General features: G+C 45.6%; 1 protein-coding gene and 1 long non-coding RNA gene across 7 annotated transcripts; both read left to right on the top strand.

The window, feature by feature from the left end:
• Window positions 1–21,022: 21,022 nt before the first annotated feature.
• On the top strand, window positions 21,023–94,652 carry LOC119167632 (uncharacterized). 6 transcript variants are annotated; one of them, XR_012883874.1, is made up of 10 exons: window positions 21,023–21,170; window positions 52,890–53,026; window positions 53,092–53,159; window positions 53,723–53,809; window positions 54,770–54,850; window positions 81,393–81,528; window positions 83,772–83,908; window positions 84,643–84,710; window positions 92,749–92,835; window positions 94,440–94,652. XR_012883874.1 is itself a non-coding variant. In XM_037419136.2 (5 exons), the coding sequence occupies exons 1-5, from the start codon at window positions 21,069–21,071 to the stop codon at window positions 70,708–70,710; spliced, it is 423 nt and encodes a 140-aa protein (XP_037275033.2). In that variant the 5' UTR covers window positions 21,023–21,068; the 3' UTR covers window positions 70,711–70,854. The 6 variants fall into 6 exon arrangements, 2 of the variants coding, with proteins under 2 accessions (XP_037275033.2, XP_075721423.1); XR_012883876.1 differs by lacking the exon at window positions 54,770–54,850; XR_012883875.1 differs by lacking the exon at window positions 84,643–84,710.
• On the top strand, window positions 67,227–70,479 carry LOC142765270 (uncharacterized). Its single transcript, XR_012884130.1, has 2 exons — window positions 67,227–67,376; window positions 69,966–70,479. It is a non-coding gene; the product is annotated as an uncharacterized LOC142765270 (long non-coding RNA).
• Window positions 94,653–110,977: the final 16,325 nt, after the last annotated feature.

The following is a 110,977-nucleotide window of genomic DNA, read 5'->3' as shown; positions in this document are numbered from 1 at the left end:
GACTGGCGCAAACGTGATAATCCTGACACGCGTGTCATGTAAGAACATGACAACATACCAAACTCATGGCGCGCTCGCGGCCGTTCCGCTAGCTCCACACATACTAAATTTGGTATCACGTGACGTGAATAGACGGCGAAGGTAAACGACTCATCCAAACTTGATAATCATGACACTGAAGTCATGTACGGCATCATTTACCTCCACCTCGTAACATTGTGCTGATTTCAAAGTGACATCAAAATTTCTCTTTCGTGCTTCGCATATCATCGATTCCCACTGCACGTGGGATGTGCCAATTTTTCATTCATTCATGCCAGATTCTCGTGAGTTTTCACCAAGGACGCCAAGGAAGGACGCTCAAAGAGGTGGATAAACAAGTTGCTGAATGCAGCCTAGCCAAAGAAAGACAGAAACGAGAAAACCTGTACAAATGCACAAGCATTTGTTGTAGAATCGTATGTAACTGCAACACCTTAACTAAGTTTCGCCACCTGGGTAGTTTAGGGGCCCTTTGAATGGGTTTACTGATGAATGAAAACCTACAACAGCTGACATTTTCTTAACACCAAGGCGGCATATTTCAGCCTCGCAGGATAACCATTTGTACGCCGTTTTTGGGCGGCGCTTTTTAGGGGCGAAGCTTTTTAGAGCCTACAAGTTGGCCCGGCATCCGTCATTGTATGCAGGCGTTGAATACGAGTGTCGAGGCCGGTATAGTGGCGTGCACACTCGTATTTAACACCTGCTACACAAGTGTGAAAAGAAAAACGATGTGCGCCATTAAGAAAAAAAGTTAATAGAAGAAAACTGAACAATATAAAACACTTAGCAGCACCAACAGCTTATACTGGTCGGCGAATTCAACGTATAGATTATAAACTTGGGGACCTAGCCTTGTCGTAGACGCTCACTGTCTGCTTTCATGGTCGTTATAAAACATTTGCTGTAGGTGACAGAAGTGTATGTGAATAAATAAGAAGGTTGAACATATCATATCAATCGTAATTGCGATGGAAATATATACCACGCCTGCAAACATAGACGCTTGATACTAGTCGGTGACTTCAGTGTGATGGGCCTTATATAACCCATAGCTTCGCCGACTCATCATTCACTTCGTGGGTATGCTTAGTTTTTTGTATGTTATTTTTTATAAGACTTGATATAACGCACTATACCGCGTTAAGATCCTATACTTACTTTTGTTCTACTGCTCCTGAAAATGGAGGAGAGAAAGAGAACGCTCAGCGCTTGTGTAAGGAAGTGCTTATTCGGGCCGTTTACACAAGATCGCGAAAGAGACAGCGCTTCGTCCATCTCATTCACTGTTTTGTGTTTCGCGCTGTTTTTTTTTTATCTTCGTTCACTCGTGCAGCTTTTGTTAAGGGGAAACTCGACAGTTTCACTCGAGCCATTGGGCGGCTGCTTTGCAAATACTAAGACAACGAGCGATACTCTTTCAAACAGTGGACACTGTGACAAAGGCTCTCAACAAGATTTTTCGGTCTCAAACAGACATTGCTGTCGAGGGCTTACCGTGAATTTCGCACATACCTGCGCGTTTGTATACCTCTATGAGGTACGTGGATATGGCTTGTATGCATGCAAGAAAACTCAGGCGCACGCGTGAGGAAGTTTTTTCAAAGAAAATGAAATACTCGAACGTACAACTGGTGTTGTTTTTAGTGGGAGGACCTCGTCGGGCGTGAATGCCTTAGTCCTCTCCTTCAAGGTGTTTTCTTTTTTGCACTTGAATAAAATTATTCATTCATTCTTTCATACACCTGAATTCATCAAAAAAACAAGAAAAGTATTTCGCGCTCACCACTGCTGCGTTCTGCCAAAACTTTAACACCACACACAAAAAAAAAAAGACTGCGCGATACTTGTTTTTCCATGGCGTCTAAAGAATTATAAGGGTTTGACGGAAGTTGGCATCTTCAAGCATAGAATAAAGCAAAACTTGGGGTTCCTCGTTCAATGACTGTTGCAGGCTGCCCTAATCATTCACTTTAAGAAGTAAAGGAGGAAGAGGGGTATCGAGGTTGCTCTTTCAAAGGAGGAGCGAACCTGTCCCGCCCATTCCTCCATTTCTGGAGTAACAGCTAAGTTACTCCGCGCCCTCGCGCTTACTCCTCAAGTGAACAACAGTTGTTTTGCGCAAAAAAAAAAAATCAGATGTTGGTTGACACAACCAGCCTTTTGAAGTGCGTGCATGCAGGCGGTTTACTCCACAAGGAGCAAAGCGCCCCTCGTTGCCCCTTGTTGCCACACGTGCCGTGTGCAATATTTTGCACACATTTTGTATTTTGGAGGAGCAAAGAGCCCTTTTCGGCGTAACTGCACGCGCCATTCCCCCGGAAAACTTTTTAGAGTGTCGAACAACATTCCTTGTAAACCTGTTAGCTGTCTGATTGACGCACGTCGTTCTGAAGCGTACGTTAAGTTCATGGCACTTTGTCAATATCCTTGTTTCGTTTCAGCAGCCGCTGAGCGTTTACAGAATTTCATGACTCACTTGAAGGAGCTTCTCGCACCGGCTCTACCTCACCTGAAAAATAAATAAATAAAAACAAGATATATTTAAACAAACGCATCTGCAATATTGTTTTCCTTTGCAAACTAAAATGTTTAGTTGGTTGTGCATATATGTCGTATGTCGCCGAACAGCCAATTGCTGCTATATATAGGCTCATATCTGACAGATCAGAAGCGGCGTTTGGATGAGACGCACTTCTCTCCACGGGGTGTCGCCAGGTGTTCTGTGGTGTCGCTATATGCCGGCGCAAAATTACACCGTAGGGACACTATCGCCACCAGGGATCGCAACACGTAACAGCTGTGCTGTTTGACGGCGCGCACTCGTCTCGCGCGCTGACGAAGCCTTTATACCTCGTGTCATTACTCCCCGAGTGTTCAGTGCATTTGTTGGGATGAGCGAAAAGAGGAAGTGCTTAAAGCGCGAAATAAATCTATGCTAATCCAATCGTTGTTCACGAATTCTAGAAAGCCTTTCCCTGATTGACTCGCGAAACACTAAATTATCCAGTTTATTTTGCGTAAGTGCATTCAAGACGCTCGGGTAAGGTGCCATAGCATTCGCCCGTGCATTCCCTGCGTTTCAAGTGGCATTGCAGAAAATTTAGTAAAACAGCATCATGCTGCTGCGAATCTAATAAAAGGAATAAAAGGAACGTGGGCTGTGTTGTAAACAGACATATTTAGTTGCATGTCCGCAGCTGCCGGACGGACGCAGCCTGCCAGCCATTCGCAATGGGAGGCTGCATCCGCATGACTGCTGCGAATGCGCAACTAAATGTGTCTATTCTTTCACTGGAAATCACGCAGATACGGCACGAAGTGTGGGCGATGGAAGCGAATGTGCCAGCATTACTTAGCCCCTAAATAGTCGCCTTTAAATGGATGAGCCCTGAGCAAAGGTATACTCGCCACGGTGGTCTAGTGGCTAAGGCACTCGGCTGCTGACTCGGGGGTTACGTGGTCGAATCCCGGCAGTGGTGGCCGCATTTTCGATGGAGCCGAAAATGCTCGAGTCCCATGTGTTTAAATTATGTGCATGTTAAAGAATTCCACAGACCTCCACTACGGCGTCTCTAATAAGCAAATGTTAGTTTTGGCTCCTTAAAAAACAACAGTTAGTGAACAAAGGTAAGCTGGCACACGTATGCTAACGCCATAGCTTCATTGTTGTGGCATGATTCATGTGGCACTCGCATACTTGTTGCTGCCGCTTTCATTATCTTTTCTTGGCTTAGTGAATGTAAAATAGTCTTACGCGCCCAAAGGCAAAATATAAATATAACTATGAGACATGACGTTACGCGGAACTACGCAATATTTCTGGCCGCATGAGGTTACGTAATGAATCCTTAAAGACAAGTAAAGGTCGCACCTATAGGGCCGACAGCTGGTATATTACCCCGGAAAAAACGTTGCCGGCAGTTTTTACCTTTTGGCGGCCTATGACTATGTGACTTATCGACCGCCCATTTCTGGTGAGCCTGTAATGCCGGCGATACATGTACCGATAGTATAGGGACTGCATGTGTAGTGCCAGCAGCCGGTATATTACACCATAAACCAGCGACATATCAAAGCCGTGCTTCATTTTCAGCTTTGAAGCCATGACTTAGCAATTATTGCTTGTGACGTTCTCGCTTGCGAAGTTTTGCATGTGACGTTTTGTTTGTGACGTAAATGACGTGAACCTGACCTAGCCTAACCTAAAATAACCTAATCTCGTTACTTGCAACCCTCGTATAGGAAAGAACAGCCGGCAGTCGGTCGACTGATATAATTTGCCAGCAGCCGGCAATGTAGACGCTACCACAAGTAAATTACTGTTTTCGCGTTGCGCACACGTTGAAATGCGTTCTCTGTCTGTGGGCTGGAATCGAGGCTGCCTTTTAGAACTCAATAGCGTGACACATATACACAGTCGTGGCACTTCTGGTGATACGCCTGCATGAAGAACTATAGGGAATGACAGCTTGCTTCGACACATCAGAGTGGACCGTCGTTTTTTTATGGTGACACTAAATTACATGACATTCTGAGCATAATTATTGAAGTCAATGGCACGATGAACATCACGCAACGGGTTGATTGATTGATATGTGGGGTTTAACGTCCCAAAACCACCATATGATTATGAGAGATGCCATAGTGGAGGGCTCCGGAAATTTTGACCACCTGGGGTTCTTTTACGTGCAGCCAAATCTGAGCACACGGGCCTACAACATTTCCGCCTACATCGGAAATGCAGCCGCCGTAGCCGATATTTGATCCCGCGACCTACGGGTCAGCAGCCGACATCACGCAACGGGATACAGTCCTTCGTAAACACGCAAAAGTCATTTTCTTACCCATGCTGGGAAGGTATGGATAAGGGCTTCGTGCGTCCATGCCAGCCAACGATGTTCTTCTTCTTCTTCTTGTCACGCGAAGGTTCATGCTAGCTATGACAAGGATAAACGTTGCTTCGTTCCTTTATATAAAAAAAGACGAATTAGAATGGAACTGGCATAAGCGAAATAAAAGAAATCTAGAAATAAGAAGGAAGTAATGTGACGTAAATAAACAGTCCTACCACCGGTCGCCAGCATTACTGAAAGGCGGAACAAATCTCTCCCCGTGTCAAATGTATAGTTCGAAGCCGGAGCTAATGTGTTATGACGTAGAGGTGGGGGCAGTTATAAACCCTGCGTGGGATGCTGTTCCACCATATTACGAAACCTCAAGGGCGAAGGACGGGCACCCAGCGATTTGCGTTACGTTACTATCAGTCTCTGGCAATGAATGTCCGCCACGGCGGATCAGTGGCTGTTTTCGGCTGCTGTCCGAAAAGTCGCGCGTTCGATTGCGTCTTCGGTGGTCGTATTTCGGTGGAGGCGATATGATAAGCGACCCGCGTGCTGTGTGATGTCCGTGCACGCTATAGTGAACACCAAATGGTCAAAATTTCGGGAGACCATCATTACGGTGCCTCTCATAATCAAGATCTCATAATCAATTGAGACGTCAAACGCATGAAATAATAATAATAATAATAATAATAGTAATAATAATAATAATAATAATAATAATAATAATAATAATAATAATAATAATAATAATAATAATAATAATAATAATAATAATAATAATAATAATAATAATAATAATAATGTTAATATTATTGGTCTTTTCTTTTGTTTCTGGTCCTCCTGGTGAAGTATATGATAGGTCTTGCTCGGAAATGCGTAATCTGCAACATTCTTGTACTCGTATTGCTAGGTCTAAGCAAAGACGTAATCACAACTGGCTGTCTGCCCCAGACATTTTAGAAGCAATCACTGACAGAAACATGCTTTGGAAACAATTTAAACGGTCCCCTAGTAAAGCAGAACTTCGTACCAATTACAGAATTGCAAGGAATTCATGAAGTGGTTTTGGGACGTTAAACCCCACATATCAATCAATCAAGAATTGCAAGGAATAAAGTGGTTGCCCTTATCCGATGCGCAAAACGACGATACTTCCATCATCAGTTTCAGTTATCTACCAGAGACCCAGCGCGGGTGTGGTCACTGATAAAACATCTTCGAGCGAAAGACAATAGAGATGCTAAACCTACTGATGCGTTTACTGGGGACCCTGCGCATACAGCTGATCTTTTCAATCGCCACTTCGCAAATGTGTCTGGTGGACTTTCTTCGGCGGCGAAAGGCCATTCTGGTTTAAAGAAATGAACACTTGCCGCGGCCTTCCTTCCAACTTTAACAATAGACGACCTCGCCAAAATAGTTTCCGGCTTCAAAAGGCAGAAACCAGCAGGTATTGACAGTATTTCTGTATCTTTGCTGCAGTGCAATCTGGACGCATTATCAGAAATTCTGCTTTTCATGCTCAATGGATTCCTGGAGACGGCTTCTCTTCCATCAGACTTAAAAAAAAAACAATTGTAAAGCCACTATTTAAAGATGGACCAAAAGATAGCGTTGACAGTTACCGACCCATTTCAGTTTTACCTATCTTATCCCAAATAATTGAGAAATTCTTATTGCAATGCATGACTTCCTTTCTAGATAAACTTTCGCTCATTTCAAGCCGCCAGTTTGGTTTTGTCGCAGGTCATGGCACAATTGATTTACTTGAAGAATTTTTCGATGAACTGAATGATGCTTTGGAACATAACATGTTTGCCTGTGCTTTATTTCCTGATATCTCTAAAGCATTTGACACCGTAAACCACTCGATATTGCTTGAAAAAACATATTTGCTTGGCTTTAGGGGTCCGTTCTACGACTTTCTTAAAAATTATCTTTCTGATCGTTCCCAGGTAGTGCGGTTACACAATCAATTACCTTTCAGTAATAGGCTTCCCTTGAAAGCTGGTGTACCACAGGGATCCATTTTATCTCCTCTTTCATTTTATTTATTCATAAATGATTTTACTGGTGCTGTTCCAAAATGTCTTGTATTTCTGTATGCAGACGACACTGTTCTGTTAACGAAACATGTAAGTTACAATAAAGCGCTGTCACTACTACAAGACAGTGTTTATGAGGCTGCGTCATGGTTTACGGATAATTGCCTGGTGATTAATAAAAAACGAAATTAATTTGTTTTAAAAACCCATTGAAAGCAATGGTTACGAATGCACACTTACTTCTTCATGCCCGTGATTACGCCTCCTGTAAGTGTACTCACATTGAATATGTTAATTCTATAAAATATCTTGGTGTATTCTTCGATAGCAACCTGTCCTGGAATGATCATTTGGCTTACATTTGTGACAGACTACGAAAAATCTCGCGGTTACTCTTAAATATTAGATCAATTGCACTCACCAACATCAAAGTGACCATCATGCTTGCTCTTGCGTATTATGGTATCCTACGATATGGCACCACTTTATTTGCTTTCTGTTCTTCGCGATGGCAGCGTCGGGTTGACAATATTTTAAAAAGTATGTTGAAATCCATTGTGTACAATCGTTCCTCAACAGACAATGTAAATTTATTTTCTCTACTTCACCTGCCGTCTTTTAAAGCGTCCTCTAACCAAACTGTTGTAATACGGCATTTCTGGGGCTCTCAGTTCAAAAACGAATGCATTGCCCCTCTTATATTTAGAAAAACTTCCCGCTTTTCTGTACCAATCGTCAAAACACGATATCGCAAAGCTACTAGAAAGGTCCCTACTGTTTTAATTACATCCCCGACAGCGTTTCTTCAGCAACGACTAAACGCATTCTACGAAAGAGCCTAAGGTATCTTTAATGCTGCGTCAGTTATCGCATTATGGGTAAAATCTGTTTAAAATTTTTCAATGCTTATCTTCACATTTCTTCTGTTTAGGTAGTATTGCTTCCGCTAATTTGATTCTTGATTGTTATTGTTTTTAAATGTAGCGTAAATGAGTTAAATGTATTCTCTCTCTGATTGTTTACATGAAAAGCTTTTCAATATGTATGTCATCTCTCGTTTGCCGGTGAGCCGGGCCAAGTCCCACAGGCCACCGTCTGGCTTTGACAGGCCTGTTATTTGTTTTGTACAACTCAAGATGACAATAAAGAATATTATTATTATTATTATTATTATTATTATTATTATTATTATTATTATTATTATTATTATTATTATTATTATCATCTGTAAGTGAATCAGCTCTCGCAGCATATCGTAATACCGACGCCGGAAAGATGATGATGATTGCCGAAGAATGGCACGACATCCCACGAAGCGTGCGGCAGTAGAATTTGTTAAGAAAAAAAACGAAACATATAAAAATGAAGAGAGTGAGACGAGAAAAAGAGAGGGAATGACATGCATAAAAGGTAATCTAAAGGGAAGCAAGGATACTTATGAAAATTTGGTGTATTTTAATTAAATGCCACTTATAGGTAAGTTAGACATATCAACTAGTAATTGATATAGTGAGGGAGAGAAGAAATCACGTGCCTATAGCGAGGTGGTGGGACGCGCTCTTGCGCGGTTGGGTGGCAGTCGCATGCTTCCAAAACGTTTTCAGTGATTTCAAGTAAATTTTAAAGCTTAATCTCATGGTTTGGTTACTCTTCTTTAATATATCATAAAGAAACTTGTTAGTTTATTTTGACCTGGTTTTGAGCATCTCTAGCCTTGTTTGAGGCCTGTACTGATAGCACTTGTATTCGAGCACGATCGTGCCACATGAGATCAATGGACGACAAGAACATGAACGACAAGAACATGAACGACAAGCAAGCCCTTCGAGCACTACGCACTTGAAAACAGGATATCGCTACAATTGATCGGATGAACAACAACAAATACCGCAATGTTCTGTCGATACAGTGCAGTGGGTAGCTACGTCTACGCCATCTATGCAGAGAAAATAATGCCAAGGACACTGTCATACAGTTTCATAATATTACTGTACTTACTGGGTAAAATTGTTTGGCTATAGTCCCGCCGCGGTGGTCTAGTGTCTAAGGTACTCGGCTGCTGACCCGCAGGTCGCGGGTTCAAATCCCGGCTGCGGCGGCTGCATTTCCGATGGAGGCGGAAATGTTGTAGGCCCGTGTGCTCAGATTTGGGTGCACGTTAAAGAACCCCAGGTGGTCGAAATTTCCAGAGCCCTTCACTACGGCGTCTCTCATAATCATATGTTGGTTTTCGGACGTTAAACCCCACATATCAATCAAATTGTTTGAATATAATGTTATTGCACAGATGCCTAATTAACTGCGTGCCACAGTATTAGTTCGCGTGAAGAAAAATGGTGCTTTATTTGTTTTTTTGCGCTTTCATAACTGCGACAGTGCTCGGCTTTTCTCTTACAGAAGGAGGAGCAGAGTTCAGTGACTTTCCACAGAATAATTTCTTGCATTGTTGTAATGAAATAGATAAGAAACCCTTCAAGCTGAATAAAACATTCATGGCTCGTATTACCAGTACATTTTTCTAAGCACTTTGTCGGAAGAGGAAGCATAGGTGCTATAAAGGTGATTGACCTGTATCCAAATTCAGAAGCCACTGTGCCTTGTAGATACGCCTCATTAACAGGCATACCTTTTGATTACCGGCTCACGACAGCACGTCTGCCTGACGGGGTGTAGCATTGTAGATTTTCGATTTCTTTATTTATTTTTATTTATTTATTTTCAATACCTCAAAGGCCCCAGCTAGGGTAATATATGAAGGATGGATATTAATCACGAAAAAACTAGCTCGAGAGTAATCTTGAATTATAAGAGTGTCAGGGCTGTGCACGGTAGATGCAGGCAGACCATTCCAGTCCTTTGCGGTTGTCACTAAGAAAGAGCGAAGATGATCGGTTGTTTGTTCTGGTGGAGGGTATACTGCGCTTGAATGGTTTGTGCGGCTAGATGTGCGATGGACTGGCAGGATGGCTGGAATTGCGATGGGAGCATGATAAAACTTGTGAAAAAGTCGTAGTCGAGATATGTGACGTCATGATTCTAGACTACAGAGAGGTGAGCCCGAATTTTGAGCTTGGAAACACTGGAATTGTAAGAATATCCAAAGTAGATAAATCGTGCAGCGTGGTTTTGAATCTATTTCAGAACGTTAGATAAGTTAGATGGATGAGGATCGCAGATAGAACACGCATTTTTTAGTTTAGGACGAACAAACGTAGTATATGATGTTAATTTAACTGACGGGGGTGCAAGCATCAATTGTATACGCAGAAAACCCAGAGTGCGATTCGCAGAGTTGAATATGATAGCAAAGCGGGCTGACCAGGAAATGTTACTTAAGAATGTGACGCCAAGGTATTTGTAAAATTCAGCGGGTGAGACTGCGAAGCCGGAAATTGTATATTACGCTGACTGGTAATGGGGCCTGCGATGAAAAGATACCAATGAAGTTTTCTTTACGTTTAGAGACATCAACCACTTATCACACCACTATGATATAAGGGTAAAGTCGTTTTGTAAAGTATTATTATCTGCGCTGTTTTTTATGGGACGGTATATGATGCAGTCGTCTGCAAAGAGACGAATGCTAGAAGAGATGTCTGATAGAATGTCATTGATATTGTTACGGGGAGAAGGCGTCTGAAAAATGCCTTTACTTTCGGTAAACAGGCAGGCATACAATATGGAGCCAGGTCTGCACGAGCTCGCCCTCAACATCGTCCTCTTTTCTACAATTTTCATTTGTGGTACCCCGTAGCATCACCCCCGGCGGCGAAAACAGCGTTTCGGTGCTTGGTTGGTCTGAGTAATATCGTTTCAGCCGAGTGACGTGAACAACGTCAGAACACGATCGCGCGCTGGTGGCGTTAAGAGGTTAAATTTCATATGTCACGTCGGTAACTTGGCGCACCACACGGTATGGACCTGAGTACGGTGAAGTCAGCTTTTCGCACAGGCCAACTCGCCGCGATGGCGTCCAGAGAAGGACTGTGTCACCTTGACTGAAGTGGACATCACGATGGCACGCGTTGTAGACCTGTCGTTGTCGTTCCTGCGAATCGCTCAGACGCTGGCGAGCAATCTCACGTGCCTCTAGAGCTCTAGAAATCACATCGCGGGCATACTCTGACGTGTGGACAACGACAGGAAGGAGCGTGTCGAAAGGCAACGTAGGTTCTCGTCCGTACAGGAGAAAAAATGGCGAGAAACCTGCAGTGTCATGCCGAGACGTATTATAGGCAAATGTTATAAATTGAAGGGCGGAGTCCCAGTCACGATGGTCGGAAGAAACGTACATGGCGAGCGTGTCCGTGATGGTTCTATTTAGCCGCTCCGTGAAACCGTTGGTTTGAGGATGATACGCCGTTGTGAACTTGTGCTTTGTAGCGCAAGAGTGCAATATGTCTTGGATAACTTGTGATAAAAAGTAGCGACCGCGATCGGTTAGCAGTTGCCGAGGAGCGCCGTGGTGTAATATGAAGTCTTCTAGAAGAAAGTCAGCGACGTCGGTCGCACAACTGGTAGGAAGGGCCCGTGTGATGGCATACCGAGTGGTGTAATCCGTGGCGACTGCTATCCACTTGTTTTCGCTGGCCGATAAAGGAAACGGTCCTAGTAAGTCAACACCTACCCTATAAAATGGTTCGGATAGGATCTGAATGGGCTGAAGGCGTCCCGCTGGAAGGGTTGCTGGTTTTTTGCGGTGCTGACAGGATTTGCATGAGGCGACGTAACGGCAGACGGATCGGTAAATACCGGGCCAAAAGAAGCGACGTCGAACGCGGTCATAAGTTCTTGAAACTCCCAGGTGACCAGCTGTCGGAATATCATGCAGCTGTGCAAGGACAGTCTGACGCATATGTTGTGGTATGACCAACAGCAGTTCAGGTCCGTCAGGATGCATGCTGTAGTGATATAAGACGTCATCTTGTAGCAGGAACATGCGGAGAGACGGAGGAGTTGTGGGACCACTAAGCCGAAGGATTATATCTCTGAGGTGAGGATCACGGCGTTGCTGATCTCCGATGTTGCTAAACGCGGAAAGTGCCACAACGCAAGTAGACTCATCGCTCTCAGAAAGGTCTGCTGGGTCTACTGGATGACGCGACAAGCAATCAGCATCCTCATGGTGGCGACCTGATTTGTAGACAACCGTGTAGGAATATTCCTGTAGCCATAGAGCCCACCGGCCGAGACGTCCACTAGGATCTTTTAATGCGACAACCAGCATAAGGCGTGGTGATCAGTGACAACCGTGAACGGGCGTCCATACAAATACGGCCGAAATTTAGTCACTGCCCAGACGAGTGCGAGGCATTCGCATTCTGTGATAGAGTAATTTCACTCTGCTGGCGATAAAAGACGGCTAGCGTATGCAATAACGCGCTCGCAGCCATGCTGTCGTTGTGCCAAAACGGCTCCGATTCCGTGGTCGCTGGCGTCGGTACGCACTTCCGTTGGAGCGCATATATCAAAGTGGTCGAGAATCGGTGGCATCGTAAGTCTACTCGTCAGTTCAACGAATGCTCCGGTTTGTTCAGGTCCCCACACAAAAGTCACATTTTTTTTAGTAGTTCCGTGAGCGGTCGTGCGACGTCAGCAAAATTCCGCACAAATCTACAAAAGTAAGAACAAAGGCCCACAAAGCTTCGAACATCGTTCGCAGAGGTCGGCACAGGGAAATCTTTGACGGCACGGATTTTCTCAGGATCGGGACGAACAGCAGAAGAATCGACAAGGTGTCCAAGGACAGTGAGCTGCCGGCGGCCGAAGTGACATTTAGACGAGTTTAGTTGGAGCCCTGCTTTGCGGAAAACCGAAAGAATTGTTGAGAGACGCTCGAGGTGAGTTTCGAAAGTTGGCGAAAAAACAATGACGTCATCAAGGTAGCATAAGCAGATTGACCACTTGAAACCGTGAAGAAGAGTGTCCATCATTCGTTCGAATGTAGCCGGGGCATTGCATAACCCGAACGGCATTACTTTGAACTGATAGAGCCCGTCGGGAGTTATAAATGTCGTCTTTTCACGGTCCAGATCATCAACTGATATCTGCCAGTACCCGGAACGAAGGTTGATGGAAGAGAAATAATTTGCTCCACTAAGGCAGTCAAGAGCGTCGTCTATCCGCGGCAGAGGATACACGTCTTTTTTTTGTAACCTTGTTAGATTTCTGTAGTCGACACAGAAGCGCCAGCTGTTATCCTTCTTTCTCACAAGCACAACGGGCGAAGCCCAAGGACTTGAAGAAGGTTCAATGATGTCTCAGGCAAGCATCTTGTCGACTTTTTGCTGGATCACGTGGCGCTCGGTGGAGGAAACTCGATAGGGTCGCCGGTGTACTGGATTTGCATCACCGGTGTTGATCCGATGCTTTACGACGGTCGTTTGACCTAGGGGTCGGTCGCAGAGATCAAAGACGTCTTGATACGACGCAAGAAGGCCACGAAGCGCAGACACATGCTCAGCCGGGAGATTAGAGGCAATCATTCCAGTTATGCAGTCTAGTGTACTGCGCGACTGAATACTTTCAGATGACGGTGTATTCTCTGTTAAGGCCGATATGTGGTAGTCGCCGGCCGGGGCAAGGGTTGCAAGGGATATTCCTCGTGGCAGCACTTCAGAGCAAAGTCCAAAGTTCACAATAGGGAGACATGCCACGTTGTTCTTCATTGTGATGATGGTGTGGGGGAACGCAACATTGAGCGAACAGAGTACTGTAGGATTAGGCGAAATGACATAATCGCCGTCAGCCACAGGTGGATCAGAAGAGACGTCGATATACGTCACAGCTCGACAAGATAGGCGAACAAAGTCGGCGGAGCATAGCTTTGGCGGCGCAGGATCAGGAGGGTCAAAGGCGTGTGGTAGGACAAGCTGAACAACACCAGCAGAACAGTCAATTAGGGCGGAATGCTCCGACAGAAAATCGAGTCCCAATATGATGTCATGTGGGCAGGGGTCCAGTACGTAAAACAGAACAGTGGTATGACGTCCAGCAACAGTGACACGGGCGGCACACATCCCGGTGACCACTGGTGTTGCACCATCAGCTACTCGGACAAGAGTGATCGGAGCAGGAGTGAGCACTTTCTTGAGTCGAGCACAAAGGCTGGAGTTCATTACTGATATGTGAGCGCCGGTGTCAATGAGTGCTGCCACAGAAGTACCGTCAACATTTACTTTAATCAAGTTGTTGTGTCCGGGTATCGTGTGTAGAGGAATTATGGGTTGGGTCGTCGAAGCAGGCTCACCTCTAGGAGCTGCGCCCGTCAGTTTTCCGAGGACTGGTGGTAGGAGGGTGAGGGGAGCGACGTCGGTTAGTTGAGCGGGACATGCGTCCAGGGGGGCGACGGGGTGCGGCTTGGTTGGGTGGGCCTGGATGGCGAAGCATCATCTTGTGCCGTGTAGATCGGCATCCGAGAGCCAGCAGATGGGCGTCGGTTGTTGGCGTAATGCGACCATGGGTGCCAACCCCAGGAAGTGCGGCAATGACGTGAAATATGGCCCACTCGTCCACAGTTGAAGCAGATCGGCTTGTCATCGGAAGTTCGCCATTCTGCGGGGTTCCGGTGACGTGGGCGGTTGTTCGGTCCGCGGAACATATTAGGTGTACTGGGCAGTCGGTAGTCAGGTCGGTTAATGGGGCATAGCGTCTGAAGTCCGGCGTTGGCCAGTTCCTGGCGTACGACACTCTTGATTAATGAAATCGTGGCGCGAGAATCGTCAGGGGCCTGGACTTGGTCAGACAGGGGAGATGCTGCCTCGATTTCGTGGCGCACGACGCGCACGATATTGTCGGAAGCAGCAGGGGCTGGTGCCAAACGGGCGTCCTCACAGGTTGATGTTGCAGCCGTGTTGGGAAGACGCGAAAAGTGTGGAGTGATACGGCGACTTTTCGCGCCTTCGAAGCGTCGGCATTCATTAATAACGTCGTCTACGGTCGATGAGTTTCGAAATACGAGGAGATTGAAGGCGTCATCGGCGATTCCTTTGAGGATGTGCGCAACCTTTTCAGATTCCGGCATCTTGTCATCAACCTTCCGGCAGAGGGCGAGCACATGTTGTATGTATGTAACGTACGACTCGGTGCCGGACTGGAGTCGGGACGCTAGTTCTTTCTGCGCAGCACGATGACGCCCGATGGGCTTGCCGAAGAGATCGATGAGTTTCTGCTTACAGATGTCCCAATTCGTGATATCTTCCTAGTGGTTGGAAAACCAATCTTTAGCTGTACCATCAAGGTAGAAAATAATATTGGCCAACATGAGCGTCGGATCCCAGTTGTAAAGAGCGCTCACCCTTTCGTACAGCTGAAGCCATTCCTCCACGTCAGTACTGTCACTGCCCGAAAATGTGCCTGGGTCACGCGGTTGAGTCAGGACGACGGTGCGGTTAGTAGCAGCTGGATGCGGTGCTGTTGGTTGCTGCGTAGTTGGACGAAGCACGGTTGGGGTAGTATCCGAAGAATCCTCGTGTTCGTTTTGATCAGGCATCGCACAGGCAGCCAAGGAACGTCCGCTGTGTAGAATCGTCGTGGTGTTGACTGTGGGAAGACCCGCACTCTCCACCAAAATGTTACGGGGAAAAGGCGTCTGAAAAATCCCTTTACTTTCGGTAAAGAGGCAGGCATACAATATGGAGCCCGGTCCGCACGAGCTCGCCCTCAACATCGTCCTCTTTTCTACAATGTTCATTTGTGGTACCCCGTAGCAATATAAAGAGAAAAAGTAATGGTCCGAGCACTGTACCTTGCGGCACACCACAGATTACACAGAAACGGCTAGATGAGACAGAGTTAGCATGCACATTCTGTTGGCCATTGGTAACAGAACTTCGAATCCAATAGAATACATTTGTAATGTTTAAACGAGAAAGTTTTAGCAGCAGCTGGTTATGTAGAACTTTGTCGAAAGCTTCTTCAAAGTCTAAGAGGGCATCAACAGGTATGGACCACTCTATGCCAATCGACCCAGTCATTTTGGTAGCCATCTAACATGCATTAGACGCAATTATGCTAGCTTGCTGGATGGAAAGCAGTGAATCGCTAGAATACTTCAGAAGAAAAATTTTGCTCTCGTAGGTGCCTTCTGAACTTACCAGAATATTGTCTGAGTGTTGTTTGGGAAAACATTTTTTTAAAGTAGCGTTCTTTCTTTTTTCGAAGTCGAAGTTGGTCTCATCGAGAATTCATCAGACACGTGTTGCAAAACATCTAATCGCAATATAAGATATTGCCAAGTCACCTTGCCAGAGTCTGTGCAGAGTTTCGACACGAGAACACGAGGCTATAAAAACACAAGTCGACGAAATTATCCAGCCTTCAAAAAGACCATGGGCGTCACCAGTGGTGCTAGTGAAGAAAAAGGACGGAACACTACGCTTATGCGTTGACTATCACCGAATCAACAACATAACGAAGAAGGACGTATACCCTATCCCCCGAATAGACGACGTCCTTGGTCGACTCCACAACGTCAAATACTTTTTATCGACGGACCTCAAGACAGGCTATTGGCAGATTGAAGTAGATGAGAGAGACCGAGAAAAAACTGTGTTTATAACACCAGACGGCCTTTCAAGTTCAAGGTCACGCCCTTCGGTCTTTTCTCGGCATCTGCGACTTCTCAACGCGTTATGAACGCAGGGCTAGCAGGATTTAGGTGGCAGACTTGTCTCGTTTACTTGGACGTCGTCATCGTGTTTTCCTCAAGCGTTGACGATCTTCTTCGGCGTCTTGAAGCTGTACTTCAAGCCATCAAGACTTCCGGACTCACCCTGAAGCCACAAAACTGCCGCTTTGCGTACGGGGAACTTTAGTTCTTTCGCCGTGTGATAAGCAAGTCCGGAGTCAGACCTGATCCGCAAAAGACAGCCGCCATCGTTGCATTTCCACCGCTCACCGACAAGAAGACTGTGCATCGATTTCTCGGCCTGTGCGCCTATTACAGTCACTTCGTCAAAAACTTTGCCCGCATCGCCGAGCCACCCACTAACCTTACGTGGACTGACGTCGAGTTAAAGTGGGAAACCTTACAGGAGGAAGCATCTGGGGAACTAACACGACGCTTACAGATGCCTCCGTTACTCTCGTATTTCGACGGAAACGCCGAAAGAGAGTGAACACTGATGCAAGCCGCGTAAAACACAGCGCCTTCCTGGTGAAGAAAACTGACGGACTGGAAAGGGTTATTAGTTACGCTAGCCGGTCATTATCGAAGGCAGAAAGCAATTATTACACAACAAAAAAGGAGTGCCTTGTCACCATGTGGGCGACGTCAAAGTTTCGTCCTTACTTCTACGGCAGGCACTTTAAAGTCGTGAGCGACCAGCACGACTTGTGTTGGATAGCTAACTTGAAGGACCCTGAAGGTCACCTCACCCGATGGAGCCTGATACTTCAGGATAACGACATTACCGTTATCTACAAGTACGGCAGAAAACACGTATTCCGACGCCGACGGCCTGTCGCGAGCCCCCGTCGACGCACCACCGCCCGAAGACCTGAATGACGATTCCTTCTTGAGAATGATAATTGCCGACGACTTCATTAAACGCTAGTGGGATGACTCGGAACTTATGTGAGGCTACTCAAATACCTCGAGGGCAGGACACCGAAGGCATTCAAGGGCACTCCCGAAGATGTACAAACGGGCATTTGCGTCATTTTCACTGCGAAACGGCCTTCTTCAGAAGAAGAACTTTTTGCCGCTTCGAGTCAAGTACCTCCTTGTGGTGCCTTCAGCTATGTGACCAGCACTCCTCCAGGCTCTGCACGATGATCCAAAGGCAGGACACCTTGGTGTTTCCCGCACGCTTGCGAGGATATAAGAAAGGTACTACTGGCCACGCCTCAGTACCGCCGGCGTCGCTTGTTACGTGGGGACATACCGAGACTGTCAGCGACAAAACACACCACATACAAGGCCTTCAGGCTTTCTTCAGCCCATCCCACCACCTCGCCAACCGTTCCAACAAATCGGGATGGACCTACTGGGGCCGTTTCCAACGTCGAACTTGGAAAACAAATGGATCGTAGTAGCTACCAGTTACCTCACCCGCTACGCCGAAACAAAGGCCCTACCCAAAGGTAGCACCGAAGAGGTAGCCAAGTTCTTTTTTGAAAACATCGTCCTTCGCAATGGCACCCCAGAGGTTGTCATCACCGATAGAGGTACGGCATTTACTGCTAAATTGACTCAAGCGCCCTCGAGACATAGCCAGACAAGCCACCGCTGCACCACCGCCGCACCACCACCTACAAATGGTCTCACCGAGCGGCTAAACAACACAATCGCCGACATGCTGGCCATGTATGTCGACGTCGAACACAAGATGTGGGACGCCATCCTTCCGTACGTAACCTTCGCATACAACACGGCCGTGCACGAGACGACGCAGATGCAATGGTACAAGTTGGTCTACAGAAGCTTGAACCCTGCAACGACGCTTGACGCAATGCTGCCCAACGTCGCTGACGAAGAAAACCTCGACGTCACCACCTACCTTCAGTGCGCTGAAGAAGCCCGTCCACTCGCCCGCCTGCGCATCACGAATCAGCAGATGACGGACCACCGCCGTTACAATCTTCGGCAACGCTTCGTGGAATACCAGCCCAGTCAACGTGTTTGGGAATGGACGCCGATACGCCTACGTGGGCTCAGTGAAAAAAAAAAAACTCCCAAGCATTTCCCCGAAGGTGAACATGGTAAGTGCGAATGGACGGGGTGATGCTATGAGAGGTAGTGAAGTTAAAATCCGTTGGCATTCGCCAGTGAGTTAATGTAAACTCCCCCGTGTGATCACATTGCGATTCCCAAGAAACATTAGACTCTCTCGGGAAATCTTGGTGAGTTTACGCGTATATGTGAGAGTGAATTCGCACTATATTGATGTTTATGTCCGCGGCCCACTTCGCCCGCTTGCGCTCGGCATCACGGGCCCTTCGCCGCGCTGCCTTGTCTTTAACCGGCGTGACATCTTCAACGACGCGCGCAATGCTCATATTAGAATGCATTGTACACGTTGTTGGAGGTATCGCAGTCGAGGTTGATGCCTCCGATGGGTCCGTACCTATCACGACTTGCCAATCTCGAGCAAGCCGTGGCTGCGTGGGCACGCGTAGCCACGGAGCGGAGGGCGGATGTCACACACCACGTGATTGCGCGCGCTCCGCCCTCCACTCCGTGGCTACGCGCGCGCAATCACGTGGTGTGTGACATCGCTGCGCCATTGCTACAGACGCTCCTTTCCGCTCCTCGCGCCGTTGCTAGGGGAGAGGAGGAGGCGCACCGTGAACGACGGATTCAGGGTCGCTTATAAAGTGCATTCGCACTTAAAACTTCTGCGACGGTACTTCGGACGATACAGGATAGTATGACGTCTCGGCCCACTCGACTACAAGGTTGTCCCCGACGGCATTACGAGCTCTCAACGGCGCCGATCGCGACCGGAAGTCGTCCATGTCATGCGCCTCAAGCCGCATCATGATCGTTAGCGAACAAAAAGAGTGTATTTTGTTGTTGTTGTAATATTGTTGCTGTATCGTACTTCATTTGTACTTTCTTACATTATTATTGCACTTTCACTTTCTGTGAAAGCATCGGGACGATGTCTTTTTCAGAGGGAGGCAATGTCACGCTCCTTTCCTCGAGCTTTGTAATCACCCCCGTTATACTACCTTCAACGTAAACTGCGCTTGCGATGTTCGAAAAGCTTTGAGGCTGTAGTAGATCGTTTCGTTAAGATTACGCCGACTTCGGGAACATTACAGATTATTCTGGAACCTACGGCGCCGCTAGCGATAACTCTAGAACATTTCATGGCAAGTGTTTAAATGCTGACGCGCTTCGCCGTTTGCCTGTTGATCAAAGGCCGACGCCCTGCTCGCAGTTATCAGTGCCATTGTCTTGCTGTAATCTGACTTTCTTTTGACGTGGGCACAAGTTAGGCCTGAATAAACAGTTTATTATCCGACCACCCAGTCTCCTGCCTTCAGCGACGTGACGACCCCATGACAGTGTGCGCTCAAAACAAACCTAACTACCCCATACCGGATACACTCTGTTTAATGTTGGTAAAGGTTATTATGAGTCCCGTATACCTACACCATATTCCAAAAACGTGCGAATAAAGGTGTGGCGCGCTTAAAAATAAACGTTATAGGCATGGATGACTTCAATGAGCATTCCTCTTCGTAAAAAAATTAGCCCGAATCTACACGTTACACTGTAAATGTCGTCGAAAGACGATAGCCTTGCGTCTGGAGAGAGTGAACAAAACGTTTATTTGATGTTCTGCGCAAGAAAATTGGTAAATGGTATTCTGCAGGCGCTGCGTTAGAGTGCCTCAAACGTGTAACGGAGGCGAACAAGTGCATCTAGGCACGTTACACACGAGCGCCATCTGGCAGTTATTTTCGAAAACGAAGGCATGCGCGACCGCGGATAAAGATGCAAGCGAATCACGGAGGTGGTAAGGTGTAGAATGCAAAGTGACGGGCAGCTGTCACCACCGTGCCGTCGTAGTAAAGCGTTGGAAACACATTCTTGAGCATCGCGTTGCACTGTCAGCGCAGCGCGTTAAACGCTACAGTCCTTAGAGTGTTTTGTGTGTGTGCTCCTCTAGTATAAAGGCAGACATACAAAACATAGACATGTTGTTAGGCGCCTCAAATATGCGCAATATTTGCTTTTTAATTGACCATCGCACAACTATGAACGTTAAATCTTAAGCAATATTGATGGGTGATGCGGATGGGGTAGGCCGTTTGGTGCCGTTTGAGGTATCGTTAGGGCGGAAAACAGGCAAATGTACAGACAGACATACAGGCAGACCAAAATTTTTCAGTCGAAGGTCACCAAGAAAGTCTATCGTCTTTAAAATATACCAAAAGGGGGAAAAGAGCTTTTGCAGGTTTGCTATACGACTATCTATGAGCCTCCTAGAAACATGCGAAGCTTCTGAGAACATTCTTACCTGAAAACAATGGGAGGCGGTTGTGTTTCTGTATTGTTGGTGCACAGCACATGTGCGAGGTGTGAGATACAATATTCAGCTGCCTTATTCACTGATTTATTGGCTTTGCGTTGTGTGCTGTTGCCGCGTATTCTTCATTTGGTTCTTTTTGGTTTCAAGGCATGGTCGTAAAGGAGCTTTTTGTACTTCTCTTGGCCTCATATTCCACCACGTTGGAATGTAAGCTACCTGTCCTCAGCCTTCGAGTTTTGAGTATCCAAAAGGTAAGTTTGTTTTTGTATCAGAACTTATCGAGGTTTCATCGAATATGGCTTATAATTATTCTTCTCACAGCAATATCGAGTACTAGATTCGAGAAGTGGTATGAAAAATTGGCAGATCCCACGTACAGCGGGAATCGATGATATGCGAAGCACGAATGAAAAAGCTTGATATGTCACTTTAAAATGAGCACAACGTTACGACGCGAATGTAAATTTGTCGTGCATGACTTTCATGTCATGATTATCATGTTTGTACGTGTCATTTACCTTCGTCATCTATTCACGTCACCTGACACCAAATATGGTATATGTTGAGCTAGCAAAACTGCCGAGAACGCATCATGACCGTGGTACGTTGTCATGTTCATACATGACACGCGTGTCATGATAATCATGTTTGCAGCAGTCGATATTTTGGTCATGCATTGAAGTCATGTAAAGCCAAATTCGGTATATGTGGAGCTAGCGAAACGGCCGTGATCATGCAATGAGCGTTGCATGTGGTCATGCTTTACATGACATGTATATTGTGATTATCATGTTTGGACGTGTCAATTACCTTCGTCGTCTATTGACGTCACGTGATACCGCATTTGGTCTATGTGGAGCTAGCGAAACGGCCACGAGCACATCATGAGCGTGGTATGTTGTCATGTTCTCACATGACACGCATGTCATGATTATCATGTTTGCACAAGTCATAAACCTTCTTCATTCATTGACGTCATGTAACACCAAATTTGGCATATGTGGAACTAGCGAAACGGCCATGAGCACATTATGAAGGGCTCAATATACTCCGACGTAACGTTTACGCGCGCGCTCGCTGGGCGCAGCGATGCGAGCACTGCATTAGAGAGTTTTAGCAGAGCGGGCCAGCGGCCAGCGGAACGGAGCGGACCAGCGGAAACGCCACTGCGCATGCGCCAGTACGCTGAGGCGGCGAGCGGCTTTACGGCGCTGCGCGCTCGCCCGCTCGTTTCGTCATCCCAGCGCAGCGCGCAGCGGCGGCCGGGCGAGCGAGCGTAGTTATTCAAAATGGCTGCCTCCAACGGTCGCGGTGTCGCGTCGCCGGCCGTGGTCGCATCGAACGCTTCTGAAACAAAAATGCAACCAGCTAAAAAGCCCCGGAGGTGCTTCAGTGCTCACGAGGACCTCTGTTTTCTTCGGGAGGTGGCCGCGGCGAAGCCGTTTGGCGATGACATCAAGTGGGTGCATGTTCTCGCTGCGGTGAATCGGGCGGTGGGCCGGGAGCTCACCCTAAGAGGTATAAAAGATCGTGTAGACATTTTGCTGGGATACTGGAAGCTGCAGAACTCCAAACCACCAAATTGGCGCAGCACCACAACACATAAGACAACACCACCACAACACGTAAGTAGAGAAACATCTCCAGTGGGATCACATTTCCTACACGTAAACTCAAATACAACTTTATTTAAAATACAATGGTTCAGACTCGAGGACGCCTAAGGTTGTAGATTATTTATTTATTAGGAGGTAACGGCAAGACATCACTGCGCACCAGCATTTTTCCTGCGACGAGGGGTCTAAAACGGGTAGTTCCAGCGAAAACACGTTCGGCTGGTTAACAATTTTGAAAACTGCTTTTCAAATGTAAGTGTATGTCTTGCCGGAACAATACGGGTAATTTCATTGAAAATGAGATACTGTCGTGTTGTACCTAGAAGTCCTCAGGTAATAGAATCTTAATTCTTTGATAAATTGTCGGCTTCATTGCATGTGTCATGTTTTTTTTTTTTTTAAGTGTGAAAGGATCCAGCGTCAAGTGTAAACCTGACAACACCATACGGTATGCAATTCTTCAATAAAGTCTTTGTTTTCGAAGCTGCTTGTCATGGAACATTACCGTGGGGCAAAGCGAACCTCGAGAACTGGTGGTTCAAGGCCCAAGTGTAGGAATACGTCGACACTGTACACACATTTCGCACTGTACAGAGGGGACTTACATGCATGGGAAATTACATGACACTGCCAGTAATGTTGTGGCATTTAACACAGTATAGTGGAAACGCTTGTAACAATACGAAATCAATTTCTCCATACGAAGAAACACAGGAATGTCAGTTTTTTGCACTTTTCGCTCAGCAGATTTCATTCACTAGAATGTCATAACAAGTAGCGTACGTTTAATACAGCAAATGACAGCCACAAGATCATTTTAAAGCATGGCTCGCCAACGAACTTTGTTTCGATAACTGTGGTTGGTTGTACAACACTATTTGTGGGCAAGGTAAACTTCAAGCTGTGGTGGTTCAAGGCCGAAGTACTGCGATACCTGGGCACCATACAAGCAAGTGTGACAGTTTGCGAGGAGTGCGCTCGCTTTGTATATGCGTGGAAGGTTCTGAAGGTAGAGTTTCTGGTTTTTTTTTTTTTGAAGTCCACGAAGGCAAACAGTCCGACAATTTTTCCAAAACCCCACTCCACAGCCTGCCTCACACTACTCATGGCTTTGTTGAAAGCTAATTGTTCAGGAGTCAGGAGAGCTCCGCCATGGGGCTTGAGCAGAAGGGGCCGCAACGGGTAGACAGGGTCCCCGTAGATGCAGCAGTCGTGACCTTGAACGAGGTTTTGTAGCTTCGTATACGCGGCGCTGTTTCCAAAGTTACCTGAAAGAATAAATTACGATTAGCTGGAGCTGCGCCCGTTCCTAGCAGGGAAGGAGGAGGCGAGTGACGTTCAGCAGCGGTTTGATCCACCAGCTGTGCTTGTCATTTACTCGCCTGAATCGTGTTTGCTGCCGGGGTATGATCCGTCCAACTGGCAGATCATGCCATTTGGGCACATTATAGCTTGGTACTTCAGGGCGTGGACTCTCTTGTGGCCACTGAAGTACACTTTCTGGTTCCTTGTTGGTCGGCATATTGGCTGCGCCGTGCCATCGATGAAGGCCCAGCAATTTGTCAGCGGGGCACCTTTCGCGTGAACGGCCTGAAAAAATATTGAACGAATATGTCAGAAAGTTGTAATTGCGAATGTACAACTCTAATTATTTTCGCTTGCCTGTGAGAACTCTTCCAGGGTGTCCAGGTTCAGCCACGTGTGGTTATTAACGTCGTCCAGAAGGTGGAAGAAGTTGTCCTCGATGTGCCTGAGCACTTCGTTCGTCAATGACGATATGGTCGAGCTGTGTCGGGCGAAAAGGTGTTCCAGATCGCGCAGCCGGTTTGGGTAGGCTAGTCTTCTTAGCGTGATGCAAAGGGCCTCGTCGCCGGGAACTGACACCCTCTGCGGAGTTGTTACCTTGTCAGGTATGCACAAGGCTCTCTGTAGCCTGGGTACATCGTCCTTTTCCAACCGAAAGTACGTTCTGAACACGCCACTGTCGATCGCATCAATGTCCAAAAGACCTCGCATGGAGAGTGGGTCACGCCGTGTCTCGCCCAGAACTTCTAAGCACAAGACGTCGACTATTTCGGACCATTTCAACCGAGTCAGGAGCAGGGGGTCCTGCAGTATGCTCTGGGGCATTGTTCAAAGCAGTTATCAGCGGCAATTTGCAGCGGCAAGCCACACACTGTCTGTTAAAAAGCGCGGCAACAAACAGCTGGCTTGGAGCTTCGACTTCAGTTGGCGTTGGTGACGTACTTTCCTCAGTTTAACGACTTCGCTAAAAGATACAAATCACCGTTAAAGTAAAATAATATGTACTGAAACATAAAATTCGTGTTTGTATTGTGGTTTTAGCATCTAAAAATAAACCTTTACTTTTTTTTCCTATCAGGGTAGTTCAAATTTGAATGGACAGATGGCGCAGTACAACGCTTCGCTGGGGGCAGCAGCCGATCGCTCAGCTAAAACTCTTTTTTTCGCGCGTCGTTCCGCTGGCGCTGCGCTCGTCCGCTCCGGTTCGCTGGCCGCTGGCCCGCTCTGCTAAAACTCTTTATTGTCTGACGCCAGGCGAAACCGGTGTGACCAGCGTCCGTCGGCGCGGCCCAGTGGCAACCAGCGCGAAATGCGACATGCTGCGTTTCGCGCCGATTGCGTTACTTGATAGCACGGCGTCTGCCTCTTTTCGCGACGGAGGGAGGCCGGGCGCGATCGAACGCGCATGTGTCAAAGCAACACAGCGCGGCAGAAAGCCAAAGCAACACATTGTGGCGCTGCGATGGATGTATGGATTGGATGGATTGATGTGGTTGTACCCTTTAGATCGGACGGCGGCTCACGCCACCTAGCCGTAATACTTAGTGAACCAACAACTAGATTTACCTTTTTTTTCTCCTTTAAATAGTGAAGTTGAGGACTGGTACTTTGCACTGAAAGGTTTAATTTTGACCCGCGCCTTGACTTTAGCCACCAATCAGATAACCTCCTTCTAGTTAATTATACACGCTTAAAGTATATTTTGTTCTCCCTGTCCTTAAACACCAGTGCTTTGAAAAACTCTGTGCCATCATCATGAACTATAAAGTGAAGCCCTTTGCAGAACATTATCAAGTGTTCGGGAGTTTCGATTGATTGATTTATGGGGTTTAACGTCCCGAAACCACCATATGATTATGAGAGACGCCGTAGTGGAGGGCTCCGGAAATTTCGACCACCTGGGGTTTTTTAACGTGCACCCAAATCTGAGCACACGGGCCTACAACATTTCCGCCTCCATCGGAAATGCAGCCGCCGCAGCCGGGATTCGATCCCGCGACCTGCGGGTCAGCAGCCGAGTACCTTAGCCACTAGACCACCGCGGCGGGGCGTTCGGAAGTTTCCTCCTCCTCTATACACGCACTGCATACCATGTCTACCCCTTCGTATTTGCCGTGGTATGTCTTGGTTCGCAATACTCTCGTCCTGCCCTCAAACAATAGAGAACTGCCCCGAGTATTATCATAGATTCTTTCCTTGGCAATTTTCTGCTTAAAGGTTCGATAGATCTCTAGTGCGGACTTCTTAATCATGCCAATTCTCCACATATTGGTCTCTGCTTCCTGCACCTTCTTCTTAACCGACAATTTTTTTTGGTTTGGCCCAGTGCTGTTTTCTAAGTATTTACCAGTCAATTTTCTGGGGCGCTTCCTCCATTTTGTATCAACATTCTTCATGTACAAGTAGCTCAAAACCTTCTTAGCCCCAACGCTCCTCCCCCATTTATCTCAATCGCTTCCCAAGTTTTATCTTGCAGCTGGCTTCCCTGCCCTCAGAGGATGTCCATCCCATATCCACTTGTAATCCCTGATTTGGTGTATTCCCGTGATCTCATAAAGCAAGCCTACTTATTCCACGTTGCTTAATTTCTAATTTTGCTTGAACTTCTGATCTCATGCACAAGACCACATTGCCGAATGTCAGACCAGAAACCATGACCTTTTTTCCATATTCCTCTCACAACATCATACCTATTGTAATTCCACAGTGCCCCGTTTTTCATCACTGCTGCACTTCTGTTACCTTTAGTCGTAACGTATATTTCGTGTTCTCTTAGGTACTCGGTCCCATTGCTTATACATACGCCCAGATATTGGTATTTATCTGTTATCTCTAGCGTGACCACCTGTATTCTAATCTCACTACCTTCATTATCATTAAAGATCATGACTGCAGGTTTTTCCTTACCGAATCTGAAATGTAACCCATCTCCCTTATTACTGCAGATGTCCATTGATCTCTGCAATTCTTCCTTGTTGTCGGCCATTAGCACTATATCACATGCGTGCATCAATGCTAGTAGTGCCTGTTCAATGAGGTTTCCTTGTTTGACGAAAGAGAGGTTGAAGCCAAGTCCTTTACCTTCTAATTTGGCCTGCAGTCCTTGAAGGTACATTTTGAATAACAAGAGTCACAGAGGACACCCCTGCCTAATCCCCCGTTTTACCTCTGTGGGCTTGGATACCTGTTTTTCCCACTTTATAACTACCTTGTTGGTTTTATAGATATCCTTTAAAAGATTAGTGACTCCATCTTGCACACCTAGAGTGCCCAGTATTCTCCACTGTAACATTCGCCCAGCTTGCCATGCTCTTTCGTTTGGCTTTCCTTTTGTTTTTGCCACCCTCTGATTGGTTCGACAGCGCATAAAAAGCGCGTCGCTGAATGAATAAAGCGCGTTTATCTCCTGGCACTGCTTGCGTCGTCTGTTCCTCGGCTCCCGTTGGTCGTTTCAGACGCCGAATATGTAACAGCTGGTGGCAGCGGTGGCAGCGGTTTGGAGCGTGCAACGGCGGTGGCCCTTGGCGTCCGTTTGGTGAGAGTATGGCTTGTTTGACTTCATTGGGAGCATTACCGACATTTTCTTGGTAGTAGATGATTTTTTGACATTGCTAGATTTAAGTATTACGTGTAAGAGTTACTTTTGTTATCAGCAGTCATGAATCTCGAGTCTTTAACGAAGCCCAACCTTGTGTTGCTAGCTGAAGAATTAGGCATCAAAGTTCAGAAGTCAATGCATAAGCCTAAAATTATTGAGGCAATATCCACCTGCGGAGTGGAAGATGACGAAGTACAGGATTTTTGGAAGACAGTCTCTGCAATCGAAAGAGCAAGAGGTAGAACTTAAGTTGAAGAAGATGCAACTGCAGAGCCTTGAATGCAATGATAGCGTCGACATGCGCGGGTACATGCAACCTTTCAAAACTGGCAGAGACATCACTTTGTATCTCGACAACTTCGACAGAACGTGTATTAGGGCAGCACTTCATAAAGAAACCTGGTCGCAACGCCTGTTGACATTGCTTCCCAACGAAGCAGCCGACATAGTCGCGATAATGAAAGATGAAGATGCAAGTGACTACGAAAAAGTGAAGCTTCAGCTCAGGAAAAGGTACAGCTTGTCAACAGAAGTCCTGAGGATGAAGTTTTGTAACACAAAGCGCAGTTAAGGGGAGTCATACTCCAAGTTCGGCTACAAATCCATAAGCTTGTTAGAAGAATGGCTTAAAAGCGCCAACGCAAACGAGGACAAGCAACGCGTGATTGAACTGATTGCACTAGACCAATTTTATGCATCGATTCCGGAGCAAATGCGCCTGTGGATTCAGGACAAGCCAAACGTCGAAACGTTGCAAATGGCAACTAGTTTGGCTGAAGAGTACTGTTCCCGTAGGATGGAAAGTTCGGAAGACCTGCGAAAGAAACCGTCAAGAGCTTTCAAGAAATTTCAGAAAGGAGCGAGAGAAAGCAACCAAGCGAAACCCGACAACGTTCCCCCCCCAAGGACACACGGTCAACCCGAGCGAACTCAAGAGTTCCAAGTTTGAAGAAAAACGGCCATTGACCTGTTACAAATGCCATCAACCAGGCCACATCACCACAGGCAGCCTAATGTGTCTGCTAATTTGCTAACGGAGGACAGCGGCACGTATGACATGGCGGTGAACGGCATCAGTTGCAAGGTTCTGCATGATACAGAAGCGACATTTGATATCGTACACCCGTCATTTGTTCAGCCCGATCACTTCACAGGATCGTGTGTGTGGGTGCGTCAGGCACTAGAGCCCGACCCGAAGTGCTTGCCGGTCGCAAGAATTGAAATTCAAGGTCCTTTTAGTCTGGAAATTCCAGACTGAAGCGGCTGTTTCGGACAAGCTCCCTCGAAAAATCCCGTACATTTTTTCTAACAGATCAATTAGAGACATGCAAAATGCAGAAATGGAACTTTATTCGAGCCCCGTAATGGTGATCACTAGGTCCCTCACTAGAGCGCACACAGCCAGCGCTACTCCTGCCGCCGAAATTGCAGCTGACAGTGCCGACAGTGCTCCGGCGCGAATTTCTTGCAATAAGCGCAGGCGCCCCAGCCACGCCAGCCACTGAAAGCACTGATAACACCACTCCCGTCGCTTCCGCGTCCGGAGGCGAATCGATAAGCCGAGTCAGTGAAAATTTTCAGCTTCTGGCCAAGGTTGACAAAAGCGCTCTCAAGATAGAGCAGGCTAACGACGAGTCACTGCAAACGTGCTGGGAAAGATCGACACGGAAACAAAAAAGGACCAGTGTCGTTAATTGTCGATGACGGCCTCTTGTACAAAAAATTTCAGAACAAAAATGGTCGATGTTTCGAGCAGCTTGTAGTTCCCCAAAAGTATCGCGTTGCGCTGCTGTGTTTTTGTTCACAGCGACAGCTGGGCTGGTCATTTAGGAATAAACAAGACCAAGAGCAGGCTGCTGAATGATTACTTTACTGGCCGATGTGCTTCAAAGACTCCGAGAACTGGGTGCGTTCCTGCAGCATTTGCCAAAGGACGGGACGGTTAAACGAACGACTCGAGGCGCCTTTGGTTGAAGTACCTTTGATGGGGGAACCTTTTCGCAGATTGGTAGGCGACATTGTCACCCACGTCCACTACCCTTACCAGTAACAGCGGAAGGCAATAGGTACTTGCTTACGCTCCTTTGCCCCGCGACGAAGTTTCCCGAAGCAGTGGTGCTTCCGGAATTAAGCCCCACAACAGTTGTTAACGCGCTACTCGCTGTATTTGCCAGAATTGGATTCCCCAGTGAAATCTAATGCGACCAAGGATCTGTTTTCACAAGCGCACTTACCACGACATTCCTCAAGAGCTGCGGCATATCCATTCACCACAGCTCTGTCTACCATCCGCAGAGTAATTCGGTCGAAAAACTTCATTCAGTAATGAAGCGAATTCTGCGTGCGCTCTTCTTCGAGAAGGGCACTGAATGGGACGCGGTGATTCCCGCGATGCTCTTTGCTCTACGCACCGCTACTCACGAAGCGACTGGATTCATGCCGGCGGAACTCGTTTACGGCTGAGCGCTTCGTTCCCCTCTAACGTTGTTGAAGGAAAAGTGGGAAGACAAATTCATCGACAAAACGGTGTTTGATTACGTGCTAACGTTGTTGAAGCGCCTACGTGAATCACAGAAATTGGCGCACATCAAGATGGCTGAAGCTCAACAACGCTCAAAAGTGTACTAAGACAGATCCGCACGTGCACGAACCTTCAAGGAAGGCGACAAAGTACTTATCCTGAAGTCGTCAAAGGCAAATAAACTGGAAGTAGCATGGGACGGGCCAGTCACTGTTAAACAGAAGTTCTCCGACACCACTTATTTAGTCACGACGCCCGGCCAGCGCAACGATGTGACGCTCTAACTCTGCAATCTTATGAAGCCCTTTGTCGAACGCATGGAGACGCTGAGCATCGTCTTAAACGAACCAGAGGAAAGAAATGTTCCAGTCCCTCAATTGCCGACCCCTTGTTCTTCCCCGTCAACTGAAGACATATTTGAGTATGTAGCTACACAAGCCTCTTTAACAGTCGAACAAAAAAAGCTGTTGAAAATGCTTATCAGCAACTTCAGCGATTTATTCAGCCTCCACCCCGGCAGAACAAACCTTGTCGAACACGACATCGAGTTGACATCTTACCAACCCTTCCGAACCAGGATGATTTTCACCCCGTCATGAGAAGCTGTTGAACGATTGCGTTCAAAACATGTTGGCCCTGGGTCTAATCGTGCCGGGGGAGTGCAAATACGTGTCACCAATGTTTATCGTAGAAAGTCCTGGCAAAGAACCCCTACCATGCATTGATTATTGAAAATTTAATGCGATTACAAAGACCAATTTGTTTCCCATTCCTAATGTCGAAAGCCTGATCGAAAAAGTTTCCGCAGCCCGGTATGTTTCCACGTTGGATCTATAGTCCGCGGCTTCTGGCAAGTGCCACTCACGGAAAACTTCATGACTCCGACAGGCACATATCGGCCACTTGTGCTGACTTTTGGTCTCAAGAACGCATCGTTCGTACTTTCAAAACTAATGAATCAGGTGCTCGCACGCACAGAGTCATTTGCTGTTCCCTACCTCGATGACATCGCGGTATTCTTGAACACTTGGCAACAGCATTTGGAACATTTACAGGAGGTTTTCCTTCGACTACGTAAAGCAGACTTCACTGTGAAATGACTAAATGTCGTCTTGCGAACACCCACGTCCACTACTTGGGACATGTTGTTGGCCAAGGGAAGCGAGGCCCTTCCGAACTAAAAGTTGACGCGATCGCTAGCTTTCCTTTGTCGAAAGCAAAGACCGACATGCGTTCATTTTTGGGTTTAGCTGAATACTACAGAAGCTATATTTCTAACTTTGAAAACATAGCTAGTCCCCTCACAGATGCTCTCCGCAAGACCGAACCAACTACAGTGCTTTGGAATACGGCTGGAAAGGAAGCGTTTGCCGAGATCGAAAATATTCTTGTCATCCAACCGGTTCTCGCGGCACCAGATTACTCCCTCCCTTTCCTAGTTCAGTGCGACGCCAGTGAACGCGGGAAGGGTGTCGTTCTAAGTCAAGTTAACGAAAAAGGCGAGGAACAGCCTGTTATCTACGCGAGTAGAAAGCTCGTGTCTCGTGAGCAGGCATACAGCACAACGGAAAAAGAATGCGCCTGCTCGGTGTGGGTTCTCGAAAAGCTCTCGTGTTATCTGAAAGGGTCCTTGTTTCAAAACCGATCACTCCCCTTTGGTGTGGCTCACCCAGATGTTAAACCGCTTGATGAGGTGGAGCCTCGCACTCCAACAATTTGATTTCACAGTGCGGCACAAGAAAGGCAAACACCATGCAAATGCTGACGGCCTCAGCCGCACTCCATAGTGTTTCTTTTTCTCTTCCTCCCATTGTGTGTGCATGCATTTCGGCGCAGGCTTCTTCATTGTAGTTTTGGTTTCGTGTTATCTGCTCCCGGTGAATTCAGCAGTCGGGCTTTCCCAAACTTGGGCGTCAGGTTGCTCCTGACGTAGTGACTGCGCTCCTGCCGCTTGTTCACTACGCTGTTTCAGATCCCTTCATGCCGCCTGACGAGTCCAACCCTGCGCCAGGCATCTTCTGCCAGCTCCTTCTCGCTACATGCGTGGCATCCGAGCACCAATCGGCGACCGAAGCCGGTTCTCATTGTCGCCTCCTCCTGGGAGCCCCAAAAACTCGGCGAGCTTGTTGGTGCCCGAGGACACCGAGTGCCATCTTCGTCCACTGCGCAGGTGCCAACCACAGCATGTCCGCACGTGCCGCCATGCATCCCGTCGTCTTCACCCGTGTCAAGCAGATGGACAATGTGAACGTGTGGAACGTGCGGTCAGCGCTGTGCTTAGACAGACTTTACTCGAATGTTGGCCACCTGTTCCTACCTTCAGTTGTTCAAGAAGCGTTATCCTCTTGAACGCCTTCCGACATGGGTAGCTTTGGCCGAGTTGTAACATTCGCCCAGCTTGCCATGCTCTTTCATTTGGCTTTCCTTTTGTTTTTGTTTTTGTTTTTGCCCCCTCTGATTGGTTCGACAGCGCATAAAAAGCGCGTCGCTGAGTGAATAAAGCGCGTTTATCTCCTGGCACTGCTTGCGTTGTCTGTTCCTCGGCTCCCGTCAGTCGTTTCAGACGCCGAATATGTAACACCACAAGTCGTCTTGAACCACGCTATCGCAATCTCCCTTGATATCCAAAAATGCTAGCCACAGGAGCCTCTGTTCTTTTTCTCCTATTTTGATGCACTGAGTCAGGGAGAACAGATTGTCTTCTAACCTCCTGTGTTTCCGAATTCCATTCTGCAGTTCCCCCAGCACCCCTCATCCTCTATCCATGCCTGCAGTCTTTCCATTATAATCTGCATCGCCAGCCTGTAGACCACTGATGTCACTGTTATAGGACGGTAGTTGTTTATGTCATCTTTGTCCCCTTTTGCTTTATAGATCATGCTCATCGTGCTAAGTTTCCATTCATCGGGGACTTCGCCATCGATTGTTATTTTGCTCACTGCCTCTCTCAAAGTCTGCTTAGACTTCGGACTCAATGTCTTTATCAGCATAATTGTAATGCCCTATGGGCCAGTTGATGTACTACTAGGAACCCTCCTCTCAGCCCTTTCCCACTCTCGTGAGAATGAAGCCATTGCGCCACTTGATTGGGGTGACAGACGATACCCCTGCCTAAGCCTCCGTTTTACCTCTGCGGGCATGGATACCTGTTTTTTCCCACTTTGTAACTACCTTGTTACCTTTAGAGATATCATTTAAAAGATTAGTGACTCGGGACAGGCAGCGACATCTTTGGTAGTGAAGTAGAAATCGGGGAAGTATAGTGCGCGTTTTTTTTCCCGCCAATGCTCTGCCACTCGCTTTCGTGCTCGTGCAGAAAGCGCGCGCTCTGTTTATGTCCCCTCATCTGGAGAGCGGCTTCATAAAGAGTTGGACAAGCAGTTCCGAGAAGCGAATCTAACAAAAGGAGTAAAGCTCGTTAGTCGAGTTTATGATGTGGAGCAGACGACGGAAGACGAGGACGCCCGAGTGATTGCGAAATGCATTTCTCGGGTCCTCCGTGATAATAATGTGTGAGACGTATGCCTCGAGGTAAGCCCCATTCTGCCGAAATGAAGCCGCGTACTCCATCGATGTGCTTTGGCGCTTATGGAAACCATGTAATTGTTGTATTGATGTGGAGTCTATCAGTAGCAGCGATGTACTGTCATGTGCAAACGTTTGCGGCGTGACACAAAATAAATAAAAACTAATGTTATACGGTCATGGCATCAAAATGTTCGAAAAGCTTTATTGTCATGTCCTTCGTGCCGTGGGCGTATGGCCCGCTGACGTCGTTTCGAAGCAGCAAGCTCAAGTTTCACCACAGTCAGTCAAGTTGAAATGCTCGCCTCGTTTTTGTTTTGTTTTTCTTCCTGGCTTGCGTGTCATGCTTGTTCTAATTTTCGCGGACGCGGCTGTGCTCGCCGGACTTGACTTGCTGGAAAACTGATACAGCTTTACACGTGTAGAACGTCCCTTGGTGCTGTCTGCATTGTTGTGGAAGCCCACAACACAACAATACTTCGGACCGCGCCGACGCTTCCGTGGGGCCGCTTTTTCCATCGCGGAAAGGCAACTTCGTGCAGCGAGCGTCTCGTTTCAGCGCGCCAAGCTGACGGCAAGTTTCCCGCACTGACTGCAGAACCCGCTGCTCGCGTGTCACGTGTAAAGCTCCTTGATCAAGGGGCTTCAGTCACATGCGCTCTTGTTTTCACACGGGGCTCTTCGATTTTCGGATTCCTGGGTTGGTTCTGGAGACCCACGGGCTGCCCGCGGGCTTCCCGAAAGCTACCGCTGCACATCCGGTTCTGATAGGGAATGACGTAGGCTGGCTAGGCGCCCGCCCTACGACAGCCTGAAGGTCGCAAAATCGAACGCAGGACAGCCAGCGTAAACGTGAACAAACTCTACCGTCATGGCAGCAAGCAAAATAATGCGCCGCGTATATGTTGCTTTTTTTTCTGCATTGTCCGCTTAGAAATACGTAGCTAAGCTCGCAAAAAAGCTGAAATAATATCCTCGAGCGTACGCATTTGGGGTACGACTTCGTACGCTCGCACGATCACTCGCCGCGTCTGCGAACGAAACAGCCAGCTGACGCACGCTGCCTTGAGAACGATGCTAGGTGAGCTGTCCTGACGGTCACGGCTTGACAAGCTCACGTCTCTTTAGTAGATGTATCAGTCACTGCAAGACACGACGCGAAGTCACACGGAAGTGATCATGTCCCCAAAAGAGCTTGAAGATATGTATCTACTCAGCTATCGCGTGTCATACGTCGGTTTTTGTCTAAAGTTCGTGATATGCGCAGGTATCGGTACTACGAGTGCGCATCGTATATAAAATAAACACTTGCATGACACGTCCTCGATCCATTTTTAGAACTTGCCTTGGCATGTTTTTCAGTCCTAAGTGACACTCAACAAATGCCATGTATATCAGCTTTAATTCGACATACTAGGTGATAGTACGTACTGCACGGCATCATTACGAAGAGGTGAAAAAAGAGAAAGCCAACGATGAAATGAGCCACGAAAGGATGTATACATTTCTGATTCCATTCTCCGTTTTTTTTTCTCGCGCCGTATCGTATAATATCATACCACATATGCTGGCACATAGATGAAAATGGGTTCACACGCTATTCGCGACCAGCGAGCATCACCAACAGTCACAATCTAGGGCCTTCCATCACCATCAAAGATCAATCGAGTAATCAGGACAGAGGTTCTAAGAGGTTCACGTACGCAAACATACGACGGAGAGAGCTAGCTTGATCACAATCGTCTTCGCTAAGTGCACAGAAAGCAGGCACAGCTTCACAAACGACTACTACGAAAAAAAAATTAACTCCAAAGTTGTATCCATGCGTGCGTACGAACGTGTAATACGTACATAATTTTAAGGCATGTGCACGACGCAGTCAACAGGCAACACTTCACCGCGTTGTTCACTGGAGGAAGCTTCACGGGACACATAAAAAATGCGATGAACAATAGCTTCAATCACTCGCCACCACTCGTAATCACCTCATCTCGCAAGGTGGAACAGGCTTTAGAAGATAACGCGTCGCGTAATGACAAACGAAGGCGCAATCCTGAAGCGCCCACATTGCAATCCATCTAGTCCACACAAATATGGAACCGAGCGCGCATCGTACCTTTTCGGCATCTGCTAGCCCGAGACCTGCCCAAAACCTTCCAGAAAGCTTCCACGACTAAATTGTCGTGGAAGCGTCTAGCGACCCTCGGGCTCCCCGCGGGTCACCAGAACGTCCAACCCGAGAAAAACGAACGCCAACCGGAAGTGCGCCGCGGGGAGGGGGACGGAGCAGCCCGAGAAAAACGAGAGCGCTCTGGCTGGCTCTGGCAGCCTGCGGGCAGTCAGAAGACAAAAATCGAGGAGCCCCACTGACTTGCCTGTGACATCTCCCGCATCTCTCCTCCAGTTTTCCTGAGCTCGCCCCCAGGGTCAGGCGCGGCGTTGTCGTCGCTCCACAAACTTGGACTTCGGGCAGGCAGATCGGCGCCTTGCACGCACGCGCGCCGGGTCAAGTTGAAATGTATTGGCACCTTGAGCATGGCATGTAGTCGTGTTCATACATGACACGCACCTGATGATTATCATGTTTGCACCAGTCATCACATATTTTCGCCATCCATTCATGGATCGTTATACCTAATAAGGTATATGTGAAGCCAGTGAACCGGCCACGAGCGCAACATGAGTGTTACATGTAGTTATGTTGTTATTTGACACGCATGTCATGATTTTCATGTAATGGTCTGTCGCTTGTGTTCACCATGCAGCCATGTCATACCATACCAGTTTTGCAACATGCCATGTGAACGAAACCAACGCCAGATCAGCAAGACCATGAAATGTAAATCATGACATTCATGACATACATATCATGATTTTCGTGTTTTCACTAGTCACGTTTGCTCACCATATAGTCATGTTATGCCATACCAAGTTTGGTATCAATACCATTATCTAAACGGCCAGGAGAGCTAAATGTCGTAGGTGGCTAGATAGATAGATAGATAGATAGATAGATAGATAGATAGATAGATAGATAGATAGATAGATAGATAGATACGTTCAAAGTCGCCGAAGTTCGCTAACAAATGCTTTGCGTTTAAAATACTCGTGGTATTTCCGCTGTGTTAATAATGAAGCTAGCCGAGTGAACTACACTTTGGAGGAAATGTGAAACAATTTGAAGAAAAAGATATTGGAAGTTTAAAACAATATTATCTCTAAAATGAGCTACCATTAGTTTCGTGGTGTTCCACCATAGTGGTTTGAACCAGGTCGCTAAGGAGCAACCAGTCAACCAACAAATAAACACGGTGACAAGACAAGGATCAGGGAATGAAGGGAATAAAGAAGCCACGATTAGGCAGTGCACAAAAGTAAACAAACAACAGAAGGAAACAGTGCAAGCACCTTCTCTTATGTGTTGCCTTTGTGCGCTGCCTAATTATGGACAAGTTCCCCACTTCCCGCCTTTCAGTTCCACTACGCAGTAAAGAAGTTCGATAGAAAGAGATTATATAATCTTGATTGCTCTAAAATTATATGAGATTTCATAATACCACTCAGTTCTTTGCCAATCCCTAACAAGGGGTATGGGCCAGAAGAGAAGGTGAACAAGTACAGTATGCCATAGCTTGGGTATGTGCAACAGATTCAAAGATCTAGTCTACCCTTGATCTACTCACGGCCCTCGGTCGCAAGGATGTGAACGATCGAGGCACTTGTGCTGATGCCATACATGTTCACCATGGTTTTATTATCACCAACTTTCGCCCTCCATTCACACTACACACATTTCCCGACGTGGTTATGATTTTATTAATATATGTTTTTACCCACATGAGCGCGAAGACTTTGAGGCCCTTATAGAGCTTTTTATCGCAATCATTGTCTACATCTCCAGTACCATGAACTCGTGCTTTTTGGCCATCAAATTGGCCGCGCGCCAAAAAACACCAAAGATTGTCTACATAAGTGAATTTTATCGTATATTTTACCTCAATCGGCTTTGAAGATCTGTGATCTGGGTCACCTTCTTCATTAAGGCCACCACTGACTGCCTGGTCTTCAGGAAGTACGCGCTCCGGGGAGTACTGCCAGTTGATCTTTCCGTCAACGTGACGACAGGTGAACTGATTTCTGCAGTTCTCGAGAAGGCTTCTATGTCTCAGGACGAACTCTTAGAAAAAGGGTTCGTGAAGATAAATCTTGAAGCCTTTCTTTTCATCTTACTTGTGATATCGAAATTAGAGAAACCCGCTGCATCATAGCCAGGTTTCCACGCAAAGCTCTTCGTTTTTCTTCAGGTGATTCAAGCTCAGCAGAAACAAGTTGTCCAGCAAAATAAGATGATTCGGTCTTTTTTATGAGCTTTATGCCTGAAAGACAGCCATCCTACTGAGGTTATGAGACCTGAAACCATTGACAGTCTTTTGGAAAGTGCAGAGGCGTGGATTACTTTCTTTGAATACACTTGTAGAAGATTGATTGATTGATTGATATGTGGGGTTGAACGTCTCAAAACCACCATATGATTATGAGAGACGCCGTAGTGGAGGGCTCCGAAAATTTCGACCACCTGGGGTTCTTTAACGTGCACCCAAATCTGAGCACACGGGCCTACAACATTTCCACCTCCATCGGAAATGCAGCCGCCGCAGCCGGGATTCGAACCCGCGACCTGCGGGTCAGCAGCCGAGTACCTTAGCCACTAGACCATCGCAGCGGGGCCACTTGTAGAAGAAACGGCTGGTACACAGATGAACAACGAGAGAAACATATGCTCCCGTTTTTATTTGGTATGGCCTGAAAACGGTACGGGTTACGTAGCATAAGACATGAATGTTACATCTATAGAGCACTTCGAAAAGTGCTTCATCTCTATATTCCGTAGGGGCCCACTTGAGCGATCGGATGAAGCCATTTTCTGCCACTACGGATGTGGACTAGTGATCGAGTATTTCTTTGAGAAGCGTTGAGGGCTCCTACTTGCAGAGTCGGACCTTCCACTGACTTCTGCTATAAAGCTCGTCATACATGGTTTGCCTCGGTAATTGCAACGAGAGGTCCAAGTTAGAACTTCAGTTAGATGGTGAAGGGAGCACCAAAAAAGAGGGCGTTTCGCGCGCAGCCACCAAAATCTTCTGAACCGTCAAGTCATCACGTGTCGTTAAACACTACAGTGACGCAGACCACAACCTAAGAACGCATTTCACACAGACAAGAAAAAAGTTAAACAAATGACAATTCTCAGTCTGGCCCTGAGACACAAAATAGTGACTTCTGCAGGCTTGTTGCATGATGACTTGGAAGTCAATGGACAACGAATACGAGCACTGATAAACAGTGGAGCATCTGTGTCTGTCCTTAAAGGGCCACTCACCAGGCCCCATACCAAATTTTAGTTAGACAGTAGGAGTGGTTAGGAGTCTGTAGTGCCATCATCACCATCATCATTTTTTCCATCACCGCGCCGCGTCTCTCGCGCAGCTGGCGCGAGCTCGAGCTGCGCGAGAATCAGAACGAGCTTCTGGCCTGGCGGTTTGAACGTGGACAGCCACCGCGGCTCCGCTCCAGGCCTGGAATAAAGTGGCGAGATCGACACGGCCCCAACGGCCGCCTTCGACGCCGTCTCACGTCTCTTCTCTCGCCGCTACATTGGTGACCCGGAGAACACGCCCTTCGCCGAGCGGCCCGCGGCCATGTTCCCGCAACTCTGCCCGCCAGTGCCACCGTTCCAATCGACCTACCCTAAGGTATGGTTCATGCAGCTCGATGCCGTTCTGGCGCTGAATGGCGTCACGGACCAGCTACAGATGCACGCCATTCTTCTCGACGCCCTTCCGGTAGAGTTGCGCCATCTCGCTGCCACTTCAAGCACCAGCCCGCAGCCTTACGATGCCCTCTGCACTGCGGTGCTCGCCCGCAGCGGCAACACATACCGTCCGCTTCCGTTTACCCGCACCAGGCAGGTTTCCCCGGCGTCGCAGAGCAAGGTACGCACGCAAGCGACGGCACACGACAACGTGGCCCTCGCCGTTTCCCCCTCGCCGCAGCTGCTGGTCAGCTCCTCGACGGTGCCCCCTGCCGCTCCGCCACCTGCCACTGGTGCCAGCAATGGCCTGCCGGGTGCCTCGCCACATTCCACTCGCACCTCCCCGGCCAGCAGCCGACCACCCTCGGCGTCCCCGCTCCCCGTCCCTGTCCCTGTCTCTGTTTCGTGGTCTACGACGGGCCCCAGCGCCGTGCCTTCGCGGAGCCAGAGCCTGCCCTCATCGTCGGCGTCGACACCGGCAACCACCAAAGCAACTGCCACCGTCGCCCCTCTGCCCGTGGCGCCGCAGCAGTCACCTACGTCGAGACCCGGCGTCGCACAGGTGGTTTCGGCCAGCCCCAGTCCTCGCACCTCTGGTGCCCCCCGGCTCATCCAGCCGAAACAGCCACAGATCCTGCCCAAGCTGTCGAGCGGCAGCGCGAACATGACGACGCCTTCGGCAGCGACGACCACCCGGTCCCAGTCTCCTCGGGCGGCCCAGCACAAGGCCACACCGCGGCCCGCGCCTGTACCGGCGCCGCAGCCTGCGACCACGGTGCAGCGCGGAGCCGCGATGGGGCTCAACACGGGGAGTCCGCTGCTCATCGGGAACCCCGCGGCAGCGCAGCCGGGCATGTTTCCGGCTGGACCTGCGCACGGCACTTTCCTGCTGAACCAGTACATTCCGGGCCTGGGCCACAGCCCGATTCTGATACAAGGCACACTGGGGCAGACCCAGAGCTCTCTGGGACAGATACAGGGGGTCCAGCTGGCCCTGCGGCCACCCCATGCCACGGGCCTGACCCTGGGACCTCAGACGGGGCCCAGGCCCCATGGGGAATATCCAGGACCGCCTGGCACCCCGACGCTTGTCATTCCACAGAACCTGGGGCCAAGGCCCAACATCTTTCTGGCACTGCCACGCATGATGTCGCCCCCCTCATTTGCCATAGTCCCGGGACAGCCACTGACGCTGCAACAGCTGCAGGCCATGCTGCCCACGCAGACCATGCTGGCCCAGCCCACACTGAGTGCGTTCCAGACAGACCAGCACCAATCCCTGGTGCAGATACCGACGTTCACCCAGCCGCAGATACTGGCGCATGCCCACCATCACCACCACCACCACCACCATCATGGCGCCCTGTCGGGACCTTTAATCTCAACAGGCGGCAGTATAGTGTCCTCTGCACCCAGCGCCAACATTGTCACCCACCATCCTGTCATGACCTCGCGACACACGGTCCACTCTCGGCCTTTCCGACCAGGTCACCGTGAGACCCGCTTGTCGGCTACCACAGCGACCCGGCACTTCCTCCTGCGTCCTCTGCGCAACTCCCAGAGTCGCCCACCAGAGACCCGCTGCTTACCGATGGCCCATCAACGTTGACAACCTGGACTGGCCAAATGAACACTTTATGGACTGCCGTTCATGTACATAGCATTTGTCGCCCTCTTTCTTTTTTTCATATGCGTTCAAATCGCGCAAAGCGCTAGGGGGGGAGCCCTGTAGTGCCATCATCACCATCATCATTTTTTCCATCACCGCGCCGCGTCTCTCGCGCAGCTGGCGCGAGCTCGAGCTGCGCGAGAATCAGAACGAGCTTCTGGCCTGGCGGTTTGAACGTGGACAGCCACCGCGGCTCCGCTCCAGGCCTGGAATAAAGTGGCGAGATCGACACGGCCCCGACGGCCGCCTTCGACGCCGTCTCACGTCTCTTCTCTCGCCGCTACAAGTCTAATGAGGAACATTTTGCCACAAAAAATTTTTGAATCGGTTCAGTACAAGCGGAGAAAACAGGTTTTTTGAAGCGGCAAGGAACGAGGATGAGAAGAGGCGAGATTTAAAGCCTTGCCGCTCCTCCGCGTAGCCTTCGCAAGCCAAATCTCTTCCCCACCCTTTCTGGCATCTGACCAAGAGGTCACGTGTGCGTGACGTGCCCAAACAAGTCCAACCCCCGAGAACGCGAGCCGCATTGCTTTGTTAACCAGCGTTATGTTGTGGTCTTCTGCCTGTTTCTGCGGTATGGTTTGGAAACGCTAGCTAAGACGCGGTAAGGTAGATGGACACAATGAGTGCGCGAACGCGTAGGAGCGTTCCACGGTGGTCGCCTGCCCCATGCGCTGACCGTGGAGACCCGGGCGCATGCGAAACGCTGGTACATTAGCCCCGCATTTCATTGCAAGTCACGGGAGAAAAATGAAAAAAAAAAAGACGCTCCCATTTCCTTACTGCGTCTCATTATTTATCTAGAGTTTTAATAATCTCTCCAAGCAACAAATTATATAAACTACGCATGCCGTGTTAAATAAATTTCGCCATGTCACAGGCCACTGTTTGCAACGCCAGAGCAGAGTCGTCTACGTAGAGGACCAACGTCACTGCATTGCCGTGTACGTAGGGCCATGCATACGTGCACGTCACGCCCTCATTCTCTAGGCGCGCGCCAGCAGAAGGAAGGGGGAGCAGCGTTCATCTTGAAATTTAACCCAATGCTGTGGCGCGTAGCGTTGCAAATTTTGGTAGACGTGATCATGAACGCCCCGTCTACGCATTGCGCTTGTCCGCACAAAATTGTCAAACCTGGTGAGTGGCCTTTTAAGAACAGCAATACTAATGCTCAAGATGTAATGAAGAGAAGGCCGGCTCTTGTGCGGGGATACGGCGGAAGCGAGAAAGGGTATAGTGGATGAAGATGCCTGCAAGTGACGTAGCAGTCTAAATAAAACTGCACGAGTTTTCGCACTAATTTCAGAGAACGTGGCGCACGACTACCCTGCTTTTTCATCCAGATACGAAGCTGTTCCGACTCAATATTCATTGGTAGGATGCAGTGCCTTTTGATAAGGAAGATGACCAAGCGGAGGCGGAACACAAAGAACACCACCTGCGGATACCGAGCAAAAGCAGTGTGACTTCGCAATTGTACCCGAAGTGGTTTGCTTGGAAGGATTTAACCGGTGACAGCAAAGTCCGAGATTCCCTTTTCACTTCATGACAAAACTGTTGTGAGAAAAAAAAAACTAGCAGTTGTTCCGTGTACGAATGACCGATGAGCGAAGCTCCATAAAAATGACACGCAAACGACTAAGTGCCTCATCTCGCTGCTGGCGTTCATGAAGGCGGTAGGGTAAGAAGCAGGTGAAGGGAGCGTTTCGTACGCTAGGTGGCGGGAGCGACCGAGCGAGTGGACGGGCCGCGCGGGCAGTGCAGCGCGAGCCAGCTCAGGCAACATGGACCAACTACTGGGCGGACGACAGGATGAAGCGGTGTTGTCACCCATTTATGTGCTGCACTGCTCGTTCACCCGAACTCGGCCCAATCAGCGCAAGGGTGCCGCGGCGGGTTTGCGTGTTCGCCGCTCTGAGTGAAGAGGGCAGAGACGAAGAGGGAGGGAGACGGAAACTGATCTGCCTCTGTTTCGCATTCGTTCGAGTTCTCGCACTTTGCGTATTGCGCAGACGTCATGCGTGTTTCAGCTCTCAGAAAGCTCGTATATCCTCCCGTGTGAGAGGGAAACGCCACCGCCGGCACCGTGGCAGGGCATAGAGTTTCTCAAAATTAACGAGAGGGCACTCTGGCGCTGCGATCGTTCAACGACCATGGGAATGATGGGTAGTACACACATTTGCCTAGTCTTCGTACTTGCGGGCGGCGAATCGTACTTGCGGCTTCATTTATTGCTGTGTTTCGATTTTGTTTTGAAAGAAAGATTGAACCCTTTTGAACTTCGTGACCCAATTTGGAAAGGTAATTCGAAAAAAATAGGGTGGTGAAGCGCAATTGCTGAACATTTTCTGATTTTTGTTTCGTGAGAAAACAGCTTCAAGCCACACGAACACACACGGAGCCAAGAGCAGGCCAGAAGTACGAAGTTTAGACAACTGTGTGTACCACCCATCATTCCCATGCTCGCTGAAGCGCTGTGCATTGCAGCTCCCATAGACACTAGCGCCAGAGTTCCCTCTAGTGTATATTGGGAAACTCTATGTGCCAGGGGGCTTCGACGGCGACGGCGGAGTGTAGGCCTAAGAGGCTTCGCTCCTAAGAAAAAAAACATATAACTTCACGCGAGAGAAGAAAGCACGAATAAAGGAATAACTTCAAAAGGTGTTAGATGCCAAATAATTTCCCCGTCGGTGCGTTAGTTTGCCTCATCTATCACCATTATTTCAAATAAAGGTGGTAGCAGTCGGCTGCGCATGTATTACAAAGCAGTAAATAGCCAGACGCTGCTTAATCCTATTCAAATGCCGAGGATCGACACCATCATTGATCGAATGACAGGCTGTACCAGCTTTTCCCGCATGTATATGTGCAAGGGCTTCTGGCAAGTGCATCTACAAGAAGACACCGAGCAATGTACCACGTTCACAACATCATTTGGCATATATGAAAATAACCGCCCTTCTTTCAGACGAAAAGGCTAGCAGAGTTGGTTTGAGAAAATAATGAACACAGTAGTGGACTCCTGCACAAGCCACGTTTGCAATGTTTATGCAGACGACATCATTATACACTCTAAAAGGGAAAAGCTCCATGAAGAACACCTGGCTCACATCCGGACAGCATTACCCGACGCCAGTTTAAAAGTCAACTTAAAAAGAGATAGTTCTCCAACACCAAGGTCACCTTCCTTGGCGTATATGTATAGTTTTGGTTGGAACACGAAAAAGGAATCAGTGAGTCGTATTATAAAGCTAGCTAAGCCGCACAATTTACACTCGCTCTGTGTACTTCTAGTATTAGCGGGTCATCTTCGAGCTTTTATTAAAGATTATTCTTTGAAATATCGTTGTCTTACAGGATTGACTTTGAAATTTGTCCCTTTTTGTTGGTCAGAAGAGTGTGAAAGTCTGCAGAGAATTGGTCCGCATAATGTCTGATGATGCAGTGCTAGACTTTTCGCTGCCCTTCGTGTTGGACACCTGTGCGTTACTGTGTGGAACGGGAGCAGTTTTTTATCAACGTGGCTTTATCACGGCGACAAAACCAACAGCTTCGCGTAGTTAGATACTACAGCTACATATTCAACATACCGTATGAAACAATGTGGCGACAGAAAAAGAAGCTCTTTACGTTTTAAAAGCCACACGCTACTTCCGGTCATATATTTGAAAGGCGTGATATGCCAGAATAATACATACCCTAGCCTATATAATAAAACTGGCAGAACTGAAAGGAGCGACAACCCGCTGGGTGGGTGAATTGTAGCAATTTGACTTAGAGGGTATCCCATATTCTCAAGCCTCCATAAAAAACACCGACGCAATGCTGTGATTAGCGATCGGGCTCCAGATGCTTACGAAGGAGCTAATGTTATGAGAATATGATGACCATGGGAAGAATTCTGAAAATGAAAGAGTTGCTTCTCCGAATCGCTTAGTTCCGAAAACATTAGAACTCTATCATGGCGGGCTCGAATCAGGCGAATGCACGAAAGTGACAGAGGCCCACATGGCCTCCCGTGAAACAAGACACAGAGACCCATGTATATTCCAGTCACAAATCTCAGATTAACGAAGTCAAATTTAGGCAGCCAACGCAGTGAATGGCTATACCCGCATATTAGAAGACGCGAGTCGAAGTAGTTTATCTGGACTTTGCGGAACTGCGGAAGAAGGCTGAATGAGCATTCCTGCTGTGTATTAACGGGTGCACCAGGATTATTTAGGCAAGGTCTGGCAAAGAAGACGCTAACAGCGTGATATGTTTTTTTTAGCAGTCGTCGGTTACAGAAATGCGGTGGAAAGCGTTACATCAAGTTGTGCACTGCGTTTTATCATCCTGCCGTAAATGGCGTAGCTGAGCGGGTGATTAGAGACATTATTCAGTACTTTGTTATGTATCCATCTTCCTAAATATGCTATAATTTACCTGTGCTTGCGCTCCCCCCCCCCCCCCAAGTCAAAGTGGCTGTTTCAGCTGACAAAGGCTGGAATGTAATGGTCAGCAAGTAACTGCCAGACTGATGAAGTACCAACGAAAGAAATATATATATATATATATGCAACAGACGACGTGCTTGTTTTTTTTCCCTACTTAGAGCTGTCTGTACCAATTGTTAATTTAGGAAATTTACCTGACTTATTGTGCTTTTCTACACACGCACAAAGCAGCTGCGAAAAATTTTTTGAAAATCAGCGTGTCAATTGCTTTGAAGACCAATATGTCCAATTTAGATCGTACGTTGAAGGGGAGTGGGAAAGCCGCTTTCACAAGTTGGAGGGGGGGGGGGGGGGGTCCTGTTAGAGTTTGGCACTGGAACTTCGGTGGTTGCTCCAATTTATTTCTTAGCTGCATCTTGAAAGGTTCGTACTGTGCCCGCGTGCAACTGCGAATCTGTCTAGCCACTAAAACGTACCATATGGCTAAAAAGAAAAAGAGAACTTCTTTCGTGCCATTATGCAAAGGCGCATACAAGTCCTGCGAAGAAAAGGTATCCTTAATCAGAGCTCCCACGGGCCCAGTACGGCTGCAAGGATGGGCAAGAAACATCTAGAGAAAAGACAAGGAGCTTGGCGAAACGTGTGCGGTGTGTACGCGACATTTTGATGACCGCTATGTCAACGTTCAAGCACGTGATCAACAGCGAGGTTGTAGAAATTGATCGCGAACGACCAGCATTTAGATTTTTTTTCAAGCTTGTGAACTCGAACCGATCGGTTGCTGCACTATACATAAGCGGCGGCTCACTGGGGACATGATAAAGTTTTATGCACTCACCAGGCTGCATCTTTTTCACAGTCACTGAACATATAACGTGGCCTGAAAACGGGACAAACAAGAACACCTGAAAATGCAGCGGTGCCAGTAACCACAGTTTAAACCTCACGCAAGAATACCAATTTATTTTTCTAAGTGTCATTGCAAATAGGGGCCCTGATGAATCGAAGTTTGCATCCACCTGTCGCTTGTTTGTTTTTCTTCTTCATGGTAATGTATGTAAATTCGGTTTGTCGCAGCTTCCTGATATATGTTCAAAATATATTAATTCCTCATGTGTGCATGAACTTTAATTTATCGCGGGCAGATGCTCATTTTTAATTATTTATGACATAATGTGTATATATACCTGTCTTTCTTTTTTTTTTTTCACTGTTCACCTTCATTATGCATCAAAACACTTGTCTTTGCGTCTTTTTATATGGTTGTTGTATTTTTAATGTAAGCGCTGTAAATATATAAGCATATTGATGTATTTATACTCAAACGCTATTGTGTGGGAAAGAATGATAATAAACTGGGAGTGAAGCCCTGAATCTCCTACATCTTCGTTCCGTACACGCTATATATTCCGCTTGTATGTGCTGTTGAGATAAAAATAACCTGGTAACATCCTCCAAAAATCTGTTTTTTTTTTCTTTGTTTATACTTTGTAGGTACCCTGTGTGACGAGCACAGCGAGTTCGTACCGTTACCACAAAGTTTCGCTAAAACGAGAAACACCTGAGAGCGCGGGCTCAGAAATGTAAATTCCGCGCGCCAGCGAGCGGTTGCGTCCTCTGGTGGCTGTATTGTAAAATCTTTCGGCTTTTCCGCCTGGTTCACGACTCAGAACTGTGGCAGCTTGGGCTGGTTGGTATGACATGACGATAGTACAAAACAACGACAAAGAGATAAGAAACGTGTCGTTCGTGTCGTTTTGTCGTTGTTCTGTTCTCGCGCTGTAACTATCGTCGTTCACGACACTAGGAAAACCTTTCGAGCCACTATAGCCAAAAGTATCTAAAATGTGGACTATAGCACAAGTATCATAATTACAGACCAGTAGACGTAGGTCGAATTGGCGTGCTAAAAAAAGCTTTGTTATTGCATATAAATATAAACAACATACGTAAATATATGTCACGCAAATACTTATAGCGCAAAATGTTTTTTTTTCTATTTTAGGGCAAAAAGTAAAAAGTTAAGCTCGCAAAATTTAAAACATTTGCAGGTGAACGCAAAAGTGAACGCAAAAATGGTGAACGCAAAAAGGAAAAAAAGAACAGCAGCGGTTATAATTAGCACAAAACACTCATGTCTTTTGAATAAAAATTATACAATTGTTGATGCAGACATGTACACGCGAAATTTCATTGCAATAATCGATGGCCCTTATGCATAGGCCCTTCTGCATAGGGGGCGGGGCGGTGGCCGCTTTCCGCTTTCCCCTTTGCCACTGAAGAGGGGGGCGCAAAGTCAGCCTATATATAGAGAAATAGGGAGAGCATGGACACAGTGACCCGAGGGGGGGGGGGGGGAGAAATCACTTCAGTTATTGACTTCGCCCTCCCCCCCACCGAAGAGATGTCAAGCTAAATAGACAGCAAATACAAATTTTACGCCGTGGGACGCGCACGTGTCTGCCACGCTTCATCAATATATATATATATATATATATATATATATATATATATATATATATATTTGTAGGTGTGTGCGATGTGCGTGTCATAATGGAAAGGGGGGGGGGGAGATTTTGCACAGTCACTCACCCCTCTGGCCATGGCACTGATAGGAACTGTTATTGTACTACCACTTCTTACCAACATGTGAACTAAGGTGTACTGGCAGGTAACATATAGTTCACTGCCAGGTGACATCCTGCAGTAAACATAAAGAACACATCCCTGAGGTAACAAGAACGAATCCTTCCACAAGAAGAGGAAGGAGTTCGTAAACGTAAAGTAGTGTCCCGCAGGCAACATATAGGATGAGGCACCATGAAGGTCATTTAGGCCATTAGTAGGAAACAGACGAACATTAAGCTCTAAAAAGCATTGACATCGAAAGACAAATTATCGTGGTGCCGTGAAAGGATGTAGAGAAATTTTGACAAGCGACAAAATGAATAATTATCAGAACTGCACGTAGGTGACGTAGTTCTGGTTAAAAGAGGACCGAGCATAAACGCCCGCGCTACAAGGGGCCAATACGCGTTATAGAGAAGGCTAGTCAATAAGGACACTTGAAAAACAGGCGGTACATAATTAGCCGTAATGACACTATGGCATCCGCTGCAATTTTAAATGTATTCAAGCATCATCCCCGGAGGGATTTAAACATTTATAGGAAGAATGAAGCAAACTAAGCGGCCTATACTTAACTTAAAGGAGGATGTCCAAAGGAGGGCATTTAAGACGAGGGGCAGGTCATTAAAGAGAATAAAAAAGCAGTTCTATAGAAGAAGACGGAGTCTCTTGTGTTCAGTGAATAAGTGACGTATTATTCCAATTAGAAGGCTGGTATTGTGTCATGGAGTAAAAGAAATAGCTGCCAAGAAAGAGACTTGACTTCCACGCGCAATTACTGAAGCAGGTGCAGCAGAATCGCATAGGCTCGAGCTCACTCACTAAAACTTACTATGACTTACTAAATGACTTACTAAAAGGCGTCATCAGCAACGCCTTTTAGTGGGTGCCGACTTCGCCTTTTCAGTTTCAGGCAAGTTCTTGTATAACTTGTGACACCAAGCCAACACGTGCTAGATGTACGTGATGTATGGCTTTGTGGACGTCTGGATACGTGTTGCGGGCTCTTTCTAGGCGACCACATCTCTGTTAAATATTAGGAAGATGAGGTGACATGCGCGTATAGGGCGAGGCGCGCGTCTCGGACTTGAAAATTTAGACCGGCCAGCAATGAACGCATCACAACGGTGCTTCGGGCAAAAAGGTCACCCTATTTTCCATCTTTTCAACGTTGAGGCTTCCCTTCTTCTACACTGTCGTCTGATGGGTTTCTCAAATAAATATTGTAATTTATGTTTACAGACATTAGAACTCGTCAACTCCTCTTCGTGTGACTAATACCAGTGTTTTGCAGTGCCACGAGTATAGAAGAGGGTGATTGCCTGAATAAGGGTTGGGTATTAATCGCTGCTGATGCTGACGCAGCTAGCAGTCGATGTGAACGCGAATTGTGCCATTAAATGTGCCAGGATCACGGGGGTGCACCACAACAATCGGCTGTGGGCCTGACGTATCTGGTTCACACTGGGTTGCCTGGTCTGTCGTCGTGGTAGCAGCAACGTGCTGTTCTCTGCGAATATCCAGCTGCTCGTACGGTATAGTGAGTCGTACCCCATACCCCATCATTGATGGTACGGGAAAGAAACTATATGTACACGTAATATATCTGGCACCAAAGGGGTACACCGCTGCCCAGTTCAAGAGTGTTCAGCTCGGCAGTTCGTAGTTGTCATGCTATGCCATCTTTTCACTCACGGGGACATGACAAAACTTTACGGGTATTCATTAGAGGCGTATTAGTTCTTGCGAATGCGCTTGAAAAGTCTAGGGGAGTATTGTGCCTAATAAAATGCAGTTTCAACTTCCGCGTAGTTTATATCAGAACCAGTGTTCTTTCTGTGGCGTAGTTACTCCTCAGCCATTCCCGTGGTCTAGCATTGCAACTTAGATTATAAGAAAATCTAGACTAAAAGTAGCAAACAGATAATAGTTCTCATTTTATGAGTAAATCATCTTGACCGTATTCACTATAACAAATAGTATTAGAGTATATGGCTCAAAGAAGAAGTGCAAATCAGACCTCAGTCAGCAGCAGTCAACTGAAGATATCCACGACAAGTAAAGGGCGAAAATTCAGAATAGTAAAACGATTATGACTAAAATACAAGAAAAATCTCTATACATAGAAATGGGGATGCAGACTGTTCTTTGAATTGCACGATTATCCGAACTTACAACATTTGAACAACATAAGTGTGAAATCTAGCCTACAACACTACAGCCATTATTTAATGTTGGAAGTTGCTTGAATAATAATAATAATAATAATAATAATAATAATAATAATAATAATAATAATAATAATAATAATAATAATAATAATAATAATGATAATAATAATAATAATAATAATAATAATAACAAAGGGTTTTATGTCCCACAACCACGATATGATTATGAGAGACACCGTATAGAGCTGGACTCCAGAAATTTCGATCATTTGGCGTTCCTAAATGTGCACTAACATCACACTACATGGGCCTCAACCATTTCGCCTTACCCGAAACGCTACCGCCGAGGACGGGATCAAACCCGCGACCTTCAGGACAGCAGCAGAGCACCGCAGCCACGTATCCACCATGGCGGACGCTGGACGCGTAGTGCAATACGTTGGCATGGGGTTCTGAAGAGAGAGGCGAATGCCGGCTTTGAAAAGTAATGTGGCCTTGCCGCATTACTGTGACTGTTGTGAAAGTGGGCCGCTTTCTCGCAATACATAATAATATGAATTTCGAGCAAGCGGCCCACTTTCACAGTATTCTAGTATTTTGAGGGTGCAAGCAGATAGATGACCTTGTCGTGAAGTTGTGTAGGGGAGCCCGACGAGACTACCCGCTTTGTTTCGTCTTGGACCAACACTCCAAAAATTAACAGAGTGCTTGGAACTCTCTGTAAGAGAGTACTTTTTCGTCCGATATTTCACTCACTTTTTCAGTGTAAATCACCTCTCTTTGAGGCAGAGTATATTGATTCTCTCAGAATGGGCCAAGTACCCCACCTCAACAGAGTAACATAGCGCTGCCCGAAGCGGAATAGCATGACCACACCGAACAGACTAGTAGAGCACCTCACGAAAACCATCAAAAAGTTCTGGCCAAAATTGGGATTTTATTTGTTTTTGACCAATGTACTCGCGCGCAGACTGCGAGGATGGCCAAGCACGAGCATTAAAACGAAAAAAAAGCCTAAAAAGACAAAGTGAGACTAGAACTTCCGAGCTCTAGATGCACATGAGCCTGACACACTGTCCACTGCAGCACACTGGAAGCATTTATTTCTCCATGCGATAAGCAGTGTTTTTGTTCTATCCACATTTTCTTGTTTAGAAGCGCAGATTTTAGTGTCTCCGTGCTTGCGATAACCAACCAGACTGTACTTCATGTGTTGATGATGTTATTTTGTGCTTTAAGAAATTGGAACGTTTATCCAGCACGTTTTGCAGTAAAAAAAAAAGAATAGCGCAAGCGATGATACGAACAGCCTTGCACTGACTTACTAAGCGATTGGTCATTTATTTGTACGAAACCTGGCGCTTGTGAAGTGTACACTGAACAATTCAGTTTTTACCCCTTGGATATAATTTCGGTCATTCTAGTTCATGTTCCATGGCTAAAGCCTAAATACTACACTGTAGCCATACCGTTCGTTAGGCTTACGGCAACATCTCCCATGGATGCAATAGTAGCGAAAAACATGAGTATTGACTCAAGGAGCATGCACTAGCCCTTTGAATTTAGTTTCGATCATCACTGATTGAATGTGATCTTATTCGCTTATTTACGCACACAGATCCGAAGCTAAAAATGCGCTTATTAGGAGTTCCTTGTGCCTTCCAATGCGTTGAAAATCACTGGCACACGCTGGAAACACTCTTTTATTTTTATTGTACCAAACAGCGCAATAAACAAATGCAGTACTTTTTGCTGTATATATGTGTAGGTTATAAGTAGTGCTAACCACTCGTGGTGTGCCAGCACATCAATGTATAGATGAATAGGAGGAGTAAAACCACGTTTACCCTCTCATGCCTGAAAAGTAGATGGACATTCCACTCTCTCAGAGAGCGGTAGAGTTGGAAGCAGTCTCACTCTTTGCTTTTATGCAGACAAAATAAATTACACTCTATCTCATGCTTTCCGAGAGTAGAACGCTCTGAAGATTAACTTGGCCTTTTAGGGGTGGAGCTCCTCATGCTGTGAATCATTCGCTCCCCTCTAGTAGTAGGAGTAGTATGTATTCACCTCTAGTTCACAAATTGGTCAATAGATGGCGTTGTGTGTATGTCCTTCTGTGTATGGCGTTGTGTGTATGTCCTGATGATGATGATGATGATGATCATCATCATCATCATAAGAATAATATCAGTAGATGGCGTTAACGGTTTCGGTATAGTTTATGATTTCGCATATTTGACGGACGGATGGACAGACATTCAGACACAGACGGCCGGACGGACGAACAGACAGACAGACAGAGTCAGGCGGACGTAAGGACGGACGGAGGGACGGGTGGACAGACGAACCGAAGTACGGATGGATGGAAGCATGGGACGGATGGAAACACGGATGGACAGACGGACGAAAACATGGACGGGCGGATGGACAAATGGACGAACAGACGCAAGCACGCACGAACAGACGGAGCCATGGACGGACGGAGGGATGCTTCACCTTACTCATCATCATTCACTCCATGGATGTGCTGTGATCTTTTACTCCTGCGACACCTTCCGCAATGTTTAGAGTGAATAGTTGGCGCTATCACTTCGTGAGGCTGCAAAGAATAAAATACAGTGTTTTATCAGTAAAAAAGCCAATTATGAGAGCTTCGTCGCCTTAATATTTGCTTCTTTTTCAGTTTTTATGGACGAAAGAACAAATATGGACATTCAATACAACCAAGCCTTCAAGAAATCGGTGCCAAGTGGACGAACTCAAGAATATGAAGAAGACATCGATCTATTTCATGAGATGCTTTTATATGAACATGAAAAAGTAATACTTTTTTGTCGCTTACTATGTGGTGCTTACATGATGTTTATGTCACTTTTCTTCGACAGAATCTGCATAAAGAAATTGGGAAAATTCAGTCGCTTTCGCCCTCAACGCATGGAGATTGATATGACAGGTATTACTATTTATTTTGCGATTCACCCTTGCATAAATATGCGTTTATGAAGTGCTAACTTAAGAGTGACCCAAGTTTCCAAGCATGGATTGTTTTCCGGTATATGAATATTCATGCTAGTTTTATAAGGATCTGTTTATTCTGAGGGCGTGACTGACATGTCCATCAAGCGTGGATATTAGCAGCGTTGTATTCGCACTGATAGGAAGGCATTTTGGCACGCTGTTGTCAATAAATTTGTTTGTTGTTCTACATAAGCTTGAAAAACGGATGTCCTCAATGATGACATAAAAATTACACCAAAAAAGAATATCAAGGGCTCTATATTCATGACATAAAGTACACGACGCGACTTCTACTTCAGCAGCCATCCTCCCTTTAAAACCAAAGTTGCTACTCAGGCCTCGTTTATAGTCCAGGGTCGAAAATCTCGCCGTCTTGTTACAGGATGATGCTTGCACCGAAAAGAAACCTTACGTTTAAGGTTTTGCCATACACTTGCGACATCGTTAATACGGACTGCATGACAACTTTCATTATAAAGGTCTGTTCTTCTTTTACAGGCCGTAATTATACCGTGCACGAGGATATACTCTACGCGAGTAAAACCTTTGGATGTGCCATGATTATGGTTACGACGAAACAACTGAGTACGTGTTCGTTCATAAGCTTTTCCTGAACCTAAACTCATTGACGTGCCCAAATCACATAGCGCTTTCAAGACATCATTTTGATTCTGCTCCGTCATTGATAAGTTATATACTAATAACTTCAACACTAAAGTGTTTAATGCTTGGGTCCACCGCAGCTCCGCAGACGTATTTATGTCAGGGATTCGGACTTGGTAAAATATACATGGAGATCGCAAAAAAAATAACAAGGCAAAAAAAGCTCTGTTTCGCGTGGCGTTCAAACTGCGACCTCCCTCTCCGAAGCGTGCGCCGCGGCTACAGAGCATACGTGGTCGAGGTCTTTAACGGCGAACAATTCATTTACACCATGTACCATTGGCGGTCCTCAGAGCTCAGCATCGTTAACGCGTTCCGCTACAAGGAGCCCAACTGACCCGAAATAATAAAGCTTGGAATTGTGCCACGCATCGTTTCCATACTGCAGGTGAAGCGCCTGAGTTGCAGCTCTCGTAGGCACTACCGCCAGGGTTTGTCTAGGTGGCTCTGTGTTCTTATTGAACTCAATTTTTTTTACTTTTGTGCCCCGCCGCGGTGGTCTAGTGGCTAAGTACTCGGCTGCTCACCCGCAGGTCACGGGATAAATTGCCGGCTGCGGCGGCTGCATTTTTGGTGGAGCCGAAAATGCTGTAGGCCCGTGTGCTTAGATTTGGGTGCATGTTAAATTTTTGGAGCCCTCTACTATGGTGCCTCTCACAATCGTATGTTGGTTTTGGGACAATAAACCCAACATATCAATCAATCAATCAATCAATCAATCAATCAACAAAGCAATCAGTCATCTTCTTTTTTGATCTGACTGAAGCACAGGACTCTCACTCTTAGCTGTCATCGAGTTTCACATATTTATATTTTCAGCAATATCAGAGACTCTTACACGGGCTTTTCAACACACGATTCGCTCTTCCTTTCTCCCTGCAGAAAGAAGGATCACGTTCGATTTGCGAGTAAGAAATTCATCGTTAGCCGAAGGTCATATCAGAGGTTGCAGAAAAATGTTCAGTAAGTATGAGAAGAGAGGGGGTCAAATTTTGTATACAGACGCATGCCAGAATATATTTAAAATCCGAGAATTGTGAAAAAAATAAATATTTTCTTCTTAAGTGAAGGTCTTGACTTTTTTTCAATTCGTGTTAACCATGGATTACGTCGCAGTATTTTTGAGTCAGCACAGCGAGCGCTTAAGCTGGAAAGAAGGCAAACATTGAAGATATACTGAAGCTGTGATAAACCCCATCAATATTGACATTTTTCAATTTCGTACGTTTGTTTCAACATATCACATATGATGTCGTGTAGCATCATCCAGACATTCTGCCGTTCGTCTTCTCTTGATACCGTTTTGTGCGTTGCATGCGCTAAATTGAACTGGCTAATTGTTTTGTCGTTGTCATTTCGAACGTCTTTGTGAGACAATAAGAGAGATATGATCGTAATTTTATTATACTAAAGCAAAGTGGGAGCTTTAAGACAAAAAAAAATTTTGCTCATGAGTAAAATGCAATATCTTGAAACTACCACTTTTACCACAAAACAACGCTCGGAAAGCGAAAAAACGCATGAAAAAAATGTTGGTGAAGGTGGCACCTCGAGATTCCGGCTTCAAACACCTTGACGCCGAAAATTATGAATGAGTCTGCCGGGTCCTGCGTTGCTTACAGTCGACAAAACTTGAATACATTGTAATCTATGAGTGTCATGGGCTTAGTGTATGAAGTTTAAGAAAGTTTAATCGAGCCGATAGCGAGAAAATACGAAATAAGCATTTTATAGTTTGGTGCTTGACGCACTGGCGTTTCGGTGGTAAATTTTAAAAATGAACTTCAGGCTTGATTTTCTCGTCTAATACTGAACCTATATATGATAGTTGAACATAGGAAACTATAGAGATCTCATGGTGTAGTTTGTTAATTTAAAGCCTGCCATCGTTTTACTTTAGTGTCCCTTCAATGATTTCAAGGAGCGTGCGGTTGGGTGCGCATTGGTAAGATTCCACTGAAAGTTAAAATCGGGCTGACGACAATGTGGCAGTGTATTGAACAAGCCTGAAGAAGAATATGGTCGTGCTGTCTTCATCTGTAGTGTCTCATCCTCTGCTCATACTTTTATTTATTTATTTAGTTATGTATTTTATTTATTTATATATTTATTTATTTATTTATTTATTTATTTATTTATACCCTCAGGGATTACAAAAAGCATTGTAGAGAGAAGGAGCTAAGGTACATCTACACATGCAAAACTTATTTATCATACAACAAACTATAAAGCAAAAAAAAACAATGTTACAAAGGAGAATATAATACTGTAGGTAATGAAGCACAAACAGCAATAAAGAAAATATATTTATTCGTCTGCTAATCTAAATACGACGCAAAATAAAAAGAACAGCGATTATACGATAATGACAGTGGATAATAAAATACAAGAATTGAATTATGTACATTGGTGCATAAATATAGCTACAAAAAGTAATGGTACGCGAACTGAAACAAAAACATACCGAATATCAAGAATGTCAACAAAAAATGAATTCAAAGTACCAGAGCAAAACACAATTGCATATTGACTAACAACAAAAAAAAGATGTAGCATAAATAGTAAGGGACAAACGAACAATAAATCGAAAATGCAGTAGTGAAGCAGCTTGGTGCAGGCTTATAATTCGTTTGTTAGTGCTTTGCAGAAACGATCTGTGTCTCTGATAGCGACAAGTGACGCAGGCAGGTGAGTCCACTCATGACATGTTTTCGGCAAGAACGAATATGAGTAAGTGACTGTGCGCTGTGAAGGTACATGAACTTTACAAGGGTGAACGATACGTGGGAAGACATAAGATGCTGGTGTAATGTATCGGGACTTGAGCTCAAGGTTATGATAATAGATCTTATGAAACAGGGAAAGGCGAGCTAATTTCCTATGAAAAAAGGAGAGAAAGGCCAAGTGTTAGCTTCCTATTAGTGACGCTAACAGATGTATGGTAATTGTTAAGAATGAAACAGGGCGCTCGATTTTGCGAAGTTTCGATTATATTTTTCAGAGTAGCATGGCCAGGGTCTCATATTGAGCATGCATATTCAAGGTTTTATCTAACATAAGTGATGTAAAGTTGTTTTAGTTTCAGTGGAGGTAAAGAAAAGTTTCGTTAAGGTAACCAAACATGCGGTTAGCTTTAGACGTTATGTGTTCGATGTGTTTTTTTTTCCATGAAACATGGTTAGTAATATGCACACCGAGATATTTATAGGATTGCACTTGATCAAGGGGAGTGTTGTTAAGTAAGTAGGCCAGACTGACTGATTATGAGAAATTCTCATTGTTTTGCATTTTGACGTGTTGAGTTGCATTAGCCAGAGCCTACATCATGTTGAAGTGTTATTTAGGTCATGCTGGAGCATTAACGTATCGTTAGGGCTTTCAATCACGCGATATATGACGCAATCGTCGACGAACAGACAAACAGTACTTGCGATTTGATAAGGAAGGTCATTGATGTATATTAAAAAAGTAAGGGTGCTAGAACAGAGCCTTGAGGTGTGCCTGAGCTTACCGGTACTTGAGGATAGTCATTGTCATTATTGCTCACATATTGCGTTCGGTTAGAAAGAAACTCTCGAATCCAATTAAAGACCAAGGAATCAAAATTTAGATGGCTGAGTTTTAGTAGGAGTAAGTAAGTGGTGGTTAACTCTGTCCAAAGGCTTCGCGAGATCGAAAAATCTACAGTCCACTATAAATCCGGCGCCTAAAAAAGCGTGAAGATTATTACAAAATGTTAGTCATTGCGTTTTGCATGAGAATGGCTTATGGAACCCATGCTGACTGTTATGAAAAAACCGTTGCAAAAAATGACGTGTTCAAATATTTTTCAAGGTATTGACGTCAAGAAAATTGGTCTATAGTTATGAGGGCTGTGAATATCGCCAGATTTGTGAAGTGGAATCACGTTGCCTGTTTTCCAGTCTCTAGGTAGGGAGCTGTTGTTGAGCGATTTCGTGAAAATGAGGTTAAGTATAATGGAACTATATTAGACAGTCGCCTGCAGACATTTTGACGTGACACAATCGATACCGCACGAGGAGGATCGTTTTATGTTTTTAATAATGGAGCTGTTAACAGAAGAGTCGAGTGAATTGGGTTTCATTAAAAGGTAGTGAGGTGCAGTGCATGACGGAGAGATGCCAGACTGAGTAGAGCGAAATGAACGGAAAAGACGATGTTAAGTACAGAAGCACACTGGCTGCTTGAGATTGTCTCACCCGACTCATCAGTAAGCGTTATTGTTCGTTTATCGCGGGTTTTCACATTTCAAAAACATTTTGGGTTGGTTTTGAGTAGTGATGGAACTGTAGTGTTATAGAATTTAAACTTCGTTTCCCTCAAAGCACTGGAGTATGCTTTTGCTGTGACGGCATAAGCAGACCACTTATCAGCAGATGCTATATGTTACAAAATAATGTTTCAGCGGATTTGTCTTGTTCCCTTTGGGAACCCTCCTGTTCTGAAATGTGCATTTAGGTTTGAAGTACTTCAGTGCTGCTGTGCTTCACCTTTACCAAAACTACGTCACCACCTGCAGGAAACGAAGCCGAGGATATTTACCTGGAGGGGATATTTACCTGGAGGCGGCATTAGATGCATGTATAGCAGTTCAGTTCAGTTTTATTTATTTAAAGTCCACCATTGAGGACATGTTACACGAGGGGTGGAATTACAAAGAAAAATATAACAACGATGAATAAACTAACATTGCGAAATTTAGTTATGTATTCTTGGAAAGTATATGATGAGGCAGTGTTGACAATGTCAGTGGGCAGATTGTTTCATTCTGAAGGTGTTCTTAAGAATAATGAAGCAAAAAACGCAGTTTTATGCTATGGCAAGTGGACAACTTCAAGTAGATTGCTGGTGTGGTGGGAAATGCGTGATACGGTTGTGATGAACGGCGCTTGATTCAGAGAAGTATAAGAGAGCTTATAAAGGAAGAGGCTGGCAATACGGTGACGTTAAAAAGAAAGTGATAGACCAGATTTAGCTTTCGAGGTTGAAATGCGAACTTCATGTGAATATAAAGAATGACTAAATCGGATTGCCCGATTTTCAACGCCTTCCAATGGCGAAATTAGCTAGAAATGAGATTTGCTTGATGTACGCTTCAGGTGGCAGATACGTATTTTTTAGTTTTGGTCGTATGAGGGATTCGTATGCAAGTAATTTAACATGAGGAGGGGCAAGCCGAGGGTTACGTTTGAAAGAGTCGAGCGTATTGTTCGATGCGGAAATAATGTTAGTAACATGAACGTTCCATGATAAATTAGAAAAAAGCGTGACTCTCAGATATTTAAACTAGTCTTCCAATTGGAACAGTGAACTTGAAATAGAATTGTGAAATTGAGCTGGATTGTGATGACAAGGGAATGACGATTTTACATTTAGCGGGGTTGCCAAACGTTGCAGTTCTTTTGGATATTACCAAGGTCACTCTGAAGGATTTAATGTTCAAGACTATTATTATCTTCCCCGTAGCAATAGTATGGAAGATTACACTGTCGTCAGCGAGCATCCTAATATTACAAGACACATGCAATAATAAGTTATAATATTGTAGGCATTCATCAAGCACATCTACTATCTTTACATATATTCATCATCATGAGTGGTCGTCATCTTCATCTGCTGTGGGGACTTGGCTTGTCTGAGTTCTGTGCCTTGGGCGTGGTCACTTCATCGTGTCTTCTGGGCCTAATAAAGGTTGCCTTTACTGTTACATCACAAGTGGTGTACTGTGCTCTACGATCTTTCGTCGTCTCCCAGCCCGACCTGCCTCCTGGAGCTCCGCTCAGGTCGTCGTTTGTGCCAGGTGTCCGGTAACATGCCTCAGGAAGAGCCAACCGGCGCTTTGCGTCTACCTCCATGGCCCCTGCTACCGCGGCCTATCCATTGTGGATTATCACCGCGCAACAGCGTGAGCCGCCCACGTTCGCCGGACTTCGAGGTGAAGATGTGGAGGATTGGTTGGACCAGTTCAATCGAGCGAGTTTCACTAACAACTGGGATGATCCTACCAAGCTTCGCCGTGTTTCCTTCTATCTGACAGGCGTAGCGAAAACATGGTTTTTCAATCATAAAACAGACATTACGGACTGGACACGTTTCAAGCAACAGCTTCGCCAAATTTTCGGCGCCCCGGTGGTTCGTTCAGCTCTCGTGAAGAAGACACTGGATGCTCGCAAGCAACAATGCGGTGAGTCCTACACATCGTATATAGAGGATGTGCTTGCTCTCTGTCACCGTTTCAGCACGTCCATGTCTGAATCAGAGAGAGTTTGTCATCTATTGAAAGGGATCGGCACGGTCGCGTTCAATGACTTGGTGATTGAAAACCCGACTACAGTCGCTGAGGTTGTTGCCACGTGCCAACGCCTAGAGGTACTTGAATCCCAACGGTTACCACAGGACAGCGCTGAAAACACCACCATAACTGATGCCTCATTGCGTGCCATGATCCGGGCGATTATACAGGAAGAGCTGCAATATTTCGGCCTCTCAATGACACCGAGTCCACCTCCCCCCTCCAACACTGCTTTGCGCGACGTTATCAAAGAGGAGTTGGCGTCCATGACCAGGCCAGCGTATGTAGACTCTCCAGTACCTCGACTCCAGCCGACATACGCACAAGTCCTCGCTGGCTCACCACCCGTCGTAAAACCGATGCCCGCACACTCGAAGCCTGTCCCGCTGGCTTCGTTGACTCCGAGTGCGCCTAGCCAGCCCTTCCACCCACCGTGGCGGCCACCTCGTCTGATCTGTTATTACTGCGGCTGTCGGGGCCACATTGCACGCGTCTGTCGGAAGCGTCAGCAGGACGAGCGTCGTGGATTTGACACCTACGGACGGGATGATGGGACAAGCTGGTACGCTTTCCAACGTCGTCCTTGTGATCCGCCTTTACGTCGCTCACCGTCTCCAACTGCGACATCTGAGCCGACCAGTCCTTACCGCTCTACTAGACGCCGCTCACCCTCACCCCTCCGCCGCTCCACGTCTCCATTGCGACCTGTCTCGCAATTCACCAACGAACGCCCGGGAAACTAACCTCTGTAGCTTTTGGAGGAAAAGCTGCATCGAACGAAAAGACAGAAATTCCTTCAGTGCGTCCATATAATACAATATCTGTTTTCATAGAAGGTGTGTACGTGGACGCTTTATTAGACACTGGTGCTTGTTTGTCAGTGATTTATCGTTCTTTGCGCTTACGTCTGCGAAAAGTCACCACCCCTTATGATGGACCTACACGGCACGCTGCTCAAGGGGACGCCATTAGACCTGCCGCTGTGTGCGCCGCTCGAGTTTTCATAGCTGGTCTTCTTCATTTTGTACAATTTGCTGTGCTGAGTTTGCGGGCCCACCAGCTTATATTAGGCTGGGATTTTCTGTCGAAGGCGAACGCTTCCGTCTGCTGTCGAAAAACAATTGTTCATATGATGGAAACTGACTATGCCGTGTATGCGGATGACAAGCCCGTTCGCTTGCTCGCTGCTGAAGATACCGAGCTACCACCTGGTTATCAGCGGATAGTTGCCACCACTTCTAATATGATCGACTCTGGTGATGTGTTTGTCCAACCATCTGCACGCTGTCTCGCAAGAGGTATAGCCCTTGCTTCAGGTCTAGCGCGATTGCACAATGGCTCCGGACTTGTCTATGCTACAAAGCAGACTTCTGAGAAAATTCTCGTTCCTAAAGGTACCACAATGGCTTATGGCTTGCGTTGCTGAATCTGAACCTGTCTCTGCTGTCCCACTTATGCCAGCGTGTTCTGACCTTCCTTCTATTAGGCGTTCATCACGCGTTTCTGTTCTTGCTGCGACAATTTGTCCAGAACTGACCTCTTCACAGACAGATGAGTTGCTTGCCTTGCTACAAAAGCATAGGAGATTGTTCGATGCCCATTCCTCATCTCTGGGACAGACGTCCATTATTAGGCATCGTATCCAGACCGATGGCACTTCCATCGTACGCCGTCGACCATATCGCGTCTCTTCGTCCGAGCGTGAGATCATTGAACAAAATGTAGCCTATACGCTGCAACGGAACATTTAACGTCCCTCCGCGAGTCCTTGGTCATCCCCTGTTGTTTTAGTAAGGAAAAAAGATGGCTCCGTGCGATTTTGCGTGGACTACAGAGCACTTAATAAGATTACCCACAAGGATGTTTACCCCATGCCGCGCATAGACGATTCTGTGGATTCACTGTAAGGTGCTGAGTACTTCGCAAGCCTAGACCTGCGTTCAGGTTACTGGCAAGTACCGATGCACGAGGATGACAAAGAAAATACAGCGTTTTCAACACCAGATGGGCTGTACGAATTCAACGTCATGCCATTCGGCCTTTGCAATGCTCCAGCAACATTCGAGTGGATGGTCGACACAGTTTTACGAGGCTTGAAGTGGAAGACTTGCTTGTGCTATTTAGACGATATCGTTATTTTCTCGTCAACCTTCCCTCAGCACTTGCAACGACTGGACGAAGTTCTTACGTGCCTTGCAAATGCAGGCCTTCAGCTGAACACCAAGAAGTGCCGTTTTGCGAGCAAGACGATTAAAGTGTTAGGCCACATTGTAAGCAAGGACGGTATTCGTCCCAATCCTGAGAAGATTTACGCTGTCCAACACTTCCCGCGTCCTGAAAAAGCCAAAGATTTGCACAGTTTCCTCGGCCTCGTTTGTTATTTTCGCCGATTCATTCGAGACTTCGCCTCAATAGTTCCCCATTGCACAAGTTGCTCGGATCAGGCGCCACCTTTGTGTGGTCTCCTGAATGTGAAGTGGCGTTTGCCCAACTGAAGTGTGCACTCACATCTGAACCAGTCCTCTGCCATTTCGACGAAACCGCGCCTACGCTCCTGACTACAGACGCTAGTGGTTGAGGCATTGGTAGAGTTCTCCTACAGAGAGACAAATCTTCACGTGAGAAAGTCGTCGCATACGCGAGCCGTGCACTGACCCCTGCCGAAAAGAATTATACCATCACCGAACAGGAGTGCCTAGCAGTCGTATGGTCGATACAAAAGTTTCGACCTTATCTCCACGGCCGCCACTTTACTGTGGTTACGGACCATCACGCCTTGTGCTGGCTCTCGACAATCAAGAACATGTCCGGCTGTCTTGGTCGCTGGATTCTTCGCTTACAAGAATATGACTTCACGATCACATACAAGTCGGGAAACAAGAATCAAGACGCCGACGCACTTTCGCGTTGCCCGCTCTCTTCGGAGCCACTTAACAAACCCGCCACTGCCGCACTCGAGAGGCTCTCGGCCGTCTCTTTCCTACATGTTTCGTCATTAGCTACTGTGGACCCAACTTCTCCAAGCGAGTGTGGTTTGTTTTTATCGCACCAACGTGCTGACCCTTACTGTCACCGCATCATGGACAGTCTTGACGGGACTTGCTGACCCCCTAACGCCCGTCTTCGCCGACAGCTGGCACAATTCAAGCTCAACAACCACGTTCTGTACCGTCATATCTACCACCCTGATGGTCAACGCTGGGTGCCCGTTCTACCTCGCTCTCTTCAGGTTCAAGTCCTCAAGACATATCACGACGACATGTCTGCTAGACACATGGGCTTCCAGAAAACGTATGACCGCGTAAGATGTCACTACTACTGGCCGGGCTTGTCCACCTGTGTCGCGAAGTACGTTGCCTCATGCGCCCTTTGTCAGCGTCGCAAGCTACCTACATCAACTCGAAGTGGACAATTACAACCGCTCCCGTGTCCCCTGCAACCATTCTAGGTAGTTGGCGTTGACCTGTATGGTCCGCTTGCTATGACTGTCACGGGCAATTGATGGATAGTTACAGCTGTCGATCACCTGACCCGCTACGCCAAAACAGCTCCCGTGCCTTCTGCATCAGCTTCGGAAGTGGCAGACTTCATTCTTCGAGCAATAATCTTTCGACACGGAGCTCCTCGAGTAATCCTGAGCGACCATGGAAGAGTATTTTTTTCAGAACTCGTCGAAGAAGTGCTCAAGGCATCCGGCACTACACACAAAACAAGCTCCAGTTACCATTCTCAGACGAACGGCCTGACTGAGCGCTTTCATCGTACACTGTCAGATATGATAGCGATGTATATCGAACACGACCACAGAAACTGGGACACCATTTTGCCATTTGTCACTTTTGCGTATATTACCTCTGTACAGCGCACAACCGGTTACTCGCCGTTCTACCTCGTCCACGGTCGCTTCCCCTCTTCTTTCCTTGATGTTTCGTTCTTCTCTGTGCCTGTCAAACCATGTTCATCTTCAAGTGAAGAATACGCGTCTCGTCTACTTCATTGCCGCCAGCTGGCTCGCGTCAACACTGAAGCCAAGCAACAGGATCGCAAGCTTGAATATGATGCCTCTCATCGTGCCGTGTCTTTCAGCCCTGGCGAAGAATTCCTCCTTCTTACACCCATTCCCACTCCCGGATTGTGCGAAAAGTTTCAATTACGTTTTATTGGCCCCTGCACTGTTTTGGAGCAAACATCTCCTGTGAATTATCGCGTGGCACCCGTTCTTCTTCCGACGGACCGCCGCTACAGGGCAGCAGAAATAGTCCATGTATCCTGAATGAAGCCTTTCATACGGCGTTCCTCTTCGCTTTAAACTGCGGCCAAGAACTGCGGTCAGGATGACCGCTTTCACGTGGGGGGGAAGTTAGTGTAGGCATTCATTAAGCACATCTACTATCTTTACACATATTCATCATCTTGAGTGGTCATCATCTTCATCTGCTGTGGGGACTTGGCTTGTCTGAGTTCTGTGCCTTGGGCGTGGTCACTTCATCGTGTCTTCTGGGCCTAATGAAGGTTGCCTTCACCGTTACATCACAATATATATATTAGGAATACAAGAGGAGTGGAAAGAGATCTTTATGGGACTCCTGGGTTTACTGGGAGAGCTTTAGACAGATTGCCATTAATATAGACAGATTGAGCGAACTTAATTTGAAACTGCTCAAGCCATTTCAAGGTGTTAAGATATAAGCTCCTTTTTGAAAGTTTTAGGAACAAACGCTGGTGAGAAACTTTGTCGAAAGCTTTCGCAGCATCAAGAATGATTCAGTCGATGTAACTAGTTGAGACTAGTCTCTAGGTCATGAAGGAATAGTGGTAGCCGGGTTTCGAAAAAAAAGCCCTTGCCAAATCTGTGCTGTGAAGGATGGAAAGCTGCGTTGAAGCCCAAAAAGATGATTATTTGTGAGGATATGACGTGTTGCATTATTATACAAGGCACGCTAGTTAATGAAATGAAACGGTGGTTTCAGGGTAGTTTATGTTACCTGATTTCCAGACTGGAACAGCCTTGCCGTCTTCCGATCAGCCGGCATGATTTATGAGGCTGAGTGACTGCGAAAAGGCGAGACATATGTTTGCTGCGCAAGTTGATTGACCAGGTAGACAACACACAAACGCACGCCCGCACACACACGCGTGGCCCCGACGCGGTGGTCTAGTGGCAGGTACTCGGCTGCTGGCCCGCAGGTCGTGGGAGCGAACCCCTGCTGCGGTGGCTGCATTATCTATGGGGGCGAAATCGCCGTAGGCTCGTGTGGTCAGATTTGGGTGCACGTTAAAAAAACCGCAGGTGGTCAAAACTTACGGAGCCCTGCGCTACGGCGTCTCTCACAATCGTATGACGTTAAACGCTACATATCGATAAATCAAAACCTGTGCGGTCAGTCAAAAGTCTGCAAGGTTAGAGACGATAGAATGTGCAGTTTTACGAAGGCGGCAGTTTCCAATCCCGAATGGAATGTTAGATTCCTATCTTCAACTGTGCTCATCGTCTTCCGCAGAAGAATTCATTTCATGTCATTGTAGGCCCAGATGGACAGCTTGCGAAACGTGTTTTCAATGTTCATGAGATCTTTTGTGACTGTCCTTGCTACCAACACAAAATGGTTTTCCAGATTCCGCCATACTGTGCGAGACTTTCTAGTCTGCTTTCACGCTGGTATTCTTGTCACAGTAGCACGGGGCTTAGAGTCCTCGTACTATGATACTGTGAAGGGCCACACACACACAGATATATATATATATATATATATATATATATATATATATATATATATATATATATATATATATATATATATATATATATATATATATATATATATATATATATATATTTCTTGAAAGTCTTCCTGGATTCCGGTCGAGTTATAAATCACCAGAAGAAGCGAACGAGCAAACGAAAAACGATGCTTTATTGCCAACGTTACGGCCGGGGACCGGCCTTCGTCAGGGCATACGTGCATATCAATATATGCACGTATGCCCTGACGAAGGCCGGTCCCCGGCCGTAACGTTGGCAATAAAGCATCGTTTTTCGTTTGCTCGTTCGCTTCTTCTGGTGATTTATATATATATATATATATATATATATATATATATATGATTCAAAAAAGACATTCTGTGGGTCCGGTGCAAATATAATTAAGAATAAAGGAGCACACTTACGAAAATTGGATAATTGTTTACTCTACGTTTCGGCCGTGGCACCGCTTTCGTCAGGATTCAGGCCCTGACGAAGGCCGTCAGGATTCAGGCCCACGGCCCTGACGAAGGCCGTGCCACGGCCGAAACGTAAACAATTATCAAATTTTCGTAAGTGTGCTCCTTTATTCTTAATTATATATATATATATATATATATATATATATATATATATATATATATATATAGAGAGAGAGAGAGAGAGAGAGAAATAGAGAAAGAGATCATCCTGCGGTCAACGTTTCTTGAGTTAATACTGCCACAGTTATAAATTTTGCAATAAATCCTCTGATAATGCCATTTTTGTGTAGATGTTGGCGCAGTTCTGAGTCCTGCGCTTAATCCAACTCTCTAAAACCGGAAGAAATACTTACCAAGGAAAACTTAGCAATTTTCTTTACCATCGTGCGCTTGCCCAAGCGGTAGTGGTCTGTCTCACGTAACACAGGTATCAGCCACATATATCAGAATCGTTTTTATTTGCCATTTCCGAGCAGCCCGAAATTACAACCAAGAATTTCTCAGATAAATTATTGGTCTGTTGTGAACTTTAGGAAGCCACAAATGAATGCACATCAACCTCTGCGAGCCAAACGAAACATCATGGATAGCCAAGACATCACAGAAACTTTGTGTCTAAAGCCAGGAAATAAGCGAGCGTCAATGCAGCAAACGGAGATGTAACACAACAGCCCGATGAATGTATACGTTTTCTGGTGCTTTCGCTAGCTGCAAGAACGAACAATGGGTACTCGCTCTGTGTGGCTCATATACTTTCGCTATATGCCGTTTGTGCATTGTTCGGCAGCATAGGATAATTGTCATCCAGCAACGGGTGCAGGTGCCGGAAAGTCATACATGATTACAGCAACCGAAAGGACTTCAGGCTACAGTCTGTACAGATGGGGTCATACAAACGTGCGTGATCTCACGCATTGAAATAATATCTAGCTGAATTGCGACGGGCAGACGGTAAGTGTAAAATGTCGTGCTTACGGGCACTATATAGTTTGAGTATGGTAAAGTCATTGGCTTATCGTAGCAGCGGGTAATGAATGGACCAAGAACGCAGAATCCTGCAGTGCATGTGCGCAACCTTAGATACTGATCATGCGGTGCACCTATATGATTATCTCTACGTGTACTTATAGATTTTGTCGTTAAACTGTAGTCCTCCCCATGGCATATGTCTAGTAGGAATTTAAATAATTGATAAACACGGTGAAAAATCTGCATGAGAAAGTTGGAACTCATGACCCTATTTGCTATATATGGATTATACTTAACCTTGGCCTCCTCTGATGCGATATGTGCTGCACAAGAGGACAGACAAAACACTCAGAGGATCCATCGTCAAATCAGATTAAGTGACTTTCTCGACATCATATTGCGTTCACACAACCCTCAAAAGTAGACACAGGTGTCCCGCCTGCGACTAGCAGAACACTCGTAAAATTAGTTTAACATTGCAGATTGAACCCTTTTTGGCATGTCTAAAACACTCAGAGCCTGACGAGCGTTTTAAAAAAAAGAATCATCATCCAGAGGCACTGTCATTCCTACCTGTGTGCCCTGTTTTTCATCGGCTATAGAAATAGCTCTAAATTCAGACACACTGCATTTTTTATAGAAAACTCGTAAGGTTTTCCACTTAGTGAACGTGGATGTCCAGAGAAGCTGTTCAGTACATGACATAGATCAGAGGAAATTTTCAACAAGGCACCCAGTTGAATAAAACTTGTTGTTGGGCTGGCTGGTTATTCGTTAGAGTGTAAGATGTTCAGTGCAACCTTCACTCTGGCAAACACTCGCACAATCAATCAAACATCCATACGAATTCATTCATTGAATGTGTTCATCGGTAGTCGTTATGATGAAGGCGACCCACGCACATTTCCTCTCTTGGTCAGTGGCCAATAATCATCTGCGGGAGCAGAGAAAGTAAACAAGCTTGCAGGGCAGACAGCAGCGCATTGGCGACCCTCATCGACTATAAGTAGCGAAAGTCCGTCCCAGCGCAAAACATGGATTCACGAAAACCACTTAGCAAGCACATTGCGCTTCTTATAGCCCGCGGCAGCTGGGCGTGGCTACAAGAAGAGGGCGGAAGCTCTCTATGCATCTCATGTACGTGCTTTTGCATGCTGATACTAGAGTTACTGTATAATTACATTTAAGTAGCAGAATTGCAGCACTGATAGAACTCGCCGCTAGCGCCTCCGTTAACCAAGCACGCTCACGTGCACAAAGAAAACAAGGATAAAGCCTATTTTAGAAAAAAGCCAACTTTATGGCCTCGCGTGTGCTGGCGACCGCCGCGCCACTGGCGCCCCCACCACCCCTGGCCAAGCAGTCGGGTGAGCCGATCCCGCTGAGTGCGGAAGTACCACTTCCTTGGTGTTGTGATTGTGTCTTGTGTAGTCCGTTACTAACTCTGTCGTGAACGTCAGTGTTAGTGGCGTCTGTGCAGCGCAGCGCCGTGACTCAGTGCAGCGTAGTTGTCGCGATGATAGGATGCCACAGCTATAGTATAAGGAAACTCGCTTTCTCGCTTTATTTGTAACACACGGCAGTATAGTTCTAACAATTGTTTTATCGAGGTGCCTGTTTAATCGTTTAAAGCGGCGGAAAACTACTTGAAACGAGCGATCTGCGGAATCTAAAATGTCGCGATCCGTGTACACGATTCTTGACAATTAAAACCAAGTCTTTCTTCTTTGCTATTTAGAAAAAAATATCTTTCTATGGTGACTGCCATTGAACAAGCTATAGCGTCAGTAATATCTAAGACCATTATTTATTCAAGCATTCCTTCCTTTTTTTTTCCGAAGCGAAAGTCATTGATGAACGAGGGAGAAAATGCATGGGGCCCCTGGGCTGCGTCGGCTCCTAGATTCGGAAGGGGTGGCTTTCCTGCACGACATGAACGTCTCCGTGAGCAATACGGCGGACCCATGCGCAACTCTGCTACCTAAAGGAAGCATATACAGTAACTTTATCTCATAAGCAGCGCCAGCGCTGCTTTTCCCACTGGCGGCTGCCGGGCATTCAACTAGATATAAATCCCGAACAGACTATTTCTTTTATGACGTCACTGGCCGAGTGACCAAATAAACGGAAAAGACAAAACTCGAGAGGGGGAGGGTTGCCGCAGAAGCTCTTTTTTCTCACTTTGCTTGAAAGTGGGATGCACTCGTGCCTTCTTGCCTTTTTTTCAGGACCGTTGGCCGCTTCAGTGATGCGGTCATTCGTAAAATTGTGTTAACAATTTTTTAAAATTTTGTTAATCTGTTCTGAAGTGGCAAAAGTTAAGCTGACATATTTTTCAGTAAGAGAAAACTTGATCAGCACAAATAAATTGAACTTTTTATTGCATGTTTTGTGTAAAAAGATGGACATACGTATAGTGAGAAAGTGTGAATCTATAAAAGCAGCTTTAACTAACAACAGACATATGGACAAAATGAGTGAACGTTAAACTCACAGTATTCGAACCAATACAAAAATTGTCAACAATTACAAGTAGACACTTCGTATATGACGCAATCACGTTTCTTGCAGAACTTGAGTAATAAACGAGACTGAAGTTCAAAGGCATGAAGAGGCTTGAAGCAATACAAGAATTTTGAATATACAATGTATACATAACTGAAACCAATGGTTCGGCAAGTTCAATTGTCCTTGTCAGGGCGACAGTGTTGCCTTTACGAAGAAAAGTTCACTTATGCATTGGTTCCAGCGACATCTCCTGCAACGCTCTTTCGAAGCATTTAGTCAATCACATGTATTTCAGCGATAGTATTAGAAGTAAAGACACAAGGTTTCAGACCATGGATGCATAAATTTTATGAACAGGAAGGCACCCACAATTACTTCGTATGATTTGAAGAGTAAAAAAAGCAAAAACGCTGTAGCTGAGCCAACACGAATTGAAGCCTTTCAATAAACACCCTTTGCCGACAACAGCTTGGCTGCTGTCTTGACTAGTTAGTCCAGCGTCATTGCTTACAGAGAACAGGATTTAGTCGTGTACTCATGCGAAATAAATACCATGCTCAAATAATGGGTCCAAATACTTGTGCTCACCCGTTGTCACTCAAAAACCTGAAAAACCTTCGCGGAATCTGAATTCTCCGAGGTAATACGCCGCAGAGTCTCCAAAAGCATGTGTAGCCCGATTCAGCCATCATTGTTGAATGCGTGGTTGAATCGCTCGACGTAGCTCACTGCAACTTCCGTTCTCTACACGCCAAAACTTTGTCTTACCTTTCCTGTAGCTGGCAAGCCAACCGAGCGAGATAAGTGAGTGCGATCCAACTTGTTACATTGCTGAGTGAGCGGTGAGAAGGAGCTGAGGCAAGCACTGCGATCTCAAGTCAACCACTTGCCGTGATTCGCGGGATTTAAATTATGGAAATAAAAACGAAAAATGTATATAAACAAACAAAAAGTGCTTTACAGTGGTGTCAAACTTCTTTATTTCTGGAAACTTGTTGAAGCGAACAAATGCAAACATCCACATCAACCTCATTCTGTTCAACCCAATCTTAGGATGCCTGGCAACCGCTAGCGTGCATGTTCCTTGAAACTAATACTAGCGCTGAGTTTCCTTCTGCAAGCGCCGCCGCCGCTCCCTGCTAATGTATCGCCGCTCTGGATGCGAGGAAACTTCGCTAGCACCACTTGGGTAAGTCTGTCAAGAGTGGATGTTTGAATGGGAAGTATTTTTTAGCAACTTTCAGTCATTTAGAGCAAATCTATCTATCTATCTATCTATCTACTCTATCTATCTATCTATCTATCTATCTATCTATCTATCTATCTATCTATCTATCTATCTATCTATCTATCTATCTATCTATCTATCTATCTATCTATCTATCTATCTATCTATCTATCTATCTATCTATCTATCTATCTATCTATCTATCTATCTATCTAACTGTCTGTCTGTCTGTCTGTCTGTCTGTCTGTCTGTCTGTCTGTCTGTCTATCTATCTATCTATCTATCTATCTATCTATCTATCTATCTATCTATCTATCTATCTATCTATCTATCTATCTATCTATCTATCTATCTATCTATCTATCTATCTATCTATCTATCTATCTATCTATCTATCTATCTATCTATCTATGACGAGAGGCTATTTATTTGGAGTGGGATACAATAACTTTGATGGGTGAGAAATCAAGTGCAAGGAAGAGATTGAGAGAGAGAGTGAGAATTTATTAGAAGGCAGAGAGGTCAGCCTGAGCTAGTTCGCTCTAGCCTGCTACTCTACACAGGGGATAAGGTAAAGGGGAAGGAAGAAGGGATTAAGGGTGATGATGGGGCCAAGAAGAGGTGGTGCGTATGTACAGCAGCCACTTAGCATAGTACCCTACAGTCCAGTTTTTAGTCCAGTGCTTTTTATAAAGTCTAGAACAGCGTTTGCAGCAGTTTTTGACACTGTTTGGTCGTTCATTTCTGACAATATATGGCTTTCACTTAATGGTGTTCGTCCAATGCTTGCCAACATTGCAGTTAGCACTTTTCTTTGCGCCACGTATAATGCACAGTCACAAAATATGTGAGCTATCGTTTCGCACACTTGGCAGCGTTCCCGATTCGGGCTGTCCGCACGGCCGATTAGGTGGGTGTAGTGGCGAGTGAAGGTGACGCCCAGGCGAATTCGGTGCAGTATATTACCATGTCTTCGGCTGATTTTATCTGGAAGACGAAAAGTCATACCGGGGTCTGTTTCCCGCAGGCGCTTGTTCCGGTGATCTGGTAGCGACCAGTAAGCGGCAGCGCATTCGCGCATGAGTGATCTCAACAATGTGTTGACGTCACTTCGCGAGTACGGTACTTTGACGTACATAGGAGCGTTGTATATTGCCGCTATTGCTTCGCTATTGGCTGTTTCGTTGCCGACTAGGCCGCAGTGTCCAGGAATCCATTGGAGTGTAATCAATTGATTGATTGATATGTGGGGTTTAACGTCCCAAAACCACTATATGATTATGAGAGACGCCGTAGTGGAGGGCTCCGGAAATTTAGACCACCTGGGGTTCTTTAACGTGCACCCAAATCTGAGCACACGGGCCTACAACATTTTCGCCTCCATCGGAAATGCAGCCGCCGCAGCCGGGATTCGAACCCGCGCCCTGTGGGTCAGCAGCCGAGTACCTTACCCACTAGACCACCGCGGCGGGACTGGAGTGTAATCAAGTGACCGCTCCTGTGTCTTAGGTCAAATGCTTGGACGATTCCTAGCGCTAACTCGTAAAATTGGCCTCTTCTTGAATAGCTTGAAGCGCTGATTTTGAATCAGACAGAATCGTCCTTTTACGCGGTGCTTGGTCGTTCACAAATTTTATGGCTTCTTGTATAGCAACAAGTTCTGCAGCTGTCGAAGATGACCTATGATCTAATTTGTACTGTCGGGAAATATTGAATTGAGGGATCACGAAGGCTGCAGCTGAGGCGGATGAAGTTACGGATACATCGGTGTAAATGTGCACAGAGTCGCTGTATCGGTCATCTAAATGTGCCAAGGTGAGTTGCTTGAGGGCAATACAAGAAACACGCGACTTATACGAAATTCCACGTATGTGAAGGCACACCAGTGGTTTAGTCAATGTCCATGGAGGCACTGCAGGGATTACGGCAGGTGCAAAGCCTGAAGGGATCATGTGCCTATGCGTATTGAGGCATCGCGAATAGGTACAGCCTGGTCGGTCCACTTGTAGCGAAGACAACGGGTGCTGTGGATGTCGGGTCAGCAGACGAAGGTGCACTCGAAGAGGCTCACAGGACGTGTAAACCTGTATAGGGTAGGTGCGTGACTCCTCTATAGTGCCAGAGGTGGACGTGCACCGTGGCAGGCCAAGGCATGTTCTCAGTGCTCGTGCCTGAAGGCTCTCTAAAGTACGAAGGCACGTTGCCCACATGCTGGAAAGCACAGGTGAGCTGTACCTTATATAGTCCACAACCAATGCCTTGTATACCTGCAGAAGACTTTACTCCGAAGGGCCCCATCTCAGTCCTGCTATAACACGAAGAACATACACAAAACTGATTAGTTTGTTTTGCAGCACGGTCACATGCTTTGACCAGGACAGGTTGCGATCAATCACGACCCCTAAATAGCAGTGGTGCTTGACCACGGGAATCACTGCTCCGTGAGCGAAGATTGGGTACCGCGACATTGATTTCTTCATAAATGCCAATGCAGCACATTTTGCCATGGAAAGTTCCAGTCCCTGACGACGTAAGTACTTCAAATGTTATTGATGTGCCTTGTTGTAGCCTTGCTCGCAGTTGTGGTCGCGTTGCTCCAGATGCCCATATGCATATGTCGTCCGCACACGCACTGATTCTGACGACGTCGGGAAGCTCAGCTTCAAGGCCAATCAGTGCTATGTTAAAAACCATGGGGCTCAGGACCACACTTTGCGGAACTCCACGGCTTACGAGGTGCCTGGCCGTGTCACCGTCGGATGTCGACATAAAAATGGTACGTCCTCTGAGATAGCTCCCTATCCATGCGTGTAGTCGGCCACCTATGCCGATGTCTTCAAGTGCGTCAAGAATGGCCTCATGGTAGACGCTATCGTACAAGCCTTTTATATTTAAGAAAATGGCCCCTACCAATCTCCGACGTTGTCTTTCCTTTTCAACAGAAGAAACTAGATCTACAACACCTTCTATAGATGATCGACCTCTACGGAAGCCATTTATAAAATCTGGTAAGCCGACATTATTCTCCAGCAGCCATTCTGATCTTGCCAGCACCATGCGTTCCATCCCCTTACCGATGCAACTGGCTAGGGCAATGGGTCTATAAGAAGACAACTCGTGTGAACACTTGCCTGGTTTCAGTAGGGCCACTATGCGGCTGCACTTCCAACTCTCTGGGACTGTCGCTGCTTCCCGCGTAGAGTTGTAGAACGACCAGAGAGCCTGCCTTGCTTCCTGGCTGAGGTGATATAGAGCCGAATAAGTAATTCCGTCAGGCCCTGGTGCGGACGACCGTCGGGGCGCAGAAATCGCAGCGTCGAGTTCGTGCATTGTGAATGGTAAGTCGAGGCGATCGTCGCTGGATGGTGATGAGGCTAAACACAAAGGTGATATCGATGAGGAGGACATACCTACGAGTAATTGGTAGTAATCTTCTGCAACCTCTACTTCAGGTCGACCTTGCTTTAGAGCCAAAGATCGGAAAGGGCACAACTGTTGAGTGGGCGTCTGAAGGCTTCGGACAGTTTGCCATATTCGAGACAGGGGTTTTCTGGGATCAAGAGAGCTACAAATTACCCTCCACTGTTGCCTATCGAGCTTATCGAGGTGTCGCAATACATGTCGTTGTGCTTGGCGTGCTATAGATAGGTCAGATGGGGATTTCGTCCTGCTGTATTTTCTCTCTGCCCGGCGACAGATTGCACGAAGGTATTCTTATTGTGCGTCAAGTTGTGATCTTGGTAGCGACACATTCACAAGTTTTGTATGCGTTATTAAGGCTGATGCAATTAGGCTGTCTATTTCAGATATACATTGAATGTTCCCGCACTGAGCATTTACAGAAGCTTAGAATCATGACCAGTCTACGCTTTTCACAGGCAGGGGAGTCGAACGACGGAATCCTTTTAGCTGTATATATGTAGGGAGATGGTCACTTCCATGTGTTTCAACGTCTACGAACCAACAGGTGGTAGGCAAGAGACTTCTGCTCACAAAACATATGTCTGGACAGCTGCTGTACGATGCGCCATGGAGGTAAGTATGTGAGCCATCGTTAATGGACATCAGGCCCTGATTGAGCACAAAATCGGCAATGTCCCTACCGCGGGTGTTCATTGAGGCAGAATCCCACATGGGATGATGTGCATTAAAATCCCCAACTAATACATGTGGTCCAGGGCAAGCTTGGAGCACAGACAAGAGATGGGAACAGTCCACGTGGCTTCTAGGAGGAATGTATCCACCAATGATTGATATTGAACGTCGCTTGTGCTTTATAGATAGGCAAATATAGTCGTTAGAAGCATGAGGAGCCACGGCATGTCTCACGTACGTTAGATCTTGACGTACGCATATAATTACTTTGCTCGTATTTCGATCATCACGTGACCACAAAGTGACGTATCCGGAAATACGAAACGACGACATCATATTCGACTCACATATTATAACCAACGGAAATTTGTATTTAAACATCCGTTGTCGAAAGTCAGACAATCGGCTTCGTAAACCTCGTGCATTCCACTGCATTATAGCAGAGGTGCGCACACGTTCATTGAAGAAATTCCCCATATTGTTTATGGAAGGGTCACCAGTAGCGGTTCCTGTACGTTGAGGATCTGCACTGCTGTTTTTGCTCCTGGTGTGTGTAGCTCGTTGAGAATCGCACGAATAGATTTTAGTAGATGCTTCAGCATAGTTTGGCTCTTCTCAGTGTCTTTCCTATCATTTACCGCCCTCTTTGAAGTTGCAGCCCATGATGTGGTCTTTTTTTATTGCTCCGGTCGGTAGCGAAGGCCACTCATTATCTGAAGCATCGGCGTGCAACGCGGGCGTTGGTCCACTTTCTGCATCCCTGGGACGTGGTGCGTATGACATGGGTGTAGCGGCCTGATAATGCGCACGCGTATGTTCATCTGTTGCTGATGGTGATGCATCACTCCTATGTCCACTATGCTTTCGCTGGTGCCTACGTTTTGGACGACGTCTGTGTTGGCGGATGGACGTGACAGCCTCTCTGTGTGTCGAGTTGTCTCTGACCATCTTCCGCAGGACGCGAATTTCTTCTTTGCTCTTCGGGCACTCCTTCGACGTTGCTTCATGTGCACCAGAGCAGTTTGGGCATTTCAATGGAACAGCAGTATCGCAGTTTTCCACGTTATGAGACCCGCCGCACCGCTGGCAAGTTGTCCCACTTTTGCACACTGCGCTGACGTGTCCCAACTTGCAGCACTTGTGACAATGCAAAGGCCGTGGCACGTAAGGGCGCACGGGATGTCTCACGTATCCAACCTTCACGCTAGGGGGTAGAGTCTCAGAATCAAATACTAGTTTGATGCAGCGAGACTGCCCGAAGCGGCGTATGGTCACGATTCGGGCTGTCGACGTCACAAGATTCTGCAGGTCAGAGTCTGTGATGTCAGTGTCGACGTCATTTATCACGCAGCTGATATGAAAAGAGATTGATTGATATGTGGGGTTTAACGTCCCCAAACCATTATATGATTATGAGAGATGCCGTAGTGGAGGGCTCGTGAAATTTGGACCAAGTGGGGTTCTTTAACGTGCACCCAAATCTGAGCACACGGGCCTACAGCATTTCCACCAGCATTGAAAATGAAGCCACTGCAGCCGGGATTCGATCAGCAGCCGAGCACCTTAGCTACTAGACCACTGCGGTGGGGCTGCACGGAAGAGAAAGGGATAAAGAAAGAAAGAGAGACATAGAAGAAAGAGAAAACAAAATTTATTCTCATGAGTTCACCGGCGATTGCGATACTACCTAATGCAGATTCTTAGTGCAGCTTCGTGTGGGAGCAAGTCATCTGTGTTTAAAGGTTTGGCTTTCCGCAAAGTATCGAATGCGCCTTAAACCATATTTTTTGTGAAGTAAGGGAGCACCCCCAATACCATTATTCCTTTTTGTGAGTAAAAGCGAGGTACCAGCTACGTAGTGTTTTGTATTATGTATCCTTTGCTACTGCTGCATGTGGCTGACGACGATTAAGAAATGTAGCGGTAAAGCACTAAATCACAACCTTGCTCCCAAATTAACATTGAGGGATGGCTGATTGGTATTTCACTCTTTTGCCACTCTATATTACTTAGGTAAATGCGATTGCTTGCCTGACATGAGACCTGTATAGGGTGTTATCGCAAATGAATTTTAAATACCGGCCTGGTTGTGTAGAAGAATGCCCGACGCCTGTGCAGTGGCGTAGCAACTCTTGCGTGAGTGGGAGGGGCAGGCCTGCCTCACTCGTCACACACACACACACACACACACACACACACACACACACACACACACACACACACACACACACACACACACACACACACACATATATATATATATATATGTATATATATATATATATATATTTATGTGTGTGTGTGTGTGTGTGTGTATACTTAGAAACCTACAAGGGAAATCATCACAGCGGAAAGCGGAAATGGCGAAATTTCCCTGTTGTAACCTAGCCACGTAACCATTTAATTTTCCCGTGAGAACATGATCGAGTGATTACTGTTGTGTTGAAAAAAGACGCCTTACTTGTTGGTTTCCCCTGCGTGTAGTCACGTGACCAATTTTGAAAGTGGGGGAGTCCCGCCCCCTTCCCCCCCCGGCCGATACGCTGAAGCCCGGCGCCCAGGCAGAGAGGCTGGTTTCCAGTCCCATTCATTTTTGTTTTTTTTTCTTTATAAATGATATTTTTTATGTAGATCGGTTACGGAACCGACAGTGACGCCGCTCAGCGCAGGAATGGGAGCCTAAGAACTGCACTTTGAAATGTTTCTTGGTGAGGAGGTATTCCATCCCGCATGCCCACGAGCCACATGATCTTACAGCGAGCATTCTATGTTCGTGCAGCGCGCTTGCTTTAAACCCCGAGTCAGTTCATTTTCTAACTTACGGATCTGTTTCACGCTCATTGCCGCAGTACCGGAAGCATGCGAGTAAGCCTTAATTTGAATGAGCCCTTCCAAAACCTAGCGACATCGCTTCACTTCACTGATAAAACTGAAATTTGTGACAGTGCAGCTCATTCAGCAGCCACTTTATTTTTTTTTTTTTGAGTGTCCGTGCATCCGCAAATATTTCGCGTCTGTAATATGCGACAAAAAGTTCGGTATGCATGAGGTTGTATATACTTTGCGGATCTGTAGACATACGAGTTTATTGCTTTCATTTGTACCAGTCTCGAAGGAATGGTTCACGAAGCGTGGAATCGCAGCAACCATTCTGTTCAGCCCTTATATGGTTAAAGAAACGCATCATGCGGTACCTACAAGTACCGTCATCCAGTGGACACTCGAAGGACTAAAACGAGAGGTGGCTGCTACATACAGGAGACGCATGACCACGCCTAAATGAGCTTCGCCCTTAAAGTTTCGGGGACGGCAGTCAAACCCATGATTTCTCGGTCCGCGACAACAGCTGCCGGCACGCTACGAACCGCGCCAAGGCAACATACTTAGTAGGCTTTAGAAAACACGCCTTTTAGGCGCGAAGCTCCTTAGGGTGCGCATCGTTCGCTCCTTTGTAGTAGTAGTAGTAGTTGTAGTAGTAGTAGTAGTGGTATTAGTAGTAGTAGTAGTAGTAGTAGTAGTAGTAGTAGTATGCAGCCACATCTAGTTTATGAATTGCCCAATAGATGGCGTTGCGTGTACATCTCATTGGAAATAATATCACTATAGATGCCTTAGTGGTTTTCGTGTAATTCATGAGTGGACGAACGGACGAATGGACCGAACCGAACGACCGACCGACCGACCGACCGACCGACCGACCGACCGACCGACCGACCGACCGACCGACCGACCGACCAACTGACCGACCGACCGACCGACCGACCGACCGACCGACCGACCGACCGACCGACCGACCGACCGACCGACCGACCGACCGACCGACCGACCGACCGACCGACAGACAGACAGACAGACAGACAGACAGACAGACAGACAGACAGACGAATGGATGGGCGGACGAAAGGATGTTTCGCCCCACTCATCATCATTTACTTCGTGGATATGCTCTAAGGAAGATATAAAAATATCTTCCTCTTCCCTCCACAGTTCTCTAGGTAAAGATTAATAGTGCATCATGATCGCGGAATCCACAATTAGTTCTTTCGACGTGTGATTTCTACACGCCCGCTCATTTCGGTGCCTTTCTCGGTGCCTTTCTACGCACCTGTTCATCTCGGTGCCTTTCGGTGCCCCAAAAAAGTGCCATTTTGTCAACGCCTTCCAGGTGGCGGCCTTACCCAAAGTGTAGGCGTAGCTCATGACATTCATCCATACCGACAACAGCTCTGCAACGCATAGAGCAACGCGCTTGATGTAACTTCACGTTTCCCGCTTAGGCTCACCGCGCGAAAAATATGGGCCGGCCAAGAGAGGACACAACGCGAGTTGCGTTTCTCTCCAAGCGGGCAGTGGCTTTCAATAACTCGAACATGCTGCGAGTAGGTGACTTTAGCCCAAGTTTGGCGTCAAATCAGTCGTGCCCTTTTGTCTGTCACACCGGTTTCTCACCGTTAACTATACCAGAGACATCCATGACCACAAGGGCATGTTTCATCATTAATCGATAAATAACCATGGACGTTAGATGTCGGGATGGAGATGTATTGTTAAGCGTTAACGTTGATGCGCTTGCAAAAAGCTGTGCTTAAATTCAGCTGTAGAACACGAACCGACATTGTGTAAGCTCTCTTCTATCAATGCTTAGTAAGCGCTAAACTACTTCTGATAGGAGACTTTACTTACGTGGTATACCGATTTCTCAGATGAAGAGGTCAACCATGTTTTTTTTTCTCAGTCGATGTATTGACCCCCGGAATGTTTTTGGTTTTGCACTGTTTCAATGAGTGGAGATACCTCACCTAGTATTGCACGGCGTGCGCAATCGACCCACTCTTAGAGACGAATAAGAGGTCTCAGCAACGCATAATGTCGGGCTAGTAAGCGTATAGCTGTGTAAAACATCCTTGGCGCAAACTTGAAAGAAGACGAGAGAAGAGACTCCGAAAAGCGCACTGTGCGCTCTTCCGAGTCTGTTCTTTTGTCTGCTTTGAAGTTTGCGCCAACGATATTTTACAAAGGATAAGATGTCATCCGATGAAGTCATCGTGTGGCGTCATGTTAAGAGTGACGTCATAGTTCAGCCACAGAGTTTCCTTAAAAAGACTAGAGGGGACTTTGGCGCTGCGATTATTCAGCGATCATGGGAATGATAAATTGTACACGCATTTGCTCATAGTCTTCGTACTTGCGGGACGTGAATCGAACTTGTGGCTTCGTGTGTTCCTGCGTTTCGGTTTCGGTTTGAAGGAAAGAATGAACCATTTTGAACTTCGTGACCCAATTTGAAATGATAAGCCGAAAGATTAAGCTACTGAAGCGCAACCACTGAACATTCGATTATACTTGTTTCGTGACAGAACAGTTCCAAGCCACACAAGCACGCACAGAGCCAGAAGTATGAAGATTAGACAAATTCGTGTACTTACCATGCTTGTTAGAGTGCCGTGCGTTGCAGCTCCCATAGACACTAGTGCCAGAGGTCCCTCTAAAGAATATACAGGAAACTGTAAGGGTGACACCACAAAGGTTGGGAATCTGGGAAGAAATGAAGACATGACCAATGGTAACGTCCTCAAGTGGTGTTTTGTTTTTTTGATCCCCGCGTCTCCGATACCTTTGAGTGGCAACGGTTATTTTGGTCCAACATTTTCACCTAGTAGGACCTGTCTCGTTATTGTGTGAAATGTAGGACCAGGCACTGTTTTGACGATAGTTGCAGCGAAAGACCTCTGACGTCAAATTCGAATTTTTCTGCCGACCTGTACTCCTGGAAAGCCAGAGACCAAAGCGAAGGCTTGTACAATCGCTTGAAGTTTCTTTTATTATTCATTGGGGACCATGAGTGGCATAAAACTTTGTCCTTCGTGCGCACACCTCTTAAGCGCGAGATGGCTTGTTTAATGAATATCTTTTCACTCAGATTCTTCAGTTACCCGTTGAATTTTACCCACAGCTGAAACAACTCCGATCGTGTGAATCGCTGATGGCAAATTGCTTCACAACACTGCATAACAAAAAGGAACAGTATATACTTAAGGCTCTCGTGCTGATTGCCTATTGTATAAATCGTTCTACATTGTTCGCTATATAAACTAATAGTTGATAGGCACTCAAAGTGGACGGATGTATGCGCTTCGCAAACTCTACTGTTTGTGTTTGCCCTCTAGACTATAGTTATCGGAGGATTTCGGAATAAGCAAGATGAGTGCAAAGCTTTCGACAACCGTCCTATTTGTTGCCTCTTCAATGGTGGTGGAATGTATATGGCCCGTACACCTATCGAAGACATGGAATATAGCAAAGGTAATATAGATTTATGAACCATCGATATTTTGACACTGTGATTTATTTTACTGAAACAGAACATTTATTAGGATAATTCATGTCTTAGTAATCCTTTTTAGAGACTCTTATGTTTATTATGATTTTCATATACATTGAAAATCAGCATTGTCATTTTTATGCACAGTGTTATAATTTGTGTGAGAGTAGTAGGTGTGCAATATTGGAGCGTAAACATGTGAGAAATGTGGATGCTTCACAGTGAACCTTCGTTGTAGTCTTGCCTGCAGGCACTGAAGCAAGGTATCTATCATTGCCTGTGCAAGTGATCTATGTGCCACGACCATGATTATCGTGAGCCTATTTTGTTGTGCGTATAGGATAAATGTCTTGGTAGGTAAAAGTAAGTTCGCTTCGATTATTGTAAATTTCAAGCGAATGACCTGATAATAAGAAGTAAGTTATGCCGCTATTCCTCGTTGCATAATCCCACTCACTGCCGCTGGAATCGCATTGTTCAGAACATGACACAAATCATTATTATTGCTCAAGGAATACATACTGCCAACGTTTTCACAGAAGTAAAACCTCTGGCCCAACTGTATTGTTTCTCGAAGTTTGACCGTGAATTATCACCAAGTGCTCTAACACTTAGGCAGAATGCTTGCATTTTGAGCAGTCAATTTATTAGGTTATCTATAATACTTTAGGTTTTGCGCAATACTCTAATTTAGAGTGCAATAGTCTACTTCTAACGCAGCTTAGAGCTTTAAATTTCGTGAGAGACCACGAAGCATTCGCTTATATAATTCGTTAAAAATATGTGTTATATACTGGGTTCGCAATTAACCATTCCCACTTTGAGGTGCTCTCTATGAACTCGTATATCTAATTCTTCCCATTCTAGGCCTCTGAAAACATTGTGTAAGCCCGCGGAAAATAGCATTGGCGAGATCGTCTCCTGTTCTCTTTCACCCTTCTTTATTGATATTCTGCCGCTGTTTTTTATGATTTTTTATGAAGCGCTATGATGGTAGTTGATTGCGGAGTATCTGAAGGGAGAAATTGCAATTCATGATTACTAAACTGGACAAGGAGAGCATAAAGGTAGATTTTAAAATTCATCTGCAGAAAAAGAAAATTGGGTGCAATAATCTCGGAAGCGAACCGCGTTCCGATATAACTAGCAGTGCACTTGAAGTTATAAAATAGTACGTCTACTTAGGGCAGGTAGTAACCGTGGAGCCGATCCACCAGATTGAAGTAATTAGAAGGAGAAGACTGGGTTGAAGCACATTCAACAAGCTTTTTAATATCATGACTGGCAGATTGCCCCTATTTTTCAAGAAGAAGGTATATAATAGCTTCATCTTGTTGGTATGTACCTACGGAGCAGAAAACTGGGAGCTTACAGAAAGGATTTACGTTAAAATGAGGATGACGCAGCGATTGGTGGAAACGAAAATGAAGGAAAACTGTAAGAGACAAGAAGAGAGCAGAGTGGGTGAGGGAAAACAAACAAGGGTCTAGACTATCATGACTGAAATTAAGAACAAAAAATGAACATGGGCCGGGCACGTAACTCGTAGGCAGGATAACCACTGATCATTAAGAGTAAGTGACTAGAATCCCAGAGAAGGCAAGCTGGTGAGGGTCAGACAAAAAGTTGTGCGGGCAGATGAGATTAAGAAGTTTGCGGGTATAAATTGGCAGCAGCAAGCACAAATGCGAGTTGACTGGCGGAACTTGATAGATGCCTTTGTCTTGTAGTGGACGTAATCAGACGGCTGAAGATGCTGATTTTTACTGTGCGGGTGTATCTCAATGTTTCGGCATCTTTAAGCACGTTCATGTGACCGTACACTTTGGATGCACCCACAGTCGACAGCGAGCCTGAAGTGCCGACGTGGGGCCAAATCACTGGTGCATTTTACAGTCTCCAGCTCCAGAATCAGATTGCAGAAGCCCTAGGAGCTACCACATCCCGCATCCTTTGTAGATTTCTATCCATGTGAATTCAGGATAGGGAAGCAGATGCAAGCCGGGATTAGAGAAAGTGTCTAACCTTACACAGGATTACTTCATGCTGCAAAAATGAAGTGAATGAAAGCTACCAGGTGAATATGTTTTCTGATCCTTCATTGACAAAGCAGTAAGAGCATTAGCTTTGGCAGAAAACAGTCTCACCATGGCGGCATCGAGAACGTACTAAGAATAGTAGCAATGTCTGGTGATGAATATAGCAACTGTTTACACCTTTCCAGTTCGTTAATACATCAGAAAATATTTGGACGTATGATACGAACGACAGAAGATATATTGAGTGCAAAGTGGACATAAAGAAATATGCGACAACCACATCACTCTTCTTTGATCGGCGGTTTTACTTAGGGCATGAAAGGTAAGACACAAAAAAAAGGTTGTGCATTCTTCAGTTACGTCTACCCTCTTTGGCCATGCTGAGCTGAAATGCGGTGTCAACATGGTGTTTCGGTAAAGCTTGAAGAACAAATGCCTGGGGACAGGGAACTAGATAAACACTATCACATACGACAGCGGACACCAGGTTACACAAATAACGCGCGCACATAGGGACAACGCAAGCGCTTGTGTGCATGTTCTTTGTGCAACCGGGTGTGCGCTGCCATATACTGTAGAGTCTTACCAACTTGCCCGCCAATACGTTTAAGAAAATGAACGTACTAAGCAGTCAAATAAGCCCACTCGAAAAAAAAAAGGCTGGTTTGTCTAGAATAGCACTTCTACAAGGATTTGGCACTAGGCATACAGTATAGTCGGAGAATATTGTACACCGGGGTCACGCCATGCTTGTTTGGAGTTCGTCAGCGCATTACGTATATTATGCAGAGGCATAAATAACAATCACCAGTCAAGCATCTATCGTAGTCGCTCGAAATTTTTGTGAGAAAGATAAGGCAAAGTAGGTCGAAGAAACCAATTGACGGTGCTTTTCCGCTGGTAGCTGCAGCTGTGCCGCCAAAATTTTTAGGCAGGCAGGGAAAGACAACCCCCGCAGTGTTACTTTGGCACCCTCGCGGAGATGGCTCGACTGAATATTTTGCCTATTGTGCAGATGAACAGAGAACTCGTTTTATTTTTCTTGTGCTCCTATAGTGTACATATTGCCTTCGAAGGACGTTTTTTTGCGAAGATGACGGACCGAATGGCGCTTCGACATGCAGGTATGTTAAGAATACTTGATTGTGCGTGTGTGTTTTTACCACCACTGATAGAAACTGCGGCAATAAACGCATTGCTATAACTGTTGCCACTAGTTTAGCTTGGTAAATAGAGGTAAAGTCGTGTAACCGAATTGAGAAAGCCTGATTAAGAGAAGATGATACTATTCTTACACCTGCCTTCTCTTCACAAACCAAAGCATCAGTTGCTATCACAATGTTTGTACCCAGAATAAGCCGATCATCTTCAAAAATGCCATTTAGATATTGATATGGTAATTTTTTGCGTTCTGGGGATGTAAACAAACAAAATCAATCCTAATTGCTTTACAGTGTTGAGTACAAGTCCTTCTCAAAGTTAAGTTATAGAGGGTCCAAAAGATTGTGTAAGAATAACTTGGGCGCACCTTAATCCAGACCATTTGTGGTTAAAAAATGAGGTCTGCTTGTTAGTGAGCACATACGTGACCTCCTCTGAGGTGATGCCGAGTGTTTTAGAAATATTCGTACTATTAAAATAGAAATTTTTTCATAAAGATTTTGTCTGATAAAAGGAAAGCGTAATTTTTCATATAAAATATTCTTCGCAACCCATTTAGGTAGCCCCAGACATAAGCGTAACGATTCATTTTCTGAGAAAACCAATAGTATAACTTTATAGGCCGGGGCGCTGAAAAACAAAACGCAGCCGAATTATAACATGAGCCGAATCTACATGCAAAAAACCATTACGAGCAAGTCTTTACGCAAACCAGCACGATAATTACTGAGCCTGCGCAGCATCCCTATGGCACGTGCTCCTTTAGCAGCCATGTTTTCTATGTGGGGACTCAAGTTAAGTGTTTCGATGTAGGTTACCCCAAGTACCTAAGTAACTCGACCGGAGGTATGATATGTTGTCAGCACATTAATGAAATTCGTACCGGGGCAATTTTCGCAAAATCTACGATTGCGCTTTCCACGACGTTGAGTGATAAGTTAATACCCTCCAGCCACATTTTCAGGTTATTCATATATGCCCGCAGAATTAGGTAAATTGGGTGACTGCCCACCGATTCAGCAAAAACTGTGGTCATCGACATACACATAGACCTGTACATCCTGCTGTATGGGAATAATGCATAGAAGTACAATATATAATAAAGGTAATAATACTGACCCTTGCGGTATACCCCTCGTGTGCCTGTATTTTGAAAAAAATAACACCAGACTGCAAGCAGCGAAATTCTCTATAATTAGGAAAACATAAACCGAAGGCCCAAAGTATTGAGAAAGTCTTAAGTTGTGAAGCGAATCTAACAGTTCCACTTGCTCAACATTGTCACAAGCTTTCGTGATATATAATGTTACCAAAGTGGAATATGGTTTCGGGTATTGAGCAAGCTGAATTTTACTTTTGTGATGAACGAGAGCGCCCCAAGCGGAGAAACCACGTGTGAATAAAATGTGACATGGGCTTCGTCTCAGTTTCTCCGACATTCAGCCATCTACACGACTTTTAAAAACTCTTTAAGCGTTTTACTACATTTGATGTAAGTGCTATCGGCCTGATGATATTTAGGGTAAACTCATGTGGCTTGCTTTTTTGATAATGTAATATCTTTGGCGATTCGGCGATTGGGTGAGATTCACGAACTTTTAATTAAGTGATGAACGATTTCGAGTAAGCCAAGGGGGTAAGTTACGTACTGATTTTATTAACATCGTCATGCCATCAAGAGCAGACGGAATGGGTAGCGTTTGTACTACATTTCTGCAGCTGTCGCTTATGCAGAACCATCACCTCTAGAGAGGGACTGGAGTTGGTATAGTGAAATAGTCGTGAAGACATTTTTGAGGCCCTGAGCTACATCTTCCAGAAAACCCTTCATTCACCTAGTGTTGATTCTACAGGTTCTACGTTTTTCAGTACTGGAAGAACTTTCTTGGTTCTCTTAATTAAAGCTCTCTCTCTCTCTCTCTGTCTCTCTCAGAAAGGAAAATAATGCTCCTTTATTGACTGTCTCTGAAAGGAAGTCAGATTGTTCATTGTCAAATTTGTCTTCCGCATTAGCAATGGTTCTTTTAAAAAAAGCGTTCGCATACTTGCATAGGTCGGCGAACTTACTCCTGGGTCAACTCACTCGGACTCACTCAGACTCAAACCAAGCTGTGAGTTTGAGTAAGTCCAGGTGAGTATTAATTTTGCGAGCCTGAGACTGAATGAGGCCAGTTCAAAAAATTTCGTGAGTGTTAGTCCAAGTGAGTACGCTCCAGGAAAATTTGGGTGGGCCTGTGTCCGAGTGAGTCCAAAGTGCAAAATATCTTTCTTGGAAGTTTTCTGCCATCATTCCGATCTTAAAACCGGCTAAGGCGCCCTTGAGCCTTGAATCCTTCCGCCCAATCACTCTGACAAGCTGTCTATGTAAGGTAATGAAACAAATGATTATTGTGCGCCTGCAGTGGTGGTGCAATAGAACTGGTGTATTCTCCCACTACTTAACATGTTTTAGGAAACAGAAATGCACAATGGGTGCAATACTGTACATAGCAACGTATGTGGAGCATGAACGCGCCTGTGGTAGTTTGACGGTCGCAGTGTTCTTGGACATCAAAAGGGCATTTGACAGAGTCAGTTACACTCATGTTGTGCTGAGTATGTTGGAACTCGGACTGTCCGGCAGGTCTTTGCGGTGGATCTCTAAATTTTCATCAGGTCACAATATATTCATTCAGACGAGCGAAGGGAAAAGTGCAGAACACGACGTCCAACAGGGAGTTCCACAAGGAAGCGTGCTCAGCCCTTTCCTTCTCAGCTGCGTTGTGACTGATTTATCAAAAAGACTGCCTTCTAGGTTGAAATACTCCTTATGTGCAGATGATGTGTGCATTTGGGCATCTGGCACGGACGTTCGGGTAATTCAAATTGCATTGCAAGACGGCATAAATATTATTAACCGATATTTAAAAGAAAAATAAATGATTTTGTTGTACGCAAAGACAGCTGCATTGCCCTTCACCCGTAAGAAATTAAAAAACTTATCTCAATTTAGAACGAAAATCACTGATGACTGCGACACAGCATTGGTTTCTCGGAGTAATTCTTGGACATCTCACATAAAGGAACTCGAAAACGAGGTGAATTGTTTAGTGAATAAACTCCGCAGAATCGCTGGGACATCATGTGGCGGATCTGTATCATCCATGCTCGCTGTTCACAATGCTTTAATAAGACAAAAAGTTGCATATTCTGCAACAGTCTTACACGGCCTTTCCCGCACTTCAGAGGAGTGACTTCAAAGACTATTAGCTAGGGCACTGCGCATCTGCCTACGTGTTCTACGAGTGACTTCCAGCAAGCTTGTCACAGCAGAGGCTCGACAACCACCCTTTCCAGTCATGAGAACAATCGAAACATGCCGCTATTTTTTTCGCTTACAGACGCAACACAAGCACTATCCATTGGCACTAGATATTTTAGGAAGGGATAAAAGCAATGCTCTTGAAGAAATACATAGTAATCTATATATATTACGCAGAAAATAATTCAGGAGCTCTGAAGTGGTCTATCCTACATGGCTGCTTGCAATACCAAGCATTGAATTCTGCGTAGATGGCAGTATCAGAGAGAGAAACATGTTCATACAAGCTGCTCAATAACTAGCGCTTTATTAGATGCAGATTCGGTACCCAGGGTACATACACGTTTACACAGATGGCTCAAGTACTACAACGTTTTAAACATCATCATTTATTATACCACAGTTCAATATTAAAAAATATTTAAATTATGTCGCAAGGCGTCATCTACTACCGCTGAGCTTTTTGCTATTTTGTATGCTATAAAGTTTCAAAACTCGGCAGCATACACGAGAAGATGAGTACTTTTTATCGATTCACAGGTCACATTAAGATCACTCTCCAGTACAAACACGACAAAAATTTGTGGTCACCAAAGCAAGCAAGGCGCAACATGAGAATAAATTCCAGTGGATACCTGTCCATTGCTACATTCCTAGAAAAACAGCTGCCGATGAAGCGGCACGGCAGGCACATCGTAAACATGTTACTGTTTGTTTACCGATTTCGAATAATGAATTGCGTTGCATTATAAAGGCTACAACTTTCAGAATGAGCAAAACTGCTTGGTTTGACCAAAGTACAAAGAGCTGTGATTTATATCACATTGATCTATTCATTGGATTCGATATTACGCTTGCATTAGATAGAAGTGTGTAAACTCTTATTCACCGGTTGAGGCTAGGCACCGCATACACAAAACATTTTCGCACAGAATTGGCAGAGCTGAAACTCCCAAATGCGAATGTGCATTTATAGATGAAGACGCATGTCACCAACTTATAGACTGCCCACATCATGACACGCCGAGACACCGTCTCAAATTGGAACTATTGGCATCAGACCGCAGACCATATAGCACGAAGAAACTTCTGGGTCCGTGGCCAACTGAAGTTTTACAGGCGCACGCTTTAAAAACGTTAACATGTTTCTTACAAGACAGCGGAATTGCTGAGAAGTACTAATGAATAATGAACTTTCATTTTTATGACATATGTACTTATTATGTGCAGTATTATATAACACTCATCATATATGTGTGCTGAAGTGAATGATGTGTCGACTGCTTTGTACATACGAGCGACTACATCTTCATAAGTACCAGACGCGTGCTCTGCTGTTTTGTGCTGGTAGGACAGAATATTAACGAGGGACATTGTGAGAGACTTCATTCGTTGACTTTTGAACATTTCTTTATCATTGTGTTGCGATATGTGCGTGTGCTTTTTTGCATATGTGTACTCGAGTGTTCTAATTTCATGCACAGCTTTGTTTGTTTTCCTTTAAGATACGTTTTAAACTTTCACTCAAGGGCTAAGGAGTATCCGGTGACATACTTGTGAGCCAACATCTCTTTATATAGCATATAATAATAAAATTCTCTTTAGTCAGTCTGAGTGAGTTCCACTTTCTTTTGCTGGCTTAAGGCCCTATTTAGTCACCTTGAGCGTTACTATGAGCCTTAATTGAATTCACGTTTATACTCATGCTTGCTCACAGGTATTCCAAACGGTGTCTTTTATGCACCGTTTGAATATTTCTTAATTTGAGGCGCGAATTACGTAAGGGGTTGGCCTTGAGCTTCCCCACCGACTCTTACAGGAAATATCTGGATTAATATATATTATGTTGTCATCTTTCCGCCAAAAATACCTGACTGATTTAGAAGCACCGAGTTCTTATGTATAGCGGCACCAAAAACAGCCCCGATTACGTGTTATATAGGTGATAAAGAGCATTGACACCATGGTCGGAGAAGCCGACTCTAAGCTCAAGAGTCTACTCTCCCGGACTCGCTCAGACTCAAATCAAGCCGTGAGCCTGAGTCTGAGTGAGTACAGGTGAGTTGTGTTTTCGTGAGTTGGAGTCTGAATGAGCCCGGCTGAAGAAAACTTTCGTGAGTGCGAGTTCGAGCGAGCCCGACTCAAAAACATTTCCTGAGTCTGAGTGTGCGTGAGTAGAAAGCTAAAAATATAGTTATTGAGTGAGTCTGAGTGAGCTCCACAAGTATTGCTGACCTATGCATACTTGTAGTCACTCCAGCTGCGAGGACGCTGGTTGGAAACCATTTTTTCCTTGCAGCTTTTTTTAGCCTATAAACCCGTGTACAGATCGCATTCCACCAAAAGCTGGTAGAAGTTTTAGTGGTTCCCATGGTGAACTTGTACATATTCAATTCAACGAGTCTCTTAAAATGACACTTAAACTGATGGAGTCTGATTCCCAATCATTTATTCGGTTAGACACAGTGCCTCGTAGGAATCTATCAAATGTACTGAAATTTACATGCGTAAATGATGGTCTAATCGTAGAACTTCCTGGACAAATTATCTAAAATAATGTAGGCATATGGTCGCTGCTCGTGCCAGAGTTAGTCGCAGACCATGATGAAATGGAAATGTTAGCACTAGAACAAGTCAGATCAAGCACCGAATAGGACTGTTTACACATAAAAATCGGAGTTCCTGTGTTTACGCATAGGTAATCTTATTTACTCAGTCCCACAGACGCTCGCCATTGAAATCAGTTCTAAACCGCACAAAATATGATCACGATAGAAATCGCCCACAAATACAACATGTCTTCAGCAATATGAAACTACAATATGTAGAAGGGCATAATTCTGAACACCTGCGGGAAAATAGCGAGAATGAGAGGAGCCCAGGAATCGCCATTTGTAATGCTTAAAGCGCCCTTTCTGAAGTCATTGTCTGATATATAACTTTTGCTCTATGAGCGATTTTAAATTCTATAAATATTGCCAAACAACCACCCTGAGTTAAGGGCTCTAAACAAAATGTGCGGTAGTTTTTAATCTTGAAGCACTTATTTTCTACAAGACAATGTTCTTGTAAAACAACATCTGCATTGTTACCGTTTTCAGTATCGTTCTATGCTCTTGATTGCAAAGCTCATGATGGTATCTCACCCGTATTTCCACTTCTTGATATGACCTTTGAGCTTTTTTGAAATGCTCGCAACGAGTGGACTTTAGGTAGGTTCATTAGCAGGGGCATGTAGTTATTATCAATCAGTGACTGATGACAGCATCTGTCTATGAGAAGGTCTATATCTATGCTATAGCATTCGTTTGTTGTGGCCAGGCTCTCATGACGTCTAGCGCTTTACTCGCTGGGTATCTCATGAGATATATGAATTTCTCTACCTCTGACAGATGTCAGATCCGATGAATAGCTCACTAAAATTGATGCCCTTTAATGGGGTCACGATGAAAGTTGGCTTCATCGAGCTTTAGTAGCTTATCTGCGTTGCTGAGACGCGTGCGCAGATACTTCTTGAGGCACGGATAAAATGCGTCGAGTTTAAGACTTCACGAGGACGACGGTATATAGAGATTGTAAGTCGTTTTGAATTGTGTGCTCAAGGTTATCATCCAGAACATGCGCTTCTATTTCATCGCTGACGTCGGTAAGCGTCGTCTTTCTTATCGTAGATAGGCTTATCTTCAATATGTTAATATGATCGGCAAGTTCACCAATGGGCATTGATTCCGTCTGTGTACGAGTGCTCACTTGGTTAATATTCCTAATGACCGGAGTTCACCCAGTAGCACGTTTCAGTCCTAGTCCTTCAACGTCGTCAAGTCGTGAGTCGAAGGGCCCCTGATGACGTGGTTTGTTGTTCGTTTCTTTCCCAGCGCCATCGCGCTGATTGCGTCGATCATCCGCCTTAGTCGGAAGTCTCGGTTCATCATCGGTGGTGTTCAATTGTACTTCTTGCCCTGTTCATGGCATTACGCTTTCGAAAGCTGGGAAACGAAGCCGAAGTACAGAGCATCCTGTCCATTTGGTACTGTATAAAAAAGCGCGCCGCCTGGACATGTGGCCAAAGGCTGCGACGATCAGTGTAGCAAGTGTATAACCTGCCTAAGTTTTGCCTATGTCCAGCTTTTGCTGCAGATGCAATATTTTTTGCGCGTAGTACTAATTATGGCTTGACTTGGCTATTTAACTCTTGCTTCGGTTAACTGTCCCACGCTACGCACATGCCCTGTGGTTTTGAAGGGAACATGTAACGTTACTAGCTGTTACGTGTTGTGAAACTGGTATGTTTTGTAACCTCACGGATTTTTTAGCAACGAGAGTAGGTACGGAATGTTATGTGAATTGAAGGCTCGTGAGTGTTTTTACGTGATGTTACGTGATACCTTTACTGGAGGCGTGAAGAAAAGGATGACGCTGAGTCACCGCCTCTTTTGCTGAACTCCACTTCACTTGATGCAATTCGCACTTGCAGCTGCGCGTGTTAGAGCAGCAACATGTACTTCGAGCGTTCGGATGGTCCACTGAATTGGACGGTGATGGTAAGGCAGACCTTCGCTTTGGGTGCTGCTTCGGCTATAATAGCAATAAACGCACCAACCTTTGGCCATTGTCAGAGCAGTGTGGTTTGCCAGCTCACCAGCTAAAAGATATCATGCTTGCGAAATTGTGGTCATGAATTATCTTCCCCTTTGTTTCAGCTAACCATTTCGAACAGATGGAGATTATGCTTTACTATGATAAAAATGGCGGCTGCGCCATATTTCGAGTGAAGACGAGTACAGGAGGTGCGTTTATGTTTTCATTTGCAATAATTGAGGCACTGAGGCCGTCGTAAGTTCTGAAGCTAATCTAGCAGTTTAACTTGCTCCGCACTGTCATAAGCTTTCATAATATCAAAAGTTACCAAAGCGGAGTGTTGTTTCTGGTATCGAGCAAGCTGAATTCTACTTTTGAGATGAGTGTGCGCACCCCAAGCGGAGAAACAACAAGTGAATCCAATTTGGCATGCGCTCAGTCTCATTTTCTCTGACATCCAGTCATGTACACGACATTTAAAAACTCTTTCAAAGAGTTTTACTAGTCTTGATGTAAGTGCTATGAGCCTGATAATATTTAAGGTAAGCCCAGAGCCTTGCCAGAGGCTTTCTTCATGATTATTTCAATATTTTCTTTGCGACAATATCACATTACGTGGGAAATGTAGAGGCGACTACTATAAACAGAAAGTGAGACATATAATCATTAATGAAATAAGAAATAATTTCCTTCATTGATTGAACTTCAACTGCCACGTGCGTTCTCAAGGGGTGAGTTATTGCAACGAAACAATGGCCTGAATCTACATGAATTTTTTATAGTTGTCGGGGTTCTGAAACAAAACATGAAGTTGTAAAGAAATCACCGAAATTCTGCTAAGTGGACGTGACTATTGTGGTTATCAATCTCAATTTCTCACATATCAGAAAGGTTAACAAGTGCTGAGGACTGCCTTCAAGAGTAGAATATGATCGCGTGATTAAGCATCATTCACCTGTCAGGCTTCGCCGCATTCTGATAATGCCCCACCGTGGCGGTCTTGTCGCTGAGGTACTCGGCTGCTGACCCGCAGGTCGCTAGATATAATCCCAGCTGCGGTGGCTGCATTTTCGATGGAGGCGATGTAGGCCCATGTCCTCAGATTTGGAAGTACGTTAAAGAACCAGAGGTTGTCGAAATTTACGAGCCCTCCACTACGGCGGCTCTCATAGTCATATGGTAATTTTGGGACGTTAAAACTTACATAACAATTGCTGCGATTTGAGCGCACGTTAAAGAACCCTAGGTGGTCAAAATTTCCGGAGACCTTCACTACGGCGTCTCTCCTAATCATATGTTGGTTTTCGGACGTTACACTCCACATATCAATCAACGCATTTTTATTCTAATGAGCAACCATTTGTCCGCTCTACAGTTTAAGGTAGCCAACCAGGTGTGACCTGATTAACCTCCCTGCCTTTCTTTTGCTGAAAGCCCTGCTCTACTTTTTGAGGATGACGGGTTTCTGTTAACGCCTCTGACTTGCGGTGAAGTTCTACAGCCAGCACTGAACTTACTGTACATCTCTCTCTTTTCTTTTCCTCATTTTTCCTCTTTTTCATCTATCTTGTCCCCTTCCCTGATCTCCCAGGGTAGGGTAGCCAACCGGGTGTCTTTCTGGTTAACTTCCCTGCCTTCTCCGTTTGTCTGCCTCCTGCCTTCCTTCTTTCTCTCTGTCTCTTTCTAGTACTCAACGCAAGCTCTAAGAAGCCATTTTAAATAAATTTTACTAATGAATTTTCATGATGACTATCATGAAGTGATGAGTTTTAAAAAAGACGACTCTTATTTCTTCAGTTACGTTCTTTTCCAGATGGCCGTCCCATTTACGATCTTCGTGTAAAGGACTCCTACATAACACAAGGCCCGAGTGCCAGATGTGTCCTCAAGTTTCTAACGTACAGGATTAAAGCAAAAACTATCTATGAAAAAGGGTGCAACGTATGGCATGCGCTAAACAAACGTACGCGTTTTTTACAGCGGAGGAGATTGTACGAATGAAATAAATTATTTGTGGCGGTGTGAATGAGTGGGTGAAGTTTTACGGTGCGTTGGGTTATCAGCCATTGTTGCACTGGTACGTAGCAATATCAACATGAGGTCTTGAAACTGCGTCGGTGTATAAGTTCGCGATTCTGTCGACGTCTGGATTTTGTAACAGTTTGGCACGTTTACCGAGATTTCAATAGTAAATTATTGCTCTAACTTGAAATCAAAACTCGTATCCGCGCAGAATCTTGTTTGAGTGTTGTTCGGGTGATGCGTAAGCGTACTTCACTGAAAAAATTCCCTTTTTGTGTCTTGCAGCACACTTTTCCGAGTGGCCCCAGCATGCAGTATTGTACTTTTTTAGCTTTGAATAGCGTTCAAAACACCCTCAGGAAAAGCACATCCCGCTATCATCACGACACGTGTTTTGGGTAAACTTTTTGCAAAGTCGGAATATGCCTCGTACTTAAACCGTGCTATGTAGGCTTTCATTGTTGTGCGATAGAGATTTTTCATTTCATTCATGTCACACTTGCGAAATATCTGTCAAAAACTAACGCAGATTATTTTTTATTTAAGAAATTGTGCACCACCGCAGCAAATCAAATAAAATCAAATAATTTTAGGGGCGAAGCTCCTTATAGGGGTACCCGTTCGTCCCTCGTAGTCGTAGTGTGTAACGATTGTTACACTTTGACCTCCAAGGTAGTGCCAGTGGGAGATTTCCTCTCTGCATTGTTGAACAATAAAAAATAATGCTCAATGTACATACCAATGGTTGCTTATGGGGAATGAGAGACAGGAGCATTCGGCTTTTAGTTAACTCGCATGCTGCGATCGCCATTAGCAGCCACTGGCATGTACATTGAGCACTATCTGACAAGCAAAGGTTTCTACGTTATTATACTCGCTGGGTGTAACCTCCTCAGTTTTAGAAAGATTTAGCGAGCGTTGGGCCGCAGTGCCATAAATACAGTGAAGTAGTATATACCATGAACTCGAGGTGGTTAAAGGTGGGAAGTAGACACGAAGCGCCAGCCGTAAGAAAGTGTGCGTGTGCCACCTCTCGTTCAGTCCTTGGAATGTCCGCTGGTGGTGGCGCTTTTATATGGGGAATATATGATGAAAATATGCGAGATGGTGGTACTTGGAGTGTTGAATAGGTGGACGAATGGACACACAGACAGATGCATGGACGGACGCACGGTTCACTGCACGCACAAATGGACGCATGGACGGACGCAGGGGTGGATGCATGGACGAAAGCAGGGACGGACACAAAGATGAACGTCCAGACGCACGAACCGACGCACGCACGGACGGGCGGATGGACGCACGGGCGGCCACACTGACGCACGCATGGATGGACGGAAGCAAGTATGAATGGACGGACGGATGCTTCGCCCCACTATCCATCATTCATTCCGTGGCTATGCCATAGAGAAATAAAGGTTAAGAGTGGACACTCCCGTAGGCCCCAGCGGCCCAATCGACCCTAGCACACCTCGTGGTTGGTGAGAGCAAGTGGCGTGCGCTTCCTGTTTCGGTTTCACTGGCGCAAATTTTGAATTACTTTGCGTAACCGACGTTTGGCTATGACGAAAGTTCATGATTTCAGACCACTTTTCATCGCCCAAATGGATAGTTTTTGTAAGTCGTTTTGATTTAGCGATTCCCTGTTTTGTTTTGTTCAGTGGTTCGTGCGAATCGGTGGTGACGTAATTTTTATTTCGATTAAGTTATAATAAAAAGAGATGCAGGTAATGATAATTCACTACGGTTTTATTCATCGCGCTTGTGTTTTTCTTTTGGAACGAGTGATCAATGTATATATCAGTCAAAGAGACAGAGTATCCGTAATGTTTTATTCAAAGGCAAGGTAGAGTCTGAGAATATAAAAAGCACAATATGACAAAGGTAGACAACAAATGCATCTCGCCTTACAAATAAATTGTAACAAATACAGAGAGAACACAGACAACGCACACATCGCTAGAGTTGGCAGAAGCCGAGAAGCTGGTGAAGTATGACACACCGGGCCAGTGGGTAAGTAAGGATCTATGGCAAAAACACAGCGCACAATGCTGATGAAGAAGGAAGAAGTGACATATACACAGCAATGAAGTCGCGAATCACGCCTGGGGTTAACCGAAATAATGCATATAAAAAAAGAGCACACAGAAACCACACGACACAATATAGCAGAAAGGCAAAGGTGCAGTGTGCTGGCTGTGCTTAAGAACAGCTAGTCCAAAATGAAAAAAAGCAGACTTGATGCCCGCTTGTCCTCAGAAAGGTAGGGCTTTGCAGCTTGCTCACTACGCGAAAGACAAGCTTTATGCTACAACACTGGCAGGTCTTGCGGCTCTTCTTATGCGTCGCCTTCATCAAAAACTTAAGATCCCAAGCGATTTGCGTCTGGGTGTTGCTGTGACGCTTGCGAGCTAAAATATGTTGTAGTCATCACTTATCCAGAATTGTGGACCTTAATTGGTGCTACGAGAGCGGTATTACAGGGCTAATAAATAGCAGAAGGAAACCACTTTGGCTCATTATTTTTCACAAAGGCTCTACATCGTACGTTATCACTCACAAGCTATATAAAAATAAAATGGCAGCGTCCGCAGCCCCATCAAACGCCACAAGTTTGAGTATTCTTTTGAAAATTTTGATGGGCGAGATGAGGAGGTTGATGAGAAGCTAAAATACGAAAAGCGTGATAACGTGAACCGTGCCCACTTCATACTGTGTTCCTTACCCGCTCGAAGACATTTCAACAAGCGGTTTTGTTATCGATATATTACTTGAGCTGGAGAGATAAAGCATACACAGTGACCAAGCGAGCCACAGTAAAGTGTACAGTTCGCCCGCATTTGCTACAAAAATACAGACAGGATACTCAACATTCTTTTTAAGGTTATGCAAATCACTTCGAGCGAATACACAGTGTCCCTACTCCTCATAGCGGGTAACCTAAACAATGTATGCAACGGAGTGGCTAGTCCAGTTGAGCTGAATATAAGCATATAAGACCATAATGAAGTCTGCTGTAACGAAGTAATAACATAACAAAGCTATTGCAGGATTCGGCTCAACTCGAATACTTTAGTGTAAACCCGCCGCTAATTGCTAACCTTTGAACTTGTCAAGCTGTATGCCTGAGATTGAAGACTGGAACCTAACCCTATCTAATTTTCGGTTCACAAAACGCACATGCCAACATAAACGAACCCGGCAAAACATTTTCAGAAACTTCGCGCGACACCCAGCAGAGCAGAAATGAAAATCGCCAACACTTGACAGATGGTGATACAAAACATCGCACACTTTCAGGTGATGTGCAGTGGCCTCAATCATGGCAAGAAAGTGAGATTCAAGTTTTACGTATGCAAAAGCTGCTTCTGGTGGCACAGTGAGATTCCCAAAAAGTTTGCTGGGGACGTGGTATGCTTTGAGCACTGTGAAATACTGGTGGGTACCCTTAAGCGTCTCATTGTCGTCTTTCAGTAACTGTGGGCAACTGCCACCGTCACATGCATTCCGAAGGAAGTGTTTGATGAGAAAAGCAGCTACATAATATGCAGCGGAGTCATCGATAATATGGGAGTGAACGTTTGTCGCAAGTTCAGAGAGATCGTCTAGAGCGGGAAAGTCGTCAGGCTGTGGCTGTGCACACTCCTCATTATCCACAAGAGACGCACTGGTGAGGGAGAATGGCGAGAGCTGCTCCTGGAGGAGGTCACATTCATCATCCTCGACATTTCCGTATTCTGACAGCTTGAAGAGTTTTCTTATGCGGATGTGCTTCAGGCCACAAATTAATTGTGCTACATTGGGGTTGGTGTTGCAATCCTGTTTTTGCCTAATGTGGCCAAATATGTTCTCCAGAGGATCCTGTTGAAGCCTGCGTGTTAACAGGTATTCAAAATTGTAATTTTTGGAGAGGTCGTCCCATAGTTGACAAATTGCCTGAATTGTAATTTGCCAACCTACGATGGTTTGTGGTTGACGTCTGCCAACAAACTGCCATGATGCAATCCAGGGAAGCTGGCCTCGGAGGAAGTCAATCAGCTCTGAATCATTTTTCATGATTGCATGCCGCAGCTTTTGCGAAGTTCTTTTTTTACTCGAGCTTGTCAAGGCATTGAAAATTCTGTCCATACGATCACAAAATTGAGCTGTAGTGATGGCCGAGGCAGGCAGCACCTTCGCATACACAAATGCCGTGATAGCAATCGAAACTGATGCACTGAGGACCTGAGTTGCTCTGCTGACCTTCATATTAGAAAAATGTTTCTGATGAACGTGCCGTTCAGTCAACTTTGGAGCCAATCGCAACCGCAACTCATGTGAGGACTGGTAAAGGCTTACAATGTGCGACCAGTTAACGATGTCATCCCCAATGTATAATTTGTGTGCTTGGACATTATTGCGCGTTGTTTTAATTAAATGCGGAACATCAAAATTGTAATATACCCGCTCACCATTAACTTCAAGAAAAGGCTTTGCTACAGTCACTTTTAGTTGGTTAGCGAGACTTACATTTGAACTGCCCTGGTCACAAATGACTGCTTTCACTGCAATATTAATGCTCCTAAGCTCCAAAATGAGTGACACCAGCAAGTTATGCATAACAGATGATGGTGTTGATGTGTGTCCTATAGTAAAAGCAACCGGTTGAACCCACTTTCTCGAAACGCCAACAAGAAGAAAAACCAGTGCTCGATCAGCGATGGTTGAAGTGCGATGAGTGCCATCATCTGTAAAACCCTGGACAACGTCTCTTGCAGCATCATAGTACAAACTCTTTTTGAGTGCTATTTCGTCGAAAACTAAAGCGCACACTCGGTCCCGTCCATTCCAAGCTTGAGTATTTGTTGCAATGGAAGAAAGGATTCCTGGAATTATGCCTGGAGTCATCTTTACATTAGCTAGCCACCTCCTTAATGAACGCCGGGAGGGAAAAGAAAAATATGGAGCCAGAAATCGGTATGCTCGCGGACCTCGAAGGTTTAAGTGAAGAGCAAATTTCTTGAACCACACGGGAAACCGCTTGCCCTTGCGTTTGGGCCTCAAGTGAACATGTGCAGAAAGAAGTTTAAAAACCTCCTCGGTGACGTGCGGTCGGGTAACTTCAAGGGCCTTTGAAGTCGATGACGGTGCTTGGTGAGGCTGTCTTCACAGTCTTTTGATAGTTTTCCGCTGTGCTGCTACTTTGGCTTGCAGATGTTTAATGGTTTGCTTGTACTTCATTGATGGAGACATTGTCGCTGGCACACAGGAACGCACTGCAATAAACAAAAAAATGGATGTAAAAGCGAAGAACAACTAATCCCATACGAGCACTTTCCTCGCTCTTTCAGACCCAAGGTGCACAACTGTGTGTGGTGCAAAGTTTTCGATTCCACTACCTAAAAACAAACCATTCACAATGTTGACAATGCACAAAAAAAAATAAAAATCACTGAGAGCCCACCCTTACATTTTGTAAGTGCACACGTAGTGTCCTTTTGAGGATAGTTTCCTCAGAATGTCCTAAACATAAAATAGCACATTAAAAGCAGCTGCAATAAAAGCATAGTCACCATTTTCTCTAGGGCACTCAGGCGTGGAGCTGTTGGCGGAGACGTCTTCTGGAGGGTTTTGTGAAGCTTGTTCAGTGCCTTGGACAGTGCTGTCGGAACAATCTTGCGAGCGGCCTGCGGAAGTCTCTATATCAATCCACTCTGGTGTTGAAGTGAACATACAACTTACCGGTCACACAAGTTCCTTTTGTGACAGCTGAATGACTGGTTAAGGTTTTCTCCGGCAAGACGAAGTCAGCGGAAATTCTTTCACCAGCTACAAGGGAGCTGCCACCTGCAGGGGTTCGGTCAACAGTCAATTTCGGTAAAAAAATAAGAAATCGCGACACTGAACGCACCCTGTTCATCGGGGCACCTCAACGTGTGGGAGCCGCTTTTTAACGCCTCTACCGCAGGTCCTGAAGAAATGAAATTACGACAATGTATCAGCAAGAGGCTTAAAATAACACAAACTGAAGCTCATCCGCACCTTGCAGTGCAGCTTCTGCAGCCATGTCACAGTCACTACTTGAAGCGACGCTCAGAGAACCTGCATATATGTGCAGTTGGTACAAGTTACAAAGCTTGTAGCATGGGGAAACTTAAACAGCTCTTTCAAACGCATAAATTGGTCGAACGTGGAAGAAAAGAGAAGGCACCAACTAGGAAACAAGTAATTTGTGATTTTTGGAATTATCAACAGTGGCAGCTTTCACTGATGAAAGGTATACGTACATGTGCACTCAGGCTTGAAGATAACGTGAAATAGCTTTTTAAAGTCTTTTAAAACAAGTTGGGCAGGTCAAGAGCATCAAAAAACGACAGAAATGTAAAGCTGCTGTTAGGAAGGTAATAGCCCACGATTCACAAAATTTAAGACTTTCCAAGTGTTACTTCTATAGTGAGGCTTCTCCATCGGCTACAAAGATCTTCATGGTTAACTGTCGCCACTGATTCAATACAACTGGCTGCTATTGCACATATTTAAGTTTCAGTCAATCACTTACATGGTGCAGCTGGTTGCACACTGGAAACAGCCATTCTTGTAAGCCTTGTGTGCCTCGGGTCCATAAAACTTTGAGCAGTAAAATGGTCGCTACAAACCCTGTACGTGGCGTTCAATAGGCTGGCCGGCTTACTAAGGAGACCATCGCGTCCAGCATACTGCATCCATGCTTTCATCCTGCATTGGCAATGAACTATCAGCTGAAAGGGGAAGTGCTTGAATAGTGATTTTTTATTGTTACCCTCACTGAGCAAGTACGAACAGTAAGCCTAAAGACATGCAAACCATACAAAAGCTTTAACACACCTGCCGTCCCGTGGTATGCGGAAGAAACTCGACCCAGGCTTCTTGTGGGTTCTGCCATTGTTGAAGCACCACGATACACAGCAGTAGCTGCCGTAGCTTAGACCGCCGGACGGCATGGCGTCAGCGCGGTCTGAAAATGTTAGTAAGTGGATGCTTCGCTGTCAAATTACGAAAAAGATATGTGCACGTCATAAGTGTACCAACAAACCCCTTTGAATGATTAGCTAATCGATGCACAATACAAAACCAGTGATACAACTCTGACCCATAAAACTCTGACTTGCAAAGATATACGTCAAGACCACGTACAAAGATCTTCAGAAGTTTCCAGGCCGCTATCCCTTGTAATGCAATGGTATCGCGGCCTGGGAACTTTAGAACACCTTCGTACGTACGCAGTATCAGTAGTACCTTGGGAAGAAAAATTGTAGTTGAAATTCATGCGGTAAAATTATATTGGAAACATCAAAAAAATTTGTGAGCAGCTTTGCACTAGTGGCACAAGGCTAGCGAAAAAACGAAGATGATGGCCACTTGGCTAGTCCAGATTTGCCTCCGGCACACCAAGAATTATTCGTGTTCCGAGCCTTCGGGAAACGCGTCGTGAAGCATGCGAGGCCCAGCGAATGCTTCTCAATATTTTCCACCGAGCCTATGACCTAGCTGCCCAGCTACGCTCAGCGCACAGACGCTCGCGTCCGTGGCAGACGCAGCACGCGTCGCCTCGGCTTGACTCCGTGCCGCCTTTGCTATACTGCATACGTTGCACAATGTTCCCGTCTAGCTGCCGCATAGAGCCACAAACTTTCTTTTAGATGCGGAAGCATCTTATACTCGCGCCTTGTAGTGCGCCGTCCGCGCCGTCCGCACCGCTTCTCGAACATTCGACAGCTGACGCGCGCGCATGCGCCGTCGCGCCGTCGCCCACTCTTCCACCATCTGTGCATCCCTTCCTCCTCTACACACCGCGCGCGCTTCACTCCTCCACCATCTGTGCACCCTTCCTCCTCTACACACCGCGTTCGACATCTACAATTCTCCTGATTCTCCAGTGGACGTGCATGTGGCGTCGCGCTTCGAGAACATTCAACAGCTGACAGTGCATGCGCCGTCGAGCTGTATATATACTCAAGGTCGGCGCTCGCTCGCTCAGTTGCCGCTCGTCGGTTGGTTTGTACGGCGCGTCGACGTCCAAGGTCGCGGTGAAATGAATTCCAACGAATCCACAAACACAATGATCGACGTCCCTTCGACCAGCGCCGCCCTTTCGCATACGTGTGTACGTGTTCACTCATTTAACACTCCCTCCTACAACCACGTTAACCAATTTAGCCATCGACCCAAGTAAGTCGCAATTTAACACCCCATTTCACAACCACGTTAACCAATTTAGCCATCGACCCAAGTAAGTCGCACTTTAACACCCCGTTAACCAATTATATGCTCCGCATCCTCCTCAGTGTTCCCCCGAGGGAAGCTGCGGGCAATTTTTTTAGCGAACCTCCCAGTCCTTACAAGCTTCAGAAAAAGGTTACAATTGCGTGAATGAGACGCCACGTAAGAAACAAACTCGCCCACTCGAAGCGCAACATGTGTGTGTGCATCTTTCTATGTTTGTTGCATGGTGTCTTATTCGCGTAAGTGTAACCGTTTTCTGAAAAAATGACCCAACAAGACCAACAACATGTCATTCAACAAGCTTCGCTTGAAAACGTGCCTCACCTGTTATCTCACGCACGAAAACGCCGACGCAGCCGACGTTGACGAAAGCGATGAAAGCTTCTCGCTGTCAGTCATGCATGGGCTTGTCGCTGGGTCGATGGTGTTTATGACAGTACGGCTGAAGAAAAATAATCGCGTAAGGTGTGTTGAATAAATTGTTTTTATGTATAAGGAACATACCAAATTTGGGCGTATAATTATTATTTTGTAAAAACAATTCTGTTGCATTGATTATAACTGTTTTTTTTTTGCGCTTGCGCCCTCTGACGTTTGGTGAGAGCACTAGCTCGTTACGTAGTCGTGACGCACTTCCTGAGGCCAGGTTTCGCGGAGTGTCCGCTCTTGTCTTCTGCTTTCTCTATGGCTATGCTGCTATTTTATTTGATGTTAGCAGAGAAAACCTGTTGCGTGATTTGAAAAGAGTGGGTAATGATACAGAGTACCAGGTACTCTACTGCATACGTTCAAGTAGGAAAATTCGATGGCAGCGTGTTGTGACAACGGACGAAGCGCTTGGCAATAAAACCCTAAGCCTGCAATGGCCTACTTCACCTGAATCATCATGGGTAACATCCCTACTTAGTCTGGTTAGATTACAAAATTTGGCTGCCTATTCAAATAAGCTTGTGTGCTCTAATGCACTGGCAAGTACTGCAGAAAAGCAGTTTGCTTTTGAATTTCATCCTTTATGCAAAAAGACTACTACATACAGCATCTGACATATGCTCACGATCTGATCAATGCTTTAAAGAGTATGAACTTTCGCTGCACACAGTGCCCTAATTCATTCTCGGTGAAAACATGCCATGAGTGGAACAACTCTACTCTGTTTCAGAAGTTCCCTTCATCAGAGTTTGTGCACATCCGTTTCTGGCTAAAGTGCACTACCTTGGCTGTGTTCCAATACTCACCGTAGATGGCTAAATATTTATTTATTTATTTATTAGAATACCCTCAGGGCCCGTAGGGCATTACAGAGGGGGTGGGTACAACATATATAACACACAAGAAAAAAAGACAAAATAAAGAAACAAGTATCAGATGCGCAAATCAGGAAGGCAACATAAGTCAACTAAAAATGTATAAGAATTCAAGCACATACAAGACAAAGATAGATAATGGAAACTGCGTATAGTTACAAGCATTGCTGAGAAATTGCAGTCTTGAATAACAAAGGGTCTGTTATTGATACAACGGAAGAGGGAAGGTGGTTCCAATCGGTGGCTGTTTTCGGTAAGAAGGCTGCTGAAAAGAATTTGGTGCGGCAAAACGGAATGGCAACCTTATGCTGATGATCAATGCGCGATGAGTGGTATGACGGTTGTTAAATGAGGTCTCGCTTCATTGATGGATTGTGAAAAAATATCTTATGAAAAAAATGCAGTCGCGCCAGTTTCCTCCGGACAGTTAAATTGGGTAGGTCAAGGTTAGATTTCATTTCTGATATGCTAGCAGTACGGGAATAATTAGAACAAATGAACTGAACTGAGCGGTTCTGAACAGATTCTAACGCGTTAATTAAATTTTGCTGCACGGGATCCCATATAGCGGACGCGTACTCAAGCTTTGGGCGAATTAGTGATCGGTATAATAGAATTTTGAGGGACAGGGGAGCACGAGAAAAGTTGCGGCGTAAGTATCCTAGCGTTCGGTTAGCGTTATTACAGATGTAGGTAACATGCGTGTGCCAAGATAGATTGTTGGTAATGTAAACGCCGAGGTACTTATATGAAGAGACATGCTGGAGGGGAACGGCGTTAATTCTGTAGGTACAGGGGGGAGAAATAGATCGCCGGGTTATTGACATGCATTTAGATTTGTTAGAGTTGAGAGTCATAAGCCATTTATTGCACCAGGTTGAGACAGTGTCAAGGTCTGACTGTAGAAATTGGTTATCATATTCATTGTTTATTTCGCGGTAAATTACACAATCATCTGCAAACAACCTTATAGCGGAGTTAATGCTGTCTGGGAGATCATTAATATATATAAGAAAAAGTAAAGGGCCTAATACGGAACCTTGGGGTACGCCGGATGTTACTTTAGAAAGAGGTGAGTTATAGCCATTAGTTGTTACAAACTGAGTGCGATTAGTCAGAAAGCATTCAATCCATTTAAGAATGTTCGGGTCAATGTTTAAGGCACTAATTTTCAGGAGGAGTAATTGGTGAGGTACTTTATCGAAAGCTTTTTGAAAGTCAAGAAAAATGCAATGCACAAGTGAGCCGCGATCTAAAGCCGATGCTATGTCATTAGTAAAATAAAGAAGTTGGGTTTCACATGAGTAACTTTTTCGGAATCCGTGCTGGTAGGGAGTAAAAAAAGAATTTGATTCTAGGAATGAGACAAGGTTGGAGTAAATTATATGTTCTAACATTTTACAAGGAACACTGGTTAGGGAAATTGGTCTGTAATTGAGAGGAGACTGTGTGTTACCAGATTTGTGCAGAGGGACCACCTTCCCCACCTTCCAGTCAAGCGGCAAAGTGGAGGTCTGAATAGATTGCGAAAAGATTAAGGACAAGTAAATTGATGAATACAATGCAGTGTTTTTTAGAAACTTTGAGTTGATTTCATCTACGCCACAAGAAGAGGATAACTTAAGCTTGTGAATTAAATTTTGCACTCCAACGGCATCAACGGTAACAGGATACATGGGTAAAAAATCACGACTAGGCATTTGCGGCAACGCAGAAGCAGAACAACTTGAAAAAGAAGTAACAAAAAAATCATTTAATGCAATGCAACACTCTTCACAGCGAACTGGCTGCCCGTCTGAGTTCGTAAGCGAAATGTTTTTCTTTTCCCTAGGTTTAACAGTTTTCCAAAACTTAGAAGGGTTGGTTACAAGAATTGAGGGAAGGGTATTATTAAGAAAAACGCGCTTGGCTTCCTTGATAGCTGCTCTGTATTCGGAAAGGACAGATTTGTACACGTGCCAGCGGGCTAACGAATTAGTCTGCTTTGCCTGACGGAACAACCGTTTCTTTTTATTCCGCAATTTTTTTAAGTCAGTTGAGAACCAAGGGGGGCGTTGGCGACCCTTGATAACGTATGTGGGAATGTATCGCGTGATTAAAGATTCAACTTTCATTTTGAACAAGTTCCAGTTTTGTTGAACGCTGTGATCAAAGAAGCCATTAGCAAAGCTCTCAAAATTCGATTCGAGTTCACTGTTGATTGAGTCATAATCGCCGCGTGAGTAGTCTCTTATTGTTTTCCAATTGTTTGACCGACGCCTTAAAGAACCTGTTAGATTGAAGTGCACGAAACAATGGTCACTTATGCCTGGGATATATGAAATAGAATGGACAAGGTCAGGTACAGTGGTGAGAATCAGATCAAGAACATTTGATGAATTGGGGCCCATTCTTGTTGGTTGCGTTACGAGTTGGGTAAGGTTAAAGTCTTCGCACAGTTCCACGAAATGTAAACTGTCGGCTGAAAGTGAGCTTAATGAACAGGAAGGAAGTGACCAGTTTATTTTCGGGTAGTTAAAATCGCCTAGAATAAAAACAGGTGTATGCGGGTGCCTTTTGACAATATCATTCAAAGCATCATGCAGTTGCTCGCAAAACACAGGCGTCGCACTCGGAGGGCGGTAACAGCCACAAAATATGACATTTTGATAGTTGACATGGAGGGAAACACAGACAAATTCTAAAGGTGATGCTATTACTATATGGCTAGAAACTATATAATCAGCTACGGCTATAAGTACATCACCTCCTGGCGATTCTTCTCTATCACATCTGTAAATGGTATAATTATTTTCACAATCGAACAGCTCTACACTTGCAATGTTAGGGGTAAGCCAGGTTTCCGTTAACACTACAACATCGGCGGCGCAGTCATCAAAAATTGAAGATAATGCATCCCGTTTGTTAAGAACACTTCGTACGTTAGAATATAAAACTGAGTAGTTACGATAAGTAGCCGAGGGGTGAACTTTGTTAGGATAAGAGCGTATCTTCGTCGGCATGCGTAGCGGAGGACGAAGCTTCTGATGAGTTCTGCGCATTTGTATGCAGCTCACAAACGCTGTCGGTCACCGGAGAGTACACAAAGCACTTTTTGTTGATGTAAAGCTTATTGTACTTGACGGTATACTTCTCGCCACTCGCCCTGCCGAATTCAAAAAGCTTCTTGCGCACGCTTCTTGTTGCGCGGCAGAAATCCTCGCTGATTGACACATGAGACTCGCGAAAACTACTTCTAGACTGCAGTATGCTTTCTCGGAACTTAAAAGAAGCAAATTTTACGATCACTGGTCGAGATTTGCCAACTACGAATCTGCCTAGCCTGTGCGCGCGGGATATGCGGTCGTCGCTACTTCCCAAGTTTAGCTTCAGAGTTTCATTGAGGATTTGGCAAATTTTTTCTTCTGATTGCGCCCACGTTTCCGAATCGGAATCTTCTATTCCATAAAAAAAATCAAGTTTTCTCGGCGAGAACGATCTTCAAGTTCGTCAAGGCGCTTGTTAACCGAAAGTACCTCCGGTACCCGTTGACGATTCGGCTCGCTGTCTGAGACCCGGACACATTCCTCAACTGCGCATAATCGGTTGTCTAATTCTGCCACTTTTTGTTCAAGAGACACTTGCGCTTCTCTAACTTCGTTAATGGATTCCATAAGTTCTTCGTGTTTTGCGTCTATCTTAGAGTGCAGCCCCTTAATCAACGAGAATAGACAGCTAAATGGATGTCGGCCATCTTAAGTCCCATTCCAGTTCTCACGTAGCCGGCAAAATAGACAGCTTCGAGAAGACCGCATCGTAGACAAACATTAGACAAATACGATGTAGGCTACTTTGGTGTCTAAACCAGATGGCGGCTCAGCGAATCGCTCAGAAAGATCAAATCTCGCCATAATGGTCGTCTGCACACAAACAGACGCTTTCCCGGACAATCAATGCGAGTAACGTTTATTTGTTTTTTTATTTCAACACGAAATAGGCCAAAAAATACAACTGCTACGTTTGTTTATTTTAGCTTTTTTGTTACTCGGGCCTTTTTTGCTTTCCTCAAAGTTGCATCACGCTTCGATCTTGATTTGAACTGTACGATGATACTGGATCGCTCAGGGTTTCACGTAGGCACTGTGACAAGACTGTATGTCTGCTTCTCCAATTGGCCCATTATTGGCACTTCCGATCATTGATAAGATACGCGGCACACTTTCATTTTCTTTTTTAGCAATGCCCTGAATTTCTAGATTGACATTGCGAGAGTACTGCTCGGCAAGCAGAAGCCGCCTTTACATGTCAGGACTTCTAGACTCCAAAGCTGTGCACTAAGGTCGAAGAAGCTAATTTTGTTTTCCTGTTAAACATTTGCTGAGTCCGCAGTTCTCAGCTTTTGCTTCAGTTCCTCAACTGCTGGATGAGCGAATTTAATGCTGCTGGTAGCCATATTCCGCAGCTCAGTTCTCAATTCTCGAATTTCCGTACGAAGATCACGTTTTATCATCTCTTTAAACTTTGAAAGGTCTTGTTTGAATTCCACCCGTAATTCTTCCTTGAGCTGTAACATTTGCTTTGCCATGGCTCAAAACAACAGTGCACGCTTCCTCGTTTATTACAAAAAAAGAAAGTCACAAACTTCACAAGCTTGGCAGCAGCGACAAAAAAATCAAAACTACAATGCTCAACTACTCACCTGCAGCAAAAAGGCTGCAAGTATTAGGTGATATCAAAGCATGTTTGTCGCCACTGCCAAGTGAAAGCAGTCTGCAGCCGACGTGGTCTTTTATTGATGTCTGCCCTGTCCCGTGATGCTGCAGTGCCACCAGAAACAGCTCATTGTAGCACCTCCTGGTCGCAATCCCTTGTGGTCAGTTTATCCCGTATGCACGTGCGATGATCTGCGCCTATTTCAGTGCGAAGTTCAGCTGTGTAGAAGCAGTGACCTGCAGCAAAAAGGCAGAAACGATTAGGTGATTTCAAAGCATGTTCATTGCCACTGCCAAGGGAAAGCAGCCTGCAGTTAACGTGGCTTTTTATGAATCTCTCCTCTGTCCCGTGATGCTGCAGTGCCGCCGGAAACAGCTGACGGTAGCACCTCCTGGTCACAGTTGCTCGTGGCCAGTTTATGCCGTATGCATGGGCATAGATCTGCGCCGATTTCAGTGCGATGTTCAGCTGTGTAGAAGCAGCGATCTGCAGCAGAAAGACAGCAAGGATTAGGTGATATCGAAGCGTGCTACCATCGCCACTGCCAAGGTGGTGCATAATATGCACCACTGGATACAAAAGCACCTCCCATTTCCTCGGTGAGTACCTGGGACCCGTGTCGTGCTGAAAGGGCTCTGTGTAGCCGATGGCTTCCTTGAGGGATTGAATGTGCCCGTCACTGCGTCCTGCATACCAGATTGTTATGTCACCTGCATAAATAGTATGTCAGATGCCTCGAATTTTGCTCACACCCTTCGAGAGACCATCCACGGTGATGTTGAACAACAGCGGTGAAGTCAAGGATTCATGCGGATGCCCCTATTGCTCGTTGAATTTTGTTCGATTCAGTATCGCCGACCTTCAGCAGGGTGCTGCGTCCCTCGAGGAAAGATCGTATGAAAACATGAAAGGCCGCGCCCAAGCTTACGTTGGGAATTGCGTCGAGAATGAATGGGTTATTTAAGTTATGAAACGCCTTCTCTAGGTCAAGAACGAGAACGGTCCTCGTGTCCCAGGTGTTACTGCAAAGTATCTGAGTCTTGATGAGTCTCATAGCATACCGAGTTGAAAGACCAGGCCTAAATCCCACCATGTTGTGAGACAACAGCTCGTTTTCTTCGATAAACCCGGTGAGTCTGTTGTGGTTCACTCCAATTTGCTTGTCGCAAGGTTCGCTCCAGCCCACATCCCCCTTTGCGAGTTTTTGGTCACAAGCTCCCACCTTTATCCCTGTGCGTTTTTTGTGAGGCTTCTGGCATGTTTGACAACCACATAGCGCGTAGTCTAGCATTCACGAGTAGCCTACCACTGCGTCAAAGCGGTAGTGGCTTTCCTAGGGAGCTTGCTCTTGTACGTCTTGTTCACTCTCTCACAATGGGAAGATGATGAACCAGAGCAAGCATCTTGAATAAAAAAATGGGACACAAAAAAGTACTTGCGAATAAGGCACGACTCTATTTTTTTTCATCCGGGAGAAGGGAAGCTTGATTGAACCAAATAAAGTTCAAGCTGGTCGCAATTGTAGCCTGCCATATGGAAACACTCTACAACAACCTTCGGTAATGTCTTAGCCGTGTTGGCTCGTTGTTCATTTTGTCCAACAGAAACTGGTTGCCGAGATTCGCCGATGTATTTCTTGCGACAAAGTTACAAATGCAGCATACAAAGTTTTTAAATTATACTTCTTTATTTATTGCCGTATATTGTCGGCCCTAGATAGGGTTTTTGCAGGGGTGGGTACGCTTAAGGAAAATGAACAACCCAAGACACTTAGATGCTATAGTTTAAATGCAGGTGAGGATGGAATCACATTAGTCAGTAGCATTTGTACATATGCGCCTAGACGTGAATAAGGAAATAATAACCTACATTCTAAACACAGAAATATACACAGTTTACAGATATGTTCACTTAGGTCAGCATCGTAGGTTATATCACATGCTACAGACAATAGGTTACAGCAACAAACGAGGAAAAAAGTTATTTTATTTAGGAATCAATTTCACAACGTGACGCATCTAGATTGGTGTTACAATGGACAGCTAAGCGAGTTCCAAGAATTTCTGTACGGTCGCTTGTAACAACACTGAGG

Source organism: Rhipicephalus microplus, chromosome 6, assembly GCF_043290135.1.
Source record: "Rhipicephalus microplus isolate Deutch F79 chromosome 6, USDA_Rmic, whole genome shotgun sequence".
Taxonomy (NCBI): Eukaryota; Metazoa; Arthropoda; class Arachnida; order Ixodida; family Ixodidae; genus Rhipicephalus; species Rhipicephalus microplus.
Note: the sequence above shows the minus strand (reverse complement) of the source record. Positions and strands in the feature narration are given on the sequence as shown.

Bases quoted from the DNA above. Each gene is read 5' to 3' on its own strand.
- LOC119167632 (XM_037419136.2), top strand. From the start codon at position 21,069: ATGGTCGTAAAGGAGCTTTTTGTACTTCTCTTGGCCTCATATTCCACC. The intron at 21,171-52,889 runs GTAAGTTTGTTT...CTTCTTTTTCAG, and splicing joins GAGTTTTGAGTATCCAAAAG to TTTTTATGGACGAAAGAACA. The intron at 53,160-53,722 runs GTATTACTATTT...CTTCTTTTACAG, and splicing joins CATGGAGATTGATATGACAG to GCCGTAATTATACCGTGCAC.